Source organism: Taudactylus pleione, unplaced genomic scaffold (genome assembly GCF_031769625.1).
Source record: "Taudactylus pleione unplaced genomic scaffold, aTauple2 ptg001060l, whole genome shotgun sequence".
Taxonomy (NCBI): domain Eukaryota; kingdom Metazoa; phylum Chordata; class Amphibia; order Anura; family Myobatrachidae; genus Taudactylus; species Taudactylus pleione.
In genome coordinates this window covers 1,770,614-1,901,290 of record NW_028285461.1, presented here as the reverse complement: position 1 = coordinate 1,901,290, position 130,677 = coordinate 1,770,614, and the positions used below count along the sequence as shown (strand labels likewise).

At 44.9% G+C, this 130,677-nt stretch overlaps 2 protein-coding genes across 2 annotated transcripts; both read left to right on the top strand.

The window, feature by feature from the left end:
• Nucleotides 1–11,989: 11,989 nt before the first annotated feature.
• On the top strand, nucleotides 11,990–32,455 carry LOC148453917 (embryonic protein UVS.2-like). The gene is made up of 13 exons (XM_088461482.1): nucleotides 11,990–12,061; nucleotides 13,856–13,904; nucleotides 15,114–15,164; nucleotides 17,268–17,408; nucleotides 18,765–18,882; nucleotides 20,573–20,748; nucleotides 22,054–22,135; nucleotides 23,771–23,904; nucleotides 25,295–25,410; nucleotides 25,853–26,078; nucleotides 28,044–28,162; nucleotides 30,623–30,845; nucleotides 32,237–32,455. The coding sequence occupies exons 1-13, from the start codon at nucleotides 11,990–11,992 to the stop codon at nucleotides 32,248–32,250; spliced, it is 1,521 nt and encodes a 506-aa protein (XP_088317608.1). The 3' UTR covers nucleotides 32,251–32,455.
• A 9,972-nt stretch (nucleotides 32,456–42,427) lies between these two features.
• Nucleotides 42,428–104,161, top strand: TPCN2 (two pore segment channel 2). Its single transcript, XM_088461486.1, has 25 exons — nucleotides 42,428–42,886; nucleotides 54,623–54,684; nucleotides 58,072–58,148; nucleotides 61,901–62,078; nucleotides 65,493–65,609; nucleotides 67,105–67,211; nucleotides 69,373–69,445; nucleotides 72,038–72,137; nucleotides 77,333–77,398; nucleotides 77,855–77,919; nucleotides 79,243–79,346; nucleotides 81,200–81,281; nucleotides 81,378–81,464; nucleotides 82,200–82,319; nucleotides 83,379–83,438; nucleotides 83,514–83,642; nucleotides 86,532–86,581; nucleotides 87,362–87,461; nucleotides 88,736–88,807; nucleotides 89,713–89,786; nucleotides 99,967–100,060; nucleotides 100,143–100,225; nucleotides 100,371–100,452; nucleotides 100,933–101,024; nucleotides 102,891–104,161. Exons 1-25 carry the CDS (start codon nucleotides 42,706–42,708, stop codon nucleotides 102,967–102,969), a joined length of 2,334 nt encoding a protein of 777 aa, XP_088317612.1. The 5' UTR covers nucleotides 42,428–42,705; the 3' UTR covers nucleotides 102,970–104,161.
• Nucleotides 104,162–130,677: the final 26,516 nt, after the last annotated feature.

Sequence of the window (130,677 nt, the reverse complement as noted above, 5' to 3'; positions counted from 1 at the left end):
ATTGTCGTAATCGTGCAATTGTACAGTATAATCGGCTAGTGAATGGGCACCTTTTTACTTGTGGGGCACCTACCAATAACATTGTCAAGATGGTATTCTGGCAATATTGAGAAGTATAATGTGTAAATACTCCTGGTACTACAAGTGTAGGCCCTGAGTTCACATTATGCCACATAGAACCCCCAGTATGCCACAGTGCTCCCCATGCTGTTGATGTAGCTATGTGTCAGGGTCACATGTGGGGGCAGCTGGGCAACCCTGCCTGCTGGGGGCAGGGAACAGCTTTGGCAGTGCTAATGGTAGGCAGTAGTTGGGGTAGAGCTGGGGGTTGTGGCCTGGTACAGTGCATTTGCAGTCGGTGATGGCGTTCTACAGCGCACGTGCAGTTTGCAGTAGTCTGCAGGATCCGCCCGCCTTTGGCCTTGTGTCGGACTGGCTGTGCTGGAGGCGAGCATCATTTATCTTACCGACTTTACATTAGCACCTCAAGAATGTAACTTCTTAGGCTTATATAGTCCATCGACCCTTAGTAACTCAAATGGGCTTCATTTCCCACCTACAATTGCAAAACTAGAGCTGAGGCAGAACTGGAGTGATGTCTATGTGTCCGTCCTCGGCAGAAATGTAATGATAAAGTCTGTACTTGTCCCTAAGCTACATATCCATTGTTACTGCTCCTGCTTAGCTTACCCACATCGCATTCTCTGTGCTGATCTGGGCGTCTCTTCAAATATATATGGCGAGGTAGGAAACATGGAATGAGGCTTCTTAGATTACAGAAAGCCAGAGATGTACTGTAGTGCAGTGATATAGTGCAGGGATGTATAGTAGTGATATAATGTGGGGATGTATAGTAGTGATCAGGGGTGTATCTAGGGATCCAAGCGCCCCTGGCAATGTAATGTACTGGCGCCCCCCTACCCCACTTATGCACTGCCCCAGTAGTAATCCCCCCTATGCTGCATTGCCCCCAGTAGTAGCCCCCCTATACAGTGCCCGCAGTAGTAATCCCCCCTATGCTGCATTGCCCCCAGTAGTAGCCCCCCTATACAGTGCCAACAGTAGTAGACCCCAGTAGTAGTCCCCTATACAGTGCCCCCAGTAATAGTACCCAGTAGTAGTCCCCCCTATACAGTGCCCCCAGTAATAGTACCCAGTAGTAGTCCCCCCTATACAGTGCCCCCAGTAGTAGTCCCCCCTATACATTGCCCCCAGTAGTAGCCCCCCTAAACAGTGCCCCCAGCAGTAGCCCCCTATACAGTGCCCCCAGTAGTGGCCACCCCTATACAGTGCTCCCAGTACTTACTTACTTACCTGGTCCCCACTCCTGACGCGACCGCCGCTGTCCGAGTCCTGGCCCGCTCTTCTCCTGCATAGGAGAGACGTCATGACGTATGACGTCTCTCCCATCACATGCTGCTGGGGGAGCCGGAACACGGAGCTCATGAGTGAGCTCCAGCCGGCTCCCTCCGCGGACGACGCAGCAGCTAATGAGAGTCTGTATGACACTCATTAGCTGGCTGCTATTACAAACACACAGCCGCCGCTGGCGGCTGTCTGTTTGTAAACTGTGTAGGGCAGACCGCTTTGACTGCGGTCTGCCCTACACTTGTGGGGCCGAGGGACTTGTCCAGCCCTTGGCTACTGGTGGCACTGCTGGGCGGCGCCCCCCCCTTTGGTCGGTGCCCCTGGAGAGTGCCATCCTGGCCAATGGGTGGATACGCCCATGGTAGTGATATAATACGGGGATGTATAGTAGTGATATAATGTGGGGATGTATAGTAGTAGTATAGTGCAGGTATGTATAGTAGCGATATAATGTGGGGATGTATAGTAGTGATATAATGTGGGGATGTAGTGCAGTGATATAATGTGAGGATGTAGTGCAGTGATAGAATGTGGGGATGTATAGTATTGATAGAATGTGGGGATGTATAGTAGTGATATAATGTGAGAATGTAGTGCAGTGATATAATGTGGGGATGTATAATAGTGATATAATGTGAGGATGTAGTGCAGTGATATAATGTGGGGATGTAGTGCAGTGATATAATGTGGGGATGTATAGTAGTGATGCAGTGAGGGGATGTAGTGCAGTTATATAGTGGAGATGTATAGTAGTGATACAATGTGGGGATGTAGTGCAGTTATATAGTGGAGATGTATAGTAGTGATACAATGTGGAGATGTATAGTAGTGATACAATGTGGGGATGTATAGTAGTGATATAATGTGGGGATGTATAGTAGTGATATAGTGGGGATGTAGTGCAGTGATATAATGTGGGGATGTATAGTAGTGATATAATGCAGGGATGTATAGTAGTGATATAGTGGGGATGTAGTGCAGTGATATAATGTGGGGATGTAGTGCAGTGATATAGTGCAGGGATGTATAGTAGTGATATAATGTGAGGATGTATAGTAGTGATATAGTGGGGATGTATAGTAGTGATATAATGTGGGGATGTATAGTAGTGATATAATGCAGGGATGTATAGTAGTGATATAGTGGGGATGTAGTGCAGTGATATAATGTGGGGATGTATAGTAGTGATATAGTGGGGATGTAGTGCAGTGATATAATGTGGGGATGTATAGTAATGATATAGTGGGGATGTATAGTAATGATATAGTGGGGATGTAGTGTAGTGATATAATGTGGGGATGTAGTGCAGTGATATAATGTGAGGATGTATAGTAGTGATATAGTGGGGATGTAGTGCAGTGATATAATGTGAGGATGTATAGTAGTGATATAGTGGGGATGTAGTGCAGTGATATAATGTGGGGATGTATAGTAGTGATATAGTGGGGATGTAGTGCAGTGATATAATGTGGGGGGATGTAGTGCAGTGATATAATGTGGGGGGATGTAGTTCAGTGATATAATGTGGGGGGATGTAGTTCAGTGCTATAATGTGGGGATGTAGTGCAGTGAGGGGATGTATAGTGAGGATGTAGTGCAGTGATATAATGTGGGGATGTAGTATAGTGAGGATGTAGTGCAATGATATAATGTGGGGATGTAATGCAGTGAGGATGTAGTTCAGTGATATAATGTGGGGATGTAGTGCAGTGAGGGGATGTATAGTGAGGATGTAGTGCAGTGATATAATGTGGGGATGTAGTGCAGTGAGGGGATGTATAGTGAGGATGTAGTGCAGTGATATAATGTGGGGATGTAGTGCAGTGCTATAATGTGGGGATGTAGTGCAGTGATGCAGTGAGGGGATGTATAGTGAGGATGTAGTGCAGTGATATAATGGGATGTATAGTAGTGATGCAGTGAGGGGATGTTGTGCAGTGATATAGTGGATGTGTAGTGCAGTGATGAATTGGTGTTCTGCGTCTTTGGTCACAGCGAATCTTAGGACATATGCTAATTTAACTTTTGTAAAAAGAAGCCCACTGCCGGCTTCTCAGATTCGCCGCCTGTATCCGAAGACGCAGCATCTGTATATGTATGTGTGTGTATGTATATGTAGATATATATATTACATGATACATAGTGTGTGTGTATGTATATATATATATATATATATATATCTACATATATGCATAAAATGGATTTAATACTTCCAATAAAATATAATTAAGCAGAGGAAACTTTATTTTTAAACCATTTTGTTGAATACTAGAGGTGTACAATGTGGTGTCTCTCTAATTTGGATTACACAGAGTGCTTCCGGGGCGAGGAGTGGTCTCACTGCACCTGTCACCAACCTGTTAATTTGTATCCACACAGATTGTCCCTTCAGCTGCGTGACCGACAAGATAAAGTCATACAATGCTTTGTAAATCACTATTAATGACAGAGGATACGCAGAAAGGAGGGGTGCAGAGCATTCTGTACCTAGTGTAAGGGGTAATGTTGGGGCATATATAATGTACAGTATATAATGTACAGGTACTTATCAGAGCATATGGACATATAGATGTACTGTATATGGACTTACCACACAACTGAACTCACACACTTGCAAACACAATTCCATACACCATCAGAAAACACGATTCAGTCAAACTGATTCTTAGTTATTCTTAGTAAATTTGTGAGTGTTTAAAAATAAAGCACAGTGTGTTAAAACTCGGAAAGACCTGATTCTTAGTAAATTTACTCCCTTGACTCTCACCAACATTCACAAATCAAGATAATTCTCTCTGCGCTAAGATACTGGTGCAGCTCACTCACACGGGTTACCACAACAACCCTTAAGTCACAAAATACAAAAACACACACGTGAATAAGCGCTCCCAATGTTGGGATATCACATAGGAAACACAATGTGTACAATATACAGTTCCTTTGGTTTTGTTTCAAACTTCTACTTAGTTCCCACTTGTATCATTTTCTCCAAGAGAGCTTCTCTGATCAATGGTTTCAGCAGCACATGGACAGGTGGACAGATGAATGGGGAAAACCATAGGGAAGTATTCAACACAGGAGCTGATGAAATGCAGGACGCTAAGTAGTCTCACCGACATTCACACCTACAGATGTGTCCATATCTATCCTCTGTGCGCTACACAAAACGCGGGAGGTCTGTGTGACGCGGTAGCGCTGAGCGTCTTTACCTGCGACTTTTTATCTTCAAATACGTTTAATTTGCACAGCGATATTTAGCATGAGCAGCTTCTGCTGATTAAAATGATATGCAGCATGCCTATTTTCTGTGTGCTACTGCGGGTGTATCTGCATGCCAAACGCTACGTTACAGTGTTACAGCCGCTGACACCTGTAATGGAGCATTTCACATGCAGACACCTGTAGTCGCTCACACAATATAAGCAGGCTGCATATCCTTTTAATCAGCAGAAGCTGCTTGTGCTAACTGTTTGCATTGCTGTGCGAATAATACGCATTTAAATGCAAAAAGTTGCACTAAAAGACACAAGGAGGCTACATGTATGAGGACACCTCTGTACACTCTCACCTATATTTGCACCTACACTTTCAGCTACATTTGCATTTAAGCTGTCACCTATGCTCGCACCTACTCCCACCTATGCTGGCACCTACGCTCGCACCTTTACTCCCACCTACGCTCGCACCTAGTCTCCCACCTACGCTCGCACCTAGTCTCCCACCTACGCTCGCACCTAGTCTCCCACCTACGCTCGCACCTACACTGCACCTACGCTCTCACCTATGCTGGCACCTACACTGCCACCTATTCTCGTACCTAATTCCACTCTCACCTATGCTCTAACCTACACTCTCACCTATATTTATACCTACACTCTCAGCTACATTCACATTTACACTCTCACCTATGCCAGCACCTACACTACCACCCATTCTCATACCTAAATTCTCACCTACATTTGCACCTATGCTCTAACCTACACTCTCACCTATATTTATACCTACACTCTCAGCTACATTCACACCTATGCCAGCACCTACACTCCCACCTACACTGGCACCTCCACTACCACTCATTCTCGTATCTAAATTCTCACCTACATTTGCACCTACACTCTCACCTATGCTGTAACCTACACTCTCACCTATATTTATACCTACACTCTCATCAACATTTGCACCTATGCTCTAACCTACACTCTCACCTATATTTATACCTACACTCTCAACAACATTCGCACCTATGCTCTCAGCTACATTCACATTCTCACCTATGCCAGCACCTACACTCCCACCTACACTACCACCTACGCTGGCACCTACACTACCACCCATTCTCGTACCTAAATTCTCACCTACATTTGCACCTACGGTCTCACCTATTCTCGTACCTAAATTCTCACCTACATTTGCACCTATGCTCTAACCTACACTCTCACCTATATTTATACCTACGCTCTCCTCAACATTCACACCTACGCCAGCACCTACACTCCCACCTACGCTGGCACCTGCACTACCACCCATTCTCGTATCTAAATTCTCACCTACATTTGCACCTACACTCTCACCTATTCTCTAACTTACACACCTATATTTATACCTACACTCTCATCAACATTCGCACCTATGCTCTCAGCTACATTCACATTTACACTCTTACCTATGCCAGCACCTACACTCCCACCTACACTGGCACCTACACTACCACCCATTCTCGTACGTAAATTCTCACCTACATTTGCACCTATGCTCTAACCTACACTCTCGCCTATATTTATACCTACGCTCTCAGCTACATTCACATTTACACTCTCACTTATGCCAGCACCTACACTACCACCCACGCTGGCACCTACACTACCACCTATATTTGCACCTACGCTCTCACAGCGCTAAAGGGGTTATGCTTCATTGGTAAATGGGGCCGTAGTCTGTAAACAGAAATGAACACGGATAAAGTCTGCAGCCGCTGCATTGGACCATTTTGTTTGCTGATTGAGAGTCGCACAGAGATATACAAGTGCAGCACATCACATGAATCAGCAATAGTCTCCTGGTGAGTCCTAGTCGCATCGCACCGCGCTGATGCATTTTCATCCAAAAATGATGCAAAATGGACGACCGGCGCTAATAGAGTTACACGGGGCCAGGCGCCCAGAGAGGGGCTGCTTGTAGCGACTGCAGCAAAGACATGGAAGGATACATCTGTGTATATATGACGAAAACTTTGAAACGTTGACCACGGAGACAACTTTTGTATGTTATTTTGTTTTAATCATCTGAGTGTCGCTCCTACATGTTTCTGTATTCACAGTAAATCTTTGGGATATGTTTTTTTCTAGCAGGCAACGGAGTTAAGTAATGTTTAAGGTCAGTGAGTGCCGGATTTTTTAGGAAATATATATATATATATATATATATATATATATATATATATATATTATACATACAAACACTGGAATGATCCGGCACTCTAAATCAATTACAATCAGCAGCTGGCCTGGGTGTCCGAAACAGGATGATAACAATATAGATACAGGCAGAGACGGGATTCCAGGTATCTTCAATAATACACCTGTCCTTCTCTACTTGGGGCAAATTACCACTCACTATGACAGGCCGCATAAACATAGTTAAAATGGTCGTACAGCCCAAACTATTGTATGTTCTACACCATATATATTCCACAGCAAATATTTAAACAGATTGATGGCCTGCTTTCCTCTTTAATTTGGTCTGGTGGGAGAGTTTGAATTAAAACTGACACATTGACTAGACGAAGAGAATCAGGTGGTCTGGCATTGCCCTCATTTAAATTATACTACTATGCCAAGCAACTGGCACACTTATGGGAGTGGTTTCAAGTAATACAGGCAGATTCAATGCCAAACTACATTATGGCTGGGAGCGGCACGGGTTTGTCTCCGGTTCAACTACTCCTTAGCGATAGTTTGGTAGTTGTCACAATTCCCCTGTTTAAACAAGCTGTCATGATTTGGAGATTGACCTCGCGGATTTTAAAGGTGGAGGGATTAGATCCGGATACTCCGTTGGCTCACTCAAGGACATTTACTGAGCTTTCTGAGTTACAAGTTGGGGAAGTGTGGGGAAAATGGGGAGTGACATCTGTTGGGCAGCTATATCGAGAGGGATATCTGAAATCTTTTCAGCAAATTCAAGATGAGTTTAAAGTCCCTGGGGAGTATTTTTCCAGATTCCTTCAACTTAGACAAGCACTTAATGCTCAATTCAGAGGGGCCCCTCTACTTCTCCGTGACTCACCGCTTAAAATACTGATGACGTCTATAGGTTCTCGCCGCCTGATCTCTATTTTACATAATAAATTATTGGATGGGCATCACTCATCTGATCTAGCTCATATTAGACAAAACTGGGTCAATGATGTTGGTGCAATTACTGACGAGGCGTGGCAAATAGCCTTGGTCAGTCCGCGCACTGCCACAGTATCTGCACGGATTTCAACAGATACAGGGCTTGATTCAGAGCCGCTCGTTCGCTGAGCGATGTTTGCACATCTGCGCATGCGTATGGGTCGTAATGCGCATGCGCCAACCAGTCAGTGCGGTCGGAAAACGTGTGTTCGCAAAATAGCGAGTGCCTGCTAATTTGAGTGACAGGATGAGGCGTTTGTGGGTGGTAACAGGGGAAGGTGCTTGAAAACGGGGAGTGGAGATCCGAACGCAAGCGTGCCAAATGGTCAAAACGGGCGTTTTAAGGGTGTGCATAATTAACCAAGCAGCATCATCGACCATGTCACTTGGTTGTTTGCGGTAGGAAAATCCAACCACAAGCACTGCGAGCAGTTCAGACGCCTTTCGATGTACTCGATTAATCTAATAAATAGCGGAGATGACGTATGATGCGAGCGGCCAGGGGGCGTCTTTACAAAATAGCGAGTGCATGTTTCGTTCGCTCGCTCAGACATAGAGGCGTCAACAGACCGCAAAGAGCGAGTGCTCAATTTAAATAGCCGGCCCCTTTTTCTGAACGAGCGTCCGCAAATAGCGTCAGGCTCTGAATCAGGCCCACGGTTATTTATACTTCATAGAGTGTATATGACACCTGCCAGGTTATACGCAATTGGGGGTAGGGCAAACATGCAATGCCCCAAATGTAACTCAATGGAGGGAAATTTCTGGCACCTTAAGTGGCAATGTCCGCAGATAAACATTTTTTGGTCGCATTATATCAGATACAGGTATACCACAAGATGTCCTCACCCCGGCATCATGCGTTCTGGCTAACACTGAGGATGATTCTATTGGCAAATACCCTAAAATATTTGTAAACAACATGTGCATGCTTACTAAAGTGTGCATAGCGAGGGAATGGATGGCACCTAGTAGCCCGAATATTAACACATGGCTATCACTGGTAAACAAGGTAGTTTCACACGAAAAGAAATACCTTTAAAGTATGGTCTAGGTCAGTGTTGGCTAACCTTGACACTCCAGCTGTTGTGGAACTATATATCCCAACATGCCCTGCCACAGTTTTAGCATGCCCTAATAGCAAAACTGTAGCAGTGCATGCTGGGTTATGTAGTTCCATAACAGCTGGAGTGTCAAGGTTAGCCAACACTGGTCTAGGTGGCTTGAATCGACACATGCCCGTCATACCAATTCATAGTCTGTCGGTGATTAGTAACTGTTTAATGAGTCTTGCTGATAATTGTTATGTATCTGATATAATAATTTTTTCTATGTCTAATGTTTTACTGTGTTTCAAAAAGTTAAAAAAACACAGGTATTTGAGGCTTGCTAGATCGAGATAACTGCAATTGATCAGGATTGGTCCTCTTTTTTCCCTCTTTCTACATATTTTATGTTGATGTTTAAATATAACAAAATAAGAGGCCACGTCCATGTTATCTTTGAAAAAGAATATATAACTTTATTGTGAATTAACAACTGTCAATTTAATACAATATAGTGTATTTACAACAATTCAGCAATGTCAGTTTAATTTTATGTTTACCATACCAGCCACTTACAGTAGTATCGGCATTGCATGTTTTCGCTCGTGCCTCTGTGGGCTGCGAGGGAAAACGTGGTGTTGGCGGCACAATGCGCCATTTTGGATCGCCCAGTCATGTATTATTGAATGTTACTTGCAGTGTGTGAATTATTATTAGAATTATTGTTCCTTATTAGTGTCTCTGAAATTGTTCTCAACTATGGGTCTATTCATCATCACTTACCTTCTACAAAACCAGGAGAAAATTATCATTTTCACCTATTTTAGTAGAAATTACGTTTTCGGGTCATTCATCAAAAAGGTAATGCAGGAGATATCACAGAAATACGAGTGATATCTCCTTTGTTACAGTTTTGATTAATCGTAAATTAGCTAAAAATTTAGAAAAAATATTGAAATCATTGTAAACAGGGCTTGTTTAGTGATGATTATGTTATTTATCGGGGTCTGAATGGACCCCGTAATTAACATTGTAACTGCTTCGGCGCAGAGACAGCTGATCCGAATATCAGCGGTCTTCCCAACTGCTGTCACTGGTCAATTTAGAGCAGTGACACTAGAGCCCCGGCGGAAGGAGCAGAACAGGGGCAGAGGGATCCAAAAGAATCCCTATTCGCAACCCGGGGTTTCTTCCCACATTTGAAGATGGTGAATGCTCCCGCTGTCAAGCTCCGAAAATATTGTATTTTCAGAGCTTGATGAATTCTGTCCCCATACGAGTGTATGGGGACAGCGGGCCATTCCGGGAGAGAACGGTAAGTAGGAGATATCTGTAATATCTTCTGCATTACCTTTTTGATGAATGGCCCGAAAACTTTGGGCCTGATTCAGACCCGCACGCGAGCGCATAGCTTCGCCAGTGGGTCGATGGTGGCCCAGTGCGCATGCGCGGCGTGCACAAGCCCCGTAGCGAGTGAAAACTTTAATCACTCCGGGGCTCACAACAAAATTGGACGGCTGTCGATGTTGATCGACAGCTCGCCCCGTTGTGTAGGTGGGTAGGGGAGGTGGCTGCACAAACGGAGGCGTTCCCGAAGGAACGCTTGCTGTTTGTGTGCGGCCCTACTGACATCACGAGTGATGTCAGTAGTGGATTTCCTGCTCTATTAGAGCAGGAAGTCCACTCGGCATTGCGAGTGCTGAGACCCTACCTTAGGGTCCCCTCGCAATGCCAATGGTCGCGATAATTGTGACCATCGCCAGGCCGCTCGTACAAGCTGTGGGTGGTCACCCACAGCTATGCGAGCAGCCTGGAGGCAGTAATTAGAAACAAAAACGCCCTGATTCAGAGCGAGTGCTCACAAATAGTGAGCGCCTCTGAATCAGGCCCTTAATTTCTGTACCTTTCACCTGCTTTTTTAAAAATTAAGTGATGATGAATAGACCACCTTATTGGTATGTGCAATTCAATTAATTCTTTTTTAGAAAATAATGCTGGCCATACACGGGACGATTGATCACACGATTTGGGCAGTTTCTACAGATTGGACAGACCAATCATATCAAAATAGGTGTATTTTGAGTCTACCGTGACCCCGATGCGCGTCCCCGCCGTCGTCTAGTTGGATCGCAGATCAGATGGTTTTGCAGAGAGATCTCAACTGATTGTGTAAGTATTGACACACATTATGTGATGTGATTGATCAAATCGTATGGTCTTATGTGAAATAGTTGCATTTTAAATACAAATCGTCCTGTATCTGAAGGGAAGAATTTTCAAGGGAAATCGTACAACTGAACAAGAAAAAAGACAGGGATGAGTCCGCACTAGTGAAAAATTAAATAATAATCAGGGAGTAATCAGCAAAAAATTATTATAAGAACCAACATACAGGTAGATTACTTGGATAATTCTACACGATTAATGGTTGGTGGTGCACCCATAGACTTTGTGCAGAACACATGGAGAAAAGTACCTATGCTAGAAGCAGAGGTGGGGGGAAAGACAAATAACGTCTATATTGGGGCACTCTTAAATGAAATGTGAAAGGCCATGTAGTAATAATAAGAAGGGGACGTTATTTGTCTTTCCCCCCACCTCTGCTTCTAGCATAGGTACTTTTCTCCAAATCGTACAACTGATCTGACCGACTTTTGAATCTCACCATGTATGGCCACCTTAACACTTTCATATATATCACAAAACCCTGCTAGATCTTTTAATGAATGGATAAATCACCCCTATATACAAAGCATTAGTACCATACATTGGCAAACCAACATATTACATCCTGAAGTGTGCTTAAAGAAATTAATATATCATTTTCAATATTAATTTATTCCAAGGGAAACAAGTTCTTATGTGAAAGTGAATTAGAAGTCACAATTACCAATGTAGGTGGAAAATTGCATTTTGTTCTGCATTTAGGAATTCTAGGGAACCCTGCTGTAATTAGTATTTACATAAAGGGCCTAAGCTAATAATTCATACTTCCCCACTACTGATTTTCAGGAATAGCCCCAGGCAATTACACCCTGTGACATATCTGCTTAATCCTGACAGCTGGTTGGCTGGTACCAGCCCAAGCTGTGAATAATAGGGTGACCTCTATATAAGGAGCATTAGTGGAAAATAGTCTATAACATACAGCCCATAGCAGAAAGCCTTACCTCCTGCAGGATGGACACAAGGATAATGTTCCTCATTCACTTGGCCTTCCTGATACAGTGCTGCATAGGCGTCCCTCTGCAGGTAAGTAAATGACTACTTTTATCACCATTATGGGCTTATTTTGGGGTATTTGGGTCTTATGAACTGTGACATAAGGCTATCTTGGTATAATAATGCAATCTCTTGCTTTGTTTTGGTAGCCAATAACAACTGAGTCCATGATTTCTAGGCGTAAATACGGGTACACATAATATATGATGTATCGTTCTGCCACGGTTCGTAACGATATATCCTAGACACCGTTTAGTTTGTACGCCCGATCCGTCATTCACGATGTTCTCTCATCGCATTGTCCCATCTGCTGTTCTGCACAGCGGATGGGACGATACAATGAATGACGCAGTGCATGCAGCATGTAATGACACATTGCGCCGTCGTATACCGTATAATGCAGTGTGTACAGCGCATGTGATGTATTGTTACATTGCATCGCACAGTCGTTGGGTCAATGGCGTATCCATAAAGGGTGGAGGGTGTGCGGTGCACATGGGCCCTTGGGTACAGGGGCCCCACACTGGATACCCCTCACCCATATATAGTTACACTTAGCTCTCTGCAGTCTCCAGAGTGCTGCTGCTGTGGCCATTTTCCCAGTGACTTGCACATGCACAGTAGAGATGTCCCCAGGAATAAGGCGCGGGCGCCATTTTCCAGGAGACCAGTGCATGCACAATAGCACCAATGGCACCAAGTCAGAATCTACTGTGCTGCCAGAAAGGAAGGAGCTTACACTGCACACGGGCCCTCGGCCCTCTCCTCTCTTAAAACGCCCCTGTCTTTAATACTCTTACACGTGAGGTGGTGATAGGATTCAGCATCTGCTGAGGGTATGAGTTACTATGAAAGATAGCCTTATCTTTCTCAGTCTCTAACATAACCTGACAAAGAACATATTTCACTATGGTGGCCATGTCAGGACATATTTAATCCATGTCAAAGAGTAACAATGATAAAATACTTCCAATTTGTTCACATGTTTTTGGACAATAGTTACAGTTTTTCTCCTTCAGAGTCACCTCAGTTAGACATTACCCTGTGTATAATAATATAATAATACACAATGAACACTTAAACATAAAAAAATTAGTATAATAAATACTAAAACATTTAAATGTTTTTATCATAAAATGTCTACCCATGTATTATAAAGGATACATTTTCTCTATAGTGAAATGAAAGGTCATCAATGTAATTTATAAGCCTATTGTATAGTAGGTGTATGATCCAGTGTACAGTGTATAATATGACTGTACTGATTTTGGACTAAAGCAGGGCTTGATGGGAGGTGTTACTATTGGTAGAGCAGGGCTTGATGGGAGGTGTTACTATTGGTAGAGCAGGGCTTGGTGGGTGGCGATACTATTGGTAGAGCAGCTTGATGGGAGGTTACTATTGGTAGAGCAAGGCTTGGTGGGTGGCGATACTATTGGTAGAGCAGGGCTTGGTTGGAGGTGTAACTATTGGTAGAGCAGAACTTGATGGGAGGTGTAAATATTGGTAGAGTAGGGCTTGGTGGGAGGTGTAACTATTGGTGGAACAGAGCTTGGTGGGTGGTGTTACTATTGGTAGAGCAGAATTTGGTGGGAGGTGTATTTATTGGTGGAGCAGAGCTTGGTGGGAGGTGTAAGTATTGATAGAGCAGAGCATGGTGGGAGGTGTAACTATTGGTGGAGCAGAGCTTGGTGGGTGGCATTACTATTGTGCTTCCAGTGGTATGAAAGTGCTGTACAATGTTTGCAGTGTGACCAATACATGGCCGCAGTTATTACTAGGTATGTGCAGTTATGTCATTTTTTGGAATATGTTTATTTCCAGATCAACTTTGACGACATGAATAAAGAAGCTAAGAATATGAATAAAGAAGGTAGGCATAAGTCTATCAATTCATTTTTTACAGTTTTAGAAGCATCTAGCTGTTGTATGGGTTATATATATATATATATATATATATATAATATGTATGTAATGTTACTTGTCACAGAGCCGTAACTAGGTGGTGTGTGGATGGTGTTGCCGCGCAGGGTCCTGTGGATAGCACTGTAGCTGCCCCATGGCACCTGCATATGGCGTGCCGCGTGCCTTGAACAGCACCTTGCAGCTACTAGTGCTACTGCAGAGCCGCCCTGAGCATCCAAGCGATACCCTGCAGCCTGTGGAGCTGCCCGGATTGTCCTTAGGATGCACTGGGCAATGATCTACTTAGCAGAGCTGGCGGCTCCGGCCCAGGGCAGCATAAAGCCTGTTACGGCACAGCCTAGGTACCTTAGTAATACTTTGTCCATATATACAGTCCTGTAAATAACACCAGTATAAACAGATAGTTGTGATCATTGGCGTATCTATAATGGGTGCAGGATGTGCGGGGCCCAAACCACACACCCTGCACCCACATTATTAGTATACTTACCTCTCTGGAGTCCCGCGTCGGCTGCTTCTGCTGACTTTAATCACCAGGAAAATGGCGTAGTGGCAATTTTCCTGGTGATTTGTGCATGCATAATAGGGATGTCCCCAGGAATAAGGCACGGGCACCATATTCTCATAGACCTGCTCATACGCAGTAGAATCTGGCACTAAGCCAGAGTCTACTGCGCTGCCAGAGAGGAGGGTGTCCCCACGGAGGCGACACTAGGGCCTTCTCTCTTAAAATGCCCCTGGTTGTGATGTCATTGCTTTTAGTCGATGGGTCCTGATGTCATCGCTGGAGTGTTACTGTAATTAGGAAAACTTGTGCAATATAAGAAATAATGCACCACTGAGTACAGCCTTGTGCTTTATGTGGCCAGGCCTCTGTTACCCCTATAATGTACAGTAGAGAGTGTAATATCCCATATATAATTACATTAGAATAATGTAATGGCTGCACTAACCCACATTATCCATATTACTGGTGTGACAATTAGGGCTTTGCTGTTACCGGGCTTTTCCTGCTGGTCAGTTCTTGTTTAACGTGACACTGCACAGATATTACTGGTGCATAAGTCATTTCAATAAATACATTTTGCATGAATAAAATGATGTACTATGAAAATAATCTTTATTCTTTCTCTCTGTTTAGCTGCTAATCCAAAAGTGAAAGCTGAAGCCCCAGATGTGTTCAGTATTGTCTCAGCCTCCAACAAAGGTGGTAGAGATACGAGTGGTGTAAACCGTCGCAGACACATAACAGAGCCGCATAACAGAAAAAAATATATATATCCTTCACCTTCCATTGTTTTCTCTTTTTCTATGCTATCCTGAGCGTTGCATGTTTTCCAGATTTGTCATATATGAGTGTGGTTTGCAGATTAGGGGGGAGATTTATCAAATCTTGGAGAGAGATACAGTACCAACCAATCAGATTCTGTCTCTTTTTCTAGCACCCTGTAAAATGACAGAAGCTGATTGGTTGGTTCTCGATCTCTCTCCAAGATTTGATAAATCTCCCCATAGGGGTTGTTTTTGTAACATGGAGTAATTCTTGCATGGACCCGGGATTGGGATTATTGTGTACTGGTATGTAATAAATTCTGGGAAATATGTTTTCTGTAATTTGGAGCATTATGCCTAAATTACTCTACATAGTAACCTACTTTGTTATTCCTAATCCTGCCCCAGGCAGTGCTCTGTTCATTAAATGGTTTAGTGGGGTTATTTACAGAAGAAGTTGCCATGTGGAATTTATATCTGTGCGCATTAAATAATAAGTTTGATTATTAATATTATTATTAATATCAATAATAACTTTGTAGTTAGAAAAACAGTAATCAAACCAGAGTGGATATTAATAGACAGAAATATAGAAGGGCCCTGCTCGCAAACAGAGTCGTAACCAGGGGCATTGAGAGCCGGCCTGGGCTCAGGGGAAGGGGGCGTGACCTGTAAGAGGCGTCGCTGTGAGCTCCTCAGCTCGGCGCAAATCCAGAGTGGGTGGGCGTGATCAGGGTGATCGCTCCCACCCACAGGCAGAGGAGACTGCTGCAGCAGCAAACAGTCTCCCACTGCAGCCCAGCCCACAGCTGGGCTGCTGACAGGTAAGAGGGAGGGGGCGGCGTCAGACCTGGGCCCACGCCAGGCTCCAAGCCCTGACCTGTGTAATTTGTCACTGACACATTTTAAAAGATCCACAGGTGGAGCTAATTATTTCACTAGCAATTCTGTGAGGAGATCTGGAAAACATAACCTGTTTGGGGTCCTGAGGACCGAGTTTGAGAACCTGTAGTTTACCTCAATACATATGATATGTCAGTGATAGGCAACCTGATACAGTTCAGGGGCCGCATCGGGGGTGTCTCTCTATCGGCCTCACAGTACCCTTTATCTTAGTAAAGATGAAAACAATACATTTAATAAAAGAAAGAAAAACCTACCTGTAATAACACACAGCATTGGGCTGGGACATGAGGGGCCCGCCAGGGAAATACAATGGCAGGGGCCCACGGATGGTGTGGTCATCGGCTAGAGAGGCAAAGCCAGGATCAGAATGGGCCTGAAGGGGACCATGACAGTGTGCAGTCGGGAAGCCGGCGGACCTAATCCCGACAGCCGGCTTCCCGACTGCTTTATCCCAGCACGGGATAAATGACAGGCGTCTAAATCTAGACGCCTGTCATTTTACCGACGCCAGGAGACTGGCGCCCGGCATCCCGATCGAAGTGATGCTGGGCGCTGCTCGGGCAGCCGCGGGGATGGGAGGGTTAGGTTTAGGGACTTAGGGTTAAGCACCCCCCGGGAGCTTAGGGTTAGGCTAGGGGGAGGGAGGGTTAGGGTTAGGCACCCCCAGGGGGGATTTAGGGTTAGGCACCCCCAGGGGGGACTTAGGTTTAGGCGGCGGGGAAGGGGGGGGGGTTAGGTTTAGGCACTTAGATGGGGGTTTAGGGTTAGGCACTAGGGGGGAAGGTTAGGGTTAGGTACCCTAAAGGAGGGTTAGGGGGTTAGAAATAGGTTAGTGAATACTTACCTTCGACGATCGGGATTTCCTCCTCTACCGGCCTCCTGGTGTCGGTGTCCAACCGCCGGGCAGGGGTCCGGCGGTAAATCATACCGCTTCCACCATGACATGTACTGCACCAAGCAGAGCGCTCAGTTAAAGGGTAAGTGGTCACCCTGTGGATGATCGTTCTATAGCTATAGCCCATCATCAGCATGTGCAGTCACTCCTGGCCCTGGGCTACCTCCTGATTCATGCATTTCCCCCCTTGTTACATCTGTCAGGTAGTAACACAGATACGTGTGTTTGCGTTTCCAGATAACAACATGTTTATCCATGAAGGGGACATAGCTGTGGGAATTGGTCGCAATGCCATGAAGTGTGCTGGGAATTCCTGCAGGTGGAGTAAGAACAGTACGGGAATAGTCAATGTGCCGTATACCATCTCCTCTGACTTCAGTGAGTATTCTGACAGTACCTCCAACCCTGGTTATAGCACTGAGGACTCGGAAAGCAAAGTATAAAGCTTCGGGCAGGACGCTTTACATATTTTACATGAAACTTCATATTTTATATCTCCATATGTGAATGTTACAAACTTATATATCAGTATGTGTGGGGGGGGTCTATATAATATTATTATTATTATAATATTTAAATTTTTTTCAATATACATATATATATAAATATAAATAAGGCGCCAGACATTTTTTATGCAGCACCGTACTGAGCGCAGATACGAACTAGGCAAACAATATAACAAAATAACATGAATGCATAATTACAAGAGCAGGCATAGCTATAAAGTATACCTATTAGCTGAGCTAGTGAGTACAAGGAGATGGATAAAGCAAAGAGGTGCGAGGGCCCTGCTCGTGAGAGTTTACATTATATAAGGGAAGGAGTGTGGGTATTGTGGAAATACAATCAGTTTTAGATGGAGGAGGGATAGACTGGATCTGGCAAACACCCCTTAGGCTTGGGCAGTGGTTCACAAACTTTTTCAAATCACTGCGCCCTTGAGTATATGCATTTTTTCCACGGCACCCCTGGAACAAATGTTTCTTATTGAGAAAATCAGCAAATACTAAAGGGTCAGTTATTGGTTCACAGGGCTGCGTTTCTTTTTGTCCACATATTTTTTGATAGGCAAAACCAATGCTAATGACTGCCTATCACACTGACTAAATATAATTTTATTTGGTACTGGACCCACCAACCCGAGGCACCCCTACAAGTGTCCTGAGGCACCCCAGGGTGCCACGGCACACAGTTTGGGAACCACTGGGCTAGGGTGATTAGGTGAGTTTAGAGAGGAGTGTATGAAGCAGTGGATTTAGGGTTAGAGTCTGAAAGAGCGAGGGGGAGTGTTCCATAGGTTAGGGGTAGCACGTGAGAAGTTTTGGAGGTGGGAGTGAGAGGTGGTACACAGTGAGGTGGAGAGGCAGTGGATCAGAGAAAGCCATAGGGAGTATGGAGGGAAATAAGGTTGGAGATTTAGGAGGGAGAAGAGAGTGTAAGTGCTGTGCAGGTGAGGTATAGGAGATAGGGAGCAGTGTAAGGACTGGCAAAGAGGCAAAACAGACAGAGACATGATAAAAAACAAAAAAGAGAAAGCAATTGAAGATAAATAATGATGTGTATCTGGTTTTTAAATGTAATTAATTCTGATGGGGAGGGAGGGGTTGTCTTAATTTAAATATATTGTGCATGTTTACTGGGATTTTTACTTTTCTTTCTGAGGCATTTTCACTGTCAGTAAATTTACTGATATTGGGTCAGTCTGGTGCTGATGTCCTGCGATCTCATCCTTAGATCCTGCTGATGTGTCTACCATACGCTCTGCCATGCAAGATTTTTCTACTCTCACCTGTGTCCTTTTCATCCCGTGGACAACGGAATCAGACCTTGTACAGATTGTATCTAGCACAGGGTATGTCACCAGCGTTCATTCCACAATTACTGACTTTGTGGGACTATTGCTCAGAAGATCCTGGAGGGAAAGGTCATGAATTGCCTCATCATAGCCCCGCCCTTAATGCAGAGGGGGATCTACTGTGAAATTAATGAAGCTTAAACTTCAGGGCCCCTAACCGCAGAGGGGCCCTGAAGCCATTTTTTTTTTACTGAGTGCATTTTTCAACAAAATCAATGGAGAATATTCTCTACAGTAGCGCATGTAGGGTACCCAGAAATCCCCCGATCAGTACTGGCTGGCAGACACTCTATCTACAGCTCCAGAGTATGGCTCTTATGAGCCGTCCGGGCGCAGAATAGAGAGCTGCTGTCAGTGTCACTGCTAAGTGCAGCACTGCCAGGTGCCGCTAGATGCTCCCATCTCCATTTGTACTGTCCCATCTGCCAAAAGTCATCCCTGCAGTGCTGACCACAAACTGACAGTCAAGCTGACTGAGGGATGGCATGCAGCTCAGAGGTGGGAGCAAGTAGCGTAGGGGTGAGACTTGACTCAGGGGGATTCCAGAGATCCCACACAGGAGGATCAATAGCTGGGATCCTGCAGAGGAAGTACATAAATTTTGGTTTTGTATGTGATCTATCTACAGTCTCTCTCTCTCTCTCTTTCTATCTCTCTCTGAGGGGTTTCTACCTATCTATCGTCTTTCAATCTCTGAGGGTTTTCTACATCTATCTGTCTATGGTGTCTCACTCTCTGGGGGGTTTCTATAGCTATCTATCTACAGTCTCTCACTTTCTGGGGGGTATCTATCTGTCTACAGTGTCTCACTCTCTGGGGGTTTCTATATCTATCTACAGCCTCTCACTTTCTGGGGGTATCTATCTATCTATCTATCTATCTATCTATCTATCTATCTATCTATCTATAGTCTCTCACTCCCTGGGGGAATTTCTACATCTCTGCCATTTTGGCCTCAAGGTCTGTGCAAGGGCAGCAAGGCCCTTTGGACCTTGTTGGATGTTGCCCTATTGTTGTTGATTGCAAAGGGGCCCCCATAACAGTTCAAGCTTCAGGGCCCCAAAAATGTAGATCCGTCACTGTGTTAATGCAAAATGCTGCAATTTGTTGTATTAAACAGCAGGAGGCAGGAACTCAATGATGCATTTCACAGCTAATTCAATCATTGCGGCTCTGCCCCATTCACTTCACTGCAGATAGATAGGATGCGGGATGGTTGTCTACTCCCTGAAATGTCTTGTGGACGCTCTGGGTCAGTTGGGAAGTAGGATTTATTTCCTACGTTTTTTTTTTTTCTGGTCTTCAGTTATAGTTCACTAAGAGCAACAAAAATAAAGTGTTGGAACTTCTGGGATTGTAGGCAGTGCAGCCACAAGGGGCCCAGAGGTGAGTCGGACCTGACAATGCTATGTGACTTACTGTAGCTCTTCGGCCCACAAATCTGGAGCCCCTTTTCTGCTCTGAGAGGATTGAAGCCCTCTTCTGAATGGGTGTTATTAAGATAGGGTAAGGGTCTGTGGTCGACCAAATATTCCAGAGTGCCGGACAAGACTCCAACATTATCTACTGTCACCTGATTAATAATATTTGATTTTCTGTAAAACAGTAATGGTAAAACTGTAATGAGTGACCCATTTTCTTTCGATACATGCATAAATCATCAGGCTACACCTTTCTCTGTTCACAGCTGCTGGTCATCTGTCGGTAAGAGAGGAGGAGGTCAGGCACTGTCGCTGGGAAGTGGGTGCGTAGGACGGGGAACGGTCCAGCATGAGCTTAACCACGCTCTGGGATTCTATCATGAGCAAAGTAGAAGTGACCGTGACAACTACGTTGACATAATACTGGATAACATCCTACCAGGTAACAGACTAAGAGACAGTACAGTACCAGGCCTATACAGCAATAACCTCTTGTGAGGTTGTAAAGCCATAATGAGAGAAGTGATGTCATCTGCTATCATTGAAGAGTTGTGACAACTATATAATAACTGTACGAGAAAGAGCATTGGTGCCCCCCCCCACTCCCAAACTGCCTAACTTGAAAAATATCACTAGCATAAATACGAACATTCACATGGCCAATAAATTTAAATTATATTTACTCTGGTAAGGATAAGATACTAATATCCTGTAACCCCCTGCTCTCTGCCTGCCCTTGCACCTTGTCCCCTCTCCTCTCTCTCTCCTGACACCCCTCCTCTCAGCCCTGGCACCTTGTCCCCTCTCCTCTCTCTCTCCTGAGACCCCTCCTCTCAGCCCTGGCACCTTGTCCCCTCTCCTCTCTCTCTCCTGAGACCCCTCCTCTCAGCCCTGGCACCTTGTCCCCTCTCCTCTCTCTCTCTCCTGAGACCCCTCCTCTCAGCCCTGGCACCTTGTCCCCTCTCCTCTCTCTCTCCTGAGACCCCTCCTCTCAGCCCTGGCACCTTGTCCCCTCTCCTCTCTCTCTCCTGAGACCCCTCCTCTCAGCCCTGGCACCTTGTCCCCTCTCCTCTCTCTCTCCTGAGACCCCTCCTCTCAGCCCTGGCACCTTGTCCCCTTTTCCTTAGAACCCTCCTTTCTGCCCTACTTTTTTTTGTCTTCTGGGATGCCTTTAGTTCTCACAGCCCTAGCACCTTGTCCTCCACCGCTGCTGTCATTCACTGGACCGGACATGCAGTCAGTGCAGTGCAGCCAGGTACTGCTGGACAGGACTCCGACACCGTGCTACCTACTGCACAGCGCAACGCACCTGACCCACGCAACAGCTCCTCACCCTAGGAACTGTGGGAGCCTTGGGAGGAGAAACGTAAAGACGTAATGACATCTCTTTCATCCACATAGTCTATGCGGAACTTGAAGTTGAAGGGAGCTGAAGTCACATGTAGGGGTCAGGCAACCGGCTGCTGGTCCTTCAGAGCTGGGCGCCGCGCATCGCACTGTAATCAGCGGGTGCCCAGCGGAGAGATTGTGGGTGGCCGGTATTCTGCTGCCAGGGCTGTTGCGCTCTGTGTGGTGGAACCGGGGCGAGATCCTAGTTAAGGCCCTGAGTATGGGGGATTGGAGGTAGAGGAAAGGCCCTTGCACCCGGCATTCATTGGGTCAATATGCTCATCATGTTTATAATTAGGGAAAAAAAAAGTTTTTTTTCAAATTTTGAATTTTTTGCTTTTAATTTTCCAATCTATAGGAACTGAGGGGAACTTTCAGAAGTATGACTCCAATAACCTGGGAATGGAGTATGACTACCTGTCCGTAATGCACTATGGGAGGTGAGAATATGAACGCTCATTGTAGAGCCCCGAGACATACAATGTCCCTCATTACATCCGGTCATTTTCCAGGAACAATTTAGAAAATTTAAAAAAAACTCTGGTTGCTATGGGTTACCGCACTAGTTTATGATTTTGGGCCTGATTCATGAGGTGGACAAAGTGGAGATGTTAGACTCAAGCAGATCAAAATTGTACGCAGATAGATGCAGTTTTGGTGGGCGCTTTTGGGTGGTAATAGGGGGGCGGGTGGTCAGGCACGAGCGCATCGTGGTCAACGTTTGCCTCTATAGGACTGGTGCAATCTCTGATGGTGCGACAAAGGCGTGTCTTAGTACGCACAGCGTCTCAGTAGGAAGCCCATCGGCCACGGCATTAGCATAAGGATGCGGATGCGGCAAAAGTTGCTGCCCAGCGTAAGCCGCTGCTCTGCCTTTCGGGCAGACCTACAGAGGTTCTCAGGGCTGCAAACAATGCAGTCCCCAGAAGCCGGTGTTATGCGTATACGCGTTGCAACCGCTGCGCATGTGCCGGTCCCGGCGCTTGACAGATTCATTGCGCAGGTGCCGGGACCTGTCCGGCCACGGCCAGACCAGCAGCAGCGACAGCCCCCCTCAGGTAAGAGGGCAGGAGCCGCTGCTGTCAGTCTCCATGAATAAAATGTAAAATGATATAAAAAATAAACTGCACAAAGTGGAACCTGGAAATGAATATACAGTAAAAGGCTCTGGGTATCCAACTTGTGGCTTGTTTAGAAAAGTCACTCTAGAACAGTGGGCGATACAGCTGACCACTTTGGGGCAGAGACGGACTCTTGTGTCTTTAGGTCCCGCCCTCATCGCTGCAAAATGCTGTGAGTCACGGGTCTGTTAGGAAGGGGCGGAGCTGAAACAATCTGACTTGTGTCATTTTATCCTTATTCCCTCTGGGTCTGATTCAGAGACGGACGCTCTATTAGAGCCGGAAGCTCATCCACTGACATCAATCGTGATATCAGTGGGGCCGCCTCCAAATGGCAGACGTTCCTTCAGGAACACCTCCGTTTAGCCAGCCACCCCCCCTGGCCCGCCTCCAAAACGGGGCCAGCTGTCAATCAAAATCGACAGCTGCCCCCTTTTGGTGCGAGACCCGGAGCAACGGAGCACCCGTCGCTAGCCGGGTCTCGCGCATGTGCACTTCGGAGCCGGCTCCGGCGTGCGCACTGGCCAAACATCGACCAGCTCGTGAGCGGGTCTGAATCAGGCCCTCTGTACAAACCTGCGATTCTTAGTATTATCTCCCCATCCTGCCCACTATGACTAGAAAGTGTGTGTGTGTGGGGGGGGGGGGATGCGGGAGATTCAGCCACTCTTCTAGGGGGTCCGGTGGACTACCTGAAAAATCTCACACACCTTGCAGGGGAGTAGTTCAGTATAAAGCAAAGCCTCAAATGTAAATGAATATATATGATAGAATGTGTTCTGCAGAGTTAAATAATACAAATAAAGTAACAGGAGTATTTATAATTGAACTAAATGTCGGTGCCGCATCCTCTCACCCCTCTACAGTAAGCTGCCATGAGTACGTAAATGGTTACACCTAAAGGTATTGTATTAAAATGTAGATATCATATACCTATGACATATTCTCTTCCAGGTTAGCTTTCTCTAAGACACCTGAGAAAGGCCAAGCCACCATTCTCCCTAAACCAGATGCCACTAAAGCAATTGGGCAGAGATACGGCCTCAGCACCTTGGATATCGCAAAAATAAATAAGCTGTACGAATGCGGTAAGAGCTACTGTAACTGTATGAATTTCATCAATCAGTGTGATGTTTGTTAGTGATCTGCAGTTCAGATGACAATGTAACTGCAATGCTTCCTCCAGAATCTATTACATCTCTCCATATTTGTTCTAATCAGGATTCATATTAATCAATTTGTTGGACTCTGTCCCAATCCAATATGGAGGAGAGAATTGCAGTGCTTGAGCACCATATCAATGCAGTAATTATCATTTATTTTTAGCAGCACCTTACTCTGGGGTTTGCTATCTGTGTGGAGTTTGTATGTATCCCCATTATTCAAGTGGCTTTTCTCTGATGGTCCAAAGACATATGAGAATGTTCAGGGAGTACTGACTAGGGAGGAGGCGTATCAACCCTTCTAAAGAGGACAAGTCCTTAGCAACCAATCAGCTGCTAGCTATCCTCTATTAAGTACATACATTCTATAAAATCATCACTATAAGCTGATTGGTTGCTATAGTCAACTTCTCCACCTGATGTTTTTAGAAGGTTTTAGAGACAAAAGGAGGGGATGATCCAGAACTAGACACTTATACAATGTATAGTCGATATAGAAAATCGTCAGTATGACAATAAATGTGAAAGGTGTTACCACCTAGAGCAGACCTGGCCAACCTGTGACTCTCCAGCTGTTGTGTCTACAATTTCTAGTCCCTGTCCTTCAGCTTTCCCTAATAGCAAAACTGTGGCAGGGCATGCTGGGAGCTGTTCTCAACAGCTGGGGAGAGCCACAGATGGGTCAAGCTGGACCCAGAGTATATATATTTGTTGATGGTGCTCCCAGCAGTAGAATACAAAGGTACTCCACAATATTGCATTTTAGCAAAAAGGAAAATAAAGGAAGAAACATCTCCTACGTGGGGCACACTTGATAAATGATGTACAGTATATGGTAACTGAGACTTGTATTACAATATAACTTTTAATAATCACACATAAAAAGGTCAAGATGCAAACACAAATATAGTAATAAAGTATATACATAGAAGAACATACAAATCAGTATATCAAAGATGGTGCATCGTGAGGTCCATTTATCTACCACATCTGTGAATTCTGACCCCATAGAGATTTTTATCATAATAGTAAAATATATTTCACTTTGATAAACAGTCATTCAATAAGTGATTGGGCAAAAACTATTAATATCATGATCAGGAATGTAACTAGGTATTTGAAGGCCCCATAGCAAATGTTTGTAAGGGCCCCTTTGTACCACCCAATGATAAAAAGTTATTATAACACATGTAACTTAGGCACAAGAGTCATTTCCACAACCAAAGAAATTATATATTGGATACTAAAATATGTTTAAATAGGTTAAAGATACAGTATGGGAGGTACGTAAAAAAAAATATTTGTTATTTCATAGGAGTGTGTCGGACCTTATTGCCGGACGCTACAGGATCAGTAACATCTTCCAACTATCCCAATAACTACCCAAGTGATAGCAACTGTCTATGGCTCATTCGTGTCCCAGTGAATCAGGTAAGACTCGCATTTCTGAATGTTGAAAGTCATGGACTGCAGCACTGATACAATGTAATGTTGCCTATCCATTAGGCGAACTGAAAGTCTGAATTTCTAGCGTTCAGACCTTCAGGTCGCCGAGGTGCGGGCACCGCACTGAATGGCGTTCACTGAACGTCATTCAGTGAAGGAGGCCGACCTCCTATCCCTGAACATGCCGAACCTGACGAGCGTTGTCAGGTTGACGGGCATGTTAAGTAGACAGTCGGGGACGACAAGGACCCAGCGTGCACGCGCATCGCTGGTCCTTGCCGGCTATCCATTATCCGACTTTGTGAACAATGCGACCAAAACCTCCTGGTTTTGGTCAGATTGGTCACAAAGTCGGGTAATGGATAGGCCCCTTAACTGTCTGTTCTATCCCACCTATTACTAAGATGCCGTTCTTCCCCACCACCAGATTTTCTTGCAGTTCAGCGCTTTTGACATTCAGACCTCCCCTGCCTGTGCTTCGGATTACCTGAGGGTATATGACGGGTACAGCAGATCAGCTCGCCTATTGCTGGACAGTTCCTGCGGAGCTGGGCAGCTGCCCCCCATGATATCAACAGGGAATGCCATGCTGATTGAATTTAACAGTGATAATGGCATTGAGGCGACTGGATTCAAGGCTTCATATAACACCGGTAATTGTGAATGTTCTAGCTCCGAGGTTTTCTGTTTAGTATGGAATAATTACAGTATACAGCGATTACCTCATTGTTCCTCTCATAGGACCCTTGTCACTCTCTAAGACTGCCAGCTATCACTGTAACCTGCTACCTCACCCCTATTCACTCCCAACATCTCCGCTCCATCACTCCAGCTGCATGCCCAGCTCTAGCTTGACAGTTCAACCAGTCTGTATGCCCTGGCACTTTTCCATCCTCCTTTATATGTGCGCTCACATCATAAAGCAGTTATCTCAGGACCCAGTCTCTGTCACCAACCAGCATCTTATTTCTCTCCTCCTGTCTGTCTCCAAACTATATTTGGGAGATGTGCTAATCCTGGGAGAGTGATAATGTGGAGAGAGATAAAGTACCAACCAATCAGCTCCTAACTGTCATTTTACATCTTGTGTTTAAAAAATGTCAGTTAGGATGTGATTGATTGTTACGTTATCTCTCTCCGCGGCTTAGTATATCACCCCCTGTCTTTCCTGTCATTCCATTCTCACCTCATTCTCATTGTCGGCTACAGTCTGACTTCAGCCCCCAACACTGCACTAAGACTGCACTCGCCAAGGGTCATTTCTCCATACACCTTGTCCTGGATCTCTCTGATGCTCTGAGTACTGGTTGTCACTCTCTTCTACTACACCCCTATCACTTCATTGGCCTTCGTGATGCAGTTCTCTCCTGATTCATGTCCTATCAATCAAACCAGTCTTTTAGTGTCTCTACCTCTGGCACATTCTCCCCCTGCTCCCACCACCTACTAAGGTCCTCCAAGGTTCTGTTCATGGCCCCCTCCTTCTCCCATTGTGCGCCTCTTCTCTCGGGAATAAATTCACTCATTTAAATTGCAGTACTACCATTATGCTGATGACACCCAAATCTACCTCCACTCTTCTGACCAACTGTCTCTCTGCTATCTCTATAAGGATCTTCCTATGCTATCTTACAGCACAAGCCCAGTACAGAGCTCATCCTCTTCCCAGAGTCACTACCACCCCACAATCCTTCCTCACCATCACTTACAACACAAGCCCCCCCAGCGCACTGCCTTATTGCCACACTTGGCTCCGCTCTCAGCATTGTTCCTCATTCCCAGTCTTGCCACCTCCACCTTAGAAATATTTCCATAATATCTTACTCTCTCTTATCCAATATGCACCAAAACTATATACATACTTTCATAGGAATACTGCAGCATTCTGCTCCTATCTGCCATTCCCAGTATCCCTGTCTGTCTCCACTACAATCCAGATAAAATGCCACTGCACTAGTGATCGTTCTCTCTCACTGCACTACATGTACTGCACCAATCTCCAACTTCTGTGCCCTCCAGAGTCCAGTTCTAAATTGTCACCCTCAACTATGAAGCCCTCAACACCACCATACATCTCCAATCTCATTGTCCGTGGTAACCACTAGGGATGACCATGAGTGGTCTAAGCATCAATGCTCTGACCACCGATGGTACCATCTGTGATCACTGTCAATGGCACAAAATCTACAGTGAAATATCGATGGTTTGCATCCCTTCTTGGCCACAACTGCTGCGGGGCACGACGAGACGCGTGCCAATCAGAATCGGGGGTAGGGCTTAGCAGCCCTCTGTTGGTGGGGCTAAGCTCTGTGCAACAGGAAAAAGGGGAAAAAAAAACATTGGTTCCTAGTCTGCCATCAGTTGCCGAGAACCATTTGATCTTCGCCATCAATGGCAAAACAATTAACCATCTGTAATTAACAATCAATAGGTTGTTAACAATTGATGGTTATTAACTTTTAATGGTTGTTGGCCATCCCTATTAACCACCTCTCACTCCCACCAACAGGACTTCTCCTGTACCACTACTACGTCCAATGAGACTCTGTGTATATTCTCTGTACAGCGCTATATAAAAATAAAACAATAATAATAAAATATTGTCTCTTGTCTTTCAGTGACATGTGGAGCCACACTTACCAGCTCTGCGGGCAGCTTATCCTCTCCCCAATATCCCTCTAGTTATCCCCCCTTAATGGACTGTACCTGGGTAATAACGGCCCCGACCGGTTTCGTGGTAAGTAAACCAAACTCTAAAAGTGACATTTATTAATATTGGCTCAGACCAATAAATAGACGCTTTAGTTGTGTGTAGATAACAGGTGCAAATTTAAAACTGATCAGATACATGTAAATTGCTGTAATATACTATAATTTTACTGTTTTTTTTTTCTTTACTGAATCAGTTTAGCTTAGCACATCATAAAGACAGGAACAGTAATAGGGGCAGAGAGAATAATAGTGGCACAGTGACTAGCACACGGGTGATTCATATAGCGCCAGAATATTGTGCTGCACTTCCTAATTATGATCAAAACCGTAATGAAACAAGACTGGGATTAACAGACAGAAAAGCAAGAGGGCCTTGCTGGTAAATGTATAATCTATAGGGTAACAGGAGTTTAATAAGTGCAAACACAAAGTATGGTGGTCGCTCACATCAACTTAATGACATTGCACAGGTGCTTGTAAAGGGTGGGGTTTACACTGAGCTACAGAAAAAAAAAAAAGGGATTTTCCCTCCAGCACACTGCAGCAAAATCAACAAAAATACTTGAATCCTACATAATAATAGAAAATCAGAGGTATTGGTTTACATACATTTGCAAATATATGAATAAGCGCTGGGCCAACGTCAAGGCTCCTCTATACCAGCGTCCCTAACATTATGGGGTTCACGTCCGAGACGCAGGGAACCCCGAAAGAATCCAGCCAAGGACTATCCCCAGGGCATCACACGAAAAATGGAAAAAAGGTGAAAGTGAAGTGTAAAGTATTGTTGTGTAAAGATAAATCAATACGTGTTAATGGTAAGGGGTTAAAATTACATAAATATCCATTAACACTTATTGATTTATCTTTACACAACTATACTTTACACTTCACTTTCACCTTTTTTCCATTTTACGTGTGATGCCCTGGGGATAGTCCTTGGCTGGATTCTTTTGGGGTTCCCTGCGTCTCGGACGTGAACCCCATAATGTTAGGGACGCTGGTATAGAGGAGCCTTGACGTTGGCCCAGCGCTTATTCATATATTTGCAAATGTATGTAAACCAATACCTCTGAATTTCTATTATCATGTAGGATTCAAGTATTTTTGTTGATTTTGCTGCAGTGTGCTGGAGGGAAAATCCCTTTTTTTTTTTCTGTAGGAGTTTAATAAGTGTTACATATTGCATATTGGGAAATACAGATTGCATGGGTAAAAGGTTATTGGTGGTCTATAGGATCCAGTGGCACAGCAATGTGGGTCTGAGGTCAGAGAGTTGTATGAGTGGAGCAAAGAAAAAGATGTAATACACATCTGTATGTCAGCTTCCTCCACAATATACTCTCGCTCTCATTTTACAGAGTGCCCTATCACTCGCCCAGCAAACATACTACACAGTCGTCCACCCTCCTCCCTGTCACTCCAATTGAACAAGTTACTCCTTCCTTACAAATCTCGCACACCCCGCCAACATGCTAAAGTTCCCAATCCACCATTCACTGAGGACAGTGGGCCTGATTCTGTAAGGATCATAATTGCAAAGCTGCACAGGCTGTAGATATATGATGTATGCATGCAGGCTATAGATATATGATGTATGCACTCAGGCTGTAGATCTATGATGTATGCACTCAGGCTGTAGATCTATGATGTATGCACGCAGGCTATAGATCTATGATGTATTCACGCAGGCTATAGATATATGATGTATGCACGCAGGCTATAGATATAGGATGTATGCACGCAGGCTATAGATAAATGATGTATGCACTCAGGCAGATTTGCAGATATGGTAATGCACAGGAGGTATCACACCCCCTGTGCATTACTTAACTGAGCTGCGTTGTTCAACACAGCATCGGTTAATCTGCGTACCATCGGAAGACTCGGCCGCCGCAGTTTAGAGGAAGAGGCCAGGAAATCTCCGTCACCCGACGGAGATCCTAACCTCTTCCCTCCTCCCCAACGTCGGCAACAAGCCACTGTTTCGGGTAATGGAGACTGTCGCCGCCCCCTCCCCGCCCCCAAACGGCAGCAGACTGTCAATCACTGACAGTCTGCTGCTAGTTTGCAACCGGACTCGCAGACCCGTTCTGCACATGCGCAGAACGGGTCTGGCGCCTGCGCAGATTCCCAAACACTAACGTGCACTGCTGAATCAGGTCCAGTGTCTCTGCAATCACCTCATCCTAAAACCCGATCCCTCCACTCTATTTCCTCCCAATGTCTCTGCTCCCTATCCCCCACAATGCAGGCCCACCTCTAGCTCACCTCCTCCTTACCATGTCTCTCCCCACTGGCACAATTCCATCCTCCTATAAGCTTGCACTCATCTCACCACTCCTAAAGAAATCATCATGACTCAGCCTCTCTCTCCAACTGCTGCAGCTTTGACAAAACCGCGGGTTAGTAAATAGACCCCCTTGAATAATTGTAAATTGATGGATCATCTCTGGTGGCAAGTGGATTGTTTTGTGTCTTTTAGGTGTCCTTAAATATGACGGACTTTGACGTGGAGCTTAAGCGTAACTGCATGTATGATTACCTACTTGTGTTTAATGGTCTGAAGACAACATCTCCCCTTATTGGAAAATATTGCGGCACATCCATTCTGTCCAGTTTCACCTCATCTGGAAACTCGCTGCTGCTTCAGTTCCACAGTGATGATTCCATTCAGACCAAAGGTTTCCTGGCCAAGTATGCCTTCGGTAAGATTCCATGCCAGGTTTTACAGAGGATATATATATTATATATCACTTGGTGCAAGCTTACCAGGGTCCTGAATAATAAGTGTGCTCAGATCTAAGCAGGTTGAACAGAGCATCATGGGAAACTTCATGGGGGCGGGGACCATTTGCGAATACTAATTACTTTTGCATTTAGGTCCAAACATGCACTGACCCACATCCATCAATCAGCATGAAGCTACAGTACACAGTGAAAGCCAGTGTTTGATTGGTTGCTGTGGCTTAGTGCAAATTTTGCCTCCTACCCATGCACCTTTATATGGTGGGAAGTTGAGCATTAGCACATGTTGTACTTTATAATGAGTAATATTTAGAATGAGTGATGCAGTAACAAAGTCCCACTCATAGCATCAATCCTCTTTATGGCACTTAAGTCGCTTTTTAAAAAGTTGTAAGACTGAAATATCATTTCATAGAATTTATAATACTGATTCTCCTGGACAGGATGCGGTCATTATCCCGACCGCTGGGATTTCGGCGGTCAGTATGCCGATGCCGGATTTGCAACACTTGTCAGAATCCCGGCGCCGGCATTCTGACCATTGAGATCCCTCCAAAGGTAAGTAGCGGGGTTGGGGGGGAGGGTTAGAGGGACTGTCTCAGCTAAGGCAGGACAGTCCTTTATTTGGGGATCTCTAAAGGGTGAAGTCTCATCCAAAAGTGGGCTTTCTGGTGAGACAGGACCGGAGTTTGGCCGGATTGTGGGTGGGGCTTATTTTGTTCCGAATGTGCGTTTCAAAATGTTGTTAGTTATGTTAGAAGTAATTCATTATATATATATATATATATATATATATATGTGTGTGTGTGTTTATAAGTGCTAGATTCCTCCACCAACTGCAACACACACACACACACACCAAGTAATCCTACAAGTTGTTCATGTTAGTACATAATACAATTGGAGCCATTGTACTGATAATGCCTTGTGATATTGTTACAGCGTCCTCTAGAAAGCTCATTGTCACGTAGTGCATTATTCATGTTACGATGTTGGGTATATGAATAAATACCAATATGCCCCTCCCCTTTAGAATGTAAGCTCTGACGAGCTGGCACCTCCTCCCTCATGTGCTTCTCTTTATATTTTCTTCTACTCCTTACTCACCATAAGGGCACCTAACACGTGACTACCAACTCCCGGCTGCTTATTGTGGGTGCTTTAATCGGTATTGCAGCAATGTATATAAATCCTGTCCTTGTCCTGCACTGTAATGTACTGTAAGTTACTTGTTTCTTTTTCACCGATTAGTTCTCTATCTACTATGTAAGGCGCTGCGGAACACTTGTGGCGCCATATAAATAAAGGATAATAATAATTTATAATTTTATATCCTGTTTGCTTCTTTCAGTTCCAGAGAAATGAAAAATATATGAGCTACCGGAAAAGAAGAAGATACAAGTGATAGTGAGTGAAAGCATTGTGTGAATGGACAAAAGGGACGATGGATGAATTACACAGATGTACCTGCAGGTCATTTGCAAGGCTACTGTATCCGCACCAGTGTTTCCACTTTGAAATCTCAGGATTCCTTGTCACAACCCGTTTCTTCCTGTTCGAATTCTGAAAAGTCCCCGTTTTTTTTCACTGTCCATTGTTTTGTTTCTAATAAAAACACTAAGTTACATGTTTGTTTTTTCAAAACAATTTTCATTAGGACAAATAGAAGAATATACATATACAGATCTTTATACTGTACAAGCAAACAGAAATAACGAGCACAGGTCAGGAGCAATATCAAACAAGAACAGCATTGTAATATGACTAGTCAGAAGTAACCAACTATTAGGCTCCAGAAATAGACAGTATACAGCATTAATAAGGTATATAATTCACTTAAGGATGATAGCAATAGAGAGAAAAAAAAAAAAAAAAGGGGGGGGGGGTAGGCAAGAAGACTGAATCCTAGTACAGCTTAACCCTCCGATTAATCGAACACCCCTGCAGTGGAGGGAATGTCAGTATCCCACTCAAGAGAAAAGGAAGCATATCCCATGACATGTAATTATAAAAGCATAACATCATAAATATATAAAACACTGGTAGGTAAAAAAAATATGTCACTGCAAGTTACGATGTAGACACCAAGTCGTAGTCTCAAATAACTTCAATTTGTGTGTTCTAATATCAAGATCCAGGGATTCAATATATATACACCCCATAAGAGCATAAAAGCAAATTATCCCCTTCTCAACATCAGGTATAGTTGCCATTGTGTGAAAATAAAGCATTTGTAGTAGTACTGTATGTTTTTAACTACTTGAAGAGAAGGTTCCGTGGAAACTGTCCAGTTACGGAGGATAGTTTTCTTCGCTACAGTTACAACCTCCGTAAGAAAGGGTAACAATTCCATCTTATGACCCTGCAAATCCCAATTCGTAAAATTAGCACATAGCATAGCTAGAGGGTCCTTCATAAGGCGTTAGGCACAAGTCGTATTTAGAAATACCAAATTTATCACTAAATTTTCTAATATTCCCACATATTATGGAAAAACGTTGCTCGTGAGAATTTACATTTCGGGGAACATCCAGAGTCTCCCGTAACAATATGTTACCTCTGAATCTGAGACATGGTCCTAATATGTACTTCTTGCTGAATGGAGGATTCTCAAGTCTACAGTACAGTAGAGAGAATCCACCTGTGATATCTCTGAGGACCAATTTTGGGTACAACTTTCCTATAAAACCTCCGCTGTCGCAGGGACACAAAGACAGTGTCTTGTAATACCCAGTATTGGATACATTAAATAAGGGCTGTAAGCAGTGGTGTAACTAGGGAATTTGGAGCCCAGGGCAAATAGAAAAATGCAGCCCCCCTCCCTATGTGCCAAAAATGGGCGTGGCCACTTAAAAATGGGATGTGTCAACATGACACATACCCCTTTCTCGTCACTCTGAACATTCCTTTCCATTCCATATGCACCTTAATGAAGTACCCCTTATACAGTCCCCCCTATGCAGTGCCCCCAGTAGTGGTCCCCCTTATGCAGACCCCCAATAATGCCCCTTATACAGTACCCCCAGTACGCAATGTCCCCAGTAGTGGTCCCTCTTATGCAGGCCCCCAGTAGTACCCCTAATACAGTACCCCCAGTAGTGGTCCCCCCTATGCAGTGCCCCTTATATAGTACCCCCAGTAGTAGTCCCCCTATGCAGTGCCCCCAGTAGTGGTCCCCCTTAGGCAGGCCCCCAGTAGTGCCTCTTATACAGTACCCCCAGTATGCAATGTCCCTTCTTATGCTCTCCCCCAGTAGTGCCCCTTATATAGTGCCCCCAGTAGTAGTCCCCCTTATGGAATGCCCTTTATATAGTACCCCGAGTAGTAGTCCTCCCCCTATGCAGTGCCTGCCGAAGTGGTCCCACCTATGCAGTGCACTTTATATAGTGCCCCCAGTAGTAGTCCCCCTTAGTAGTTGTCCCCCCCTGGTGCAGTGCCCCCAGTAGAGGTTCCCCCCCAACCAGTAGAGGCCCCCAGTAGTGCAGAGTAAGACAAACAAGTAATAAAAAAGAGAAAAAAAATACTGACCTGAATCCCCGCTGCAGCTCCGGCTCCTGCTCCCGCCGCCGCCCGCACCTCAGTCCTCCCGGGCTGGCGCGCTCTGCATTATGGGAGAGACGTCATGACGTCTCTCCCATCACCCACTGCAGGAGCCGGGAGGCGGAGCTCATGAGAGAGCTCCAACCTGAGTCTTACAGTGGGCGCAGCAGCAGCTAATAAGAGTCTGTCTGACTCTCATTGGCTGCTGAAACACACAAATCGCCGCTATGTCGTCGGTGATGTGTGTGTAAATGTGTAGTGCGACCGTGCACTACACTTGCTAACTAGGACGGGCCTGTACCGTGGCCGGCGGTGCCCCCCCCCCCCCGCAACGCCGGTCCCACGGCACAAGCCCCATCGGCCCTGCCCTAGAATCTGTAAAGGTGCAAATCCACTTGCAGACATACAGTAGAAACAACTGCATGATTACGCTATTGTAATCGTGTAGCTGTTTCACAGTCTGTGATGTGCCTACACTGAACATTCAGTGTAGGCACATCAATCATCCCCGAGCATGGGCAACCTGACGACGTCATCAGGTTGACCACCATGTCCGGGCGATGATAAATGTCAAAAACGACCTTGCGGGCGCGCACATAGCTGCTCATTTTTTACATTTACATGGCCGATTTGCAAACGATTGTAACCACCCTTTTACCCTCTCTAGGGTCACCAGGTTACTAACTCCCATATACTCTACTGTACTCACCCTTACCATCTCTCTCAGTGGTGTACCTTTCCTACAATGATCTGACAGGGCTGTGGACATTCTCTGTTGTAGCCCTACTTTGACCATACCTCCCAACATGACCCTCTCCAGGAGGGACACAATGCTCTGGTCCTGGACTTCCCTGGTAAGTTATGATTGGTGGAGGCTTGAGGGGTGGGGCTGCAGCACAGTCCAAAATTCAAATAGGGGAGTTACACCAACTGCCAGTGAGTCCCAGCCAGTGATGTTTGGCAATGTGTGAAATGACAGTTGGTGTGGCTCCCCTGTTTGAATTTTGTACTGCGCTGCAGCCACACCTCTTACCAGGGAAGTCCAGGACCAGAGCATTGTGTCACTCCTGGAGCGGGTCATGTTGGGAGGTATGCAGATGTGTGTAATATGCTCACAATAAGAGACTATTGTTTCTGAGGGAAATCCACCTCCCTCCCTAAGACTGCTCTTTTCCTGACTGGGATGAAAGGAAAGTCCGCCACACCACTTACACCGGACCCTGGTAACGCTTACTGCCCCCTTCTGGCGATGCAAACCCATCTCCTTCTTCCGACACTCCCGGAACACCTGCGTTCTGCGACTATCAGCACTCAGCGACGCTCTGCCCCCAGCTGTCAGTGCCGCTCCACAGAACTTCCTCTCTGTTAGTTGCCATGGCAGTCTATCACAGCCAGCCCTGCCTCCACTTCACAGCCTCTGGGTAGCCGCAACTGACTCCAATGGGAGTTGGACCCTACTGCCAGGCCCACCGAGCTCCCTCTCCGGCTTCACTCCCCTGCGCCTGGCAGCCTGTCCATAGCTCAGCTGCTGTACAGGACACAGGGGGATGGGAGGGCTGAGCACTCAAGGAAGTGATCTCCAGACCCACTGTCAGTCTGCTGGCAACTCCTCTTATACCTCCCTCTGTAACCTGCCCTTCTTTTCCTGGCAGGAACCCAATCACCCCAGCTATATCACTCCACCCCTTCTTCTACTGTATATGTATTCAATACACTGAGGCACATCCTCACTAAAGAAGTACATCATACGTGCATTATGTAAACAACATATAGTATCTAATTGTACATTTCACATATGTTAAATATTTATAGCAGTTCCTACACATTTTACCATATTATTTCATACAATATATTTGAGTATAATAATGATTTAACCCTTAACCAGGGTTACACGATTAACAAGCGATTGAACAATAACGATGTCGTTATCGTTCAATCGGTCTGTTTAATCGCTATGTGGATAAACATCTTAAGACATCAGTATCTTCCTCCCGCAGCATAGGAGGTGGTAAGGATTGTATAAAGTGTCGAAGTTGTAAGGGCATAAAAAAGTCTCTATTAGGGAGAAGAAATTTGGATTTCAGATCCTCGAAAGAATACAATTGACCCCCAGGATCAAATACATCCTGAATGGCAGCGATACCTCTCACCCTCCAGACCAGGTACCCACATACTTGCCTACCCTCCCGATTTGGTCGGGAGCCTCCCGAAAATCAGGTGCTGCTCCCGACCTCCCGGGAAGACAGGCAATCCTCCCGGCTGCCGCCGACCTCTCCTATCCCCCCTGCAATTACATGTAAAACCCCCGCAGCAGGGGTGGGCCGTGACGCGATTCACGCGGAATTGCGGAATTTTGGCCCCGCCCCCTGCTTCACACTGCCTGTAATATCGGCAGTGTGTTGCGGAGGTGGGGCCAAAATGACGCGATCGTGGCTCCACCTCCTGCCCCGCCCGCAAACACTTACTGTCTGGCCGGCCCGCCCCTGTTTGCTGGCCACGCCCCCTCAGTTATGCCGATCTGACTGCTCCCTCCCGAGAGGGGCAGCCAGATAGTCAGCAAGTATGGGTACCCAGCGCATTCCAGACCAGGAAAGGTACATGTTTCTAAAGATAATTGTAACCGCAAAGTATACATAACAAAGATCTCTCTGTGATTTGCTTTGATTCTGCAGTCGGTTTTCCAGAACTGCATGACACATCCACTTTAAGTTTATAGTAGTCGGATCGGCAATATTCCACAATGCAATTATCTATCATTAGAGATTATTTAACTGCTGGTGATTAATGTTCATTTGCGATCAAAGGAGAAAATTAGATATAGTTTACAGCATTCAATATGTATTATGTGCCCGATTCAGAGATGGACGGAATTGCAGAGCCGTACACATTAGGATCGCAGGCATTCTGCCTTGTGACCAAGCCTCAGGCGAAACGCGCGTCAAGTATACGAAGACTGGCTGGGTCAGCTGTTATTTACACACCGGCTTGTATCCATATGCTGATACGCTGATACTTAGCGTGACAGAGAGTCTCTCCACGACACGCCGGGCTGTGCCCTGAGTCCGGAGCAGACCAGCTGATCGCGGCCCTTCACAGCTTTCCCCGCTGACTGATCGAGGTAACGGGGTGCTGCGAGACGGAGATTTCCTCGCTGTACTAGCCAACCCAGCTGCCTCCAGGCAGAACAGCTGAGCACGGGATCTGGTTCCAGCACTACAGCTGATCGATTGCGGAGACACAGCGCCATGAGTACACCCAGCCACAAGGGCTTATTGTCTCCCTAGCTCTGGACACACTATTCCTATTAGTGTATAGTGTTCATAGGAAGCAGTGATGTAGGTGAGACTATAGGCCTACCAGTAATTCTCACTCTTAATACAGCATTATGACCATTTGATATTATTGGGATTATATGAATGGAAGTAATGCAGCAAGTGGTATTTATCTTCTTTCCATTTTTCAAGTGTTTAGGCTGACTGATTTGGGCGCATTTTATCTCTGCAATGCCTTTGGTAACAGAGCTGATCTAACACCCCTGAAATCTTTAACAGTCTCTACACTTTACTGTTGTTTCATGAGACACTAGTCCCTCTCACTCTCTCATCACACCTTTTTAGGGGTGACAGCAGAAGTGAGGAGACATCTTTTGTGAATCACTTGTATCTATCTACTTTGTCATCAAGAGGACAATTGTCTCCAATTATTCCAGATTGTTTACTGCATATGTATCTATCGATTGTGTTGCCATATATATTTTGTCCTGAATTGAGTTAATTCTGATATTTGTATGTAAAGGAATCGTATTCATTTATTATTGTGATAAAACACATGGAAGCTAATGTGACCTTAGGAGTCACACATCTGCTTAGTTAAAACATAATAATACATATGTTATAAAAGGGACAATTATCTTTTGATTCTCTCAGAATCACTTATATTATATATTCATCTGTTGTGACAATCTGTTCTAAGCTGTTATTTACATCCTCAAATTGATTTGATTCTGACACTGTTTTGCAAAAGTAGTTATTTTCACTTAATATAGTGAGTTACGGAATATAAGATCTAATCACAAACTGTGTCTGACATTATAATCCCTTAATTACGAATATCTGATTTATTTTTTGTGAGTGAGCAATATTACGCCTTACATTTTCCACAAGGAAATTTGATGTTTCTTAATTTGGGAGTAATTCTTAGAATTATTTTCGGCTAATTACTAGTCAATTAGAGCCAATTGTGGACTTTTTGACATCTTGTATCTTATTTAATAAATGTACTAGTAGATTAATGCTGTTGACATATTTTAAGAGTATACTAATAAACTTGATATTTTAATATCCATTACCATTTTCTAATATTGTACATAACTTTATTATTTTTTGACTAAGAGTGCCCCACTAAGGAGTTATCTTTTCTTGCTTCAACAAGAAATCTTTTTGTATACACTGACTTTGACTCCGGGGTGCACCACTAACCTGAGTTTTGATTTATAATAGATTCTCTATCTATACAATTACAATATTGTTGGTTTTCTTCATAAACTCATAAATTAGACATTATATTTCAAATTCAATCCTGTGCAGAATCTGTTTCCCACCCTCTCCCTTCCCTCATATGTTAATAATACTGAGAACATTGCAGTGACTGCCATGTAATACAGAGAACATTACGGTGACCACCATATAACGGAGAGAACATTGTAATGCCCGCCATATAATACAGAGAGCATTGCAGTGACTTATATATAATTCAGAGAAAAAAGGTTAATTAAGGGAGCCAGAATGAATAATGTATCCCAGTTACTAGCTAAAGGTGAGATGCATTTTATTTTTTATTTGAAAACTTTAATACCTTCTGGATTAAACAAAAGACTTCGGGGTAAATTTACTAAAGTGAGAGTTTTTAGAAGTGATTTTTAGAAGAGATATTGACCATAGCAACCAATCAGATTCTACTTAACATTTAACTAGCACCTTCTAGAAGGTAATAGCTAGAATCTGATTGCTTGCTATGGGCAACATCTCTTCTAAAAACTCTCACTTTAGTAAATTTACCCCTTCGAGTTGAAATTTTTTTTTGTTTTGTTTTGTTTTTTATTTATGGTTTTATGGTTTTTTTTTTATTTGTGTGTTAGATTATAATGTTTTTGATACATTGTACTCCACTCCAAGCTGGCTATTTAATATTCAATATCCCTTACCTAAGATGGCCACCAGAATATACAGCTCCTTACAAAGTACATAAACAAATAGGTGACCAGTGACTTACAGTATGATACAATACAATGCAGGTCAAGGACATAGATAATATACATAGCTACATTAGCGACCATACCACCACATAAGCAGCAGAGCATAAGCAACCAAGTGTTAGGTGCCCTAGTGGGGAGTAAGAAGTAGATGAAAGTAAAGTAGGGGGAAGCACAAGATTGTAGAGGGCCCTGCTCATAAGAGCTTACATTCTAAATGGGAGGGGCAGACAAACAGATGTGACACAGATGGGGTAGACAGGGAGGAAGGAGCATATGTAGCAGCAAGTTAGGATGAGAGCTGGAAGGCAATTGCAGTTATAATGCACATTTCGGCGGAACTGGAAGTGCGTTATCTGCACTTGTCAGAACATCACATCACGCTTGCCGCAACCTCCGCTGATTGGAGTTAGAGCCGCGGAATGTATTGGAGGCACGGAGGCTGTTGTCACTTCTGGTATGTACCGGAAGTGTGAGAGTGTACATTTCCTGAGCGGGACTTTTTTTTTATTTAGGCTGGATATAAGGTGTGACATGACTGAAATGGAATGGGATGGGATGTCTATGGGATTTAATATTGTATTATAGAATCTAGTTGATCTATGTCTAGAAATAGGTTTTACCAGAGCTGAATAAGGGTCAGTATAAATATGGCCCCCCCTTCCATGCCCTCCTTATGCTTTGGGGAAGATACACACTGGAAGTATTGAAACGCATTGGAAAAGAGGTTTTCTGTTCTTTTGTGGGATGCATTTGGATCTTACCTGGTAAATGGACGGTGGTTGCTGGGGACACCTGGCTGACACCTTTATCTATGTGATAGTTGTCTACCATTACATCTGGTAGACCATTATACCAGGTGAGAGTCCATAGCACCCTGTGTATTTTATCTATTTGTAATTTTAATAAACTTAGTTTTACACTATTGGAGGCTTGTTCTATTACATATGAACTTGGAGTAATGGTGGGATCAACAGGCCCTGAGAGGAGCTTCTTGTGAGGTCGCTGTTTGCTGATTGGTTTCATACCCTCCCCTGTAAAATGCTCATTTGTCTACTTGAGATTGTAGACCACTAAATACGGTAAATGAGCCTGAATTTAGGATCTGTCACATCTTTATGATCAGACCTTACTACAGTACACTAGAGAAGTTTGTGTATGTATTTTTTTGAGGTTCACACTTTGGAAAGGAGCAAGTGAGAAAGCTGCATAAGAAATACTACTTTCAAAGATATTCAAGTGTGAAATCATATTGGCTGATATATGCGCCTCGTGGACTCTGGGGTGATATCTGTTTTGTATTCTTTTTTTGAGAGTGTAAGATGACACTGCTATACTAAGGAGTTTGTGCGGGCTGCTAATCGTGTGCACGTGACATGTTCACATTTTTGCTGATAAGGGAGATTATTAAACTTTTCAGGGAGATTGCTACTATGTCAAGGAGTCTCCCTGACAATCAGGGAGAGTTGGCAAGTATGTCTCAACCACCCCCACCCGCGGGACACAGCGCCCCCCGGGTGGGACAGGCACCGAAAAGCTACCCGGTTGAAACCGGGACGGTTAGGAGGTTTGATATTGTTGCAAAGCAGTATAATCACCAGGGACCGGTAGGCAAGTGTTTTGAAACAGAAAAGTTAATTGACACATACATAAGTAGGTACTTATCATGGACACCGTGATGCCTGATCCTGCTATTAGCGCAGCAGCAATAGTTATCACATGGTATGGCTTGCTGGGTTGTTGCTAGATACAAGTTGGAGAAAGGACCTCTGACCATGTGACCGCTGCAGCAGGGCCGGACCACTACCAGTGTTACCATCCATGTGGGCAAAGAGGGGGAATATAAACCTGTGGTGAGCGAAACGAGCCACCGTGGCCGAAGCATGGTGGCCCCCGTTCTAAACCATGCCCCTCCCCCTATTGCCACGGGTTGCGTTGTTGTGACTTCCTTTACAGCACCTCGTTCTAGACCTAACCATGGCTGCTGGTGCTACACCAGCACCTTCCTCAAGAAAGCTTGGCAAATCCAACAACCTAGCAGCATGGAAAGGTATATTTCCCCTTCAGTAGCTGTACCTGGAAGTGACGTGGCCTGAGGGCTGAAGTGCAGTGTCCACCAAACAAAGTTGGCTGCTCGCCACGCTTGACGTTGGACAGTGGCTGATGACGTCAGGGTACAGAAAGTGAAGGGGATCTATCCACTTCCCTAGGGGCGCTGCCGCATTCAGATGACACGTTTGAACAGCGCGCTCTGGACCACATTTTCAGAATTACACACTCACAGCTATTTGTAATCGTAAAGCTTGATTAATAGGGAAAAAAAGTTTTATTAATTTTGAGAGTTACTGCTATGAAGGGGGCCAGTTTATTAAGTAATATTTGCGGGATATCACTCTTTCCGTGGATGTACCAGGGAAGAATTGCAGCAGATATCTGCTGCTGTTCCTCCATTTATGACAGTGGAAAAGCAGGGAAGCAGCTAGATCCCCTTCCACAGATTGACCATGACGTCATCAGCCAGTGTCCAACGTCATTCCCTACCATCCAAGTCGGCATAGAGGGGGAATATAACCATGTGGCGAGCGAAGCGAGCCTGCGAGGGGTTAACTATTTTTTTGGTTGACTGTGTGGGTAGGAAACTGCACTTCCGCCCTTAGTACACGTCACTTCCAGGTACAATATCTGAAATGGAAATAGTCTCTACCGTGGAAGCAGCCCCCATGCTAGTCGTCCACGGCAATCGGAACTACAGCTCCCGGCATGCCCCGCTCGCGTACACCTAAACCACAGCTCCCGGCGCGCACCGCGCGCTTTATTCTTTCCCGAACTACATCTCCCGTCATGACCCGCTCTCATTCACCGGCCTGATCTGAACTACATCTCCCATCGTGCCCTGCCTCCCCTTCTAGTCTGTGTGCCCCCAGCTGCCTGTGTGTACAGTACTCTATACTACGTACTGTCAGACAGAGCCGGGACGGGGAGCGGAGGGTGTGCAGGTCCCGGAGTGCTGGCTGTCTGCTGTGTGCAGGATGGAGTCAGAGCCTCTGCTGCACCCTATGGACCGGAGCTGGTGTGCGGACCCGGACTTTAGCTCCCAGGAGATAGACCCCAAACCCAGGACCGGCTCCTACTCCTCCACAGCCTCCGCTGCTGCTGCCCTGAGGCACGGGGGGGTGCACAGAAGGAGCTCCAGAATAGAAGCGTCTAACGGTGAGAGCCTGCCAAATATCATCATCATCATCATTATTATTATTATTAATAATAATAATAATAATAATGTGACTCCCAATTAAATATTGGCCCTGATGTGTCTACTGTCAATATTTAGAAAACAGTAAATTCCCCCCTCACAATAGTAATACTCCCAATAATTTAGACTTTGTGTTTATGGAAGTCATTTCTGTACATGTGGTTTATCTATGGTGTAGCGTACCGTGTAGCGGTATTGTACCTGATGTACAGTGTACATAGCAGGTGAGAGGCATCCCATTGTACATGTGGTTTATCTATGGTGTAGTGTAGCGGTATTGTACCCGATGTACAGTATACGTAGCAGGTGAGAGGTATCCCATTGTACATGGGGTTTATCTATGGCGTAGTGTACCGTGTAGCGGTATTGTACCTGATGTACAGTGTACATAGCAGGTGAGAGGCATCCCATTTTACATGGGGTTTATCTATGGCGTAGTGTACCATGTAGCGGTATTGTACCTGATGTACAGTATACGTAGCAGGTGATAGGTATCCCATTGTACATGGGGTTTATCTATGGTGTAGTGTACCGTGTAGCGGTATTGTACCTGATCTACAGTATACGTAGCAGGTGATAGGTATCCCATTGTACATGTGGTTTATCTATGGTGTAGTGTAGCGGTATTGTACCCGATGTACAGTATACGTAGCAGGTGATAGGTATCCCATTGTACATGGGGTTTATCTATGGTGTAGTGTAGCGGTATTGTACCCGATGTACAGTATACGTAGCAGGTGAGAGGTATCCCATTGTACATGGGGTTTATCTATGGCGTAGTGTAGCGGTATTGTACCCGATGTACAGTATACGTAGCAGGTGATAGGTATCCCATTGTACATGGGGTTTATCTATGGTGTAGTGTAGCGGTATTGTACCCGATGTACAGTATACGTAGCAGGTGAGAGGTATCCCATTGTACATGGGGTTTATCTATGGTGTAGTGTACCGTGTAGCGGTATTGTACCTGATGTACAGTATACGTAGCAGGTGAGAGGTATCCCATTGTACATGGGGTTTATCTATGGCGTAGTGTACCGTGTAGCGGTATTGTACCTGATGTACAGTATACGTAGCAGGTGATGGGTATCCCATTGTACATGGGGTTTATCTATGGTGTAGTGTACCGTGTAGCGGTATTGTACCTGATCTACAGTATACGTAGCAGGTGATAGGTATCCCATTGTACATGTGGTTTATCTATGGTGTAGTGTAGCGGTATTGTACCCGATGTACAGTATACGTAGCAGGTGAGAGGTATCCCATTGTACATGTGGATTATCTATGGCGTAGCGTACCGTGTAGCGGTATTGTACCTGATGTACAGTATACGTAGCAGGTGAGAGGTATCCCATTGTACATGTGGTTTATCTATGGCGTAGCGTACCGTGTAGCGGTATTGTACCTGATCTACAGTATACGTAGCAGGTGAGAGGATTCCCATTGTACATGTGGTTTATCTATGGCGTAGCGTAGCGGTATTGTACCTGATCTACAGTATACGTAGCAGGTGAGAGGATTCCCATTGTACACGGGAAAAGTTTTCTTCATCAGTTTTCTCACTTTTTCTTACTTGAAAAGTAATTATTTGCTAAATGTGTGTTCCACACATGGCAGCTCCTTAATGCAGGACTTGGGGAGACCAATGAGTAATATTGGGTGCTGGAAATGAACGTGAGTAAAGATGATGCCTATTTGTTTAACCGTGATTAAATAATTTGTAATGTTCTCCATATTAAATGAACCGATTCTCCCGGAATGTTCATTGGCTCCTTCGGCCTCCAATACCACCTATACGCTGATGACAGTCAGCTCTACTTCTCCTACCCAGACTCCTCATTGTCTGTCTTCTCCAATACCACCTATACGCTGATGACACTCCGCTCTACTTCTCCTATCCAGACTCCTCATTGTCCGTCTTCTCCAATACCACCTATACGCTGATCACCCTCTGCTCTACTTCTCCTATCCAGACTCCTCATTGTCCGTCTTCTCCAATACCACCTATACGCTGATGACAGTCAGCTCTACTTCTCCTACCCAGACTCCTCATTGTCCGTCTTCTCCAATACCACCTATACGCTGATGACACTCCGCTCTACTTCTCCTATCCAGACTCCTCATTGTCCGTCTTCTCCAATACCACCTATACGCTGATCACCCTCTATTATCCTTTATTTATATGGCGCCACAAGTGTTCCACAGCGCCTTTACATAGTACATGGAACTAATAGGTGAACAAGAAACAAGTAACTTACAATACATTACAGTGCAGGACAAGCTCGTGAGAGCTTACGTCTCTTTGCCCATCTTCTCCCATACAGCCTATATGCTGATGAATCTACTTTATTTCTCTCCCTGCACCTCTCACCATCCATCTTCGGAATCGGTATGAAATACCAATGGACAGATTGCCGGCTGTCCGTACACTGGCAGCGGCATCCCAATGGTTAAAATCCCGACAGGGGAACGGTAAGTCCTATTGACCCCCTAACCCTCCTTTCCTGCACCCTTTTACTAACCCTCCCTACCCCGCACCCTAACCCTCCTGGTAAGTGCCTAAACATAACCCTCCCCCCATAGTGTCTAACCCTAATTCCCTGACACCCCCTACCCCCCCCGGTGGTGTCTGAACCTAATCCCCCTGCCCAGCCCTAACCCTGTCCTCCCCAACCCTCCCGCAGCCTAACGCTAACTCCCCCCGGTGCGCCTAAACCTAAGTCATCGCCCCTCCCGCAACTGATACTTCCCTTTCCCCAGTGCCCTTCCGATTGGGATGCCGTCTGCCAGGATCACTATGTCGGCATCCCGAGTCATGTCGGAATTTCGGCGCTGGTGTTGTATCGGCGATTGGCAGACTGCATCCAACTTGTCGGGATCCTAGCCTCATCCCCCATCTTCTCCCATAACACGTATATGGTGATGACCCTAAGCTTTATCTCTACTCCCCAGACCTCTCATTGCCTGTCTTGTCCACGGGTTGGGTATGAGATACTGTCGGGATGCTGCTGGTCAGAATACCGACAGCGGCATCCCGACAGTCAGAATCCCAACACCCATAAGGGAATAAGGTAAGACTAACCCTTACGCCTAACCCTAACCTCCCCCTTTCTGTACACTAAACTTAACCCTCCCCGTAAAGCTCGATACTTACATTCGTAATGCCAGCGGTTGGGATTCTGGTGCCGGGATCCCAATCCTATCGGGATTTCGGCCATCAGCATCCCGCACCACCTATACTCTGATGACACAGCTCTACCTTTCCTGTCCAGACCTCTCACCATCCTTCTCCCATAATACCTATACGCTGATTACACTCCGCTCTACCTCTCATTGCCCATCTTCTCCCAAACCACCTATACGCTGATGACACTCGGCTTTACCTCTTCCCCAGACCTCTCCTATCCGTCTTCTTTCATATTACCTATACACTGATGGCACAGCTCTACCTCTCCTCCCCAGACCTCTCACCATCCTTCTTCTCCCATAATACCTATACGCTGATTACACTCCGCTCTACCTCTCATTGCCCATCTTCTCCCATACCACCTATACGCTGATGACACTCGGCTTTACCTCTTCCCCAGACCTCTCCTATCCGTCTTCTTTCATATTACCTATACGCTGATGGCACTCTGCTTTATCTTTCCTCCCCAGATCTCTCACCATCCGTCTTCTCCCATATCACCAACTGCATGTCTGCCATCTCCTCTGGGATGATCTAATGTTTCTTGTAAGTGTAACATATCTAACACCAAACTTTGTGTCTCCGACCCCCCATCCCCCGCCCCCCCCCTCCCCTCTCCAAGGTCTGTTATATTTCCAGGTTTATGCCCTTTTCATCCTGGAAGCCACTATCATCCACACAATTATCATCTCTTGCTGTTATTACTGTAACCTTCTCCTCGATGGCCTACCCCACCTTGCGCCTCAGCAAACCGTCTTCACCTCTACTTCCCTCCTCATTTTAACTTTGCTATCCCCTCTCTGTCAGTCTCTCCACTGTCTCCCTGTCCAACCCTAGTCTCATTGAGGGGAAGATGTATCAAACTTTCTAAAGAGGACTAGTGGAAACGTTTCCCATAGCATATAAAATTATATTTATAAGATAATTGGTTGCTATGGGGAACTGCTAAACTCTTTAGAAATTTTGATAAATCTCCCCCATTGTTCTGTATCTTTGTGGAAAGGCTTTTTCTGTTCTGCAAAAGTAATAAAATCCCCATATAGTGAGTTGAATGAAAATGAGTTAAGTTCTATAGGTGCATACACACGTAACGATTTTGTTACCAACGATTTCTGAACGTTTTTCTGAACGATTTTCTGTCAGATTATCTGTCAGATTTTTGTAACTTCCCTTAATGAAAATCGTTCAGTTGGTCAGTCAGAATGAACTACAAATGGGAACGCGCATGAACGATAATCGTTATAACTCAGAAACTGAACGATTTTTTCAACGATATAACGATGTCGTTATAGTTAATTCATTCAAAAAATCGTTACGTGTGTATTCACCTTATGAGTTAAGTTTTATACCACCTAGACCTTGGATGGAGCGTATACTTAATATATTGTCTTACAACAATGATCATAGAGTGGAGGTATATGAAGGTGTTTTGGGGCCACCATTTGTACATCCTAAATATTATAGAAACAAAATAAGTGTTCATTATAGTAATACGGCATATAGAATATAATGTTTTGTACCATTGGTCAATATTGAAAAGTAGGGACCATGTGAGGGACAAACCTCTGCATAGATAAATTGTGGGACTGTCTCTGAAAACCAGGGACAGCTAGCAAGTATGATTTATGACAATTTCAGCCACAAATTGCTATTTTCAGTATGTGTCATATGAGAGACTGGTACACACCCTCCCTTTACTCATGACAAAGATTACAACATGCTTCTGATGTTACTGCTTATGTAGTCATAAACATCATATCGCTGCAGATTTGATGTGTGATCCATCACCTGTTTTGTAAGTGTGCTCAACTGTCCGTCTGGTGCTTCTATAGGCGTGCACTGGCATTTTTTGCCTATCCCAAACAGAGGGCCTGATTCAGACCCGGTGGCAAGCGCTGAGCACTCGCAACCGGGTCGATGGTGGCCCAGAGTACATGCGCACGACGGAGCCGGCTCCGTCGTGCGAATGTGCGAGACCCGGATAGCGAGGGGCAAGCCGTCGCTCCGGGTCTCGCACCAAAGGGGGCGTGCTGTCGAAGTTGAGTGACAGCACGCCCCCTTTGGTTGACGGGCCGGGGGCGGGGGGTGGCTGCCCAGACGGAGGCGTTCCCATGAGAACGCCTACTGTCTGGGGGCGGCCCCACTGACATCACAAGTGATGTCAGTGGGAGTGCCTTCGGCTCTGATAGAGCCGAAAGCACTCCAGGGCTTGCAGCAACGAGACCCTACCACAAGGGTCTTGTCGCAAGCCCGATAGTCTTGTCCATCGCGACCATCTTCCTGGCCGCTCGCTATAGCTGTGGTCACCCACAGCTATGCGAGCGGCCAGGAGGCCGTTCTAAAAAAACCAAAAACCAAAACGGCCCTGATTCAGAGCGAGCGTTCTGTCAGAGCGAGCGGCTCTAAATCAGGGCCAGAGTCAGTCTGTGCCTAGTTTTGCAAAATTGTGGTTCTGACTAGAGATGTACACAGTGGAAACCTCACTCCACAGTCCTGTCTGCAGTCACTTTAGGGCATGGGCTTTTTAAGACTCTTGTGTAGTTGTCTGTGGGCCCCATTGGTGTATCTATAAGGGGTGCAAGGTGTGCAGTGCCCGCAGCCTCCTGGGTCCAGGAAATCTGACACCGCACACCCTGCTCCCATATAATTATACTTAACCTTGCCGGAATCCCGCATCGGCCAGCGCTGCAGAACAGCAGAAATTCTCTGGGAAAATGGATTGGCGGAGACTTGCTCATGCGCTCTAGAGAAGTCATCTGGCACATGGAATGGGTGCCATGTTCCTGGAGACCTGCCCATGTGCACGAGACTCTGGCACAAAGGATGGAACGGTTAGTAGGTAATTTAACAGAAATGGGTGCAAGGCGTACGGTGTATAGCGTTCATTCTAGCACCTGTCGCAACGTGTGCAGTTCCTCTTTCCTGCCTGGGGTGTCACTATCTGCTCTGGTGCTTCTTGCACACTCTGGTATGTATCTCAGCAGTTTGTTGCATCAGCTGAGTGTGCTAGAAGCACTAGAGCAGAGAGTGACACCCCAGGAGGAAAGAGGAACTGCATGAGTTGTGACAGGTGCAGGGTGCTAGAATGAACACTAGGTGGGCCCCCCTGAACTGCATGTCACTTCTTTAGAGTCGCCCTTTTCATGCGTTCCACCTTTTCAGGAACATCGGTATGTGTGACAGCAGATAACAGAGAGAAAATCGCTTTTCTCTACGTTATCTGCAAACCTCTAATGATAACACATTCAGATGTTTCTAAAATATTAAGCGCACTTCTGTGGTTTATTGTTTAATCCATATATCGGCAGGATTATCTGCAGGTATGCGTACCAACCTGCGGCAGCGACCGTGGCAGCCCGTCTCTGCATGAGATCTCGCAATGTTTGCCAGATCTCACACATGCGCATTGTGGCCGACCAGGAGGGAAGACGCCGCCCGTCAGCCTCGGGAGGTTAATACGTGTCAGCGTTATTTCTTCCTGCTTTCGTTCAATAACAGGCAAAGCAGGAGGAGCTATAGCGGCACCATAAGTGTCACTATAGTACATCTCCCCCAATGTCTCTTCTTTTAATTGGAATAAGGTATAACATTTATCTTGTGCGCAGTCATTGATGAATACTCTGCAGTTTGTAAATTCTTTATTACAACGTATGTATGTTTTACATTAGTGGCCCTCAGCCCTCAAATACAACATTTAGGAAAAAGTACGAATCGCTAGGACACATCTGTAACATGTTGAGCTAGATAACGCTACTGTGAGTGTACTTGTAACGATTGTAATATAGAATAAATCAGTGGTTTTCAACCTCAACAATCAACTACCCCCAGTCAGGCCATGTTTTGAGGATTTCTGTCTATGGAAGCAGATGTGATAATCACTGACCCAGCTAAGTAGATTAACTCCCCTGGGCATGATTAAAGACATCCATAAAACATGGCCTGTTGGTGGTAGTTGAGAACCACTGTTGTAAATTATTTTTATTCTTTGGAGGGAATTCAATTCAACGCAAATTGAATGGCGCCGGGAACGAGCTCCCAGAGCTATTCAATTCAGTGCGCTATTAGGTCGGAGAATGTCGGTTCTCATGACCTAATAAGGGTGTTGATCGGTAACCGGCATTCTCTGACTAAAGTGCCGGGCGTACGGCTGTTAGCGCCGCACTAAGCAGTAAAATAGCTGCGTGCCCGGCACTTTTGTCTGATTTCTCCTCGCATCCCCAGGGGGGTGCGAGAAGAGATCCTTAGCCCGCCCAAACAGCGCGGTGTATTGAATAGCTGTGGGAGCTCCCTCCCACGGCTATTCAACATCGCACTGAATTGAATTCCCCCCCTTTGAGACTTATGTGGGTCAATTGGAAGCGATGTGACGTCCTGGTGCAATGTATGGAAGATGTGCAGTATACACAATGTAGGGTTACAATGTGCCTCCTTATGGGGATTGTAGGTAAAATACACAATGTAGGCTGCCATCACTGGCATTTAAGTGCCGTTCATATCGGCACGTCATCGTCTTAGCTTGTAGATCTATTTTAATTGAATTGACCCCATGGATGTAATTTTGAAATGATTATATACCGGTTTGGTATGAGGATATTCCAAACATGGCTCTGATTGTTATATGATCTGAAAATTATTATTTTTTTTCAATCTGATGAAACCGCCTTGTTGATTTCTGGAGAAATGCGTCTGATTATTCTATTCTTGGCCGCTGTTTGTTTAATATAGTTGGATGGAATACGGTGATATGGTCTGTATTGGAGATGGTTTCTGTACTCCCAAGGGTCTTTCATTTTTTTTCCATTTGAGATACAGGTTGAGTCTCCCATATCCTAAATGCTTGGGACCAGGGGTATTTTGGATATCGGAATATTCCTTATATTTGGAATAATTGCATATCATAATGAGATATCTTGGGAATGGGACTCAAATTTAAACACAGAATGCATTTATGTGTTATATATACACCTTATACACACATCCTGCAGGTCATTTTATACAATGTTTTCAATAATAATGCAAATTGAATAGCGCCCGGAGCAAGCTCCCGAACAATTCAATTCAGTGCACTGTGTGGTCGGAGAATGCCGGTTCTCGCGCCTTAACAAGGGTGTTAAGGCACGGTAACCGGCATTCTCTGACCAGAGTGCCGGGCGCGTGGCTGTTAGCGGCGCAATATGCAGTGAAACAGCTGCGCGCCCGGAACTTTGGTCGGATTTCTCGTCATATCCCCAGGGGGGGTGCGAGGAGAAATCTTTAGCCCGCCCAAACAGCGCGGTTTATTGAATAGCGTCGGGAGCTCCCTCCCTTTGCTATTCAACATCGCACTGAATTGAATTCCCCCCAAAGTTTGTGCACATAAATGAATTTCATGTATGTTTCATATACACCTTATACACACATCCTGAAGGTCATTTTATACAATCTTTTTAAATTATTTTATGCCTTAAACAAAGTTTGTGTTAATTGAACCATCAGAAAGCAAAGGTGTCGCTATATCAGTCAGGCTAAAAATATTCCGTATTTGGATATGGGAGACTCAACCTGTAAATATCTAGGAGAATGAGCTGCTTACACTAAATACTCTGCTTTCTGCACACTGACAGTTTTCATATGTAATTATCAATTGGCTAAATATCGGGATAATATGCTGGTGTGGGGTAGATTCAGAAGTGGCTGGATTCATCTTTTGCACAGATCCCTGGTCTTGGAGATTGATGGTCATCACTTAATTCTAAATTGGCTCCTGCAGGCTATCTGAGATCATGTGGTATAAAATATCTAGTTATATTTAGGTTAGTAATATGACTGTTATTCTTTGTAGGCTGGCACCATATGATATTGCATTTTTTTGTGTATTATTCATGTTCTATATAGATATAAATAGTTTGTTTTATTCCAAATAAGTCATTTGGAATAACACAATCTGTGCTCTTTTTGTTTGTTTTACAGTGCTCGTGTATCACATAGAAACAGTGACGTGTGTACCCTTACTCTATATTGGATATATACTTACAGTGCTCATGTATCGCATAGAAACAGTGACGTGTGTACCCTTGCAGTTATTACAGTCTCTGCATTGGCAGATGTGCGAGTTTCTCTTTTCAAGTCTTTATTACATTTTTGTGTTTGCTGAAGCTTTTTATTATATTGGTCTACAAGGAGCTTAGCACTGTGCTTTTATGTACAAGTGCAATTGTCAGTTCCCTGGTCGTGTAGGGTGACTCCCAAGTACTGGCACATTTTGTGTACCCATAAAATTCCAGTGCTTTTGTGGGTAGGAAAACGCTGCGTCTCCTCTCGCGCACCTAAACCGCCAACACCCTGTACTGGGAGATTCAATTCCGCCGGCGCGTCATACTCTTTGCTGGATATTCGGGCAGGAAAACGTTTCTTGTTGCGGCTTGTGCCCCATAGAGGTGCTCAAAAACGAATGCTTACCGTAATAACTGGAACTGCGCAGCCGCATAATTCGCAAAGGTTCCAATGGAAACTCACCGCATATTGAATAGGCATCTAATTATGCTTTATCAACTCTTATAGGGGTATTCAATATGGAAGCGAAAACATCGTTTTTGCGTTAATATCGGAGCCATGACGTCTTTATCAGAGGTTTTACTTTTACACCGTATTCAATTTCAAAGACTTACCGCAGTTTTGAAAAGTCTTTGATAAAAAACGGGGATAACTTTTCACCATTGAATAGGTGTCGAAAAAAAGTGCAGAATTGGGGTTTAGGGGTGCAGGCTTAAAAAAAATAGCCAGCACCCCTGGGAATGACATTTAAAAAAGAACTGTGTCAAAAAAAAAAATAGGGACACCCCAAAAAATTATTTAAAAATTTGGGGTGAAAAAAAAAATGGGGAAAAATTGATTAACAATAGGGAAGTAGGTTCAGGGCTATTCTGTAAGTATGCGGCAGGTGTTTTCTAGAATAGATTTATAGCGGCAGGTGCACAAATGCAGAATTTTTAAAAACTTACTTTAGGGACTTAAAAATCTGCTAGTACCCATTTTCATGTACCCCAAATTTGATGGGACCACTTTAAAAAACGAAAAAAATAACCTAAGTGCTCTTCTGCAACACTTCTTCAATGTCGGGAAAAAAACACCTGCTGCGGCTATTTAAATCCACGACTTTCATTTAAAGGCTAAAACGGGGGTACCCATAGTGACCCCCATGTTTTTACAACTTTAGGGGGTCCTACAATTTTTTTTTAAGGAAAATTTAGTAACTTTACGCAAATCCCACTTCGCCAGGTCCCGTTTTCGTTAATTTTATATTGAATACGGGGATAAGCGGGCGCGCGCCCGATACTTTAACGCAGGTAAAATCTCCGATATGAAACGTAAACTTCGACAGCGAAGTTTACGTTTCATATTGAATACCCCTCTTAATCTTAAATACTCTAATCGCACAAAGCCATTTTTGTGCACGTGGATGCATTCCTGCGACCAGTGTTTCCAACTACGAGATGGCAGATGTTAGATCCCGTATCTTGGACAGCACATCCATGCTTTACGGTAATGGTGCATTTGCCTAAAATAGGCTGGTAACGTCAGAAAGGCTTTTGTGCTGGACCTTTACACTTTCGTGAATGTCCGATAATGTGTTTCTTGAATATGTGTCTGTTCTGTGGCCTCTTCCATAACACCTATTCACCGTTGTTAGGCAAAGATCAGTGAGAGGGTATCCGGTCAGAAGGTCGACGGTAACCATGTCGCCATGGTTCAAACTGTAGTCAGGCACCATGTTGATATCCTCAGACTGTCGCTATGTGAGATGTCAGCAGTCTGAGGATGCCGGCGGTTAGTGTTAGGTGCTGCCGAGAGGATTAGGCTGCTAGGGGAGTTGGGGTTAGGCACTAGGGGCAGCGATTGGGGTAGGGATTAGGGCTAGGGAAAAGGGGTTTAATACTCACCAGGACGCCGCTGCTGAGACATCGCCGCTGGACCTAATCTCCTGTGACCAGGAAGAAGATGTTGGAGCTGCTGAAGTAGCCTGGATAAGACACCACTAGACCACCAAACACCGACATGAATGTCGACATGATATCTGTCGACCAATTGTACCCAACCCGGTGCGAGTAACCACGTTCAGAGGGAGATTTACCAAAGCTTGGAGAGGAAAAAAAAAGTGTAGAGAGAAATTAGCAACCAATCGGCTTCTGCCGTGTTACCGGCTGTTTTTGAAAAATGTCAGGAGCCGATTGGTTGGTGCTTTATCTCTCTCCAAGCTTTGATAAATTCTATTGAAAGTTATAATGTAGCAAATTAATATTATAACTCATTTATAGTACAAACACATTGTATGGAGTGTATGTTGTGCTGCTTTACACATTGTGTCAGCTACATAGGAGATAAGAATTTAGTTGTAATGCGACTTTATATTGTCTGTGTTCTCACAGACTATGATACAGGTTTGTATCCCCTCCAATACTAAACGTTATCACTGTATAATATATTAATGTCACTTACACTGAGACTGAAATCCCTATTTTCATTTTCCCAGGGGCCATAGATGAGAATCTCTATGTAAAGCAAGCAGTGGTCTTTATAGAAGATGCCATCCAGGTAACTATGAGACTATAATCTGGATGATATTAATCTGCCTTTTACAGCTAATTCCACAATAACTTTTACCTTTTATATAAGCATATTCTGTATGTCGGTTACACATGAGAGTAGTCCTGCAAATGTACAACACTTATAGTAAGTATTCACCCCTTTGGTGCTTTTCACATTTTATTTTCCCATAGATTTGTTTTATGTATTGGAGAGTTATTTCCATTAATCCACTTAAAATACTCTGTATTATTAAAAAACAAACCTCTTTCTTAATATAATGATAAACACAATTCCGTGTTCTCCCAGAAAATATTGCCAGCCGGGTGGCAATAAGAAGTGGCCGGGTGGGGGCAGTGTAATCTGTCTGGACACGGAGATCATTTGTAAAGACAGACATTGCCCACTTGCTGGCTGGGCACAGGTATAATTGTTACCAGCAAGGCACGCTGAGACACGGTGCACGTCTGCACTTTCCAGCTACCCTCTCAGTAATGTTCCTGCCGTCCATACTGTGCCCTGCCTCTTAAAGATGGGCAAGGGATCTTACAGAGCGGCTATGATTTTGCGGCATCAGACCCCTGGAGCAGGATAGTGCCGGGTGGCATGTTATAAACAGCCGGATGGAGCGCCCGCGAAATTGCTCCTGGGAATAACTCTGCAATAATTAATTGTACGAGAGACACCACTAATAAAACCAGGTACAATAAGTTATCTCCAGACATCACGTGATTAATTGAATGATCTGTAATTGTGCAATCAGCGCGTTTTACTCCAAAAATATACTGGTAGGTTAATTGGCTCCCAACACAAATTAACCCTTGTGTGTATGTGTGTGCGCATGTCATAGGGAAATATAGATTGTAAGCTCCACTGGGGACAGGGACAGATGTGAATGGTAAGATATTCTCTGTAAAGTGCTGGGACTATGTGTGCGCTATATAAATAACTGATGATAATAATAATAATTAAAACCACCCTCCTAATATTGTGTAGGTCTCCCTCGTGCTGCCAAAACAGCTCTGACACATCCAGGCATGGACAACACAAGACATCCACATGATGTAAAAGAAAGCGTGGATTCATCAGACCAGGCCACCTCCTTCCATTGCTTCATGGTCCAGTGCTCACATGCCCATTGTAGGCGATTTCGGCACTAGACGGGTTTGCATGGGCACTCGGGCTGGCCATTCAGCCTTATACGCAGCAAGCTGTGATGCACTGTGTGTTCTATCATAGCAGCATTCACTTTTTGAGCAATTAGTGCTACAGTAGCTCTTCTGTGGGATCGGACCAGACAGGCTAGCCTTCACTCCCCATGTGCACCAATGAGCCCAGGGCGCGCATAGATCCTGTCACCCGTTCACCGGTTGTGCTTCTTTGGATCACGTTTGGTAGGTACTAATCACTGCATACCGGGAACACCCCAGAAACCTGGCATTCTGTCAAACTCGCTCAGATCCTTACACGTGCCCTTTTTCCCAGCATCCAACACATCAACTTCAAGAATTAACTCTTGACTTGCTGCCTAATATATCTCAGCCCTTCTCAGGTGCCATTGTAACGGGATAATGTTAATCACGTCACCTGTCAGTGGTTTTAATGTTATGGCTGATGGGTGTATATGCTGTAGATGATTCATTAAGAAAGGCCTGCCAAACAGTGTTGTGACATTGCTATGTATGAACTTATTCATCCATACAATGTAATTCTGCAGAACAGGCCTGTCATTCCTACTCTGTCTGCTGTCATACAGTACTTACCTCGTCTCCAATGTGACAGTGAGGATTATGGACTAATCTGGTTAACGTTAAACGTTCTGGCTTTATTTCCAGGCATATTCACTTCTGCAGTACACAGACTTTGATGTATATTAGTGTAAATAATACAAGCAGCATTTATATGAAGCTCCTATAAAAATGCGGAATCCGCCAATGTCCAGCTGGTAATGTCAGACCAGGTAGTTGCTCACAATCTTTGCATTAGATGCAGTGCTCCAAATTAATCTGTCCTCAAATGTCTTAATCAAGCTGGCCTTGGGTGTTTCATGCAGAAACATTTTCTAGTGGAGAACAAAGTTATTTTTGTGCTAAAGACATAAAACAATATTCATGGTAGCAGATTTTTTGTTACAAAGAGACCTTTTTGTGTGGATGAATTAGAGGTCGGTAGTGCAGTACTCCCTAACCCAGGAATGCGGCTGTTTTTGCCATCTCTTGTGTATTCTGAGTCAGGATCCAAAGTTTTGTGCCAGCTGTCATACTCTTCAATCCGCTGCTGTGTAACACCGACGTGTTTGGCGCGCCATGCAGTTAGCGGCCCCAAGTGTCCCATCAGAAACTTTGGGCCTGATCGCAGCTGCTAATACGCACGCAATCGGCTGATTGTTGCGTACTGCACATGCATCGCAGTGCGCAAACTGGCACGTGCCATTGGCACTGTGATCGCAGAGACTGCGCACACCCATCGCAGAGTGATTGACAGGCCGTTTGTGGGTGGTGGGTGGTGGATGGTGTTTGCCAAAATGCAGGCGTGCCAGTGCGTTTGAACGCCGTTGCAGGGGCGTGCATAAATTGGCCACTGCGATGCCCTACGCAGCCTAAGGCCTGATAGCGTGCGTGGAAGTCAGCGATTTCTGAGCAAGGTCTGACCTTGTGCAAGTGTGCATGAGGCAGCGATGATACTCGATTGTACCAATGTTTTCGCAGTCTTGCTAAACATTACGGATGTGTGTAAGGTAAAGTTGACGTCCTTATGTAGTGCTGTGGCGGCCTAGCGATCGCAATGAATCAGCATACTATCGCAGTTGAACTGTGTGCGTAATTCCAGCTGCGATCGCAATAGCGCTCCAAGCTGAATCGGGCTCTTTGTCTTCAAAATATGCATATGCTTATTTACATAACTAACGTGATGCTGGGGTACATTGACTTCTAGCGCTGGCATTTCATCTACTTCTGTCTGCGACTCAGCATCGTAGCCACATACAAGGCCGCTCCTTTTACCCAAATTAGTGACTAATAAGATGTCATATTAGGAAAAAGTACAAATCGCCACCTATGGCGCAAAAACACTGAGTGAGCGAGAACACACATGTAACAAGTTGAGCCAGATAACACTACTTTGAATGTAGGTGTAACGGGTGCAATACAGTATACATCAGTCAAGTACCCGCAACAGGTCATGTTTTCAGGGTTTCTGTCTGTGGGTGCAGGTGGGATAATTACTGGTCCAGAATAGATGAACTCACCTGTGCATGATTAAAGACATCCAGAAAACACGACCTCTTGCTGGTAGTTGAGGACTGGTGTGGAGAACCACTGGTGTAAATAACACATGCCGTGTGTAATACAAACCCAATATGAATATATGACCTATGTATTCTCTTTCTATATACAGTACCGCTCCATAGACCATCGCGTTGACCCGAACTCTCTGCAGCTGTATCAGTGGTATTACTCCGATGTCTGCCAATGGTGAGCGCCAAGATATTTATTCTTCTGTTTATTGTATTTATCAATATATATAGATTTTTTTCACAATATGTAGATTTATCCATGGGGCGGAACTGCACAAATTGAAAAATCTATTCTATTTAGTTACAGGGTCATACCTGGTCTTATTGGGGTTTGATTCCCCAGTGAGCAATGTTGCTCTATCTCCTAGTTGCAGTTGTCAAAGGAAGGCATGGTGTTGACAGCTGCACAAAGCACATGTCTATGCTGTACAGCTTAGCTGAGCATGGGCAACCCTCTCATTCCGCAAGACCTCAGCCATCACAAACTGCCCATTCATGGTATGACTCCCTGGCCATCGCTGCCAGCCTCCGGGTAGAGTCACACTGTCACTTTACAGCTGTGGTTTCCTACAGTGGAATGTTGGAATGTTTACTGGCATTTTGCACATGTTAGGGGGATGAAGATCAAAGGCAGAACGTGATATATCCATAATATCCTATACACACACGCACACAATTATTTTTTATTTTCTGCTGGGAATAATCTTCAAGTAGTGATTTGCCAGTAAATTGCCGCAGTAAAAGCATCCGTGGCGCATGCTCCATTGACATCAGAGCCGGACTCTTAGTCAGAGGCAAACAGAAATGCAGATTGCTCTGGCGGTTATGCGCACATGCGCCGCAGAAAGAAATCGCTGACTGCGCAAGCGCTGGACAAGGCATCCGCATCGGCAGACGCAGGGGGGGCGGTTTCCGTCTGCCTGGAAACCCCCCTCCCCAGCACACACATGACCACAGTAGAAATAGTAATATAACAGATTGTTACTAGTGCTGCATGTTCTTCCCAGTATCACAAATGAAATAATTAGCACCAATTGTGGATCTTTTAACATGCACAGGTTATTTATTACTGGCTGATGCATCAACTAGGAGATCTGGAAAACATGCACTGTTAGGGATGTGCTGCTATAGAGCCCAATATGTACATATATGTCCAGGGCAGTGCTAGGTTCTTCTGCTGCTCCCCCAGACTCCCGGACTTGCTCTAATACTCTGGAATGGTGCCCACATCTAAAATAAAAACATTCAGCTCAGGTTGGATGGCCCTACTGCCACATCTAATGGGTTACTGTGATCGCTGGTCCTGTATATGCTGGAATTATGACACACAATACACTATGTATGACACATATAATGGGTTACTGTGATCGCTGGTCCTGTATATGCTGGAATTATGACACACAATACACTATGTATGACGCATATAATGGGATATTGTGATTGCTGGTCCTGTATATGCTGGAATTATGACACACAATATACTTTGTATGACGCATAATAAAACTGGTTGAGTACTAATGCTGCCCTCTACATGGACTGGCCACATTCGCTCTAAAATCGAGCATTTGGAAACCCCCCTCTAGAAATCCTGCGTTTGCCACTGACACGGGCAGAGTTTGGGAGTGCGTACGGGGTGATCCCCGGTCATTAACCGAGCGCTCTTTCAGTGAACTGATCAGCGACCATGTGGGGGCACGGAGTTGATCTGCTTTGTGGGGATGTTGTGGTTGTGTAAGACGAGACGACTTTTTTATGCGCGTTCGTTGTGCGCGGGAGCAGACGGGTCTTTTGCACCCAGTATAGGGTGGGAGAGCAAGTTCCAATACTCAAGATGACTGCCGACTAATGCAGCTGCGGATGGAAAAACAGTGGGCGGGGTAGGCTGTCACATGCTGAGGCACGGATATTCCACATCTACGGGCGGATTCTCGCATTAGCATAAGCTAGTAAGCAGGTTGGCGCGATCGTACGGAAAAAGCGCATGCAGATTAACGCAGATCTACAAGAAGGTATTTGCAGTGATTGTTACTGATGTAATTGCTGCAGAATCCTCTCCAGCGTGACCCTACCCTGTCATGTATGCTGCTGCTTTACTGATGGTAATAAAAGCTGTATTATTTGCCTGTAAATCAGGGGTGGGCAATAAGCGTATCTCCAGCTGTTGTTAAACTACAAAACCCAGAATGTTTTGCAACAGCTTTAGCATAGCAAAACTGTGGCAGGACATGTGTAGCTCTACAACATCTGGGGGCTGCCTATTGCCCACCCCTAGTGTAAATCATAGTGATTGCATAGGGACATGCTCTGTGCTGATGGTGGGTAACAAAGATACAATTAGGCTTTCCCTCTGATTAGAAAATCAAGGAGGTAATAGTGAGGACTACTGTTCATATGTACTTGAAGGTGCAGTCATAAAATCCATATTGATATTGTCTGCAGAATGTCTCCCACATTGTACCATCATTGTTCCTAATATATATGCTGTTTACTATCCAAGCTAAGGAGGATGCTGGGTACGGCTGGCTGTTCCCCTGCAGTTATCACTAGAGGCGAGTACACAGTCACAAATGGTTTTATTAATAAAGATATAGTGTAGTGTGCCGTTTATTACGGGATACATTCAATATCCTGGCACATGTCAGAATCCCGGTGCCAACAACCCGACGGTAAGTAGCAGGGTTGGGGGGAGAGTTAGGGGTTAGAGTTAGGCACTAGGGGGAGGGGGAGGTTAGATTTAGACACTAGGGTTGAGGTTAGGTTCAGGCATCAGGGAGGGAGGGTTAAGGTGCCTACACACATAGCGATATTTTACCCGATCTGGCCGATTCCGACGCATCGGAATGACAGATCGTGTAAAATACGCCCAAATCGCGAGTAAGTCGTGAGTCCCCACTCACGATGCGATGCGTGTCCCCGCTGGTCATACATCGCATCGTCAGATCTGCCGTGCTGTAGGGCAGATCTGCCAATCTAGGATACAAATGCACTGGAGAAAAGTCTGGATGCACGATAAAACGTTTGAAGATTGGACACTGCAAACTCCAAATCGTGTGCAGAGCTGCCGGGGAGAGTTTTCAAGGGAAATCATGCACGATGTTGGATCGTGAGCGCATCGCTATGTGTGTGGGCACCTTTAGGGGTAAGGAGAGGGCGAGGGTTAGGATACCTACCGACAGGTGTCTGAATCCTAGCCCTGTCAGGATCTGGAATGCCGGGATCCCATACCCATCCCGTTTATTTCAATAGTCTGATAAGATTAAACTTAAGTTTTCACATATAATTTAAAAGTATTTTGGTAATCTGAGTATAGTTAAAACAAAATAGCCATAACTTTCCCAACATCAGAAACACAGCGGGGAAACCAAAATAAATGCAAGAACAAGAAAATATTATTTAAGCAGCATCGTTTTCATGCTTTGTAGTATTATATTCTCAGAATACACACAGCAGAGGCAGCCACTTTGTGCGAGGTGCATTGCGCCTATCTATTTACTATAAGCTATTTACTTCAGGATAGCCAAGTTATTATTTTATTATATATGAGAATGCAGCCTGTCTGTTGACTAGAAGCCGTGTGTGATTCATGCCTCAGGGATGTAGGTAGTTCTTAGTAAATTGCATTCTTCCCAACATTTATCAAGTTGAAATCTGTAATAAATAAGCCCCACCCCTTAGTCACTAAATCCATGCCCCCTGTTCACACACAACCCATTCTGATTTGCCTGGTCACACCCACTTTCTGACCAACCGTGTCCAGTTTCTGGTGAAGCCTCGCTGTTTTATGTTTAAGCCACTCCCCTTTCAATCCTCCCATATTTTGGTTCATTCTATAACAAGGCTACGTCCGATGTATAGTTGTTGGGTGCACATAAATATCAATGTTCCCAGTTATGTATTTCTTTTGTTTGTTTTACTCTCTATTTATTTAAGGGTTTTGAATGTGACCATCTTTGTGAACCTGGCACTTGCTTTTATCGAAAAGCCTTCATCCCTAACTGTGTCATCAGACGTGCGTTACCGCAAAGCGGCCTGGCAGCCTCCCTGCGGACTGACCGAAAGCATAGAATTCCTCACTTTCCTGATCTTTATCGCCGATCTTTCTGTAAAGGTAATAATGGCCATCAACACGCTTCTGGAGTGTTTCGGTAATATGGCAGAGGTTCCCAAACTCTGCCATTACAGTCCAGATTTTAAGGATATTAATGCTGCGTCCAGATGGTTAAATCAATTTGATTGAGATGCTAAATAAGTCACCTGTGCTCAAGCATGGATATCCTTAAAACCTGGACTGTAGTGGTGGAGTGTTGGAACCTTTGGAATATGGGATAAGATTGATTGATTGTGTACTGTTGATAGCACACTGAGCGTGGGTGTAACCTGCTGCCTCAGTACACACAGTGACTCTAACCACCAACTTGCTGCCTGCATGTATCTGCCCATGTTGTTTCCTTATTCTAGTTTCTTGTTTTGTCTTCACGTATTTTTCATTTATAGGTTTCAATTCTGACTTTTTTTTTTTTTAGTTGTTTAAAATTCCACTCTTCTCACCTTTTTACAAAAATATATCTGTCTTATTATGTTTTACATTATCTGCCATGTTTGGGGGGTTTGGCCAGGGCATTAGGTTCTCACTCGACTCATCAACACACAGGCAGCTGTTTCAGCCTTGTTTGTCCTCCTCCGTGCAGAATAGGTTTGGTGAAGTCATACTGACACCGCTTCATACAAAAAAAAAAAACACATGAAAAACCAAACTGCAGTTTTGGAGATGTCCAGGTTACACAGGCTAGGGACAGTGGGCCTGATTCAGAACCGGACGCTAGTTGCGCTCGCTTGTTCAGAAAAAGGGGCCGGCTATTTAAATTGAGCGCTCGCTCTTTGCGGTCTGACGCCTCTATGTCTGAGCGAGCGAACGAAACACGCACTCGCTATTTTGTAAAGACGCCCCCTGGCCGCTCGCATCCTACGTCATATCCGCTATTTATTAGATTAATCGAGTACATCGAAAGGCGTCTGCATTTGGATCTCCCCTCCCCGTTTTCAAGCACCTTCCCCTGTTACCAACCACAAACGCCTCATCCTGTCACTCAAATTAGCAGGCACTCGCTATTTTGCGAACACACGATTTCCGACCGCACTGACTGGTTGGCACATGCGCATTACGACCCATACGCATGCGCAGATGTGCGAACATCGCTCGGAGCGAATGAGCAGCCGCTTACGAGTGGCTCTGAATCAGCCCCAGTATCCAAACACGGAACACACTCTATGGGGTAAATGTAATAGGGTCTGAGTTTTAATTGCCAAACAAACGCTGACCTTCTCACACATTTAAAGGTCCAAGTTTGTCCTACAACTCGGCAAATGTAATAGCCTGCGAACTTGTGAGTTTGAGGCTATTACATTATGCAAGTGTGTGCGAGTTTCCTCCTATGTAAACTCAGACCTTGTAATGTGACTTGTATGTCAAGGTCTGAGTTATACAGAAGTCTTCACAGATCAGTGAGATCCATGAAGGCTTCTGTGTTCAAAACCATAGTAAACAGTAAAAATAAAAAAATGATGTGCGCCTCCCCCCCTAAGCATAACAAGCCTGTACTGGTTCTTAATAAATAGGGGAAAAAATGCATAGGGTTCCCCTGTATTTTAAAAACCAGTACAAGGCTCTTTTGAGCCGGTCCTGGTTGTGGAAATGCAGAGGGTAAAATGAGTAGGAGGTCCCTGTATTTTCTATAACCGGCACCGTGCTCTTTCTAGCGGGGGTGTAATTCCACAGCTGGGGAACCCTTTCACTGGGTCCTCCAGCCAAAGCATTATACCTGACCACTAGTCAGCCCTGGCTGGGGATCCCTGCGGAGGTGGAGACCCCCCCAATAAAGGTGCTCTCCCCTCTCCAGGACACCCTAGGCATGAGCTGATAGCCCGGTGCTATCCCCGGCACCCCTCAGCGGTGGATACCAGATTGATTGTGTAAAACTAAAAGAACTAGAGGTCCCAGCAATCCTCCCCCGCATGCTTGGAGAACCACAAGTACCAGCATATGGGGCATTAAGGTACCTCTAGTTCACCTGCAAAAGAAATATTAAAATACTACAATACACACACACTGTGACAGTAAAATATTATTTAAACATGCATACACACTCAGCTTCTGCATTTCCTATATAAATGCTTTGGCTGAGCGCTCCCTGGCTGAGTTAGGTGAACCTCTGACTCTCTCAGCCAATGAACTGTTCCCCCTATTGACTTCAGTGGTGTGAACTGCCAGGTTATTAAAAATTACCTAGCGGTTAATATACTGGGGAACCCTACACATTTGTTCCCCTGTATGTTATAAACCAGGACAAGCTCAACAGAGCCCGGGGCTGGTTATGCTTTTAGGGGGGAACCCCCGCATCCTCTTTTTTTTTTTAATTTCATGATTTTTTTTAAATCTTACAATTTTATACACACAGAAGCATGCACAGATATCATGGACCTGTGCATGTTTCTGTGTAACTCAGTCCTGCTCAGGCTAGACTCGCTATTCTGAAGCAGGTCTGTTTTTTGATGAGTTTTCAGTCAGTAATAAAGTGCGGTGTTAAACGCTCGCACGCTATTTCATTGCCCGAATTGTATCCTCACAAAGGATGTGGATGCGTGTTTTGCCATTGCGAGTTGCGGGGGTGTGAAAAGCATGCAAGTTTGCATGTTCTTGCACCCTATTACATAGGGTTAGTACTGAAATGTGCGAGTATAGCGCTATACTTGCACATTTTCCAAACTCGGGCCATATTACATTTTGCCCTATATGAGCAAACCCTTGTCCTGCTGGACAACTTGCTGAGTGCAGCATGGACTCAAAGGATATTGGGCCTGATTTCATTCCGGATCACAACTGCGAATGCAATAGCGATTACGCACACAGTCTCACTCCGAAGATATGCTAATCTATTGCGATCGCTACGCCATCTCAGCACAACATAAGGACACCCACCTTACCTTACACACATCTGTAATACTTAGCAAGACTGCTAAACCATCGATAACACCTCAGCCTCACACACACTTGCACACGGCCTGACCTTACTCAGAAATTGCTAACCTCATCGCACGCAGGGAGTACTCAAGCTGCGTATGGCGTTTCTCCGACCAGCCCCCGTCACCACCCCCAAATGGTAATCCCTGTCAATCACTCTGCGATGGGTCTGCGTAGTCACTGCGATCGCAATTCCGATTGCAGTGGACTGTTTGCGCACTGCGATGCATACGTATGCACAGAACGCAACAATCATCCGATTGCGCACGGAATCGCAGTTCCGATCCTTGCTGAATCAGGCCCATTGTCCCTTAGTAACGAAGTTTGGAATTCTCCCTAATTATGTAGAGTATTGAGGGACACACCCAGAACATGTAAACCTTGAAGCACTTGGTGAAGCCAGGCACTCATTTTATATGTGAAATCAATAAAGACAGTGAAAGTTTTGGATGACAATAAATAAAGTTGCAAGAACTTTACTCCATGTTTTGTTTTTCTTTTTAGAGCTATTTAATTGGCTGGAATGAGTTCATTAAGAACAAGTGGCTTTTGTGCTACATCCTGACTCTCCTGGTCTCCGTAGTAGATTGGACGGTCTCTTTATGCTTCCTGTGTGCAGAGGTAACCTGAGAGTGGCTCAGCGATGTGGGCATGTGATGTGGATGTATGCTGGTTTTGTGATCATATCTATTCGGTTCGGTTGCATTCTCAAGATGCTGCATATCTCACGGCAACTCTTTGCAAAGCATTTTGTTTTATTAACCGAGAGGCCTCCTCTGCTGCAAAATGATTCAGGATATTGTGCCTTTATTTACTGTGTAATTAGGGGTGATAATATGTCTAATGCTGCAAGTATTGAATAGTGTTCATTCTAGCACCCTGCACCAGTCACAACCCGTGCGGTTCCTCTTGCCTGCCCGAGGTCTCTGCTCTGGTGCTTCTAGCACACTCTGGTCTGTATCTCAGCTCTTTGTTGCATTAGCTGAAGCACCAGAGCAGAGAGCGACACCCCAGGCAGGAAAGAGGAACTGCAAAGGTTGTGACAGGTGCATGGTGCTAGAATGATCACTATCAGAAATACAGAAGGCTCCACAATCCATACTGCATGGTCACATGAAACCCTGGATGCTAACATTTCTCGCACAGCACAGGAGCTGTCATAGAGGGCAGCAACCCAGTATTACACTATATATTTTTTGTTTTTTTTTGCATTTTGTATCATTCAGTCAGTCACATCTGTCCTGTAGTGGGGGAAAAAAATATGGGGAACATTTATACAAATTAAGGTAAAATAAAAGGGTGATTTTTGCCCCTAGAAACCAATCGGATGTTTACATATATTTTATTTTAAATAATTCTAGAAAAATCGTATTACTTGCTGTGGGCAACATTAACCACTATTTGTTTGTACTAGTTTTGGCAAATGTCCGGCAGTGTCTTTTTGTGAATGTTCCTTTGGGGTTATTGTCATGTAAAGAGGATGTTCATTAAACACGCAGCTGTATATGCCCGAAGAACTACATTGTATAATATATTAACTTTTTTGCACATAAATGATTAATTTAATGCTAGCACATAGTTGTCAATAAATAAGAAACAGCTGGAGTTGGGTAAAGCGATGTCTCTGCTATAAATGTTTCCCCTCCTTGCTCCCGGAAATGAATTTTTGCCTGCGGACAATGTTATGTACGAACCGCTATCACTACTTCTAGGGTTAAATTACTAAAGTGAGAGTTTTCAGAATTGGAGCTGTTGCACATAGCAACCCATCAGATTTTGCTTAACATTTAACTAGCGCCTTCTAGAAGATAACAGGTAGATCTGGTTGCTATGGGCCACATCGCCACTTCTAAAAACTCTCACTTTAATAAATATAGCCCCTAGTATCCATCACCTGGTTCCAGACCAATCGACTGCTAATGTCACATTACAATCAAATCAATTAAATTTTTTTTTTGTGCTAGGCTATTTTTATTCTCTCTATGTAATTAACTTTTTATTATTTTATTGTGCTAGGCTTTTTTTTTAAGCATTTATTTTTTGTTTTTTTCATAAATGTATAAGCTTTGTTTAAGCAAAACGTTCTCGTAATATTTGTCAATGTGCTTTTTTTCAGGGGGTGAGGATCCGGAGGCTGTTTCGGCCTTTTTTCCTCCTCCAAAATTCTTCCCTAATGAAAAAGACTCTAAAGTGCATTAAACGAACACTGCCAGAGATGGGAAGGTGGGTAAATGAGAAGCTCAGGGGTAACAACAATGAAAAATATTATTATTATTCTTTTAAATATTATCTGAACTGAGAGTTAAGATTTGATTGAAGATCTGTATTGGGTCTGTTTGTTTTATCTGACAAGCCATTAGATCTGCCCAGCCATTCCCACTGCATGGGGTCTCCTGCGATTGGGTTGGTAACTGAGTGGATCTGTGTATTTGTTGTACATGTTGGACACAGATCCGGTAGGGTGAACTGGATTGGCACTTGTTTGGCTGGCACTAATATCCAGTTGACTGTGCAGATGTTTCCTCATTCACCAATCCTCAAAATGCCATGCACCGCGCCTAAACCCCGTCGAGCGGTGTAGCGTAGGAACTTTTTAATTATATTTGCGTATAATTTGCACCGCAGACGCAGCGAAACACCACTCAATCTGTACCAGAGATGCCGGGCTGAGACTTTAACCGCACAGGGATTGGTTTTAAATATGTATAAAATTGCCGATGAAGCCCAACGGAACGAGGCGTATAAAAAAGCCGTGGCTGCTGCACCGTAGATCGTCTTCGTCTACAGGTTCAGACTCCATTGCGCACTGGTGTACAAGTGTCACATTTGAAATTATTCAGTGCAGTCTCGTTAAACGGTAAGTGGCGTAAGACGCATTCAAGCGACAAAAGACGCTCCGCACGAACCGACTCGCACGGGACCTGGTGCGACGAGAAGGGCTGTTTGTCGTGACTGCGGCAATAGTGTAAGAGGGCACCTCTGCAGGTTTGATGGATCCAGGGGCGTTTCTAGAGAGGAGGAGGCCTGTGTGCAGTCTCCGACACGGGCCCCCCTCCTCTCTATCAGGTGGCCGGCAGCGCACTGAGCTGTGCGCGCCCAGCGCCGGAGTTATAGACTCTGGGCACGAGAGTGCGCCCAGAGTCTATAGAGTATGCGCAGATCACGGTGGCCATTTTTCCTGTACTGCGCATGCGCAAATGACGGGAAAATGGCCGCGGCAGCCATCCTCCAGTCGTTTCTACAGCGCCGGAACCCCGCGCCGACGTGGGACTCCGGGGAGGTAAGTAATACTATGGGTGTGCGGTATGGGGCTCCCCTGCACCCATTATAGATACGCTGCTGGGTGGATCCCTGAAATGCTTAATTGAATGAATACCATATTTTACATTTATTCTAGTTTCTGGCAGTACATGTTGTTTGTAGATGGTCATTTATTGCTGTTTCCCCTGCAATGAATTTTCTGTCTTCCATCACAGAATAATACAGAACACGGTGACATGCTCGATACATGAGTTTTCTATCTATTAAAGTTGTTTTAAGACCCATTGTTCCTGATGCTTTAGTGGCAACCTCTTCTCTGGTGCCTTTGCCATTTACTTCATTCAATGCCCTCCCAGTACTTACATTTACACCACTCCTAGCCAACATCTGGGCATCATAGAGCCATGCCAAAGAGTTCTGTGGCCATCCAATCAGAAGCCATCTATAAATGATAGCTGGTTTCTGATTGGATGGCCATGACATTCTGCCAATCGAGAAATGGCTCTCATTTCTAGCCTTGTGTCTCAAGGCGCATACACCTTTAACGATTCTCTCCATGAGCGTTATCGTTAAGTGTTTGCCGGGCTCAATGTCGTTAACTATCCCTGAACATGCACATCCCGATGATATCAAGGTTGGCCTGTATGTTCAGGTGATAAAAGATATCGTTAACTATCCACAGGAGTGCGCATCGATAACGATATCTTTCATACACACTGGACGATATCGTGAACGATAACTTAATCGTTCACAATATCGGCCAGTGTGTACGCGGCATAACTCTTGCCGTCATCCAAGCTCAGAAATGAGCACACGTGCTGGGCAAACGGGATTCCGGTATTTGCATGTGATTGGTTCCTGTTGAATTGAGCGATAAGTGACGCGTGAGGGGCTTGGACCACTTTATTTAAGGTGGAGTAATCCCCCATACAATTACAAATGACTAGTGGATTGGGCTAGCACAACGTTACACAGTGCTGTCCCTTTTTGTGTAGCTATGTTCCACTTTGCACCTATGGGAACTGGGTTACAATGACGGACCCTGCTCAGTTATCAGGGGATTGTTATTATTGGGCTGGTCTCACTTGTAAGGTGACTAATGCGTAGATTTGTTTCCTAATAGTGTGATGCTGCTCCTGGCTTTGCATCTCTGCCTCTTTACCATGTTTGGTATGCTGCTGTTTGCTCATGCAAAGGTAACCATTCACTAATGATGAAGGTCCTCTGATGTATCATAGCGCTAGATAAGCTAATAACTCACCCGCTAACATCATCTCGCCTTTATCTAATGACAGCTGTGGGTGGAGGTGCTGGACGCACACTTTACACACCCTCACATACATATATTACACACATCTATATTTGGGGTCACCTCCATTTCCTTATCCCGCCCTCTGCTCTGTCCAGCCCCGTCCCCTCTCCGCTCCCTGCCCCAAATAATATACAGGCTGGTAATATATTGTCAAGAAGATATCCTAGTATTGGATGAAATGATTTTCCCTCCATGAAGTCTGCAGCATGAATGTTTGCTTGGGGTGCCTTATGGACAGGGCTGGTTTAGCCATTTTCACCTCTGAATATTGTTTTATCAAAACCTGATATTGGCAACATTTATCCTCTGTTCTCGCACATAACTCATTCCAAAATGCATCCATGTGCCCATCACTTGCCCTACATGTTCTCTGTCTAACCCCCACTTTCCAACAAAGCTCCTACATGCCCTCAGGCCCCCACATGTACTCCAAAACTTCTATATGCTACTCAGACCTACACACGTCAGTCATGTGGCCCACAAGCCCCATACATGCCACTCAGACCTCTTTACCAGCCCCTCACATGTCAGTCAGACCTCCCCATATAATTCCTACATGCCACTCAGACTTTTCCCTATGCCTCCCCAAATGTCACTCAGACCTTTCCCTATGCTCTGCCCCAAATGTCACTCAGACCTCTCCCTATACTGCTCCCCAAATGTCACTCAGACCTCACCCTATGCTGTGCCCCAAATGTCACTCAGACCTCTCCCTATACTGCTCCCCAAATGTCACTCAGACCTCACCCTATACTGCTCCCCAAATGTCACTCAGACCTCACCCTATACTGCTCCCCAAATGTCACTCAGACCTCACCCTATACTGCTCCCCAAATGTCACTCAGACCTCACCCTATGCTGTGCCCCAAATGTCACTCAGACCTCTCCCTATACTGCTCCCCAAATGTCACTCGGACCTCTCCGTATGCTAGAGGTGGCCAAAAAGCGGCCCTCCAGATGTTGTAAAATTATACATCCCAACATGCCCTACCACTGTTTGTAGTTCAACAACAGCTGGAGGGCCGCTTATTTCCCACCCCTGCCCCAAATGACACTCTGACCTCTCCCTATTCCCCTTCCAACAAATGCCATTCAAACTTCTCCCTTTGCAACCCACATGACACTCAGACCCCCCCCCACATGACACTCGGATCTCTCCCTATGTCTCCCCACATGACACTCGGATCTCTCCCTATGTCTCCCCACATGACACTCGGATCTCTCCCTATGTCTCCCCACATGACACTCGGATCTCTCCCTATGTCTCCCCACATGACACTCTGATCTCTCCCTATGTCTCCCCACATGACACTCAGACCACCCCCCCCATGCCCCCCACATGACACTCGGATCTCTCCCTATGTCTCCCCACATGACACTCGGATCTCTCCCTATGTTTCCCCACATGACACTCATACCCCCTTTTTACATGTACCATTGTGAGCATTATCTGTTGGTGTAAAGCTAATACATACACTACACTTGTTGGACACATATGAGCTTACGGATTAGATGCAAATGACCCCCTCAATCTCTAGAAGCAGATCAGTCTGCAGTTACTGACTGGTCCTCCTCCCCCTCTGCTGTCTGTTATCATCATGCTCCAGCACCTTAGTCCCAATAACTAATACCGCTGATGGTGGGGGGGGGTCACTATGAATCAAAGCTTTGTCCATAAGGAGACTTCCAGTCTGTGACTTTATTTGCCAGTTCTGGTGGAGTATACAGTGACCCTACCTCTCCTGCAGCTCCTACCATTGTCTACTGCCAACCCACTGTATAGGGCTGCCTGCTATCACCTTGTCACACGCCCAATACATTTGGGTTTGAACTGAGCAGAGCAAATTGATTCCTGTGCTCCTCTGTTCAAGGGGCCGTTGATGCCTCCACAGTGAGGACCAGCTGCCCCCCTGAAAATGGCAGGAGAGGTAAGTGCTCAGTACACTCTAGTGCAGGGCTTTAGCTAAGCCACAGATTAGAATATTACAACTTCTGATGTCTGCAGTAAGAAGTAAAAACTAGTGGAGAGAGTTTGTCGATGGTAAAAGATAATGACTTCAATTTGCACTGATTGGGATTGGTTTCCTGGTTCATACCTGACCTGCAGACTGCCCATTAATACTACCCTGTGTGCTAGTTCTAAGCACATAGTATATATGTGTAATGCACTGAGTATATATGTGTAGAACTGTTAAATATGTATAAATGTCACAAATTGCTCTTGTTTCTGTATAGGTTCAAAACCTGTTCCTTCTGTTGTTAAGGACTAAGCTCTCCTGTGTGTAAGCATCTGTTCTTCCTTCTCTCTATTCTATGTATGTACTGTCCATTTTCCATCACTGTCCGTGTTCCCTGACTCTGTGCGGTCTGATAATGATGTACATTATATGCGATATACAGAGGCTTCATTCATAATGCTGAATGTTACATTTTGGTAAATTTTCTTGCCCCTCATCCTGTCTGTGCTTGTGAGCAGGATTCTAAGGTTGACGTTGAGTGGTTCAGATACTTCCGCAACCTGCCAGACTCCCTGACATCGCTCCTGGTTCTACTGACCACCGCCAACAACCCTGATGGTGAGTCCTGTTGTACATTAGTGTGTTTGTGCTTTTAACAAACAAAATAAAATAATAATAATTACAATTTACATTGCAATACTCCTTTAATTTTGTATCTGTTAGATTGGGATTCCAATCCTGAAATTATTTTGTAATACAGGGATTTTGGGATTACCGGGCTTCAATCTTGAGATCCCAGGTTTAATCTCTAGATCGAGATTGAGGGGAAAAGAGGTACAAAAGTGCTATCCTACTTCCCCCTCCTTATCCTCCCTGCTATCCAACTTCCCCCTCCTTATCCTCCTTGCTATCCAACTTCCCCCTCCTTATCCTCCCTGCTATCCAACTTCCCCCTCCTTATCATCCCTGCTATCCAACTTCCCCATCCTTATCCTCCCTGCTATCCAACTTCCCCCTCCTTATCCTCCCTGCTATCCTACTTCCCCCTCCTTGTCCTCCCTGCTATCCTACTTCCCCCTCCTTGTCCTCCCTGCTATCCAACTTCCCCCTCCTTGTCCTCCCTGCTATCCTACTTCCCCCTCCTTGTCCTCCCTGCTATCCAACTTCCCCCTCCTTGTCCTCCCTGCTATCCAACTTCCCCCTCCTTATCCTCCCTGCTATCCTACTTCCCCCTCCTTATCCTCCCTGCTATCCTACTTCCCCCTCCTTATCCTCCCTGCTATCCTACTTCCCCCTCCTTATCCTCCCTGCTATCCTACTTCCCCCACCTTATCCTCCCTGCTATCCTACTTCCCCCTCCTTATCCTCCCTGCTATCCTACTTCCCCCTCCTTATCCTCCCTGCTATCCTACTTCCCCCTCCTTATCCTCCCTGCTATCCTACTTCCCCCTCCTTATCCTCCCTGCTATCCTACTTCCCCCTCCTTATCCTCCCTGCTATCCTACTTCCCCCTCCTTATCCTCCCTGCTATCCTACTTCCCCCTCCTTATCCTCCCTGCTATCCAACTTCCCCCTCCTTATCCTTCCTGCTTCCCCCTCCTTATCCTCCCTGCTATCCAACTTCCCCCTCCTTGTCCTCCCTGCTATTCAACTTCCCCCTCCTTATCCTCCCTGCTATCCAAATTCCCCCTCCTTGTCCTCCCTGCTATCCAAATTCCCCCTCCTTATCCTTCCTGCTTCCCCCTCCTTATCCTCCCTGCTATCCAACTTCCCCCTCCTTATCCTCCCTGCTATCCAACTTCCCCCTCCTTATCCTCCCTGCTATCCTACTTCCCCCTCCTTATCCTCCCTGCTATCCTACTTCCCCCTCCTTATCCTCCCTGCTATCCTACTTCCCCCTCCTTATCCTCCCTGCTATCCTACTTCCCCCTCCTTATCCTCCCTGCTATCCAACTTCCCCCTCCTTATCCTTCCTGCTTCCCCCTCCTTATCCTCCATGCTATCCAACTTCCCCCTCCTTGTCCTCCCTGCTATTCAACTTCCCCCTCCTTGTCCTCCCTGCTATCCAAATTCCCCCTCCTTGTCCTCCCTGCTATCCAACTTCCCCCTCCTTGTCTTCCCTGCTATCCTACTTCCCCCTCCTTGTCTTCCCTGCTATCCTACTTCCCCCTCCTTATCCTCCCTGCTATCCTACTTCCCCCTCCTTGTCCTCCCTGCTATCCAACTTCCCCCTCCTTGTCCTCCCTGCTATCCAACTGCCCCTTCCTTGTCCTCCCTGCTATCCAACTGCCCCTTCCTTGTCCTCCCTGCTATCCAACTGCCCCCTCCTTGTCCTCCCTGCTATCCAACTGCCCCCTCCTTGTCCTCCCTGCTATCCAACTGCCCCCTCCTTGTCCTCCCTGCTATCCAACTGCCCCCTCCTTGTCCTCCCTGCTATCCAACTGCCCCCTCCTTGTCCTCCCTGCTATCCAACTGCCCCCTCCTTGTCCTCCCTGCTATCCAACTGCCCCCTCCCCCCTCCTTGTCCTCCCTGCTATCCAACTTCCACCAGTGGTCTCTTGTCAGTGGGCGAATTGTCTGGTCCTTTCCCAGGTCTACCTGCCATAGCAGAGCTTTGTAGTGCTGTGATGCTGCTGCTCTCTGTCACTGCTTTGCTGGGAGTGTGCCGCACATTGATGAGGTCACCGCACATTGCGCTCACAGCCTATAAGTGACTGAGAGCAGCTGTATCATGGGACTCCAGCTATTCTACTGTGGAAAGGTATACTTCCCCTTCAGATATTGTACCTGGAAGTGACGTGGACTGAGGGCAGAAGTGCAGTGTCCTGCCCTCAGAGTCCAGCAAAAAAAAGAGAGTTGGCCCCTCGCGGGCTCCCTTCGCTCGCCATGCTTCGGGCACATGATTATATTTCCCCTCTATGCCCACTTGGATGGTAGGGAATGACGTTGGACACTGGTTGATAACATCAGCGTACAGAAGCTGAGGGGGATGTAACTACTTCCGTTCTGCTGTGGGCAGCTGAGAGCGTATGAGAGGACCGGACAGCCTGACCACAACCAATAACCACTGCACTCTGGCCCAGTCCATGTGTTTGGAATCCCATTATACCTGGGATTTAATGATTATAATCCTGAGTATTTTGCGGCCTAAGAATTGTCCGGAATCCCTACTCCTAATGCTGACCCAATTATCTGCAGCTGATTTTAAATTGGTAGAAAACATGGGCATAAAATGATGACGTTTCCTTTCCTGGTTGAGCACTGAGATTGCAGCTGACGCCAGTGATTTGCAGAGTTTGTAGTTTGATCTGCTGTGTCCACTTTCTTCCCCTTTAGTTACAACAGAACTTGGCATACACACTACTATTGTTTTCTTCTTCTGCAAGGAAACAAAATTGCTGCTCTCTGCAAAAGTTTAACATCCTCCAGTGCAGAGGAGCGGATACGTTTAACCCCTTCCAGTGCAGAGGAGCGGATACGTTTAACCCCCTCCAGTGCAGAGGAGCGGATACGTTTAACCCCCTCCAGTGCAGAGGAGAGGATACGTTTAACCCCCTCCAGTGCAGAGGAGCAAATACGTTTAACCCCCTCTAGTGCAGAGGAGCTGATACGTTTAACCCCCTCCAGTGCAGAGGAGCTGATACGTTTAACCCCCTCCAGTGCAAAGGAGCGGATACGTTTAACCCCCTCCAGTGCAGAGGAGCTGATACGTTTAACCCCCTCCAGTGCAAAGGAGCGGATACGTTTAACCCCCTCCAGTGCAGAGGAGCGGATACGTTTAACCCCCTCCAGTGCAGAGGAGCGGATACGTTTAACCCCCTCCAGTGCAGAGGAGCGGATACGTTTAACCCCCTCCAGTGCAGAGGAGCGGATACGTTTAACCCCCTCCAGTGCAGAGGAGCGGATACGTTTAACCCCCTCCAGTGCAGAGGAGAGGATACATTTTAAATGTTGGTTTTCACTATGATAGAGCAGAATATGAATGATCATCATCTTAGTAACTGGGGGAAGTGAAGTAAATGAGTGCACATCTATTATTAATGGTCCTCCTGTAAATATGTATTTATTGTATAAACCTATTCAGGTGTGCGCTTCTTGTGCAAAATCATTTTTAATCCTCTATATTCTATTTTTGTTTTATTCTTACGGTCCTCTGTGCCGTTTCTCACCCTGTCTTATTAATATAAACCGCTCCATCCTGCCCCAGTGTGCTTTATAGGGGCAGCAGCAGATAGGTCAGTTTCCCTGCAGCTCGTGTTGCAATCCACCCCGTCGCCCGAGCTGGAGACGACTTCTATGAAGAGGGTTGGGGACTTCCTTCGGTAATATCGCATAGAATGCGCTTCCCTGCAGAAATGATATTTCATGTTGCGGATTAGATATGTAAATATGCTACACGGGGAGGAGAGAGCACATTTAGGGGGCGTCTCTGAGTTAGTGTGGCGGAAGGAACCTTTTCATCTGCAAACTTTTTGTTTACTGCTATTAGTGGCCGTAATCAGAAGTGGGCATATGCCTCGTATATATGATAGCTGTCTAATACACCAATTAAAATGTACGCTAGTGATATTAATAAGACACCTCCAATGTCTCCTCATGGTTTTTATCAATTTAAAAGGTAATTAAAGCTTGAACACGCAGTGTCTTGGTGAGAGTTTGAAGTTAATAAAGTGGATTGCATCTAACTTCCAATTTTACTTTTTCATTCCTTCTCTCCGTCTTTCCGCCGGGCACCTTCTCATCAGAATCTGCCATCTTGCAAATGTTGCAGCAGAATTTATTTATTTTTTTTGTAAACCAAATGTCTGCGTGCACTCGTGTGTCCAAATAGGTGACATTGGTGCGCCTTACACAGTATGGGAATGCTGCACGCTCTGCAGTTAGTGCAGAACCCATAGATCGTTATTCCTCCTTATATAGAGAGAATCAGGTTAGCACCTAACAACCGAGCAGACTGTGTAAGTGGTGGTGTCAGTTTTATAATCTAGTAGCCTGTTCTAGGCTTTTGGCATAGCGCCGCTGGCCTTTAGTGCCAACCATTAGTACATGTCACAATATTGTCCAACGAATTGTCTGATTTAACCAATAAAATTGCAAACATCTATTTTTAATAGTACAAATCTGTTTAATAGTACAAATCTGTTTAATAATACAGGTTGAGTCTCCCATATCCAAAATGCTTGGGACCAGGGGTATTTTGGATAACGGAATATTCCGTATTTTGGAATATTTTCATATTATAATGAAATATCTTGAGAATGGGATCCAAATATACACACAGAATGCATTTATGTTATATATACACCTTATACAGAAAGCCTGCCAGTAATTTTATACAACATTTTCAATAATTTTGCGGCAAAAGCAAAGTTTGTGTACATACATGAAATTCATTTATGTTTCATATACACCTTATACACACAGCCTGAAGGTAATTTTATACAATATCTTTAATAATTTGTGCTTTAAACAAAGTTTTTGTACATTGAACCATCAAAAATCAAAGGTTTCATTATCCCAGTCATGCCAAAATAATTCCATATTTCGGAATATTTGGATATGGGAGACTCAACCTGTACAAATCTGTTTAATAGTACAAATCTGTTTAATAGTACAAATCTGTTTAATAGTACAAATCTGTTTAATAGTACAAAGCTGCAGCTTTTCTAATCTGACGCCCGGCGTCCCCGCACCGATCTGTGTATTATGTTGTGCTCTTAGCGCACTGGGGGAAACCATACACCTGATCTTTATGTTGTGCAGTCTGTACATCTGATGAAGTAACCTGAAGGCTTCTTTCCCTCCTATTATAGTGATGCTTCCGGCCTATTCGTACAACAGAGCCTACTCCCTCTTCTTCATCATATTCACAGTCATCGGTGAGTTGTAGCAAAGATTTGCAGGTCTCTTTTGTTGCTTCTTTACACCTCCCTATTGACGAATGAACCAATAGTATGGGTCGGTATGATCACGCCATGGAATAGAGATAATTACTTGCATCTCGGGTAAGCTATCAGTGGTGGTAAACAGCTTACGGCTTAGCTGGACGGTAATCTCACCACTCATCCGTCTGAGCTCTTTATCAGACGTCTGCCGTAGAGCGGGAGATAAACTTTTCTCATCAACAAAACCTTTAGTAGATTGTCCGGGTATTTCAGTAAAGGGGACACTTCTAAGCCCTCTCACCCTTACTTTCTCAGCCCCTTACCTCACACATCTTTATGCTAATTAGCCAGGTATCATGCTGGCAGTAATATCTCTATCTGCACCTCTTCCCTCAGTTATGGTTTGGAATTATACATTTATTTTAATGACCCCCTGTCTCCATCAAATAGGGAGTCTGATTCTGATGAACTTGCTGACAGCCATTATATACAATCAGTTCCGGGGCTATCTAATGGTAAGCATTATTGTGTGTGCAATTACATTGCTGGATTAAATAACAACTCCATCCAAAACTAAGAATTAAAATAGAAAAGAAAAAAAAAAAAAAAAACACTTTTTTTTTAAATTTGTGTTTGGCTCCCACCACGCGGTTTCCCACATCCGCCGGGTCCCCAATTGATGTGAGAGTTGCACTTGGCACTTTAGTCCCCTTCCTGCTTAGCATCTCTCATTGTGATGAATGAGAAGTCCTGATGGGAGGGGCATCGACACCCGCTCAGCTACTATGTCACGGCTGAATGGGAGGAGGAGATGAGTGTGGTATGGAACTCATAAGGACCCTAGCTGATAAAAGCGGAGTGTGGATGGGAAGTGCGTTGGTGTTTATTTATGTGACATTGTGTGTGTGTGTGTGTGTGTGTGTGTGTATATATACCTGTTTTAGAATAAAAAAGATAAAAGGGCTGGAGAGCCATAAACTATATAGACAGCAGACTTATTGACCTATGTACACAGTCACTGCCACGTGCCACCTCCAGGTTCGGATACCACTGTCTTGCTTAGTAGGATTTTAGCCTATAAGCATCCGGTTTTTATTACTAAACATCATTTGAGTCAGAGATAATACTAAAGTGTCCCAAAGATATTGTGACGTTTTTGCTGTTGAATATAGAGAACGGACAGTAACCTATCGCTGTGACTCTACGTAAGCAAAGGAACATGTTTCGTCTTATCCCACCACCTCCAGGATCTGCTCGCTTATAGGGTTCTAACCCACTTGTCCTGTTAGTTGACACTCTTCTAGATTTCCTCTATAAAAGGAATAACCCTAAGGGTCACTTACTAACATTCCTTCCTTTTATAATGTGTTATCCATCTCTTGTGCAGGAATGGGAGTAAACACATCCTCGGCTTTTGGGCCAACCTTCCGTTAGTTTTAACTTTTACATTTCTCCCTTAAAATACTGCTCAGATTAGCCCCTCTTATAGCTCATATTACTGCTCGGTATTTGGCATACTTGCATTCTGTCGGGGCCTCCAAATGGCAAGAGCAGGAGGCGTGACAATGTGATTTGCATAATCAAGTCGCCGCCCATTTCACTTGGGATGTGGGCGGGATCTGGTTTTGTATCCTGCTCTCCCTGGAGTCGGGGAGAGTTTCCTGAAATTCAGGGTTCTACCGAACATTCCTGGGGAGTAGGCACATTGCACATCTGTGGGACTAATCATGTGCTTTCATGTACCAAATCTGCATGGCTCTTGCAATAGGCTTCCCGATTATAGTAACCTGTTTCTTAGTAAGTTCTGTAACGTGTTCTTCTTTGCTTCTTCCTCTCAGAAATCTGTACAGGCCTCACTGCTCAGGCGGCGGCTAGGGATCCGAGCAGCATTTGAAGTCCTTTCATTCTACGGGGAGATCACATCCCACAGTTGTTACCAGGAGTAAGGAATATTATTATTATTATTTACAAATGGCTATGCATGGTGAATTTTTAAATGGGCATTCCAGTTGAACTAGACTAAGTAACTTCTCTTACCAATAATACTATTTGTTATTGGCCCCTACCTTGGGCTGCTCATTGCTTGTTGTATTTAGCAGGGTCCCATCACTTACACTGTATAATACAGAGGAAGAGCTGTTAAGGTCACAGCTTCCACGGTCAGATGCCCCCAACCGCAAGAGCTCACCACCTCTTGGCCTCGCCTGCCTTATAGACCATCTCTGAGAGGAGGCTATCTCTATGTTTATCTGTAGTATCCGTGCGGGACAGTGCGGTCAGAATGGGGATTACACTATTTATAAGGGTCCGCCATAGAAAAGGGACAGAGTGACCCGCAAGAGGTTAATGTGGGACTTCCATACTGTGTTCCCCATCCTATAAGGGGAGAGACGGATCTAGCACACTGAGAAGTGGCCTGACTAGGGTGTTGGCTCATTGGACAGAATAGCGCTTGGTCTACCTGCTCGGTTCCAGCAGCTGTTCCCCCCCATTCTCTAGGGAAAGAGGTCTTTCAGATCACAGACCATATGATGGGATTTAGTGGGATATACAATAAGCCTTGGATATAGATAAAGTACCAACCAATCAGCTCTTAACTGCCATTTTTCAAACACAGTCTGTAACATAGCAGTTGGGAGCTGATTGGCTGGTACTTTATCTCTCTCTACTTTATCACTCTCCAAGGCTTTAGTACATCTCCCTTTAGAAGGATATTGGTGTTAAATGCAAAAACCAGGTGTATTTTGCATTTACTATTTTTGCCCTTATAAATCCAAGTGGCAGCTTTTTGTTACAAAAAATACCTGTAGGTCTAAACTACACAGAAAATATAGGGGGTGAGATAATGAAATACACTCCCTGCATGTCAGGAGAGGATGAAGGAACCAAAAGTTGCTCCACTATTGCCCCTTGGTTTGTGTAGAGCTTGTCTGAAGAAAAGCTGATGCAGTCAGGATACCGGCGGGCGCTATCCCACCGTCTATATCCTGACGCCCATCATTAGCCCCACTACGGGATCTCGACACCCGGCATACCGAACGAAGGTATGCCGGGTGTCTTAGCGTCTAGCCGCGGGGCGGGAGGGTTAGGTTTAGGGAACTCCGGGGGAACTTAGGGTTTGACACCCCCCGGGAGGGTTAGGGTAAGGGTGGGTTAGGCTTAGGCACCACTAGGGGGTGTTAGGGTTAGGCTCTAACGGGGGGAGGTTAGGGTTAGGCACCCCTAAGGGAGGGTTAGGGGGGGGGAGAGAGGGAAGGGTTAGGGTACTTTTAGCTGTCGGGATTTCGACCCGCCGGGCTGCCGGTACTTGATCCGGTGGCTAAACAGCCGCCGGCATTTCATACCAATTCCGAAGGAAAGGTCTGGCTTTGGAATCAATGAAAATAATGATGCCGTTAACCGGGCACAGCCCAAGCACTGATCCTCCATTGCTGTTTGAGCTGTGCCCCGTTAGCGGCATCATTATTCTCATTTAAGTACCCTGCCTCCATTCAGTAAGTCTGTGTCCCCCTGTTGACAAATGAAGAAACTGCATGCTATGGTCTGTTAGTAACTGGTAGAATAGGCCAAGGCTCTAACATGAGCAGCTTGTGCTATTCGATAAAATGCAAATGACAGAATAACGCTTTGGTTACTGTATCGTTGGCGTGTGCACTGCTCCTTAGTGCCTGTCCATGTGTAAGTACCATATTACAGTCTATACATCTTCGCATCATACCTCTTAGGTCTGTAAGCCCTACACTGCATCTCTATTCACTAATAAGAATCACTTTTTATTTGTTATTGTCTTTTTAGGGCCTGTATAGACTGTGAAACATTCATTAAAGTTTTGCAGAATGTCAAAATGGACGCCTACTGCAAAATGGTGATCCTGGAGGTAAAGGCCTGGTGGGGGGACATTTTGGCGAATACCATCTTATTATGAAGTCATTCTTTCACAATTTTCTGTATATCTTCCCTGATGCCCCTACAGAAAGTGCAGCCCTGCTGTGGGGGTGTGATCTCTGCAGAGCTGTTTCAAAAACTGTTCGATGAGCTTGATAAGGATCCGGTCAGACAGGTATTCACTATATTTGTGGCTTTTTGCTGACAGAAGCCAGTCTACTTATTTTAGTATATAAAGAACTGGAAACAAGGCAGTCCTGTTAAGGAGAATAGAATTTTGGGTATTGCCACTTACATGGTAGAATGTCGCTCGCTCTGTTCATTAATATAATCTTGTTTTGACAGAAAATATCCACCGACAGTAACTAGTTATTCTTTATTAGGACTCCTCAGATTATTAAGCTGCACACACACAACGATTTTGTTACCAACGATTTTCTGTCAGATTTTCTGTCAGATTTTCTAAATTGTAATGAACGATTTTTTTGAACTACAAACGATTTTTGCACATTCCCTTAATGAAAATCGTTGAGTTGACTAAATATGACTAAACTACAAACGTGAACGCGCATGAACGATCATCGTTTGACTGAGAAAGTGAACGATTTTTTCAAACGATTATCATTTAACGATAATCGTTCAAAAAAATCATGTGTGTATGCAGCTTAAGGGGTAAGATGCAAACAAGTATAGGTTAACTGAGGGGCCGCCCTAGGTTAGACTCATGTGTAAATTCAATTACACTGCAGTTTTTTTCTAAATGGTTTTTGATGCCTAAAATATTAGGAATGTAGTAGTAATTAATAGAAGTCATTGGAAGACTAGCGCCACTAACGTACGGCTGTTTTTCACTGAAATTGAGCTATTTATTCTATTTATTTCTGAATTTAATAGTAACATTTATTTACAGCACCCGCCTCAGCCTGTGTATCAGTCCAAGTTCCTACAAGTTCTGCAAATCATCGGTAGTCATCGTTACTTTGACTACCTGGGGAACTTTGTTGCGCTGGCCAATCTTCTGTCTATCTGTGTAAGTAGTAAGCGCAATAATTTTTTATGTTACTTACTGATTGTATTCCTTCAGCTGTCTCCGTCTATAGTTCTGAAACGTTTACTAAATAGTTTGCACCCTTTTTGCTTTTTGGCCTAGAGTATTTTTTTTTTTCTCTCTTCCTTGCATTCTAAACAGTTCTACTGACTGGGATATACTGTGTCCATATCCAAAGGTAATAAAATACTCCTCCTGATAAGGTGTAAGGGTTTGTCATGCACTTCTATTATTATGTGGGAGAGTGCAGTTATTGAAACAGAGCTAAACGTAGGCCTGTTGGTGAATTGTGCGTGTTTTCGCACTGCGCAAGCTTCGGAACGGAACGCACGCAATTACGGGTGATGCAGAATGGTAGGCATGTAGATCGCATGTATTCGTGGGACGACAGTGGTGTAACTGTGCTGTTACAGGGTGTTGATATGACATAGGCAAACGTTGATGGAGGGAGGTGGAACTGCGGACAGTGCAGAGCTTAATGTAAGTGTAAATGCGCCTATTTGGAGGTAGGTGCAAATACGGACTGATGACTGGTAACAAATCAATCGTTCAGATGGGGGGAGGTGCTCTGCAAAGTACGTTCAACTCTGCTTCTGTGTGATTATACCATATAAGCCATAATTATACACGTATGAAAATTACGTATATACCAATCTTTATGGTGTTTTGTGAATGTTGTTTCCACACTTACTTGATCTCCAAGTTAGATAACTGAAAATTCAATACAAACATTATCCTTTGGTCTACATATAATAATAAAGCCGAACCCTTATTCTGGGTTATGTGAGTGCTTTCTACCAGAGCTGCTTAGCAATGCGCGGTCTCCAGCTGTTGTAGTGTGGCCGTTGCCTTTATCTGTTAGTTCAGCACTTGTTTCCTTATCTGTACTGTGACAGTGTTACACTGTTTTCATATGATATATGATATAACAGACTATTTTGAAATTCCAGTACGGGTGTAATAATGTGAGCATGAGGCCATCCGCCCTGTGCCTTTATTTGATGATTAGATAATGTGCGATTATATATGATGTCCTTGCAGGTTGTCTTGATGGTTGATGCAGAAAAATCCGGGAGCGATCGAGATGACTTCTCTTTGGGCGTGAGTATTCCTTATAGTGCGGTATTGTAGCTCTCTGCTCGGTGTACCTCTCACACGTACTTATATTTACCACAGGCCATCAACTGCTTCTTCATCCTGTACTACGTCCTTGAAATGTCACTGAAAGTCTTCTCCCTGGGTTTTAAGAGCTACATCTCATACACTGGCAACATTTTTGATGGATTCCTCACAATCGTCCTGCTGGTAGGGCACTTGCTGACTCTTAATCGTTGTTTGTTTGTTTTTGTGGGGTTTTGTGTTTTTGTTTGGCTGTTTTTTTCCCCTTGGGTAGCCAATAAGAGACATGGAGAAGATGATCATGAAGTATAACTGCTGTCACCAAGGAATACCTCCTGGGGGGTATTCCGGAGCACTGGTATTGGGGAGGTGTTTAGGTCTGCTGGGTTTTACTGCCTCTGGCCTGTGTCTTTGCGGATTCACATCCCCCTGGATTGTGATGCCTGCTTTCTGTCCTTCCTTTCCATCAGTAGCTATGTCTGGGCTCAGCCTGGAGGGAGGAACTATTGCAAATTTTTTGGGGCTGATACACTTGCTGCTCCAAATTGCCTTGTGCAGATGCTGAATATAAAGCTGGGTACACTATACGCTCTATATCGATTGTTCTGATGTGAATCAAAACGATATATCGTACACATCGTATAGTGTGTACGCCCCGATCAGTCGTTCACCCCGATGTCCCATCTGCTGTTCTGCACGGTAGATGGGACAATGCAATGAACCGCCGTACACCGGATTGTGCAGTGCGCAGAATGTTTTGTTACATCGCATCGCCGGGTCGCACCATCGTCTGGTGTGTCCCCAGCTTAAGAAGAATCCTGAATTGGTGAACATTACCAATTGGGGTAATAGGAAGAAAAGGACTATCAGGTCCATTTAAAACCGGGGGAGCACGTTTTCATTCCTTTTGTTCATACGGGAAGGCGATGGGACGGTCCTTCGGGGGCCAGTAATCGGCTCCCTATAGAGGGCTGCAGCAAGGCAGACAGGCATGGGTGGCTCCACACAAAGCTTCCAAATCCCAGGCAACCTATCCGATGGTGCTGGCCCGGCTGTTGGTTCGATTCCAACCCAGGCACCTGGGTGGGAGGCATAACAGAGGATACATTTTAGGCCTTCATCTGCTCCCAGCCGGGGTTTTTTTTTTTTTCACCACTGGTCTCCACATAAATGAAACATTTTGCCTTGGAACAATCTCTTCAGTGCGGTGTCTCCGTTTCCGGACCTGAAGAACGCTTTTGGATTTTAATTCAAATCTTCTTCTGGTCTTGAAACCCGACTGTTCCTTTTGGCCCACTCTGTATATGAAATCTTTAAACATCTGATTGCGGGTAGATGGGTTCACGGCTAATTAAGTCTGACCCTATATATTTAATTAGAGACACAAATATAAAAACTAATAATAAAAGATCAAAAAATGTAAATGCAAGAATATAAAATATTAATCACTGAAGAATAATCTTCTGTACCATGGGTATATAGGAAATTAGATCTAAAGGAACCTGAGTGAATTCATAGTACAGGAGGTGTCCTTGTACACTAGGTCCCGTCTAAATTGCGCCGAGCATCTTTTTTGCATCCTTTCGCCTGAAAATGCGCCTCCGTAGCAGACTGTTGCGGTAGACCGCTGCACGAGGCTGTACTGATTAATTTGATAGGCGACAATGAAGTACTACGATGCAGCGGCCACAGCTTTTCTCCATGCCAAGTTCCTTTGAGCTTTGTATACAGACTCTTGACGCATACAGATACACAAAGCTGAGGCTTCCAAGCTGAGGGTCCCCACACACGGAACGATCCGGTGCCCTGCCACCCGATATGCCGGCACCTCGCCCCCTTCCCCCTGCATAGCGCTACATGAGATTGTACATCGCTTCTCCAGATCTCTTGTGCAGCACGAAAGATCTGGAGGAGTGATGGACGACCTCAAGGGAGGGCGCACCGGACGATATCGTACCCACACTCGGAACTATATAGCGGCGATATCGTTCCAGTCTGTCGGATCGGTCGCTATATCGTTCCGTGTGTGGGGCCCTTAAATCAAATGTATACAACAATCGTCAAAGCTGTATTACAGTTCCGGAATAAAATCTAACCGTCAAAAGAAAAATTGCTGTGGATTTTAGGTTATCTAGAACTTTTGGGAAGTGCGTGAGAGTATCCAGCACCATCCCACATGGAAATCAGTTAGCGGAATGACAAAAACTGGATTCTAATGCGAAAAGAAAACCCAATTATGCGAGATAAGGAAACCTAGATAACAATAAATAAAATTAAAATATGGTAGAAAAAAAGAGAAAGGGAAAAAGAAAGAGAGGAAAAAGGGAAAGAGAAGGAACTTGGGGCCGCAGGTACTAACTACATCAATTAGAGAGGGTAGACTTGATAGTAATCGAGGGTTTTGTTTTTTTAGCAACAATACTTTACTACGGTAACTGACCAAGTTACAAATGCTGAGGGGCATGAGAAAAATGTATATTTGTGTTATTGTCCTGTGTTAGTAAATAAAAAATAAAACCCATTAACTAAAGTCCTAAAAGAGAAAAGAGGGGTAAGTAAAGAGAACAGCGTCGCTCGCCCCTCCACTCTGTCCCCAGAGGTGTGAGACCTTGTGCAGCAAATCAGTTTTAGGGTTCCGCTTTGGCTCCCCCTGTGCACGATGATCTCAGGACAGGCTATCCATGATTATTATATATAAATGCACAGACCCCCAGTGTGATCCTCTGTAGTCGCACATTTGACACAATTGTTTTGCTTTTCTGATTTAAAGCAGATGTTTTAGAAATGTATAATCGGTTATATCGGGGTAGCACAGATGTCACAGTGGGTAGCATTGCTGCCTCACAGTACTGAGGCCATGACTTCAATTCTCGACCATGGTCCCTTTTGTGTGGAGTTTACATGTTCTCCCTGTGTTTGCGTGGGTCTCCTCCAGGTATTGAAGTATAGATTGACTGAGATGCTCTCTGTAAAGCGCTATATGTGTGCTATATAAATAGCTGTTAATATATATTGTGTACCAGTGTTTGAACCGATTATAGCTAATGTTAATAGATAAATAATGTTCTTTTGTAGGTCTTGGAAATCGCCACCTTCATACAGTACAGTTTCCCCCATCCCGGCTGGTATGTCCTCATGAAGAGTTATTATTTATTATGCTCTACTTAACATGGCGCCACCAGTGTCCTTAGCGCCAAATAAGGAAACCGTTACTTCAATATAAAAAAGCAAAACAAACAAGAGACAAACCTTTAATAAAATAAACAAGAGACAAACCTTTAATAAAATAAACAAACCGATTTGTGTCTGTCTGTCTGGTGGTTTGTTTTATTTGATGAAACATTAAGTAAAAGTATAATTGCTAAGGTAAATATTAATAACTTCCTTTCAGTTTCAATTAAACCTAATTCACATATTGTTCCAGAACTTAGGGCCATTTTCTATTTCAACCAAATATTTTTGTGACACACTTACAGTACTGTAGGCTGATATCGTGGCACAAAGAATTTCGAACACCCGAGTCTCTATAAGTAAGGAGAATTCCTCTGTTTGAAATCTCGGCTGTCGGGATGCCGCTGGTCAGTACCGGTATCGGTAGAGTGGGGTAATTTATATTTGAATGGGGCTTTAACCCACTGCCGGCCATTGCAATTTTGTGGAGTATGCAAATAAGCTACAGTACAGTGATAATGAGCTTGCTCAAGTAGGCAATGAGTTTGGCAGCTCACTGGGAACAGTACATGCAGTTAATGGGACTGGATACCAAACTGGTTAGAAATCTTGGAACCCTGAACTGAATGCTGTAGCAGAAAGAAGGAACTATATATTGGGTGTGTGTATTTATATTCATTATAATGTCGTGGACTTATTTCTGTCATTGAGATTGTCTTCTCTATATATTACAGGAAACCAGACATGCAGGGGCTGCTGTCACTCTGGGAGATGGTCCGACTTGTCAACATGTTCATTGTGTTCAGATTTCTGAGAATTATCCCTAATATGAAGGTGTGTAAGACTGGTGAGATTAGTTGTTGTTTTATAGTTTGTAATGTACAGCCTGCAGCAATGTTTGTGTCCTTCAATCTGTATTATACACCCTGAAACAATGTATTGGTGTTCCTTCAATCTTTATTATTATTATTATTATTATTATTATTATTATCCTTTATTTATATGGCACCACAAGTGTTCCGCAGCGCCTTACATAGTACATAGAACTAATAGGTGAACAAGAAACAAGTAACTTACAGTACATTACAGTGCAGGACAAGGACACGACTTATATACATTGCTGAAATAGTGATTAAAGCACTCACAATAAGCTGCCGGGAGTTGGCAGTCACATGTTAGGTGCCCTATGGGGAGTAGAGAGTAGAAGAAAATGTAAAGAGAAGCACATGAGGGAAGAGGTCCCTGCTCGTGAGAGCTTACATTCTAAAGGGGAGGGGCAGACAGACAAGCGTGACACAGAAGGGGAAGATAGGGAGGAAAGAGCATGAGGTGGGTTAGGATGAGAGCTGGAAGGCCTTGATGAAGTAGTGGGTCTTGAGAGCCCGTTTGAAGATTTGTAGAGAGGTGGAGAGTCTGATGGGGAGAGGGAGAGCATTCCAAAGGTAGGGAGCAGCACGGGCAAAATCTCGGATGCGGGAGTGGGAGGAAGTAATCAGTTGGCAAGAGAGGAGGCATGCATTAGTTGAGCGAAGTGGGCGGGCGGGAGTGTGAAGGGAGAGAAGGTCAGAAATGTATGCGGGAGAGGATTTGGTGAGACAATGTATTGGTGTCCTGCAATTGCTGTAATGTACACCCTGGAGACAATGAATCGTTGTTGTGCAATTGCTGTAATGTACACCCTGAAACAATGCATCAGTGTCCTGCAGTTGATGTAATGTACATCCTGGAGACAATGTATTGGTGTCCTGAAGTTGCTGTAATGTACACCCCGAAACAATGTCTCCAGGGTGTACATTACAACCACTGCAGGACACCAATACATTGTATCAGAGTGTACATTACAGCAATTGCACAACAACGATACATTGTCTCCAGGGTGTACATTACAGCAACTGCAGGACACTGATGCATTGTATTGGTGTCCTGCAATTGCTGTAATGTACACCCTGGAGACAATGTATCAGTGTCCTGCAATTGCTGTAATGTACACCCTGAAACAATGTATCAGTGTCCTGCAATTGCTGTAATGTAAACCCTGAAACAATGTATCAGTGTTCTGCAATGTCTCATCTGTAATATAATATATTCTTATCCTGCACTTGCTGTAGGTGATGGCACTAGTGGCGGGCACTGTGCTGGACTTAGTGAAGAATTTACGGGCATTTGCTGGAATCCTTGTGGTAAAGTTCATGTTACTGTATATATACATTTCCTGGTCACATAAGAGAATATTGTTTATTTTTATTCCCATACAGATGGAATCATTGTTACCCCAAATGGAATGCAGCTTATCTTATTATAGTAATAACACTTGTGTTTACAGCTTAGGGTATGCAGTAGTTTGAGGGTTTTTTATTTTTTTTTAAATAATCAATAGCTCTAAATGTAACCTGTAAACACTAGAGCTAATGTGCAGCACATAAGGATGGTCTGAATTAGACTTGATTGTTTCCCAATTATGCACAGTGTAGCCTATATATAGAGTACACCTGGGGCGGAAGGCACTTCTACATAGGGACTTATGGACGACATTCCAGTGAGAGAGCCTGTATTTTTTTAAAGGGACAATTATTTAAAAGGCAAAACCAGACAGGTTTTGCCTTTTAAATTATTGCCTTTTTAATTAGCCCAAATCGCCCCCTTGCCTGCATTTTGCAGGTTATTACAAAAGGCCCTTAAAATCGATTCCACAAAATGTAGTTATGGGAGAAATGAGGTGACCCCGATTTTGTTGCTGACGATTGGTGGATCTGGAGGGTCCCAGCTGCTACCAGTGGTCCGGACAGGAGAATACCTTCACTGCTTTTGTTGGTCTTGGATTGGGTTGTCCAAGCCACTTCTCCTGTGAATTTACCATTCATGCTAATGAGGCTCACGGAGGTGCGACTGTGACTTTCTAAAATAGGAAAGAGGGTTTCCTGGCCGAACCATTACATGCATGTAGGACCCGCTCAGTCACCAGTAATTACCATGTTTCTATTGTACTTTGAAAACAATGCTGCCTTTTTTTTTTTTTTTGCACAATGGGAAGTAATTTACCAGGTAACTGCCAAATATTGGGTATAATGTATGTTTCTTTGTTTAGGTGGTCTACTATGTATTCGCTATAATTGGTATTGACCTATTCAAAGATGCTATTCCTAATCCCAGGAATGCCAGGTAGGTGAATACTAGGACTGGCACCTTATAATATTACATGTACTAACAATGAGAGCTAATATGTCTGTGTCTCTGCTTTAAATACATGATACAGTTATCTGACAGGTTTCTATATTTCATACATGGATTTACCATTTCATTGTACATGAATTTAATTTCTGAACATCCTCCTTTTATCTCATTTATACAGATGATTATTTGGGGGGTGTTCTTGTATTATTGGTTATAATTATTGAAGAGCAGACAAGTTGCAGGTCTTGCAATGTATTTTCATCTGCTTTTATCATTATTCTCACTCATGCTCTGAGCCTTGCTGCAAAATCTGAGCCAGGTCCTTAAGCCCCTTGACTTGATATATGTGCAGACCCCTCTCCTGAGAATGCCTATAACCAGGCACGTGACCCGGGTGCCGGGGAGCGGCTGTGCCGGGAGGATAGGTTGCTCCTCTTGTGGGTTTGGATCCGCATCCCGGCCTTGAGAGGTGCAGAGACACCGTCAGTCTAATGTGGTGCCGGTTGCAAGCCAATCAGTACTCGTGGACCTCTGCTGATTGGCTGCCGCTCCGTGAGCTCCAATTGGTTCACGAGCGGCACCACATTACAACGACGGCAGTACTGACAGTTCCCCAGCGTGTGGCAGCCCCGTCCCATGCTACCCCGAGCTCACCCACCGCACAGCCGTGGCAGGTAAGAGAAGGGAGATGTGGCCTTACTGTGGCTTAATGTAAAAGAGGCCTTAAGGTGGCATAATGTGTAAGGAGCCTTACTGTGGCAGAATGTGTAAGGGGCCTTACTATGGCATAATGTAAAAGAGGCTTTACTGCGCCATAGTGTGTATGGGGCATTACTGTGCCATAGTGTGTATGGGGCATTACTGTGCCATAGTGTGTATGGGGCATTACTGTGCCATAATGTGTATGGGTCATTACTGTGCCATAATGTGTATGGGTCATTACTGTGCCATAATGTGTATGGGTCATTACTGTGCCATAATGTGTATGGGTCATTACTGTGCCATAATGTGTATGGGTCATTACTGTGCCATAATGTGTATGGGTCATTACTGTGCCATAATGAGTATGGGTCATTACTGTGCCATAATGAATATGGGTCATTACTGTGCCATAATGAATATGGGGCATTACTGTGCCAGAATGAATATGGGGCATTACTGTGCCAGAATGAATATGGGGCATTACTGTGCCAGAATGAATATGGGGCATTACTGTGGCATAATGAATATGGAGCATTACTGTGGCATAATGTATAAGGAGCATTACTGTGGCATAAATGTATAAAGGGCATTACTGTGGCTTACTGAATAAAGGGGCATTATTGTTGCTTAATGAATAAGGGGCATTACTGTGTTGCATAATGTGTTGTAAGGGGCATTACTGTGTCACAAAACCACACACCCTTTTCGTACTCTGTTGTATTTTTTTGGTGGGTGCCAAACTATGGCCTTGCCCCGGCTGGCAAACCTAGTTTCTGCCCTGCTATAACAGACATATTACACTTGAGCTATATGGGCTGTCCATGTCGCCTTGCTCCGCCTCACATGTACAGTCTGCTAGAGTGGCAATAACTTCTCATCTTCTCACTTGCTGTGCGTGTGTCCTCCATGCACAAGGGCCTGTACAGGGGGACCTGCAAAATTAACCAAACCGGATAAATAGGATGTTTTTCATGTGCGCACCAGCCTGGCAGTGAGAGAACGCCGTCATTTTCAGGCTCCTGCATTTGGCGCACAGCCACAAATCCCACTCATGTGACCTACCACCACCATGCTTCACTGATGAGGTGGTATGTTTTGGATCATGAGCAGTTCCTTTCCTTCTCTTCTCTTCCCATCACTCTGGTACAAGTTGATCTTTGTCTCATCTGTCCATAGGATGTTGTTCCATAACTGTAATGGCTTTTTTAGATGTTGTTTGGCAAACTCTAATCTGGTCTTCCTGTTTTTGTGGCTCACCAATGGTTTTTCTTCACCAGATAAATAATTATTTTGTCATCCACCACAGTTGTTTTCCATGGTCTTCCGGGTCTTTTGGTGTTGCTGAACTCTCCGGTGTGTTCTTTCTTTTTAAGAATGTTCCAAACAGTTGATTTGGCCACACCTAATGTTTATGCTATCTGTCTGATGGGTTTGTTTTGATTTTTCAGCCTAATGATGGCTTGCTTCACTGATAGTGACAGCTCTTTGGATCTCATATTGAGAGTCGACAGCAACTGCTTCCAAATGCAAATGTCACACCTAGAATCAACTCCAGACCTTTTCCCTGCTTAATTGATAATGAAATAACGAGGGAATAGCCCACACCTGTCCATGAAATAGCTTTTGAGTTGATAGTCCCATTACTTTTGGCCCCTTAAAAAGTGGAAGGCACATATTGAAACTGTTGTAATTTCTACACCGTTCACCCGATTTGGATGTAATTACCCTCAAATTAAATCTGAAAGTCTGCAGTTAAAGCACATTTTGTTTGTTTCATTTCAAAACCATTGTGGTGGTGAATAGAGGCCAAAATCTGAAAATTCTGTCAATGTCCCAATATTTATGGACCTGACTGTATATTAAATTGCAATATTTAGTTAATTATGATACAATATTATATATGTTTGGTGCTTTAGCCACATTTTCTTATTGGAAATTAACTTCTGGGTATGCTCGTTCTAATCGGGGCACCCTCTGTTATTTGCCATCCCGAGGCTGACTGTGCAAAGGATATGAAATATGTGAATTCATACACCAGGTTCCGTGTTGTGTGTAAGCCTAGTGCTCACTCTAGTACCCTGCACCTGTTATACCCGTGCAGTTCTTCTTTCCTGCCTGGTGTGTCGCTCTCTGCTCTGGTGCTTATATCTCAACAGTTTAATCACACTGCTTAATCTCAACAGTTTGTTGCATCAGCTGAGTGTGCTAGAAGCACCAGAGCAGAGAACCACACTCCTGGCAGGAGAGAGGAACTACACGGGTTGTGACAGGTGCAGGGTGCTAGAATGAAGACTATAAGCCTATTACTAATGTGCTTCACTGTTAGGTCTGTTGGCCTAATTTAAATTTGTGTGTGTTTGTGTGTGTGTGTGTGTGTGTTTAGGGGTGCACATAGATTACCCTGTGGGGATATCTTGTTGTTTCTTTCCTCCCACTCCCTCCTTGACCCTTTTCAGTCTGGCTTCCGTTCTCTCCACTCCACTGAAACTGCCCTAATGAAAGTCAGCAATGACGACCTTGCTGCCAAATCCAAGGGCCACTACTCTCTGCTCATTCTCCTTGACCTCTCAGCTGCTTTCGACACTGTGGACCACCCTCTCGTGCTGCAAATCCTTCACTCCCTTGGTCTACGTCAAACTGCCCTCTCCTGGCTGTCCTCCTACCTCTCTGACCGATCCTCCTCTCATGACACCTCCCCCACATCATCTTACAGTAGGTGTTCCCCAAGGTTCTCTTCTTGGACCTCTCCTATTCTCCCTCTATACGTCCTCTCTAGGTGAACTCATCAGCTCTTTTGACCTCCATTATCATCTCTTTGCTGCTGATACGCACATCTACCTTTCCACCCCCATCCTCTCCCCCTTTTTCCTCACTCGTATCTCCGTCTGTCTCTCTGCTATCTCTTCCTGGATGTCCCAGCGATTTCTTAAACTTAATACTGTATGTCTAAGACTGAGCTGATTATTATCCCACCCTCCCACATAACTTCACTTCCCACTATTTCTTTATCAATTGATGACACAACGATCTCTTCTAGCCCCAAAGTGCGCTGTCTTGGAGTTATCCTGGACCCTTCCCTCTCCTTCAAGCCACATATCCAGAACCTTTCACAGTCCTGTTGTTTCCATCTCAAAAATATTTTCAGGATCAGACCCTATCTCACCCAGGAGGCTACTAACCCTCATACACTCACTGGTCATCTCCAGATTGCACAACTGTAACCTCCTCCTACCTGGCCTCCCAAACTCCCTTCTCTCCCCTCTCCAGTCTGTCCTCAATGCTTCCACTCAACTCATCTTTCTCTCCAAACGCTCTACATCTGCCTTCCCCCCCTACTACAAGCCCTCCACTGGCTCCCCTTCCCCTTTAGAACCCAATTCAAGCTTCTCACACTCTTATACCCCTTTTACACTAAAGTCCCGGGTCTGACCTAGGATTTGGAACATGTTTCCAACCCGGATCAGACCCAGGACAGACCCCCTTTTACACTGCGGCATAGCCCGGGTCAGCACCGTTCATGCTGGAGCCGGGTCAGGTGAGCAGTGCTCTCCGGCGCAGGTGAGCAGCACTTCTTACCCTCCCTCCACCTCCGCGACCCCCTTACCTTACTCTGAAGCGGTTCGGAGGCACGGAGGGCGTTTGGGGTGCGCTGCTCCGTTCTGGTCGGCCCTGCAGTGGATGCTTGGTGATGTCCTCTCCAAGCGCCACTGAAGCTGGCCAATCGGGCAGCATGCGGCGCGACCCGGGTCATCGTGACCTGGGTCGCGCCGTTTACACTGCAGGATGACACAGGAATGACCCGTGCTCAACCCTGCAATCCAGCTGGGTCAGATCCCTGGGTCACTGGACCCGGGTTGATCCGTTTACACCGACAAAAATCCCGGGTTGATGCGCATTCACGTGCATCAAACCGGGATTTTTAAGTCGGTCTAAACGGGCTATTACAAAACCCTCACCCAATCCTCTCCCATTTACATCTCTGACCTAATCTCCCTTCACTCTCCTGCAAATGCATGCCGCCTCTCATGCCAACGGATTACTTCCTCCCACTACCGCTTCCAAAATTTTGCCCGTGCTGCTCCGCACCTTTGGAACTCTCTCCTTCTCCCCATCAGACTCTCTACCTCTCTACAATCCTTCAAACGGGCTCTCAAGACCAACTACTTCATCAAAGCCATCCAGCTCTCATCTTAACTTGCTGCTACATGTTCCTTCCTCCCTGCCTACCCCATCTGTGTCTCACCTGTTTGTCTGCCCTCCCCTCTACCCTCTGGTGCTTCTCCTTCATTTTCATCTACTTCTTACTCCATACTACGTCACCTAACACTTGGTTGCTTATTTGGGTGTTATGGTCACCAATGTATCAATGTATATTATCTATGTCCTTGTCCTGCATTGTATTGTACTGTAAGTCACTTTTTTGTTTATGTACTGTATAAGGCGCTGCGGAACACTTGTGGCACCATATACATAAATGATCATAATAATAATTACTGCTTATACTTAGTGTATGTATATATATATGAAAGCATTGTGGATAGCAGTACTGCCTCACAGCACTTGGGTCATGGGTCCAGTCCATCGTGGATACTATCTGTGTAGAGTTAGTATGTTCTGGATGCTCCCTTTTCCCAATGTGTGTGAGGGATTTCAAACTGTAGACTCCAATGGGGTTGGGACTAATTTTTTTAAATTGAGTGTTATATATTGAATTTTCAAATTTTTACACACAACACATACATACAAAATGATAAAAAGGTACAGCACTTACAACAGTATAGAATCACATAATATAGAAAAACAAAAATATTAGAATAGCAATAAACAGTGATGTTGTCAACATACATTGCAAGGATATGCTACCCAATGTTGGGCGATCTCATGGCTAATACCGAGACCAACATGCATTTAGCCAAAAATAACAACATACCAGGAATGAATCCAATAATATGAGGTAGAAAAAATGTATTTGAAAAAAGTGTGCAAACACCCATCACCTGTGGCACTAACAAAGCAGAGAATTACAAGTAATAAGGCGAGGGTTCATTCTAGCCCATGCCACTCTACCTGGGTCCAGGATACATCCAAAAATACTAGTAGCACACAGGAGGATCACATCAGAACAAGAATTTATACCCCAAAGTAACTCTGGGAACATGTGGGAAAGGGCTAATTACCCACCCCAAGAGGGAAACTATATTTGAGACAAACATGCAGCCTCAGGGTAAACTACAAATAACACCCTAAAACCTAATACACCCAGTATAAATGCTGTACCATAAACAAAAAAATGAAATAAACCAAATTTAGAGAAAAACATACAAAACAACCAAACTAAACCCACCCGCCACCCTGTATACCTATACCCAACGGTGGCATACCTTACAATCCCTAAACAGCCAACCTCTCTCCTCTACCATGGCAAATCCCCTCCTTAATCCCCCCTCTAACAAACAAAAACACATACATATAAATAACTAAATAGAACTAAAGGAAAACTATAAAAAAAAACAACACACACACATTCAAACACAAATTAAATAAAGAAAAAAAAATACAAATACACAGTGGGGGGAAAAAATGACCCATAAAATAGGTCAATAAAAAGCGGGATAATACAAATCGGTTAGCTTCCCAGCCACCACAAGGCAAAGCAGCGTCACACAAAATAAATGGTCAAACTAGTACAAGGGCATCGCATCTAGAATAACATAAATGGCATAGATGTCTAGAATATAAGATAACCCTAAAAACAAGCATATAGAAATTACACATTGCTATGTTTTTTTTCAATTTCTGGGCCCACAAGCATATTTGAAGCAATATCCACATTACACATAGTAAAGGTATATTACATACGGTAGTATTGCTGCATTGCCCCTTTCTTTTTTCTTACTATCAATGTGCAAGGCATTAACACGTTATTAGGAAAAAAATAAACAGAAGAAGAAGAAAACCATCAGGTGTTCAACTATTTACGACTTGGCTCGCTGCGGTCTAGTCACAGTTAAGCCTGGCTAGATGATAGATAAAGCCGTCCAGCCATCATCGGTCCCAGTATAAAGCTCCCAGACGCCACTTTATAGGAATGAAGTGCACACGACCCTTTCAGACCACATAAGTCTAATCAGGAAGTATGAAAATGCTGTGGTTGTGTCTCTCAATGGGGCCCTTAGGATAAATCAGTCGGAAAGGGGCATCTCTGACCTGGTAGTGAAGCAATTTCGCAGTGTTCATTTGGGAGGGACCCTCAGGAGAGCAGACAGGCACCTTGTGGGCATATGTAATCACAGAATGTGCACTGGATGCATTTCTTCCATAGGTATCGATTGGCCAGTGTTCAAAAAAGGCCTCAGGAGTCAACGTCCTCTTTTTTTGTTTTTTGGCGCTCAACGAAATGCACAATATTTCCAATCAACCGGCCACCGATATAAGGCAATTGACTCTGCACTGTGACTATTTGAGTCACTAAGTTGTCAAACTGGACCGGCATCAGGGATTGGGTATCTCCCAGAGTACAGATACTGGATTCCTCATCCCCAAAATGCTCTGCCACCTGGCACAAATCTTGTGATAATAAAGACACCTCCCCCTGCATCTTGTCCAGCATATCAGTAACTCGTTTTTCTTATGTACCCACAGCCTCCAAAATTTGTTGCAGCGAGACCTCCAAGTTAGTAGCCATGGTCACAGCAACCGTGGACAAGGTAGATTGCCCAGGTAATCCCGGAGGGTCCGCGTTAAACTTATTATGGATATAGCAATCAAGTGTGCTAGAGGCACTCTCCTGACACCGTGGTGATAAGAATACAGGAGAGATCAGTCAGACAGGCTAGTGTATACCAGAGGAATCATAATAAATGGTGCAAGTTCAGTAACAAGCAAATTAAGGACTCCGACAGGCAAGCACAAGTTGAATTGCACAAGGTCCAGGATACAATATCGCCCAGGAGTAGTACCCCAAGTACCTGAGTCCAAGGAATGGAGCAGCGAGTCACAAGAGGATCCAGGGAGGCCAGGAGTTCTAATGGCGTTCACCCACAAGGAAGCAAGATGGCGTCCAGAAGAGCCGCGGGAACAGGAGACAACCGCGCAGGCACCCTCACCGAGAGGAAGCAGGAGCTGTAGAATCCGCCGGACAGGAGAGCGCCAGAACCACCACAAGCCGAGGAGAGGAGACCATAGAAAATCAGGATCCAAAAGACAGCACTGCAAGACTTCCACGCAAGACGCCAGGGACAGGATGCATTAGACCACCCAGAAGCCAGCAGCTATATCTCAGCAGCTGATCCCCCAAATTAGCAGGAAATCACTGCAGTACATACACCAGCCACTCCAGAGAGGGTAAGTAGCCACCCAACCTCAGTGGCTGGCCTCAGGATGTCCAAAATTGATATTCGGGGTGGAGAGCATGCAGACCTGCTTGCTACTCCATGCCCAGCTTGGCCACGCCCCTCGGGACTAATGTTTAATATTCTCCATACACCCCTGCATAATATGGTGACTCTATGTAAATAAACTATAACCTGAACTAAATTTGACAAGAAGTCTTATCCCAACCTTCCACCTAAAATAAGGAACTATCACCAGTGCTATAGCCTGGGCTTGTTACCGCTAATGCATGGTGACAAATTGGGATACTTCTACAAAAGCTTCTACCATCACAGGCTATGCCAGGATGGACTGGTCATATTATAACAGGAAGACCCGAAACATGGCCCCTCCCCAGTAAGGGCAAACCAGCTCCATGCTGAATAGAACTGGGACTACAAGTCTCAGCAAGTCCAAACAGACATTGACAATGCAGGCATGCCAGCCATTGTAGAACTACAAATGCCAGGGCTCGCTTGGACATGTAGTTCTACAACAGTTCTTAATAGTCAAGAAAAACACACCGTTCCCAATAAATGTTTCCCATATGCCCTTGTTATGCTAGTATTGCCAGAAAAAAACATAAATTGTACTAGATGGAGAAAATAGACAAAACCTGTGTGTCTCTGGCCTGGCTGTATAGTTACTAGTTACCACAAACAAAAAAATGGCAGCTGCTCAATCAATCTGGTAGTACTTTTTCAGGTGCATAAAAGGGAGGGGTCATACCAAGTAGAAAAAGGAGAGGGTTTCAACCCCCTATTGTTCTTCAGCACACTGAACCATACTAGCAACTATATGAACACAATATGGTAATAGAACTTCAGAGATATTGGTTGCATGCATTTGCAAATACATGGGAAGCTGCTAGGCCACGTCACGGCTTCTCTGTCACTAGCAGTCCCTAACACTAAGGGATTCACGTCCGGGACACAGAGCACCCCAAAAAACGTCCAGCCCAGGACCCCCCCAGGGCATCACACGAAAATGGAAAAAGAGTGACAGTGCAGTGTAAAGTATAGATGTGTGCGAGTAATTAATAATTACCGCCAGCAGTAACATGAATTTCCTGGACAAGATCAGCACAAATGTGTCAACACACATCTATCCTCCGTGCACTACAAGTTGCGTTATACGTCGCGCTAGCGCCGTGTTACTTGGCGCTGCTAGGCATCTTTTTTTTTTTTACTTTTTCCCTTTAAAATGCATCGTATTCGCACAGCGATGTGAACAGGTCACACAAGCAGCTTCTGCTGATTAATAGGCTATGCGGCACGCCTATATACTGTGTGTGACTGCGGGTGTATCTGCATGCGTAATGCTACGTTACAGTGTCCGCGGCTGTGACACTGTAACGTAGCATTTTGCATGCAGATACACCCGCAGTATAGGCATGAAAAAAAAAAGTTGCCCAAAAAGACTCTGCGCTACTGAGTCACACTACGGAATGGCGCGAATAGAAGAGCTGTTTAACACGCAAGGAGACTAGATGTATGAGGATACATCTGTAACTGGCTTTGTGATCATAATTTTCTCATGATCTATATACGCTTCTTGGGGTGGTGCATATGGGATCTATTATCCAAACTGGGTGGGTGTTTTTTGGATAGGGGTTTTTTTTGGTCATTTTGAGCATCATACCTCACAATATTTACTTAATTAAATATTTACAAATACAATGCAAATAATTACATTTTAAAAAATGAGCCATGTTTTCCTGACAACGGTCCCTGGTATTTCCTCCCCTTGGTTTAGCAGTGCTCTTCACAGTGTCTGTTCTGTGATGCAGTATCTGTGTGAGATGCGGTATCGTCTGGTAGCAGCAATTCTTTACCCTTTTCCCCTCTGTTGTAGCACTTGGTGATCCGTGGGTAATGTGTTGCTGAATACTTGTGTATATTTATGTGCAGCTGAATAGTCTTTAGCATTCCTTAGATTACAGCATTGATCTATGAAAAGCTTTGATTCCTTGATATGTTTTATTATTGGCCTTAATATGGTGACAACACAGCGATTTAGAGTATATTGTTTTTATTGGTGATATTACATATAGAAAACAAAATGTAACCTGTCAATTTCCCACCTATGTGTTTAGTGTTCCGAGCAACAAGAGCTCGAGTAATGAGACTCTACAGTGCGGAACCTTCGAGCAACTGGAATATTGGCCAAACAACTTTGATGACTTTGCGGTAAGTCCTTTGCCCACCGTGCTGGTGCAGTAACTATGGCTTGGTGCTAAGTACCTGACGTGTTCCTTCCCTCGTACCTCAGGCCGCCCTGGTAACCTTATGGGATGTGATGGTGGTGAATAACTGGCAAGTCTTCCTGGATGCCTTCTCCAGATACACAAATCCGTGAGTGCTGCTTACAACATATAGAATATTACTTTATTTTTATTTTTTTTTATTTATTTTTTTTGCATTTATTTATCCAAAAACAGAAAATGACACTCAAAATATAATATATTTTTTATATATATATTTGTGTATATTTTTTTAGATGGTCAAAGTTGTACTTTGTGGCGTGGTGGCTGGTCTCTTCTGTGCTCTGGGTGAATCTGTTTGTAGCACTGATTCTTGAGGTAAGCCAATGCTCCTACAGGGGCAGATAGCCTGTTCTCCTGTCAGCCAGCTGTCCACCTCCCAACTTCCATGATAAATAGGGGGCTACAGATCCTACAGATGAAGGCATCTCTTCACGTGTTTTTTTTTCTCATATACGACACCGTTCTTCACAGTATAATTGTCACACTGGGCAATAGCGATTCCTTGGTGCTAGTCTAGGAGTAAGTGGGGGGGGGCGGCCATTTTGTTAGTGTACTGTGCACACGATTGTGAGTATTAGTTTAAATTCATTTTTGCTGTAGGCCGTCACAATTAATGACAGTCACTGATAGTTTCTTAGTATTATCTTTTCTTCACGGTTATCTGTGCATTAGTTTTTATACATATACTTACATTTTTTTGGAACAGACAGTCTTCCGGCCGAACTGTAGCTCTTCCTCTGCCTCGTGCCAGAGCTTGTGTACAGAACATTGTATTACATGTATTTTTTTTTTTAGAATTTCATCCACAAATGGGATCGCAGTTGCCGGCACTCGCTTTCCGCAGCCCAGCAAGTGGACTATCACATGACTGTTCAACTAATGTTCAGGTGAGGGGCCCTGGCATGAAAATGGCGTGTCTTGTGTGTTTCTTTCATTGGGGGCCTAAAGTCTGCCTCAGGCAACGGAGCTATTCCGAGTTGGGAGTAAAGCAGAAGCACGTAACTTTGCCGTGCTGCCCAGGATTTGTGGGATAGGGGGGTAGAATACTCACCGGAACGCCACCGCTGAGGCGTCGCTGGCAGCGATGCTCCGCATGTGAACTCCCAGGACCTGGAAGAAGACACTGGAGCCGCAGCTGTAAAAGTTTGACACCACTAGACCACCAGGGACATTTCATGTCGACATATCAGCCGTATAGATCTGATGCATGTCGACCAATCATACCACACCCGTACCTGGCATGCAAAGACATTCAGTGTATTTCCACCCCCAGCAGTGCAACACGATTTGTTCCAGATACAATCACTTGCTGTTCTGGCTTTGCTCCCTACTCAGAATCGGACCCAGTCTGTCTTCACAGTAAGATAAGAGTACAAAAAGTTGTGTCCTCAAACATCCTCTTTGTGCCATATGGCGCGAGACACCCGACGAGACCCGTGCTGTTTAGTTTTTCCTCAGTTTTCCTCGATTTTCCGTCTCCGTACACTTTTAGTTTACTTGTACTAGGTACCTAGTGTTGTGGCGCAGCCAAGGTGCAAAGTCTGGGGGCTATTAACAGGCTTTTTGGTGCGATATGAGGATGGGTGTACGTGATCATATCTGTGTACTCCTCCCCAAGTAAAGTAGCCATTCATAATACGTCTGAAATGGAAAGTCGTTGTCCTTCTGTGTTCACATTTTTATTAATAATCATAGGTATTTATTTCATACTTGTCATAATGAATAAACATTTCATATCACGGCATACGGCAGATGTCTCAGGTCTATGTGGTTAATGAATGCATGGCGCTTTTCTAAAGCCGGGTACACACTGGAGCGATGTCGGCAAGATATGTCGTTTCTGGACTAATCGGTACGACATATCGGCCGCACAGCACAGTGTGTACGGCCAATAGGCGCTCTCCTGTGGACGCTTGCGACATCGTCCGGTCGACCATGCTGCACCTGCAACCGGACAATATCGCAAGCGGCCCTGTTGCAGGGAATGAAGGACGGAACAAGGTATCATTGTGTCCATTACCTTGTTCTATTGTGTACCTAAGATCCGATATGTCGGCCCTTCAGTGTGTACCTAGCTTAACTAACACTGTCCTACTAGTCCCTTCATCTTCATACCCTACATGTTGGTGGAGTTCGGGAAACACCCAGTGTGTGGTGCGTATTGACTATGCAAGGGGCCGGTTATATGTATATTAATTCTGGCCCTGATGCTCCCCAGCAGTGAAATTTCATGCATGGTCCCTGTTGTATAGTAGTAAGTAGCTCCAAGTCATTCTGCTGCGGGACGTGAATTTCACATCAGAAAGGGAAAGAAAGGAACCACCGTCCCCAAAGTCTCTATTCATTTGTAAAACTTGCAGCCATCAAACAGAGCCCCAATGTTAAAGACTTTTTAATATAATATACACAAGAAACCTATATATTATTATTATATATAGCACATGAATTCATTAGGGATCGGTGATCAAATAACAATGTAGCCTATCCATTCACTTAGTAAAATCGACTTGCATTATTCTCATGTCTTATGGTTCAACCAACAAAATGGATGCCTGTCACTGTCTTTAGCCAATAGGCCCATTTCAGTGCTTCTGGTTTGCATTGTAGGATTGTTTAGAAGAGCCAAAATGCAGAAATGGTCTGAAACGCGTTGCTCCAACGCCAAAGCTAAAATGTGCAGAATATTACAGTAGACCGTAACTAGAATGCAAATGTTTATAATTTGCGAAATATTTATTGTTTCTACTCAACAGGGACGATTTGGAAGAACCAACAGATGAGGAACTGTTGGACCGGTTGCATCACCACCCTCACCTCCATCTCTCCAGATGACCCACACTTTTTGTAGAGACTATTTTAACATGGGGGGATCAGAACTGGGAGATCGGGAATTAATCACTAAGCTGCCATGCCAAAACAATGTGCTGCTTTTATATACGTGAAAATGACAGCCTTAGTCCTATTGTTATAGCTACACTGTACAGCATGTAGGCACGTTGGGTTATTCTCCAAAGGGGCTTATTATGTGGGCACTTTTTTTTTGTTATTTTACCTCAGAGTTGCGGATTTTACCACAAATTCATTGTCCTCTGGACCATTTTATACCCGATTGTTGACTGATGGTTACTGTTTAGCTTATATGTTTATCATGGTAATGTAAAACTTTACTGAGGCACAAAGCTGCTGAGCTGCCATCCCTGGTCGCCCGGTGAAAAGAGATGCCATTTTCTCAGGAGTCACACCCATAAAATGGCAGCCAGCCCTGTGTGTAGATGATGACACTTTGAGGACATTTTAAAAATGTCTTATTAGTCCAGATCACTTTCCTATCTGAATAAATTATTTGTCTGACGCAGTAATAATGGGATTCCATTTGGTATGTGACAGTCCTAAGGGCATTTATCAAGATTCAAGTCCAGCCAAATCTTTATGGCTCTGCGAAATGTTAGAGCCCTGATTTCCCCGGAGGACACAGTTAATACTGTATCTTCCAAGGGCTAAAATTTGCAAACGAGTTTTACATTTGGGTCTCTTCTTTTAATAAATAATAATTAAAAAATAAATAAAAAAGGAGCACAGTGCTCAGTTTTAGTTCATTATACGGACGAAGCTTTTGTAAAATGATTGTATATTAAGTTGATGGTGACATGACTTATTGCAGTGCATTTATAATATTTAATATTTGTGACTAAGTGGAGGACTTAATAATGCTCTGTGTTTAGTTCTGTTGCCGTCTATCGCATAATAACGCAGAGAAATAGACTCGCAGAGGCCACGTTGTCCTTACAAGCACTTTAATAAACAGCTTATTTTTATTTTTTATTTTTTTTCTTGCTTATTTTTAAAGCATAAACTGCACTTTTTTTAAGAATTAAGGGTGGGATTAAAATGGAAGCCAAAGAGTTAGTGATAAAAAGTGTTTTGTATTATTATAAATTATTGCACAAAGGGATAGTTTAGGCCTTACGTGTTCTCTTTTGCAATATGATGTCATTGTGGCAAAATTTCATATTTTTTTTTTTTTTGGGAAAAATAAATATTTTCAACAAAGTAATCTGTTCTGTAAGCGTTACTCTATGCGTGATCTCTAAATAAGTGCAAGTTGGTAGCAATGAAGCTCCACTACTACATTTCACTATATATAGATATATATTCAGTATTGGAGATAATTAGAATCTAGGATTCCAGCATTTGATCATGGACTAGAGTTACTTAGCTACGTTACATTGTCAGAACCATTTGGAAGGAACCTCAGTGTTCATCGGTGCTAGTCAGAGGGGAAAACAGGGCATACATAGAACAGAAGTAGAGACTCCACCAAGGGATAGCTGACAACACAGCACTTTTATGATCCAGAAAACGGGAAGTTCATTTGTTGCTTGCCCGTCTAGCAATGAGGCGCCCCGAAGGCTTTCCCAAACAAATCCAAAGTTTCAGAAGAAATCCACACAAAGGACCGTCCAAAAGACAAGCAATGAATACACTGTGTGTTTTCCATGTCACGTCATGTGACTGTGGCTTCCAGGTCAGACCTCTGGCGCTCGGGTGAATATTTCTACCTAGCCCCCTCTCTAGTTCCTAACCCTAATTTCCAATATCCCTGCCACCCTGCATCCTAACCCTAATATCGACATTCTGAGAGTGTGGACACTTTGCCTGATGGCATTTTAACAGTGTTGACCGTGTGGTGTCAGCTTTTTGGCTGGATCCCCCGTGCTACAGCTATGTGAATTTAAAGCATCTGAAAAGATGCATGGTTCCGTTCAATAGGTCCAATAGAATAGAATGAGAGTCTCCTCCAGGTGAAGGTGGAAACCAAAATAACCTTCCCATTCTTGGATGCCTCTAGTGCACTCACTTCAGAACAAACAAAACAAACGTCGTATACGGGACTTTATTGTATGCTATGTGTGTAGCTTCTGGATACCAGAGTTGTCCCAAAGTAAATTTGAAGGATATTAAAGTTGCCAATGGATTTTGTGACCACATAAAAGGAAAAGGTTACCGGCCTTTAGATTTCCAGTAAAAAGCGATCTTTTACTGAGAGTGCCCTATTCTCAACAGGTCATGTGGTCCCTGGCATTCCCAACATACTTTCTCAGTCTCCTCGGTTCCTGCACTCACTAAAGGTCATTGGCAAAACTGCATCAGAGTCTATTTGTGCATTCGGGTTCCCTGGAACCCTAGCACCAAAGAGGAGCCTTTATTGTTAAGTGTGTGGACCATGTGATACTGACGGCTATTCGGCTAATGCATAGATCACAGGCTATATATTCCTGAGATGAAGTTCCCATTTCGCCAAACCCTGACCTCAAGATGCTGGATGTATCCTACTAAGCGTGTAGAAGCCATGACAGCAATGCTACGTATGTCAGTTCCATAATACACATAGTATCCAACATGTCCTATGTTCTGTATTGTGGCAAACATCTAACAATCTACTATACAGCCTGGCATACTTGGGTTTATTGGTAAAACAACAGAATATGTGTGCGCTATATAAAGAACTGTTAAAAAAAAAAAAATGTATGCACCCCTGCTAGAACATCGGGCTCCTTACTACGTCCTATAAGATTTACCAACAATGCCATAAAGTGCTGTATAATAAGTGATAATAAGACTTCTATTTTTCTTTTATGTTGTCTGATCAAAGGTGCAAATCTGTGATCCTTTTTTTTTTTTTTTTTCAATCTGTTGTGCAGCATAAATAGTGAAAAGAAAAGTCTGGTTTCTATGATTTTGCTGTGCTCACTCTTAAATAACCCCCTCTGATTATACTGTACATCTAAAAGCTTTGCAAAAATTATTTTATTTTGTAATTTTTCTTTCCTTCCACAAGAGGGCAGTATACCCAACACTTGCTAGATGGATCAGCAATAAACTACTGTTCAAGTCTAATGGTGCGTACACACGGTACGATCAGTCAGCGATAACGATATCGCTGTGTGCTGAATAATCGTTATCGTTCATCCAGCACACCACCAACTCACTAACGACGGGCCAGCGACCCGCGATCGTCCCTATGTAAGTTGGTCGATATCGACCAGGTTGGCCTGCATGCAAGGGCGATGGTCGATATCGTTATCGTCCATACGTGCCCGCGCATCGCTGGTCGTTTGAAGCTTTGGTAGGCACCAAAAAATTAACGATAACGATATGGTTGATATTATCGTTCATATTGTGCATTTTTATCGTACCGTGTGTACGCACCATAGGATTTTACCTATGTTACTCCAACAGTCTCCATTATGCTTTACGATTGGTTAGAGGACACTTTTATTGTCTGTATGTAGAGATAAATATCCCCCAATGCAAATGCAATGCATAGGACAAAGTTACAGTTGGGCATTATTATATGGCAATAGGAAAAAACAACTATAGTGTTTAGAATGAATGAGAAAGCATATTACACACACACTGAAGACTCAGCTGAAAAATGTAATAATACATCCCCCTGCAGCAGGTTAGCTAAAAAGGCACAGAGTGACTGACACGATTGCATTGCAGAAATGTGGCTTAGATTTTTTATTTTTTTTCTTGTACCAAGGCCCTGATTCAGAGCCGGACGGTGAATCAGGGGTTTTTTTTTTGTTTTTTTGGAGCCAGCCTCCTGGCCGCTCGCTAAACTGTGGGTGACCACCCACAGCTTTTGGGAGCGGCCAGGTTGATGGTTGTGACCATCGTGCTTGCGACGAGACCCTTGTGGTAGGGTCTCGTTCCCGCAAGCCCCAATGAGCTTCCTGCTCTAATAGAGCAGGAAGCCTAACTACTGACATCACGAGTGATGTCAGTAGACCCGCCCACAAACGGCAGGCGTTACTGTCGAACAACATAAACAGCCGCCCCATTCTTTTTGCGAGTCCCGGAGCGGGTGATTTCTCGCTCGCTCTGGGGCTCACGCACACAGCGCTTGCGCACTGCCCGGCCATCAACACGCTTGCGAGCTGGTCTGAATCAGGCCCTGAGTTCCACCAAATGGAGGACCATCTGCTGTCCCTAATGGAGATTGGAGATAGCACTTTCATGGGTCCATAATTCAGAAATCAATTGAGACAATTCTGTGTTTTGCAGATGATTTTGTAAAAGAAAACCGTCAATGTATGTTGTTCACCTATTGCCAATTCTAACCAAGACATGATCAGAATCTGTGAATCTGTTTGTCCAACATGTTGGATGTCGCAGACCAATCGGGGCTGCAGATTGCCAGTGTATGGTAATAATCAGCCGTTTTGCAGACCATCTCGCCCGTGGGGGGCACATTTCTTTACATGTGACTGGTAACATGACGATCATTTGAGATGATATTTGGGCACTTTCATGGTTTGCAGATCTGGTCTTTGGATGAAAAGATCTGCAAAATCATTGTAAACTGTCGCCAATCTATGGCTGCGTATTGGTGGATTGGCGAGTCGATAAATCGGGTAATGGACTACGACACAGAATCGTTGAATTGTTTTTGCCTGTGATTGCAGTTGTATGGCCAGCATTACACACTAGCGCTGTGGTGAAATATCCATTCACTCCTGTATAATGTGAACACCATTCATAGTCCATATCTGCACAATTCAATTTTGTGGTTAAAAATTACCCCTCACCAATGCCTGCTGATGGCAGCAATATATAATGTTCGCATTCCGCTGAGAATTAGTATCTTCTTCATATTTCCCTACTATCTAAATTTAGGCAGGCTGGCCCCAATTTCAGGGGTCTTTCCTGCCCTTTTCGACTGTCAGCACTTTTGTCCCAATGGTCAAAAGTTTGGAGGGTAGGACTTCATTGTATCTTGGGCAGGCCCTCTTTCTTATTCAAATCAATGAGTGCCTAAGTTGGGAGGAATGTATGGCTGAGACTGGCAATGTCTACTACCACTATGTAGATGCAGGTGTCCTCTAATAGACATATCTAAGCTTTGGACACCAGCCAAACCACCTTCTCCAGCACCTTCAGAAGAGGGCCACAGTGAAGACTTCAGATAGCTGGGCTGAAGAGCTACAAAAATGACCCATAAAAATGGCATAGGTGAGTATAATGTAAATATTTGTTCTCCAGATACACAGAGACTGATTTGTGGGGGTAGCCTGGTTTTATATAGGGTACATCCATAATTTATATCGGAGGTTTATGAATACTAGAACAACCTGTTCTATGATAATATCTACTAATATTTTCGCTTTTGTATTTATGATGTTGCATATGTGTCTCGGTGGAAAATAACTAAGTTACTAGGAGGATATCCTGTCCATCGGACTTTTGATTGTGTATCAGACATTACACTCCTATCCATCTGGTTAAGAATTTGACCACATATAGATATCAGGACACACAGTACCAATATATTGCAACATATAATAAGAATTTCTGTATTGTATTGTCTTTGTATACCTTGGATATTTTTTTTAACGGATCATATTAAAAGCAAATTTTTACACAATTACACATAAAGCATGCCCCATAAAAAGAGCCGCCTTTCCTTTTCTCTCCCATTTGATACATAATGTATTTTGGCTCTGGGGAGCGCCACCAACAGGAGTTATTTCTAGACCCAATTTTCCTTGGGTATTATTTGATGTCTATGTTGGTAATTAATATACTGATCTATAATCTCTTTCTGTGCAGATACAACCCCTTTTATTCTTCTCCCAACATTCTGATAATGCAGACGTTTCCAATCTACATTTTAACAAAGTCCCGCCAGGACCATGTATATCAACGCTGGATGCATTGTCTAGGCCAGTGGCAGCGTGGCTGAAGAGGAGACCTCGCTGGCTTAGGAAGACAGAGGACGTTAGGGATGATTTTGGCAGCTCAACTGCTAATGTCTCATTAGCAACAGTGTTCAAGGCGATGCCAGGAGCAAACTGTGAGACAGAGATGTCATCAGCAAAGGAGCTAGTGGGCAGGAGCACATAATGCACAATTGTGATATCGCAACATTCATGTGAATTTCATGGTAAAACAGGTGAGTAGGGATAAATTAACTGCAAATTGTAACTTTGGCACAGGCAGCAGTTTCATTAAAAAAAAGTTTGGAGAAGAGGTCCACAGAGCAGGATATGGGATGTAGTCAGGATCCCATTGGTCAGAATACCGGCTTTGGAATCCCGACGGTCTCAGAACACCAGCTCAGGAATCCTGACGGTCACAATCCCAATAGTGCGTAAGGGTTAGGGGCTAGTTTAGGGTTAGACACTAGCAGGTCTTAGAATACCAGCTCAGGAATCCTGACAGTCACAATCCCAATAGTGCGTAAGGGTTTGGGGCTAGTTTAGGGTTAGACACAAGCAGGCCTCAGAATACCAGCTCCGGAATCCTGACGGTCACAATCCCAATAGTGCGACACTAGCAGGTCTCAGAATACCAGCTCCGGAATCCTGACGGTCACAATCCCAATAGTGCGTAAGGGTTAGGGGCTAGTTTAGGGTTAGACACTAGCAGGTCTTAGAATACCAGCTCAGGAATCCTGACAGTCACAATCCCAATAGTGCGTAAGGGTTTGGGGCTAGTTTAGGGTTAGACACTAGCAGGTCTCAGAATACCAGCTCCGGAATCCTGACGGTCACAATCCCAATAGTGCGACACTAGCAGGTCTCAGAATACCAGCTCCGGAATCCTGACGGTCACAATCCCAATAGTGCGTAAGGGTTAGGGGCTAGTTTAGGGTTAGACACTAGCAGGTCTTAGAATACCAGCTCAGGAATCCTGACAGTCACTATCCCAATAGTGCGTAAGGGTTTGGGGCTAGTTTAGGGTTAGACACTAGCAGGTCTCAGAATACCAGCTCCGGAATCCTGACGGTCACAATCCCAATAGTGCGACACTAGCAGGTCTCAGAATACCAGCTCCGGAATCCTGACGGTCACAATCCCAATAGTGCGTAAGGGTTAGGGGCTAGTTTAGGGTTAGACACTAGCAGGTCTTAGAATACCAGCCCCGGAATCCCGATGGTCACAATCCCAATAGTGCGTAAGGGTTAGGGGCTAGTTTAGGGTTAGACACTAGCAGGTCTCAGAATGCCAGCTCCGGAAGCCCGACAGTCTCGGCATCCCGACCTCTAAATCCCGATGGTCACAATCCCAATAGTGCGTAAGGGTTAGGGGCTAGTTTAGGGTTAGACACTAGTAGGTCTCAGAACACCAGCTCAGGAATCCTGACAGTCACTATCCCAATAGTGCGTAAGGGTTTGGGGCTAGTTTAGGGTTAGACACTAGCAGGTCTCAGAATACCAGCTCCGGAATCCTGACGGTCACAATCCCAATAGTGCGACACTAGCAGGTCTCAGAATACCAGCTCCGGAATCCTGACGGTCACAATCCCAATAGTGCGTAAGGGTTAGGGGCTAGTTTAGGGTTAGACACTAGCAGGTCTTAGAATACCAGCTCAGGAATCCTGACAGTCACTATCCCAATAGTGCGTAAGGGTTTGGGGCTAGTTTAGGGTTAGACACTAGCAGGTCTCAGAATACCAGCTCCGGAATCCTGACGGTCACAATCCCAATAGTGCGACACTAGCAGGTCTCAGAATACCAGCTCCGGAATCCTGACGGTCACAATCCCAATAGTGCGTAAGGGTTAGGGGCTAGTTTAGGGTTAGACACTAGCAGGTCTTAGAATACCAGCCCCGGAATCCCGATGGTCACAATCCCAATAGTGCGTAAGGGTTAGGGGCTAGTTTAGGGTTAGACACTAGCAGGTCTCAGAATGCCAGCTCCGGAAGCCCGACAGTCTCGGCATCCCGACCTCTAAATCCCGATGGTCACAATCCCAATAGTGCGTAAGGGTTAGGGGCTAGTTTAGGGTTAGACACTAGTAGGTCTCAGAACACCAGCTCAGGAATCCTGACAGTCACAATCCCAATAGTGCGTAAGGGTTTGGGGCTAGTTTAGGGTTAGACACTAGCAGGTCTCAGAATACCAGCTCCGGAATCCTGACGGTCACAATCCCAATAGTGCGACACTAGCAGGTCTCAGAATACCAGCTCCGGAATCCTGACGGTCACAATCCCAATAGTGCGTAAGGGTTAGGGGCTAGTTTAGGGTTAGACACTAGCAGGTCTTAGAATACCAGCTCAGGAATCCTGACAGTCACTATCCCAATAGTGCGTAAGGGTTTGGGGCTAGTTTAGGGTTAGACACTAGCAGGTCTCAGAATACCAGCTCCGGAATCCTGACGGTCACAATCCCAATAGTGCGACACTAGCAGGTCTCAGAATACCAGCTCCGGAATCCTGACGGTCACAATCCCAATAGTGCGTAAGGGTTAGGGGCTAGTTTAGGGTTAGACACTAGCAGGTCTTAGAATACCAGCCCCGGAATCCCGATGGTCACAATCCCAATAGTGCGTAAGGGTTAGGGGCTAGTTTAGGGTTAGACACTAGCAGGTCTCAGAATGCCAGCTCCGGAAGCCCGACAGTCTCGGCATCCCGACCTCTAAATCCCGATGGTCACAATCCCAATAGTGCGTAAGGGTTAGGGGCTAGTTTAGGGTTAGACACTAGTAGGTCTCAGAACACCAGCTCAGGAATCCTGACAGTCACTATCCCAATAGTGCGTAAGGGTTTGGGGCTAGTTTAGGGTTAGACACTAGCAGGTCTCAGAATACCAGCTCCGGAATCCTGACGGTCACAATCCCAATAGTGCGTCACTAGCAGGTCTCAGAATACCAGCCCCGGAATCCCAATGGTCACAATCCCAATAGTGCGTAAGGGTTAGGGGCTAGTTTAGGGTTAGACACTAGCAGGTCTCAGAATACCAGCTCCGGAAGCCCGACAGTCTCAGCATCCCGACTTCTAAATCCTGACGGTCACAATCCCAATAGTGCGTAAGGGTTAGGGGCTAGTTTAGGGTTAGACACTAGCAGGTCTCAGAATACCAGCTCCGGAATCCTGACGAACACAATCCCAATAGTGCGCAAGGGTTAGGGGCTAGTTTAGGGTTAGACACTAGCAGGTCTTAGAATACCAGCTCCGGAATCCTGACGGTCACAATCATAATAGTGCAGGGTTAGACACTAGCAGGTCTCAGAACACCAGCTCAGGAATCCTGACAGTCACAATCCCAATAGTGGTAAGGGTTAGGGGCTAGTTTAGGGTTATACACTAGCAGGTCTCAGAATACCAGCTCCGGAATCCCGACAGTCTCAGAATCCTGACTTCGAAATCCTGATGATCACAATCCCGATAGTGCGTAAGGGTCAGGGGTTCTTCTGACAAAAGCTGCCATCCCCTACCTGGGCTTTCCCCCAGACTGAGAGAATATAGTAAAGCAAAGCTGGTGTTGTGATTGGGGCTAATGTAGTGAAAATAATAATAAAAAGAGATTTCCCTGGATGATTGGAAACTTCACAGATGTCTCCTCATGAGGATCATATGAAAAAGGAGAAATGTAAAAAAAATAGTGAAGTACAGCAAAATAAGAATGGATATAGTCTATTAATACCCAGGGAGGGGCTGCATACGGGATCCCGGGGGTCAGAATACTGACAGCGGCATCCTGGGAGTTAGAATCCCGACACCTGCAGGCAAGTACCCTAACCCTCCTGCAGCCTAACCCTCCCCCCCGCAGCCTAACCCTCCCCCCTAGTGCCTAACTTTAACCCCCACCCCCTAACCCCAAGCCTAATACCGTCAGGATTCTGGTGCTGTATTCCAGACCACTGGGGTTAGAACTATACCCGATGAAAATGGTTCATGAGCAGAAAGTGATGGAGGCTCCGGACCCTCTGCATCACTAGAAACCGCTCCGCAACAGGCTGGTAAATGCCCCAGCGGGTCTAAGTGTTCTGCTAAAGTCATAGGTGACCAACGCATTTCGAGCTCAGAGGCAGAGCTCTCCGGGCTCGAAATGCATTGGCCATACAGCCTACACATGGTGGCCCAATTCCATATTCTATTACTTTATATTGGCTTTCTTTTTTTTTTTTTTTTACTTTCTTATGTTTTACTATATGTATGTGTCTGTTATACTGCTTTCATTGTTCAATTGGTTTCCTTGGTGTGCTGCCAATAACAGTATTGCATTTGTATTTGATATAAAAACTCTGCAACTGGTATAGTTATGGGAATAGTCATCTCTAGGAAACATACTGAGGGCTGAAGGGCAATGATCTGTGGAGATGGACAGGATAGCACCAAACAAAGCCTGAGGTGAGAAGATGTACAGCAGCACCATATCTACTGGTCTGGACACCCCTGGCAAAGTGAAGGACATCACTACATAAAACTTCTCGGTGATGTCACACATGCTGAATTTATGACCCACAACATACATCATGGAGGGTGCGCGATGGAAGGCAAGGCTGTTGTAATTTGCAGCGAGATTTTCTCAGCTTCCGGCAGCCACGGACCCCTATGGGAGTTGAAATTTGTTGGTGGCTGCTGAGAGGTTTTTACACATAGAACCATCAGCTCCCAACCATCATGATAAAGGCTGTGTTTGAAAAATGACAGTTAGAATCTAATTGGTTGGTACTTTATCTCTGTCCACTTCCTCCAGGTCTTAGTACATAGACCCCTGGGCCAGATGGCTCCCCTTGCGAGTGCCATATTGGACAGCTGGTAGTTACAGCCATGATTGATCACTAGGGAATGAGGAATGAGGTTTGTTATATTAGGTATCTGGCTGCAGTTGCCACTAATAACCCAAACATCAGCCTTAAACATTTGTTTTAAATACTGAAATTAATAAGGAAGATCAGACAAACACTGGAGTGAGCAGGACTGTGAGATAATGGTTGGGTCAATACAGACTCTTGACAATATGTTTTTCCTCATCTTAGAAATGCAGTAATTAAGAGAATGACTCTCTCACTTCACATGTTTTTAAAAAGTATTTTTTAGATTTGCCTGTGACATAAAGAAAAACTCATGAACTCACTTTTGTCACCTATTTCCTGACCACATAGCATCATTACACGGTATGCAGTCAGGATGCCGACGGTCTAAATCCTGACTGTCTAATCCTGGCAAGTGTCTAATGACAGGCGTAGAAATCCCAACGCCTGTCACTTTACCTACACCGGGAGCCTGATATCCCGATTGAAGGTAAGCCAGGCGTGGACAGCATCGGGGGTTTAGGTTAGGGGCTCCCCGGGGGAGGTTAGGGTTAGGCCCCCCCCTGGGAGAGTTTAGGCTAGGGGAAGATGGGGTTAGGGTTAGGCACCCCTAAGAGCAGGGGCTGGCTGGCAGGCAACTTTTAGCCTGGGAGGCAAATGCGTGCAGGCAGCCCTGGCAGAGGAGTAGCGTGTAGCCAGGGTGCCCGAAGAACGTGCGTGCTACGGCGCCCCCCCCCCCTCAAGTGTTCCAGGGAGGAGGCGGGTCCATATGGGATTAATGTAAAGTAAAAATAAAGATTAGGGGCAGCCCCCTGTCGTAGTGCCCATATACAGTGCCCCCCTGTGCCCCAGGAGAGGACCCCCTTATGCAGGCCTCCAGGAGTGATCCCCCTATGCAGTGCCCCCAGTAGTGGTCCCCCCTGTGCAGTGCCCCTTGTGCCCCCAGTAGCGGTACCCCCTATGCAGTGACCCTTATATAGTGCCCATAGTAGCAGTCCTCCCCCCATGCAGTGCCCCCAATAGTGGTAACCCTTATACAGTGCCCCTTAAATAGTGGCCCCAGTTGTAGTCTCCCCCCTATGCAGTACCCCCAGTATTGCCCTTTATATAGAGCCCCCAGCAGTGGTCCCTCGATGCAGTGCCCCCAGTGGTAGTCCCCTTCCCCCTATGTAATGCCCCCAGTGGTAGTCCCCTTCCCCCTATGTAATGCCCCTAGTAGTAGTCCCCTCCCCCCTATGCAGTGCTCCTAGTAGTAGTCCCCTCCCCTTGTAGTGCCCCTAATAGTAGTCCCCCCTTGTAGTGTACCCAGTAGTAGTAGTGCCCCCAGTAGCAGTAGTCCCCAGTAGTAGTAGACACCCCTTGTAGTGCCCCCAGTAGCAGTAGTCCCCAGTAGTAGACCCCCCTTGTAGTGCCCCCAGTAGCAGTAGTCCCCAGTAGTAGTAGACCCCCCCTTGTAGTGCCCCCAGTAGCAGTAGTCCCCAGTAGTAGTAGTGCCCCCAGTAGCAGTAATCCCCAGTAGCAGTAGTGCCCCCAGTAGTAGTAGTCCCCCCCTTGTAGTGCCCCCAGTAGTAGTAGTGCCCCCAGTAGCAGTAGTCCCCAGTAGTAGTAGACCCCCCTTGTAGTCCCCCCCCTTGTAGTCCCCCCCCTTGTAGTGCCCCCAGTAGTAGTAGTCCCCACTTGTAGTGCCCCCAGTAGTAGTAGTCCGTCCCCCCAACTTGTAGTGCCCCCAGTAGTAGTAGTCCCCCCTTGTAGTGTCCCCAGTAGTAGTAGTCCCCAGTAGTAGTAGTGCCCCCACTAGTGGTCTCCCCCTTGTAGTGCCAGCCCCCCCCCCCAGTAGACACGTAATAAAAAAAAACCACTTACCTGAATCCCCGCGCCTGCCGTCGCCGTCCGCTCCTCCATCTGTCCTCCCAGGCCGGGCCGCTCTGCATTATGGGAGAGACATCATGACACCTATCCCATTACCCACTGCGGGAGCCGGAAGATGGAGCGGCTCCTGCAGTGGGCACAGCAGCAGCTAATGAGAGTCTGTCAGACTCTCATTAGCTGATAATCAAACCAAATACACAGCTGCCGGAGCCGGCGGCTGTGTGTTAGTCAGTGTAGCGCTGACCGAACTCCGTCACAGACTGCCCGCGGGGCACATGGCACCCGGCCCAGCCCGCCACTGCCTAAGGGAGGGTTGGGGAGGAGGGGGGGGTGTTAGGTTAGTTTATACTTACCTTTAGCGCATTCGGGATCTTCACCTCTGCCGGGCCTCCGCTGTCAGGATTTGAGCCACCGACCAAGCGGCCGGCGGTAAATCGTACCGATCCCCATTACGTAACCCACTTGTGTTTTGCATGAAAAAGAAAGAAAAGTATTTATCAATAAGGGTTTCTACAGCGGAATGCATAGGGGTCTGGTACAGCCCATGTACAGTACATGAGTGTAGGACATAGTTGCTAAGACTATATTGTTGGAATGCTGCTGGAGTATATTGAACAGGGTGTAATACATTGTATAATTGTTAGACACACTTTAAACTACAATCAGCTGCTGTCACGTTGGCTCCTATCTCTGTGCGCAGGATCTATTGTGCTAGGAAAACACATAAGCACCTGTCAGGTGAGGCTTATCTCCCCAGCTGGCCATTACCTCCTCACCTGTTATTTGTAGAGTGCCCTATACAGCTGCCATAACATCAACACACAGTGTGACCCCAGTGACTTCCATTACACTGGCCGGACCCCTGCACCTGCCTGACTTCCGTCCTTGGCATACAACAGCCCAGCCCCATGGTGAGAGGATGCCTATTACATCAGCATTGTTCAGCTACTGTTATTTATTTTGTACTAAAGAATGAGCTGTTTTGATGAGGGATGTGTGGAAAAGGTAGACAGGGGAGGCAGCGCCTCACCTGCCATACACTTTTTACTCCAGAGTTTTGACTATAAAAATGATTAGATTAATACAAAGAAGATATTTATAATACAAATAGTAAAAACTTTGGAGTATACCAGGAAAGACTCTGCCTCACCTGACCGCACATCACAAAACATACAGGTAAAAACCCTTGATCTATATTTACTAAGCAGTAGAATTTCAAAAACCGTTGATTTTTGAAGATCGTGATGGTCAATAATATTTAACGCAACACAAGCCTGGTTTTGCATGTACTATTTTTGCCCTATTTAATACGGCAGGCAAAATCATCGAAAATAGCGAGTTTTGAAAATCTATTCCTTAGTAAATATATCCCCAAATTCCTATTGTACGGCGCTTGCATTTGACTACCCTTCTACTTATTTCCTTAAACTTCCCCTTCCATGAACTGTATCCAACACAAACAGCAAATACAGTAACCAATAGCGCTCGGAGAGACAAGCCGCTGACTCGCCATGTGTGTATTCTTGTCTTAAACCAACATTATAATGTATTCGGTTTCCTGTATCCCAGATAATTGCTGTTTTTTCAGTGAAAGGCAGGAACAATGACCTCGCTGAAGAAAGCCAACTTGCTTTATAACAAAGCTGTAAGGTGTTAACGCTGCGCAGGGGAAACCTCGGATCAAAGTGGCAGACAGAACGCCATGAGAGCAGCAGATTGGGCTTTAAGTTTTACCACCTCAAGCAAAGGGCGCCCTTTATATTTACAAAATCAGATTACATGAAAAATGAAAAGACGGCCGTTCTTTATGTAATTCAATCAATGCAACCGGCTGTTTCAGCAGGGAAAGCACCTGCTCCTTCCCCCACTACTTAGAGTTTGAGTGAGGATAACTTTGCAGTGAGCTAGCAGCGAGTTAATGCATAACCTGTGTCAGGAAAGCACTTGCCATTTTCAGGTAGCCCTGCTGCTGAGGTGTCATCTAAAACCTATTATAATATATTCCAACATTCGGGAAGAATTATATATTGGCCGGGAATTAAGTGGCTACGACATTGTCAGCAATTGACGCCAAAATCAGTCTAAATGGATACAAAGGTAGACGCCAGGAATGAGTTGGTGTCATAGTTATAATTAAGATTTTATCTTCGCTGTCTCTCTGAAATAAACAAAATGCAGAATTAAAACAACTAAATGATATAAAGCACTAAGCAGAACCACCTTTAGTATTATGTACAGAAGGGGAATGGCAGGAGCGGACTGGCCATCTGGCACTTCTGGCAAATACCAGAAGGGCCAATGGGCTGATGGGCCATTCCAGCTGCCTAAAGCCTGGCCGAGCAGCCCCGCCTCCCGGGGCTTTGCTCGGCCGGCATGCAGAGAGATTGGGTGTGCCGTGAGGTCGCGTCCCATGTTTCACATCACTCCCATGTGGAGCATGGCCACACCCCTTTTCCACCCTTGCAGCCGATGGCTCCATTACCCCTGTCGTGGCCTCCGTGGCGGCAATTATCAGACGGGATAAGGGTGCTTGTTATAGGAGGCTATTGCCCTGATCATCCCCCAACCAAATTTGCCAATAATGCCAGCAAGGGGAGGACATACAAACTCCACACAGATAGTTGGTGGAATTAAAACCATGATCCCAGCACTCTGTAGTGCAGCACAGTGGTTAGCATTGCCACATCAGTTATAGAAATGTTATAGGATGTCATTTAGTAAAAAGTCATGAAGGCCGATGACAGGATAGATAGATTCGTCCCACTCTCCTGATAGGCAATCCAGCCACATACTGCTGATATGAGTTTCTTTCCAGCACTGTTCCAGATCTACTTTAGGTACAGATGGGTCCACATACATCTTACTTCCTTGCGCTTTAAACAGAGCTTCTATTTGCGCCATGCCGTGGCGTGACTTGGTACGCTGAGCGTCTGAGGGTGTATCTGCATGCAGAATGCTAAGTTACAGTATCAGCGGCTGTGACACTGTGACGTAGCATTTCACATGCAGATACGTATAGAGATCTTCTCCCATACCGTAATATACAGAAAGTCAGAATGTTTTACTCTACTTATCAAATAAAACCAATTCATTTTTTATATCAACTTAACAACGATGAACGAAAAATGTTCCTTCCCTTAATGAAAATCATTATGTTGGACAGTCTGAAATGGACGATGAACTATAACTACAAACGGGAGTGCGCTTGAACGATTATCGTTCATCGTTATAACTCAGAAACTGTACGATTTTTTGAACGATAACGATGTTGTTAACGACAAATCATTCAAAAAATCGTTATGTGTGTATGCACCTTTACATGCAAACTCGTGTCAAGAAAATCCGCAAAGGAGAAAAAAGTGGATAGAGTAGGATTTCCCAAACTCGGTCCTGAAAGCATCCTAACAGTCCAGGTTTTCAGAATATCCTTGCTTGTAAACAGATGGTATAATTCACAGGTTCTCAAACTCGGTCCCCAGAACCCCAAACAGTGCATGTTTTGCAGGTCTCCTCACAGAATCACAATGTGAAATAATTAGCTCCACCTGTAGATCTTTTAAAATGTGTCAGTGAGTAATGAATACACCTGTGCACCTGGCCGGGTGACCGGGAATACATGCACTGTGTGGGGTCCTGAGGAATGAGTTGAGAACCACTGGTATATTCAAACTGACTCTGGTACTAATTAAGTCACATGTGCTTAAGCATGGATATCCTTAAAACCTTGACTGCTAGGGCTATTTCACACACACCGGTTTTTACCGGACGGCAAAAATCCAGGCGCATTTTTGCTGTGTGGAATATTTAAGTACGGGAACAGATGGGTCCTTTCAGGCGGCACGGACATGGCTTGGTCGCCGTGTTACAGCCGGGAATAACCATCTGCTGTCCACGGTTTCAATGTTAAAGAAAAAAACACGCGGCAAAAGTAGCACACATGGCACTAAACCGTTGTGTGTGTGTGTGTGTGTGAAAGGAAAATATCCACTGGAAAAAAAACACCCTGATTTTTGCCAGCTGGTGAAAACAGACAGACAGGTGTGAAATAGCAGCCTAATTCAGACCCGCTCGCTAAGATGCATACTCTCGCTGCTGCCGATGGTATGCAGTGTGTATGCATTGTGCGCATGTGTATACCTTAGCGAAAGTTCACAATGCATTCGCTCGCTGTGTATAGACAGCCCAGCAGAGTGAGTGACAGGGGAAGCCGTTTGTAGGTGGTAACAGGGGCTGGCCATTAAAAATGCCTGAGCATCTCAACGGTGTTTTAGAGTTGTGCATAATTAAAAGACAGCATCATAGTACACGTCACCTGGCTTGTTTTTACACTGAAGTGCTTGCGGAAGGGTATGGTCAACCTCAAGCGATTTGATAGCATCCGATGTTACCTGATGTACCGATGGTTACATACACTTCCTGGACGTGCACAAGTGGGCATCTTAAAATAGGCTGGTGAGTGCCTGCATACACTATGTGATCGGTCTCTAAGAAATACTGGGTGTGCTAATGCATTGCTGTGAGGTAGCACTGCCTACGCAATTTGCATACGCATCGTGTGAGCGATCGCAGCTAGCGAGCGGCTCTGAATCAGGCCCCAAGTTCGGCAATCACTAGGTTAGAGAAAGAGTACATCCCCACCATCACCACTAGGGGTCAGGAAAGTACTCATCACTGAAAGCACGGGTCTCAAGCTGCAAAAGGTTAGTGCTGTACTGTACCACCAGTTCTCTCTTCAGCAGGAGGGCATTTTATACAGTCCAGGGTCATGTCTCACTAACTCAGAAACAAACTTCATTATGACAATGGTCCCTGTAATTAGTAAGAGACCATGAATGCAAAAAAAAAATTTTGTACAGCTTTTCAACCATAGCCTGAAGATGTGGGCTGTAGGCATGGTTCCCTGCACCCTCCCCGCATGGGATTTTTGAAAAAAACAAACAATAATTTTGCAGGCGCGCCAAAAAAAGGTATGGCTTCATCGCAAGGGGCGTGGCCTTGCGGGAAATCCGGGCCTACTTAAAGCCAGACACAAGTGTAGAGGGCGGCTGTAGTATTTTTCCTGCTGTAACCCCTCCCCTCACCTACCCCTCTACGTATGTTTTTTTCCATATTCATTAATTTTTATTGAATTATTCACATACAAATAATCATTGAAACAGGTAATAATAAATGCCTAAAATAATTAACGGAAAAAGCTTCAAAATGCAAAAACCAATGGAAGAAAAAAAAAAAAAAGTACAAAACACAAAGAAACACAATCCGATATAATGTTACAGTTGTAACTGACATTGCCTTATACCTTACTATTATAGGGGATTTATGCAGCTGGGTCACCCTGCACTGCTGCTGCTCTGCTCTCATGCCTCAGCGCTGATAGTCAGAGCCAGGAAACAGTCACGCTGCAGTGCACCGCAGACTGTGCAGCCGGGAGCATACAGCTACACCCGGCTCTTCTCAGCAGGAGCCACGACTGGGAGGTACAGTACTGTAGCGTAATGACAAGCGGGCGGCTGGTTGGGCCGCTTGTCATTGTGCAGTGGTGGGAGGCAGCGGGCCAGGAAGGATTGGCCCGCAGGCCATATTTTTCCCACCCTAGGGGTCAGATTGCACAGCTCGCCCGCCCGCTCGCCCCAAGAAACGGCCCTGGCTGTGCCTTATGGTCTTATGCTGAAGGTGGCGCCTTGTGTAAGGAAATGCCCACCTACGGCATCTCTGATCCGCTGCCTGCGTCCGAACGTGCAGCATCATATCACCATCAGCAACTTCGCAGCTAACATAGATACATCCCACCACTTACTGCGTGCATAGCGGGGTTAATAACGCCAGTATACAAGTACAAATGTTATTAAAATGGCAGCTCTTCTAAAAACTCGAGTCCTTCTGCACATGCGCTGGCCGCTCTCAGAGGGCAATACGAAAAGAAGCCCATAGGCTTCTATTATACAATGCCATCTATAGATGGCGTTTCCTAGCAGGTACAAACTCCTGAAGGTTTCGGAACCCGAAGCATTGTACATATGAGGAATGTCAGAGTTTCGGCCGCATTTTCACTTTAGTGCATACCAGGGCCGTAACTAGGGTGGTGCGACGGAATCAGTATGTAATGCCGGCTGTCGGGATGCCTCCTGTCAGAATACCGACAGCGGCATCTTGATGGTTGGTATCCTGTCAGGGGTCGGGTAATTACACTTACCCACTCCCCTTACCCCCTTAACCCGAACTCTCCCTTTTTTTGTAGCCTAACCCTCCCCATTAGTGCGTAAACCTGTCTTTCCCCCCTTCATGCCTAAACCTAACCCTCTCCCCTTAGTGCCTAACCCTAAACCTCTCCCCTAGGGGTGCCTAACTAGCGCTCTCCTACCTCCTAGAGCTGGTGTGTTATACTGCATAATTATAGTGTATCATCACTGCAGCCATTGGATTCAAACTATACTGTATTTGGCAGTGACACCTGGGTAACAGTGGTACAATAGGATCAGTGCCCCTTCATCATCATATGGTACACATCAGATTTCTCATGCTCCTTCTCCATGAGGCCACACTACTTTTTTGAGCGCACGACTTATGTGCGCTATTGCTCTTTCTGGCCCAGGGCACCAAAAAGTCTGGTTACGGCTCTGATACATACCATCTACAGTAATGTCTTCTACCACTGAACCTCCATGAAAGGTCAGAGCTGTCAGACGGGAGAGAGATTCAGACTTCTAGGTGTGTGGGCATGTCTCATATGCATCATCTGATTGGTCAAGAGTCACAGCCAGTCCAATCAGCTAAAGCAGCCAATACACAAAACCCGCCCTATGTGCTTAAATAGCCTGGATGTATCAGTCCAGGACATCAGAGAGTGCTCTACCCCTCTTCCCCCCCCCCCCCATCAAATGTGTGGACACATACAGTAGTTAAATAAGGTAACAAAAGGGGGTCCCACACCCCACAGAGTGCAAGGGAAGCACTTAGCTAGGTAGCAGGGGGTGCACAGAACAGACAATACCTGTTAATTGATATAAGAAGAAAATAAACAGATTAAGCAATAGAGCATATACTAATATTTCCTAAATATGCCCTGTGGGTCTGAATCAGCAGCGGACACAATGACTATGTTTGAGCGATTGTTTTGCCATTGCACATGCGTATAAGTCGCACTACGTACGTGTCACGATTGCACTGCGAGTACGCATGTACAGAGGATCCATTCACAAACTGAGTGACAGGTAGTCAGCGTTTGGGGGAGGCAACAGGGGGGTAGCATGAGACCGCTCTGCGTGTCAGGAGTGCCGCTGATTTTGAGTCAGGTCAGACCGCCAAGATGGCCGCTCGATAGGCATCGCAGGGACCGATGTTTACGCTGATTTGCGTCATTGGACGGATATGAGACAGCAGTAGTGGGCGTCTTTATACTGGCTGCACTTCGGCTGGGGTTAGCATATTTTAGCAACTGTGATCCGTTAGCGGTTGCGATTATAATTGCGTCCCACGCTGAATCAGGCCCTGTGCCTTTAAATAGAACTTGCGGACACAGGTGTGCTGATGTCATTTCTATGGCATTCATTTGCATTTGAAATTTTGAATATTTGAAACATGCGAAAGGTCAGATTCTAAAGTAACATTAAACAGGGCTTTGTTGCAGAATATCTTGGTGTGGGCGGCAGAATGCAAAGGATGCAGCCTCTGGGGCCGCCTCAGTCATTCAGTCTGGTCAGTACTTGTGTTGATGGTGATTTGCAGTATAGAAATGCAGAGCGACATGAGACATTCCTCCCGCTTTGTGAATGGAATGGAACATTTCCACCAGGCAAAGTTCTTTAGTGACATTAATCCACCCAGATTTAAATAATACATATTTGCTGCTGCTCATAGTATAAAAAATATTGTAATATTTATCAGCCCACCATCCAAATGTACATTACAGCATTATATAGACTGCGCCCCCCCCAATCTAGCTGTTACTGGTGATGTATTATAAAAGCAGCTCATTATATGGGGGGATATAGTCAGGATACTGGCGGCTGCTACCCCTGCTGCCAAAATCCAGACACTAAAAGCCTGACATGGGACTAAAGATAGGCGTCGAAATCCCGGCGCCTATCATTAACCCCACGATGAAAACCGACAGCCACCATACCGAAGGAAGGTAAGCCGGCTGTCTTAGGTTCTAGCCGCAGGGGGCCTTAGGGTTAGGCACCCCCCCTGAAGGGTTACGTTTAGGGTGCGGGAAGGGAGGGGTTAGGGTTAGGCACCACTAAGGAAGGGATAGTGTATTAGAGGGGACGGATAGGGTACTTGCCACCCCCTTGTCGGTCTTCCGCTGTCAGCATTTCATCCGCTGCCGGCATTACATACCGATTCCATAATGGGGCCTATTAAACCCACTAACAACACATACCTCCAAACTGGCAACAAATAAGATACACTTAACCACTGTAAAATTAAATATTGACCAGGAGACGTAAATATGCCGAATCCAATATTTTATTTATGTAAGTATTATAAAAACTGAAATCTAAAAAAGAGAGAGAGAGAAAAATGTACAGCGGCACTCAATAGCTGTAGAAAAGTTCCAAAAGGATGTATTAAAACACTCGTGTTTTAATACATCCTTTTGGAACTTTTCTAAAGCTATTGAGTGCCGCTGTACATTTTTTCTGTATGCATGTTTGCTAGCACAGAAGGCACCATAGTTGTTGTTGTTTTGTACTAGGAGTGCCGGATTACTACCATTACATATATATATATATATATATATATATATATATATATACACACACATCACACCTGTTTCTCAGACCTCCAGACATGCCCCTCACACCTGTTTATCAAACCTCCATACATGCTCACATGCCCCTCACTCCACACCGGTTCCTTGGACCTCCATACATGCTCCCATGCCCCTCACACCATGCCTGTTCCTCAGACCTCCATACATGCCCCTCATACCTGTTTCTCAGACCTCCATACATGCTCACATGCCCCTCACACCACACCGGTTCCTTGGACCGCCATACATGCGCCCATGCCCCTCACATCACGCCTACTCCTCAGACTTCCATACATTCTCACATGCCCCTCACACCTGTTTCTCAGACCTCCATATTTGCTCAAATGCCCCTCACACCACACCTGTTCCTCAGACCTCCATACATGATCCCATGCCCCTCACACCACGCCTGTGCCGCAGACCTCCATACATTATCACATGCCCCTCACACCTGTTTCTCAGACCTCCATACATGCTCATATGCACCTCAGGCCTCACTACATGCTCAAATGGGAGCGATCAAAGTCAAAGGTGACATTAACAGCATCTTATTAGCATTCAATTAGGAGTGAAGGAAGACAAGTAAGATGACATGCTTTGGTTCTCAAATTAAAGAAAGACGACTGACTGTATCCTCCACTCGTCATTTCCCCCTACGCCTGCCCCCTGGACACCGTTCCCTCCCATCTCCTTCACTTCCTCTCTTCTGAAGTCTGCTCCCAAATTGCTCAGCTCTTCAGCCTGTCTCCCTAACCCTTCAAGGATCCTCCCTTCCTTAAGAAACCCTCACATGACTCCAACGTGACTCTCTCTAACTACTGCACTATTATAAAGTATAGATGCAATTACTGAAGGGTTTTTGTTAGATATAATCTCATCCATCCCTTTGCTGACAGTTGACACCTGTAAACTCCTCCTTCGGAAATCAGATCTTCTCTATCATTTTACATGTGACGCCCGTGATGCCCATTGGCTGACGATTGACGACATTGGAATAAGAAAGTATGAGATGAGGAAATGTTTTCACGGTCTTAGATTTCAAAAAATTCTGTGTAATGATGAGCCACAAATTGTTATAATATTTGTTTTGACTTCACCTGCAATTGTTCCTGGAAATTACATGGTCACTTTCTTTAACCTCTAGTAAGAAATAATGATTTATCTGAAGAAGTGTGATCTCAGCAGATCCCATTGTTCTGTATATTTTCCATGCCTGGCAGTAATATTGGGCAAAACAAATAGGACAACATTTACCATACCCCCAATCTGTTCACTCTGAACCACCCCATGGTTGCTGAAGCCATGTCCCTAAGTAGATAAGCCCTACCATGGTTTGGCGCATTAAGATCGGGACTGTGGAAGGTTATGTTGTGAGTGATCTAACTGGCACCACGACAATTGACAATTTAACATAGGGTGCCATTTATAATGGTATCTGGAATTCTAAAGGGTGGCACAATATCACCTCATGCTCCTTTTGTGAACTACATATATACTTTGTAGCACAGGGTCATAGTAAAGGTTATGTTTTGGCTGCAAACACTAAACACCATACACGAGTGTCCTTGTATTTTGTAAAAGCAAATTATGTGAGATATCAGCCTTTGGAACAGCAATGTTAGTTGACTGTAAAGTTAAAATCACAGGGAGGCCTGATAATAATATAACATTCAAAAGAATTCAAAACACAACAGAAAAACAATATTATAAATATAGGCAAATCTGTTTTGGGGAAATAGTCAGAAGAGTTTAATTACACTGGTGTCAAACTATTTTCATTTTGCAGTATTAAAGTCCAATTTCTGTCCTCACAGAGTGGAGGAAGCCATATTGGGGGTTAAAACAATACTCGTGAGAATGCAGCCTATCAATTCACTAGATACTACAATGTCACCAGTTCTCAGCAAACTGATTGGCTGTATTCTCCTGAGCACTGTGACTTCTGATTCGTCAAGGTCACTAATTCTCATGTTTATTGGCCCAGCCTGAAAAACGGCTTCTATGACTGGATTTCTTGACATATACATGTTAATTGCAGTGCAGGTGATGTACTTGTAATATATAAAATACATTAGTTTAATAGGATTTATTGTATGACAGTAATATCTCATAATTTTCAACCTTGATGCCTTTCTGAAGCAAAAGTAGCATAATCCCATGTGTAGTTAGCTCATAATGTAATTACAAGTGTGTGAACTTGCCAGATAATCACTTTGTGTTTAAAATCTTCAAATTACCAGCATCGGTTCCCTGAGCCTTGTGTTATTACACGTACAGAGAGTGGGAATATATTGAACTCTAACCCTACCGTCCTGCAGCCTAACCCTAATCCTCTCCTCCTGTATCTTAACCCTATCCCGCCACTGCCACAGCCTAACCCTCCCTTCCTGCAGCCTAACCCCCCCCCCAGCCTAACCCTAACCCTCCCCTCCTGCAGCCTAACCCTAACCCACCCTCCCTCCCCCGCAGCCTAGCCCTTACCTTCCCTCCTGTCTGCAGCCTAACCCCCCCCTGCGGGGAGGTTAGTCTGCAGGAGGGAAGGTTAGGGCTAGGCTGCAGAGGAGGGAGGGTTAGGCTGCAGGAGGAGAGGGTTAGGCTGCGGGGGGGGGTTAGGCTGCTGGCAGGAGGGGAGGCTAGGGCTAGGCTGCAGGGGAGGGGGGGGTTAGGCTGCTGGTAGGGGGGAGGCTAGGGCTAGGCTGCCGGGGAGGGAGGGTTAGGATGCAGGAGGAAGAGTTAGGATTAGGCTGTGGAGGAGGGAGGGTTAGGCTGCAGGAGGGGAGTGTTAGAGTTAGGCTGCGGGGGGGGTTAGGTTGCTTGAGGGGAGAGTTAGGGCTAGGCACCGGTGGAGGGAGGGTTAGGCTGCAGGAGAGGATGGTTAAGGTTAGGCGGGTTAGGGGTAGGGTTATATTATTTTCCTGCAAGCGTCAGGTTTTCCACTATCAGGATTACGCTGTTGGGATTCTGACCGCTGGCATTATCGGCGCCGGGATCGCATACCCAACCGGTACTGTGTATTGGCATCCTTTTTTTTTTGTGGCAGAAACAGGAAGTTTATCTATCGTTATTGCTGTTATAACTTAACATTTGTATCACCAGACTACTCCGTGCCAACTACTTTATGGATCAGGGAGACACTTATCTGGCTACAGGATCTTCAGTGGTTTAGTTGAATACCTTTTTTTTCATAGTACTAGACCCTGTTTTCATAGAAAAAAAGCTCTGCCTATTACAATCAGTTCACAAGGGATTGCCCATTAGCTGTTCTTCTGCCTGAGGGGACAATTGAAATAATGGCACTTTCAATCAGTACATAAATGAACTTCCCCCATGAATATTTTTCCCCAATAATCTCCCACCCCCTACAACACACCAGAGAGCAGAAAGATCGAGGTTGCTCCCCTGGGACTTCTAGTCAGCTCTTGGACCTCTCTGCGTGCTTCATTCATCAAGTCAACAGGAGGATAAGATGTTTATAAACAAATTTGAAAGTTGTGAAAGGAGCCTTGTGAATGCATCAGCTAATACGACAAGAGGCACTACCATCCAATCAGGTGCCTCCTTCATGGTAGCCCCTTTCTTCAACAACAATTGAATGTTAATATACTCTGGTCCTCAAAACCCTTCTAGTGGACTAAATTGTGTGTGGAGGTATAAGTAGAAGACATCAAAATTATGGTGAACCTGACCTTTCTGCTATTTAATGATGGGGCGGTGAAAGTTTTCAGTCAGTAAATCATATTTAAATCTATCTACACGGTAAAGAGAACTTATTTAGATTATAATGAGAAGACCATTTTAATTTGTATTATACTAAGGTGTTAGTGGCTAACTATGAATGGAACGCATAACAAAAAAAGGGGTGGGTCTTGGAGAGTCTTAGAATGAGCTAGTTTTTGGGGAAAGGAATGCCTACCTTTTACCACACAACTGGATGGAAACTTAAATAGAAAACAAAAGGGGTCAGAAAAGACCCGTCAGTAGCTCAAAAACTCTTCCAATAGGTTTGCTTAGAGTTCACAAAGACCTTTGAAGACCAGTCTCACCGCCTAAGGGACCTGTATGGTCTTTGGGCACTTGCTCTGTGCCAGAGTGTTTGATTTGTTTGGCCCCGAGATAATGGTCTATACCCCAACTACAAGAACCGCCCTGACACGGAAGCTTTTACTCTATGACCTATAATGTTCCATTGTAATCTAATTTTAAGGAAATGTTTGAGCATTAAACATTTTCCCACAGTGCCGAGACAATATCCTTGCCCTCTGCCAAAAACGGCTTTCACATCGATCTCTCGCCTCGTGTTTCAAGGTATGCTTCTGGAAAAGAAAAAAAAACCTTCACTGTTTGCCAGTTAACTCCTATTGATGGTTATCGTGTGCAAGGGAACCAGTTACAAGACCTGGAGGAGGCCTTCAGAGACTGCACCTTGAGCTGGCAGCAGGCTGTGTCTTTAGAGAAACAAGCAGTAAAATGTTAATCCTAATTCCTCTACAAATACCAGATGTAATTGTTTAAAGTGACAATCTCAGATATTCAGTTAAAGGTGAAATGAAAATTTTTTTCCCACAAAGTGTTAACAATGATAAAGTTCCTTCTCCTGGAAAAAAACACTTTAGGATTGTTCTGCCAGTGGTCGACCTTCAAAGTAATGTACAGAAATGTATAAATATGCGTATAAGACCCAAATGCAGTATGTGCTCTTTCCTATACCCACATACAGTAGGTATACACTTTCTTATCTTACGTGAATCTCCTGTTATGCAGGGAAAGTGGCGAAGGGGTCACGGGGCACACCTACTGTACCTGCATAACAGTCATTTGTAATCAGTGGTAACAATGTGTAGGAGCTGATTGCTAATCGCACGCTGCTGCTGCCACCATGGGAGTGGTTCATTAGATCGACAATAAAAAGGTTGACAGTGTATATGTCGATAGCAAATGGTTGACAGTCGACAGGTGCAAAAGGTTGACACACAAAAGGTCAACGTGGATGTAGGTCGACAAGTGCAACAGATCGCCAGGGTCAACGGGTATGGTCGACATTTTTTTGATTTTCTAACCCTAATCTTCATCCTAACTAAATCCTCCATTTGGTGCCTATCCCTAACCGTCCCCAGGGGCACCGGGGAGAGCGGGTACTAATTACCCGGGCTCGGGCTTGCCCCCCCCCTCCCTCTTATCACACAGCAGCCCGGCACATGCTGCTGTGTGCTGGGCTGCAGTGGGAGACTGCTTACAGCTGCAGCAGTTTCCTATGCCTGTGGGGGGGGGAGCGATCACACTGATTGCACCCCTCATTGGCTTTGTGCCGGGCTCACAGCACCCCCCTCATTGGTGTGCACCGCCGCTACGCAGCAAAAATTATAATTTTTTTAAGCATAACGGGATGTGGCCACACCTCCCATGATTAGGCCACACCCCCTCTTTACATCCCCGGCGTGGCTCTTGATGCCCCTGACTGTTGCTCCTAGTGCCTAACCCTAACTCTCCCTTTTAGTGCCTAACCCTAGTTCCTAACCGACACGGGTAAGTGCCTGACCCTAACACTCCGGTAAGTGCCTGACACTCTGGTAAGTGCCTAACACTCCGGTAAGTGCCTAACCCTCACACTCCGGTAAGTGCCTAACCCTAACTGTAAAATCCCAAAAAACTGTTGACAATATTTGTGTCGACCTTTCCCATTTCGACCATTTGTACATATCGACCTTTTCGTACCTGTCAGTCTAAAACCATGTCAACCTTTTGCGTATCTGCATTTTGCACCTGTCGACCTATTGACTGTCGATCATCTGGTGCCAAACTATTGATTGTCAATCTTTTTACTCTCAACCTTTCATCAGGAACCCACAAACACATTAGCGCATTTTACCGTAGTCGCGTCTGTGACGTTATGCTAATACCAGCATCAGCCCGTCCCCTGGTGTACAAGTATGCATCTAACTGTGCAAGGACTGAGACGCCCACTAGGTGTGTCTTTAGAAGCAACAATTTTGCGCAATGCGTCTTTAGGGGCTGCCATCTGACGCACCATCGAAACTTTTGCCAGCTGTATGCTAGGTGCACATTCTCCGCCAAAGTGTGAGCTCCAATGTAAGCAATTAAGCCTCTGAGTTTGGTTCCGCTACACTCTTATAACACGCACATAAGATGGTACATATGTGTGTGTGTCTGAACAACCACCTCCCAGTCACAGTCCAGGAATGCCCAGCACATTTCTGAGACATGCAGGATGCATCAGCCGTGCACATGCGCATGTGTAAACATCCAACATGTGCGTGAATATCAGCATTGTGTGCAAGTCAGAATAAGGCCCATAGGCTGGTTATAGCATTTTGATAGGGGGCTCATCAGACATGGCGTAGTGCTGGGAGG

Coding starts and splice junctions, on each gene's coding strand:
- LOC148453917 (XM_088461482.1), top strand. CDS start 11,990: ATGGACACAAGGATAATGTTCCTCATTCACTTGGCCTTCCTGATACAG. Junction 13,905..15,113: donor TAAGAATATGAATAAAGAAG/GTAGGCATAAGT, acceptor CTAATCCAAAAG/TGAAAGCTGAAGCCCCAGAT. Junction 25,411..25,852: donor TTCGTGTCCCAGTGAATCAG/GTAAGACTCGCA, acceptor CCCCACCACCAG/ATTTTCTTGCAGTTCAGCGC.
- TPCN2 (XM_088461486.1), top strand. CDS start 42,706: ATGGAGTCAGAGCCTCTGCTGCACCCTATGGACCGGAGCTGGTGTGCG. Junction 62,079..65,492: donor TCGCCGATCTTTCTGTAAAG/GTAATAATGGCC, acceptor TTTTCTTTTTAG/AGCTATTTAATTGGCTGGAA. Junction 100,453..100,932: donor TTGTAGCACTGATTCTTGAG/GTAAGCCAATGC, acceptor TTTTTTTTTTAG/AATTTCATCCACAAATGGGA.